This window comes from Pseudophryne corroboree, chromosome 7 (genome assembly GCF_028390025.1).
Source record: "Pseudophryne corroboree isolate aPseCor3 chromosome 7, aPseCor3.hap2, whole genome shotgun sequence".
Lineage (NCBI taxonomy): Eukaryota > Metazoa > Chordata > Amphibia > Anura > Myobatrachidae > Pseudophryne > Pseudophryne corroboree.
This window is the reverse complement of record NC_086450.1, coordinates 368,454,013-368,592,896: the sequence shown is the minus strand read 5'-3', so window position 1 is coordinate 368,592,896 and position 138,884 is coordinate 368,454,013. Positions and strand designations below refer to the sequence as shown.

Here is a 138,884-nt window from a genome sequence, read left to right as displayed (position 1 = left end):
AGCAGTTGTGAACGGACCTCCAATAGTAGTGGGTCTTCAAGAAATTTGGTTTTACGTGCCTTCCTCCTGGCACCCTGTCGCTGTGGAGATGTTGGTTCCTCTAGTGATGCGTCTTGGAGGTCAGGGGTATGGCTGAGGTCTTCAGGTGTCTGTAGGTCTTGTGTCAGTAGGGGAAAAAATAATATTTATTAAATATTTAAATTTTTTTATTTCTTTTACAGTTCCCTACAAGTGGAAGAATGGCAAGCTATTGTAGAGGACTTTGACAGGTGGTGAAATTTCCCAAACTGTGGTGATGCGATAGACGGGAAAAATGTGCGCATCACCAAATCCACCAACAGTGGGTCGGACAACTTCAATTATAAACGCTACTTTAGCATTGTTCTCATGGTGGTGGTCAACGCAAACTATGACTTTATTTTCCTGGATGTTGGAAAAAATGGCCGTTGCTCAGATGGAGGATCCTTGAAGAATACACATTTCTATGAGAGGCTCTCCACCAACTCCCTTCATCTGCCGCCTGTTGAGTAAACAAAGAATGGCCTGGGATTTGTGTTCGTGGCCGATGAGGCCTTCGCACTGCACGAACACATAATGAAGCCCTACCGGCAAAGAGTCCTGAACCACAATAAGTGCATTTTCAACTACTCCCTTTCTAGGGCCTGTCAGGTTGTTGAGAATGCATTTGGCATTCTCAGCAACCAGTTCAGGATCTTCCACCGAACCATCAACTTGAGGCTAAACAAAATTGACTCTGTAGTAACAGCATGCTGTATACTGCACAACATGCTCCGACGCAAGGCCAAGAGGCAAATGCATTTGCTCCCAGCAGGACCAGAAGACCCCCAACCAGCCATTGGAGGAAGTGCCGATTTCCTCGGTGGGAGCACCTGTAGTAACGTTACGTGGCAGTGCAACGGCAAAAGAGGTCCAGGGAAATTACAATGCCTTTTTCAATGTGGAAGGAGCTGTGGCATGGCAGGAGGAATCCATCAGATAAGCCTCCTCCACATCCAGACTTCCCTCCTTGGACGCCATCACCACTAGGGACTCCTTAGATGACCGTTTCGCCAGGAGGAAGTTTAGTTCATTGAAATACCACAGCTGGGGAACATAGACTTTGTCTGCACCAGCCCCCGACCTCTTCGACTCCTCCACCTTGCGGTTCTCTTTTACGAACACTGTCTGTAGATTCGCAATTTTCTTCCGGAACCAGGCCACTGAGGCCCCAAAGAAGGTGGACTTGGAGTAGTGTACCAGGTGGTTATAAGCAACCTCCCTCTTCTGCTTCTTGCTGTAGTCCGGTGAGGACGTCAGCCAGAGACACTCCTCCTCGCGGTACAGGCTGATAAAGCCTGATATAAAATCGCGGCTCTCATAGGACATCTGCAGAATGAAAAAAAAAAGGAAAATTAATAAACATGAAAAAAGTTGCATTATTCTGGTTAAATAAAGTTTGCTTTCTAGTTACACCTGTGAATTATCTGAAATGTGTTGTGATAATACATTGGTGTGCAGGGTGCAGCAGCATAATGGTGGGCAGTGGCTTGCAATGGGGCAGCATAATGGCGGACAAGGCACGGCCAGTGGATTGCAGTGGTGCAGCATAATGGTGGACAGGGCATGGCCAGTGGCTTGCAGTGGGGCAGCATAATGGGCAGTGGGCCAGCAGAATGGTGGGTAGAGGTGGCAGCATAATGGTGGGCAGTGGCTTGCAATGGGGCAGCTATAATGGTGGGTAGAGCAGCATAATGGTGGGCAGTGGATTGCAGTGGGCCAGCTATAATGGTGGGTAGAGCAGCATAATGGTGGGCAGGGTGCTGGCCAGTGGCTTGCAGTGGGGCAGCATTTTAGGCAGTGGGCAAGTATATTGGTGGGTAGGGCAGCATAATGGTGGGCAGTGGATTTTAGTGGGCCAGCTATAATGGTGGGTAGGGTGCTGGCCAGTGGCTTGCAGTGGGGCAGCATTTTAGGCAGTGGGCAAGTATATTGGTGGGTAGGGCAGCATAATGGTGGGCAGTGGATTTTAGTGGGTCAGCTATAATGGTGGGTAGAGCAGCATAATGGTGGGCAGGGTGCTGGCCAGTGGCTTGCAGTGGGGCAGCATTTTGGGCAGTGGGCAAGTATAATGGTGGGTAGAGCAGCATAATGGTTGGCAGTGGTGGTAAAAACAGCATAATAATCATTGGTGGCCAGTGGTGTAGCCTGCCTACCTTGTCTGGTGTTTTGGAGCTCAGCAGCGTGCTTCCAGCCTCCTCTCCAGTCATGTGCGCAGTGGTTGGAAGAGGAGTGGCCAGGAAGTGAGCTCAAATCTTCACAGATCACACATCGCAGTGACATAAATCGAATGTGGTAAAAACAGCATGCAATTGCACGTGTGATTCAATAAATATTAAGTGCAGCACATAAGATCTTGAGACGTGAGATTCGACCGGCGTGCCTGCGCATTGTGTCGCATGGTACATAAGATATGCATACAATCCTGCGATTTATCACACAGATGCGGTCGAAATCGTAGGATTGTACCAGATATCTCACAGGTGTATGGGCACCATTAGTTGCATGTGCAAGGGTGCTGCTACGCTTACACGCTGATGAGTGATACAGATGTCAGATCACACCGGCTAATCACCTCTTATTTAGGCTTGATCTCTGAAACTGATAGTGGTTTTACCATTGACTACCCCTTTATAACATGATTTTGTAGGCAGGATTTAGAACAATGCTTTTGATACTTTAATTCGTACACTACATAAACAGGAAGATTAATCCTACAGTGTTATCGTGGATTTTTTATTTGAATCATACCCAATAGCACATGTTTATTAAAAATGCAATTTATCAGAAACAAATGTTAAAAACTTTTCTTGTGCGTATGACCTGGTTGCCTGACATAAACCCAGCGCAGGGCTGGTTGTATCTTGAGCATACAGTAGGAGGATAAATACTTAATTTTTTCATTTATGTTTTAAGAGTTTTTTTTCCCATCATTGACATTTAACAACATCTCCTTCCCTACAGACTGAAAAAAATGTGGTGCACTGCTAACTAATCTATTTCAGTTTGATTTATCAGACCTCTCCATCCAGTGCATGCCTAGATGTCTATAGTGATTGATACTGGTCATGTTGGTTTCGGTGAGATAGTTAGTAATATAAAGAAAGCAAAGGAAAGCCTCAGTGTGCCATGAACAGCAGGACATGCAATGCTTTATAAATGAACAGGCAGAGTGCAATTTAAAGTCCTTCATGTTTGAGAGAGGATTCTCGCTAGGAATAGGATATAATGGCTTAAAATTAAAAGTTGGATTATTTGTTTAAAGTCCTTGTTAATTTATCTAGTTCTGTGAAGATTTAGATGAGATGATCTCAGTGGATGTTCCATTGTCTTCCTATCTTCTAAATTAGCCCATTACTTGTCAATAATATGTGAAGAGCTTCAAATCTAGAGGCCCATAGATGTTCTTAATCTTTGTTTTGTTTTTTCCAATTAAACATACACATGCCAACACAAACTATGGTTCGCCAATTTATTACTCCATTAAAAACTGGGGTCTGGGTGGTCCACCTCTGTTCTAGTAGGCATCCACAGCTTGGGAAAATAACAGACCCATAACAAATTATGACTTGGTCCTTACAGAACCTTGACATGAATGTCTAACAAGCTGTGTATCACTTCTATTTACTCTGTAGGGTTTTGCCATTGTCTGAGGTCAGACTATAGTAAATGATAGCTTAATATGCTATTACTAACATATTTTGCTATTAGTGATTAATATGCCTTGTTACAGATACCACTCGTAAGCATTCATCATTATAAAGGAAAAATACTCTGAGATTTCTGCTGGCCATACACTAGGATGACTCGGGTTAGATTTGAGCCGTCCCACAACCCCCCCGTCCTCGCCACTCCCCGATTTATGATAGATTGTACAGTGATTTTGCACCATACAGTCTAGCGTTTGACTCACAATGCACCCCTACCCAGATCGACTGATAATATGTGCAGCACATATTGTATGATCAGTTGATGCGATGTGCCACCCGCGGGGCCACGTATCACAACGGAATAGCACCGAAAACATGCACAATGTGTATGCAATGGGTCGAATGACGCGTCAATATTGTGTATTCATTCACGATATCGACCTACTGTATGGCCAGCATTAGTCATTAATCAAAGCAAACCTCCAGGGCTAATTTGTTGGGACCCATACAGTAACTCAGTTGTGATATAGCAGAAGCTTCCTACTGCAGAGTTCCTTTAGAGCAGATATGCTTGATTCTGTGAGCAATCCTAATATTGAGGATGGGAGTGGTAGTCTAGGTTCCAGAGGATGCCATTGTAAAGTGTTCTGTGTACATGTCTCCACAGGACTCTGAACAAGTGCAGAAGTGTGACTTTGCTTGGTAGAAGTCATGCTGAACACTTCCTGTACATAAACAACTTCCTGCATAAAAAGTGATTGCAATTATGCAACGTCGGTCTTCCTCATACAGCATACATCTACAACCATAATGTATATTATGTATATGGAAGGCCTCAGTATATCAAATTTGTCGTCACATAACTGCCCACCCTGACCAGCGGGCCATTTACAGATGTGTCCACTTACATCTAGCCTCCCTACACAATAAACAGCCCTTCTAGTCATGCCATGCTGTGGTGTGACTTGGTAGGGTTAAGCATCTCTTTGGGTGACATTTTCCATTAAAATGTATTTACTGTATATCTTATTTTCAAAATGGTGTGAGTAGGACGCACAAGCAGCTTTTGCTGATTAAAATGATCTGCACATGCCTATATTATGTGTGCGACCATGGCTGTATGTGCATACAAAATGATACCCTACAGTATTTTCCTATAAAACACTAACATGACATTTCGTATGCAGATACAGGCATGGTCACACACACAATATAGGCATTCGCGTATCCTTTTAATCAGCAGAGTTTGCTTGTGCGGCAACAAAAAAACACCCAGTGTTAATAGAGTTGCACGGGACCTATCAGCTCACTCACGCCAGGCATCTTCCGCTGCGTGACATATTGAGGCAAGATGTATGAGGACACATCTGTATTTACTGGATTTGAAGACAAGATCAGGTAATGATGCGCTCAAATGGGTCTATAATAAAAACATGGTGCTTTACTTACAAAGTGGCAGCTTCTGTAAGTCGACACTTCCTGGCGGGTTGGAGGTGCTTTACACTAACTGTGAGTGCTGTTTAAATTATTCACCTCCAGCGCACCAGGAGCGGCAGCTTACAAAGGATGCTGCTTTGTAAATAAAGTCCATTGGCTCCAAATGCTTACAGACCTGAATTACAATAGATACACAAACCACTATTAAAAAAATTGTTAGAATTACTGTATGTTTAGAACACTAGTACTTTCCATGGTACATTAAGGTGCCCACTAGTTCACTATGGTGTAATTGCTGATTTACTTACAGGACTAAAAGCAATACCTTAATACACTCAATACACTTAAATTCGAGCCACTGCGGCCGCTGTATGTAACCCTTAACCTACGTACTTTTTACTCAGTTAGCGTACAAAGGCCCGCACGGTGTACGCACTTTGCGTACACACGCCGCGACGGAAGTGCAAAGTACACGCATTGCATACACACACACACCGACACACTGAGAGCACAATGCAGCTACATGTGTGACTGAAACACACTTTAAACCTTAGCAGGAAGGAGACACGACACCAATTGTATTTAAGATGTTGGGATCTGACCCACCAACATATAATTGCTGAAAGGGGGTTACAACAGATATACAATTACAATAACAGAAAAGAGGCTACAATCAATGGAACATACGTTTGGTTTTGCCAGCGCCACACGGTCCGGTGCTCAGTCAATCAAGCAAGACGACCTTCAGAGAGAGAGATGAATGACCGGCTAGGCAGCTTGGCTTTTATACAGTTGGTCTAAACACAATACAATAGAAACTGTAACCTCTTCAACTATAGGACAAAGGGCTGGCCATTTACAGTACAGGAGGGGTCATAGGTTGGTTTGAATAGGTGGGCGATGTCTGGTCCAGGTGTGCTTGCAGTTGGTCTCCACTGGGTTTCCGCTTAATATCAGAGTACAGTAAACACAGTATAATATTAATATCCTGTTCCTGCGCATAATTATGCGCAGGAGCGTGCAATGGGGGTAAATCTGAGTTGATCGCAGCAGCAAGTTTGTTAGCAATTGGGCACAACCATGTGCACTGCATGGGGGGGGCACATATAACATTAGCAAAGAGAGTCAGATTTGGGTGGGTTATTTTGTTTATGTGCAGGGTAAATACTGGCTGCTTTATTTTTACACTGCAATTTAGATTTCAGTTTGAATACACCCCACCCAAATCTAACTCTCTCTGCACATGTTATATCTGCCCCTCCTGCAGTGCACATCGGGGGTCATTCCGAGTTGTTCGCTCGCAAGCTGCTTTTAGCAGCTTTGCACACGCTAAGCCGCCGCCTACTGGGAGTGAATCTTAGCTTATCAAAATTGCGAACTAAAGATTAGCAGAATTGCGAATAGACACTTCTTAGCAGTTTCTGAGTAGCTCCAGACTTACTCGGCATCTGCGATCAGTTCAGTCAGTGTCGTTCCTGGTTTGGCGTCACAAACACACCTAGCGTTCGCCCAGACACTCCTCCGTTTCTCCAGCCACTCCCGCGTTTTTCCCAGAAACGGTAGCGTTTTTTCACACACACCCATAAAACGGACAGTTTCCGCCCAGAAACACCCACTTCCTGTCAATCACATTACGATCACCAGAACGAAGAAAAAACCTTGTAATGCCGTGAGTAAAATACCTAACTGCATAGCAAATTTACTTGGCGCAGTCGCACTGCGCATATTGCGCATGCGCATTAGCGACTAATCGCTCCGTTGCGAGAAAAAAATAACGAGCGACCATCTCGGAATGACCCCCATGGTTTTGCCCAACTGCTAACAGATTTGCTGCTGCGATCAACTCAGAATTAGGCCCAATCTTCTGCAAACTGCTACCGGAATGTTGCCCTTAAAATACCCTATAGTTGGATACCAAACACCACCTCACAACCTAATGCTGTTCCCTCATATCCTGCAAAGGTGAATCCCTTTGTAGTTGTACCTTTTAAACAAGTATAACTTGCTGGTGTGGTGCGTGTGGGCTATGTGTACATTGTGCACTATGGGGGTAATTCCAAGTTGATCGCAGCAAGAAATTTTTTAGCAGTTGAGCAAAACCATGGCCCTCATTCCGAGTTGATCGGTCGCAAGGCGAATTTAGCAGAGTTACACACGCTAAGCCGCCGCCTACTGGGAGTGAATCTTAGCTTCTTAAAATTGCGACCGATGTATTCGCAATATTGCGATTACTAACTACTTAGCAGTTTCAGAGTAGCTCCAGACTTACTCTGCCTGTGCGATCAGTTCAGTGCTTGTCGTTCCTGGTTGACGTCACAAACACACCCAGCGTTCGCCCAGGCACTCCCACCGTTTCTCCGGCCACTCCTGCGTTTTTTCCAGAAACGGTAGCGTTTTCAGCCACACGCCCCTGAAACGCCGTGTTTCCGCCCAGTAACACCCATTTCCTGTCAATCACATTACGTTCGCCGGAGCGATGAAAAAGCCGTGAGTAAAATTACTTTCTACATAGCAAAGTTACTTGGCGCAGTCGCAGTGCGAACATTGCGCATGCGTACTAAGCGGATTTTCATTGCGATGCGATGAAAAATACCGAGCGAACAACTCGGAATGAGGGCCAATGTGCACTGCAGGGGAGGCAGATTTAACATGTGCAGAGAGAGTTAGATTTGGGTGTGGTGTGTTCAATCTGCAATCTAATTTGCAGTGTAAAAATAAAGCAGCCAGTATTTACCCTGCACAGAAATAAAATAACCCACCCAAATCTAACTCTTTCTGCACATGTTATATCTGCCTCCCCTGCAGTGCACATGGTTTTGCCCAACTGCTAAAAAATTTCCTGCTGCGATGAACTTGGAATTACCCCCTATGAGGATTAAATATGAGACATGTCTTTGTGGCTTTTCCATGCGAATACAAATGCTTCTGCAATTACTCATACCACGCGCTAATACTCAGGACCGCGTGAGCGGTCATACGCAACTTGCGAATATGCGCACGCACGGTAGAACAAGTACGCGCACGGAGGCCATCTGTGTGGAGTTTGTTTGTGATGTGTGTACTGTAATATTTTCCGACTTTGACAGTCTACCCTTTGGCAGTCATCAATAACTGCCACTCTTAACTAATAAACTAAAAATATTATCTATACAATATATACAAAGCATGGATGATCGGGGGAGAGTTGTAGGTGGGAAATGTATAGCCTAGTGGGATAGTAAAATCATGTATGCATGACTCAATGTCTGAGGGGCATGTATCATCGTGCCATATACCTGTATGTTCTAAGTAAGCTTCGGGGTATTGTGAAGTATACATTAAATCCTTCTTATCCCGTATTAAGGGTCTGTACTTGGGCAAACAAACACTACCGAGCTCCTTTCAGGCAAGGGCTTTTGACCCTCGCCTCTTTGGCTTCTAATACCAACAAATGGGGAGCACATTTAGTTGATGATACATGGAGGGGGAACATATGTGAATGCTACTATATGTGTATAACACCTGTCGACTGTGTGTGCCATTAACTGAGGGTTGCAGAGATGAAGATAAGACACATATATAAAAACACATTCACATAAACATTGGGCAGGGTTGACATCTTTTCCGGTTGGATGTTTCTGGGTAAAGGGGGAGACAGAAAAAAATGGTGAAAGAAACAGGCCATGAAATTCATTTGCAATCCTTATCATAACACTGTTTCTATTGATGGGTCATAAACCACATCTGCTGCTGTGACAACGCCCTCGCTCCTTAGACTCATCAAATTTGTGCCGTGCTTGCGCCGCTTTAGAATTCGAACACACCTGAATATCAAGCCAATAATTATGACAACACCCAGGATACAAAGGAGAAATTTTCCCACACTCATGATAACATTCTGCGCCCACTCTCCTGACCCTGAGAACCATTTGCGTGGGTTCAACCATGAGACCCAGCCAGTCAGTTCATTATCCACAGCCGTCAAGGTAAGGTTGTGCTTCCTCCTAAACTCCCACTTCAACTGCAAGATCTCGTCCATCTTTTGATCCGTGGGGTCGTCAGTGCTATTCGTAATATATGTACAGAACTTCACACCATATTGAGTTGCCAGGGTAACACAGTACTCACCTGTCACAGCCGTAACGTAATTTAGGACCATCCTGTGCTGGATCAGCTCCGTCTTGTAGGCTTGTAACTCTCTGCCCGTAAACCTGAAGGTGTCATCGTACATCTCAGTGATATTATCTATCAAGTTCGCCAGCGCATGGATGTACCAATAATTTATAGTTCCTCTGGCAGTACGGGGGATATCTAATGCGAGAAGGTACTGAATCCCGGTGGATTCGTGGATCAAATCAGAGGCTGCGTGCTCTGCCCTATCTATGAGGTGTCTCTTGATGATGTGTTCATAATGGGTATGAGTATAAGGAGTCTGAGTGCTGCGGTGAACGTCTTTCATTTTATCGTGGGTTATGGTCATGACCTCTGGTAGTACTCTCCCAATATAACACAATCCCTCAGAGCTCGGAGTAAGCCACTTGTACGCTTTCCTTCCACATATGAAATAGGCATCATCTGGGAGAACATAGGGGACAAAATGTAACAACACCATATTGCAAATCTTCCATGTAAAGAATCCAATCCCTAGTTCTCTCATTTGTTCAGTACAAGTATTGGGCTGGATGACATGGGCATAATACCCCTGCGATACCTTCCTCACCCACATGGTTTTGCTTCCACGTGTATACCAATACCGAAAATACTTTCCACTGTTGGCTATCTTGCGTACAAGTTCAGAGTCGATAGGTATCCTATCAGCTCTGTGCGAAAAGGTCATTGTCTGGTTATTCCACGTCACTTCCCAATTTCCTGGTTTTCAGAAATTGGAAATATAAAAACACAACAGTGACCTATCTACATGATACTGGTGGAGCTACAAACTAGGGGGCCTAGATATATTGAATTTCTTGTCCACCGGTCTCCTACCCCGTAATTCGAGTACCTCATATATTGCTAAAGGGTATGGTACTAATCATGACTTACTCTGTCCTTGAGGTACCTGTGAGCATACCCAACATTCTAGATTGCGCAACGAAATTGGAAACATGAACAAAAGCTGACGTATGCTGAGATAAATTACAAAGAAAAATTTAATATGACAATAAAAGAAATTTCATACAATAAAAACATATAGTCTGGACTTAAACCTTATAAGGAAAATAGTAAAATACCCTGTACTGGATATCAGATAAAACAAGCACTTGTGGTGTGAGCAGTAACAATATGCAACATTTGTATCCAACAAGTAGAAACAGTATCGTATCCTTGATATGAATGAATTGTTAGAATGTGGAGTAATTAATAAGTTTTAAACTGGTAACTGCAGTCCCATGAATCTATTAATGGAGCTCCTTTATGTACAAATGCTCTTATGTCAGATAAAGTCAAAATTACCTCTCCCGTGGGCTGGTTTATAACCGAGCGTCCTCGGTTAGATTATTCTGCGTTGCCCACCACGTAACTGTCTGGTTTAAGGCCTTACCCACTAATGAGTGGTAATCACTCAACGGATGTCGGTCCATGTCGATATTAATATTGGACTGACATCTCTGGATGCACCCGTCTTTGACTATGTTCTCACAATTCCTACAAATACAATATTCATCAGGTAATAACCCCTCACATTGCCTCCGAGCTCCATGACTACCAGAGCGCTTACTGATACCAGCCTTTACTAGAGTGATGTGCTGCTCCTGAGATCCTACAAATCCGTACTCGCCATCAGAACCCATTCCAGATCCTTGCTCGACTTCTCTGGGACCCTCACCAAAACAAATTGTCCTGAGCAGACACAGTATTACCAGACAAACCAGAAATGCAGTCTCTTGAGGTAGATCCATTTCGTTAGGGAAAAAGAAGGGAAATAAGAAGGGGGGGAGAAAGAAGAATGCAGTGGGAGGTGAAAAAAAAAGAAATGGTACGACAACCGTCTTTGCTCTTGTTCTCTGCGCTCAGGTGCCATTTCAACAGTCCTACCTCTCAGCTTTCCCGGAACAAACACTCTAGTGATATGAGGTTCTCTTCACATTGCTCTTTGTCACGAGTTTTCTCTGCGTCAGCGACCTTCTTGCAGTGGGACGAGTGGACCCAAGTCTCTCTTTCGGCGACCTTTAGTGCTCTTGTGCTGGTTAACAAGACTTGATACAGTCCTTCCCACCTGTCTATGAGGCAACCTGAGCATAAAAAATGTTGAATCATCACATAATCCCCAAGCTCAATGTCATGACAATTACTGTTCAGTAGGTCAGGAATCACCAGCTTTAGATTTCTTTGTTGATTTCTCAGCTGCTGGCTCATCCTAACCAAATATTTCATAGTTATTTCGTTATTGCATTTCAAATCATCCTGGGGGTCTATCATTACATGGGATTGTCGACCAAAAAGAATTTCCAAGGGTGATAAGTTAAGCGGTGACCTGGGAGTGGTTCTAATGCTGTACAACACTAGTGGCAAAGCTTCTGGCCACAGCAATCCAGTTTCAGCCATCACTTTGCTCAGCTTATTCTTAATAGTGCTGTTCATTCTCTCCACCTTCGCACTCGCCTGTGGCCGGTACGGAGTATGCAGCTTGCTATTAATTCCCATCAGTTTGCACATGACCTGAAAGACTTCACCTGTAAAATGGGTACCCCTATCACTTTCAATCATTCTAGGGATACCATATCTGCACACAAATTCCTGCACGATTTGCTTTGCAGTGAACACAGCAGTATTTGTGGCAGCAGGGAATGCTTCTACCCAGTTGGAAAACACATTAGTACAAACTAACACATATTTCAAATTCCTACAGGGTGGTAACTGTATGAAGTCGATTTGTATTACCTGAAAAGGTCCGTCTGTAGGAGGGATATGGGATGGCTCCATTGGTATTGCCTTACCAATATTCTTCCTCAAGCAAGTAAGACATGTCATTGCTTTCTTACCTGCATGAAAAGAGAATCCTGGTGCACTCCAGTAGGCTCGTACCAGCTTGCACATACCCTCCTTGCCCAGATGAGTCAGACCGTGTTCCGCCTCAGCTAGACTTGGAAGATATGTTCTGGGGGCCACTGGCTTACCTTGTCCATCTGTCCAAAGTCCTGAGGACTCCTGACCATATCCCTTCGCCTTCCAGAATGCCTTTTCCTGTAGGGAACACAAATTTTGCATTTCAATTAACTGTTGCATGTTAACTGTTTCAAATGTCATCAGTGATGTGATGTTAGTTTGTATGGTTGTGCTTGCTGCTGATTTAGCAGCTTCGTCTGCCTGGCTGTTACCAAGTGAGATTGGTTCTTAGTTGTAAGTGTGTGCTTTACACTTGATAACAGTTACTCTGTCTGGTTTCTGTATTGCTGTCAGGAGCCTTTTGATGTGGGACACATGCGCTACAGGTGTACCAGCTGCCGTCATGAAATTTCTGAGGCACCACAGGGCCCCGAAATCATGCACCACACCAAAGGCGTACCTAGAGTCCGTGTATATATTAGCAGACTTACCTTTGGCCAACTCACATGCTCTGTTTAGGGTGACCAGCTCAGCGACTTGTGCTGAGTGTGGTGGGCCAAGGGGTTCAGCTTCTATGATACCTTCATCATCTACAACTGCATATCCGGTGCACAAGTCTCCCAATTCCATCTGTCTATGGCAACTACCGTCAGTGTAGAAGGTAAAGTCTACTCCTTCCAGTGGGTTGTCACTGATGTCAAGTCTCACTGTGAAAGTTTGGTTCAGGTATTCCATACAATCATGCATATCAGTATCTGCACTAAATCCTCCTTCACCATCGTTCTCATCCTCCACCCTTTGTGCATGACCAGGCACACTTGGCAAGTATGTTGCAGGATTTAGTGAGCTGCATCTCTTAATGGTGATGTTTACCGGGGCCATCAGTGATAATTCCCACTTTGTAAACCGAGCAGATGAGACATGTCTGGTTTAGGCGGAGTTTAGCAAGGCTGATATTGCATGAGGTGTATGGATGGTCAAGTCGTGTCCTAACACTACGTCCTCACTCTTACTTACCAGCAAAGCTATGGCTGCAACACTTCGCAAGCAAGTGGGGAGAGACCATGCTATGGTGTCCAACCGTGCACTGTAGTAAGCTACCGGTCTGCTGGCATCACCATGTCTCTGTGTTAAGACTCCTGCCGCTCACCCAGCACTTTCAGTACAGTACAATTCAAAGGGCTTCTCATAATCTGGCATACCCAACGCAGGTGCTTGTGATAAACACTGTTTTAGTCTTTCAAATGCCAGTTCAGACTCATCTGTGTGAGAGACCTGTTCTGGTTTGTTCGAAGAGACCATTTCTTGTAAAGGTAGTGCCAGTATGGAGAACCCTGGAATCCAGTTCCGACAGTAACCATACATTCCGAGGAAAATGGGGATCTGAGTTTGCGGCAGAGTCATGTCGCGAATCGCCTGTATCCTATCAGCGGTCAGGTGCCTAAGTCCTTGTGTCAAGCAGTGTCCCAAGTATTTAAACCTGGTCCGGATCAACTGCAACTTATCCTTTCAAACCTTGTGTCCTGTCTGGGAAAGATGAAACAGAAGCTGTTTAGTATCTTTCAAGGATGACTCGAGTGAGTCAGAACACAACAAGAAGTCATCAACATATTGTATTAGCACTGATCCACTCTCAGGTTGAAAGGATTGTAGACAGTCATGCAAGGCCTGGGAGAAAATACTCAGGCTGTCAATGAAACCTTGGAGAAGATGAGTCCAGGTGTACTGTACTCCCCTGTACGTGAAGACAAAGAGGTATTGGCTGTCAGGGAGAAGAGGGACAGAAAAGAAAGCAGAACATAGATCAATGACAGTGAAGAATTTTGCGGTAGAGGGAATCTGCATGGATTGGGCACTACGGGGAATTGGCTCTCAACTATTTTGTTTCTCCCCCTTAGATCCTGCACTAGCCTGTAACCCCTCCCCCCACTCTTTTTCACAGGGAAGATGGGACTATTGGCGGTGCTGGACGTCCTGACTAGGATGCCCTGCTGTAGCAACCGCTCTATGACGGGGTACACTCCGAACTCTACCTCTGGCTTCAGAGGATACTGAGGGATTTTTGGAGTTATCCTGCCATCTTTTACTTGTACTGCTACTAGAGCTACATTCGCCATTTAATCCAGTGTCCTGTCCATCTTTGGTCCATAGGGAACCCGGTATTTGTGAGATCATTTCCTCTACCTGCGATGGACACGTGTCTATAACAGTAGAATGCAACATTAGCCTATGAGAGGGGTGTCTAGTATATCTTGCACTACTTGTGCGTGGTTCTCAGGTATATCCAAGAAGACACCCTCGGGAGTACAATATATGACACACCGCATTTTACACAATAAGTCTCTGCCGAGTAGATTAGTCGGAGCCGATGCAGCCAGCATAAAGGAATGTTTTGTCTGCAAGGGTCCTATCGTAACCTCTGCAGGTCTACTCAAAGGGTATTGTTGTACCGTTCCTGTTACTCCCATTGCCAAAATCGTTTAACCCATGGTTTTTACACCTGATGTGGAATTCAACACTGACCTGGCCGCCCCTGTATCTACAAGAAAAGGTAATGGTACACAAGCTACATCAACCATGACCTCAGGTTCACTACCAAGGCTAGCAATCAACTTCACTGGCTGCAGGCTACAGGTGTGGCCCAACCCCTATTGTGTAGTGGGACCCTCCCGCAGCACGTTAGCAGCTACAATATGTGAGGGGGTAGCTGTGAGTTTTCGGAGGCCTGCCAGTCTCTCCTGGGTGGGTTCTCCTCTATGTGGCTCGTAATCTCTTCTATATGGTCCCTGATCCCAATTATGTGAATTGTAGTGTGGTTCGTATTCAGGTCTAGGGGGTCTGTATACGTTATGTGTCCTACTACTCCTGCAATCCTGGGAAAAATGTCCTGCCTTTTTACAAATGTAACATATTCTCAGCCTTTTCCAAACATCAGGGGTCTGGGGTTTTTGCTGATGGGGTTTTGCTGTAAGAGCCAGTATACTTACCGTCATCAGCTGATCTCCTTGTGACTCCCTGTGCTTACTGATGTTACGATCATGCTCAATAGCGGACTCTCTCAACGCAGCCACCGAGATACCTCTCCAATTAGGTAGAGAGGTTTGCACCCTTGTCCTTAGTGCCTCCTTTAAACCGTCCATTAACACAGAGACAGCTTCCTCCCTGTGGTGTGCATTATCCTTGATATCCTCGATCCCAGTGTATCTAGCTATTTCCTGCATTGCTCAATGGAAATACTCGGATGCCATTTCACCTTCCTTTTGTCTTATGGAGAAGATTTTATTCCATTTAACAACAGTAGGGAAATACACTCCTAATTGCAGGTTGATTTGCCGTACATTATCCTGATTGTACTCAGCAGTGAGAGGTACCTCTGCCAGGGCCGTTTCTTAGGGCAGGTGAGCAGTGCAACCGCACTGGGCGCCTGCCGCGGCACTAACTGTGGCTCCCTGCTTCCCCCTCCTATTTCTCCCCGAGTAACCCGCTCGGGGGGCGGAGTTTGACGGAATGACGCGGTTGCGTCGTTACGTCACGACGCAACCCCGTCACTCCGCGAAACTCCCCCCCCCCCCGAGCGGAGTACAGAGGGGATCCAAGTTAGAAAGAGGGAAAGGCCGGCGCGAGGAGCGACTGGTGAGGTGGGCCGAACAGCGGTAATCGCCTCTGTAAGTATTCTCTCTCTCTCTCTCTCTATGTGTATAATGGGGACACCTGCCGTAATGTGTGAAATGGGGACTTTTGCCTGCTGTAGTGTGGGGATTTAATGTATCAAGGGCATTGCAGTGAGTGGCATAATATGGTGCAGGGGGCATTACTGTGTGGTGCTTAATATGGTAGAATTTTTTTTTCCTGTGGTGGTCGTGATCTGTTGGGGCAGGGTCAAAAACTGGATTGTGAGGTAGTCTTTTCAGACGAGGCCATGCCCATTTAAATGAGGCCACACCCATTTAGATGAGGCCATGCCCCCTTGCCGGGTGCCCGTGCAAGTTTTTTTTTTTCTATCTAGGTGTGTGTGGGGGGGGGGGGCACATTTTTTTATGTCATGGGGGGGCACTTTTTCAAATCTCACACTGGGAGCCAAATTGGCTAGAAACAGCCCTGACCTCTGCATCTATCTTACAATCCATTATGAATTTTGTGATATCAATGTTTGAGGGTAAACATACCCATAGCACTGTTCGCCAATCTTTATTTGTGGGTTCATGGGCGTTACCTAATTCTTTAACAAATTTCTGGCATCCGACTAGATCTTTTCTGGGATTGGGGAATTCTGACATAATTGACCTTAACTCTGCTCGGGACCAAGGACAATGTATGGCAATGTTCCGGAAGGGAGTTACTCCTGACTGTCAGTCTTACCATTGGGGACTGCAATCACCCTGACAGGATTTAGTTCAACTATATCATTTTGACTTAATTCTATAATGCGGGGAGCTATTGTTTCTGCATAGTGTGTGGTGCCGTACTTACCAGTGGACACAACCTCACTCACCCCTCCGCTGGGGGGTATCGCTACTACTCTTGGTGGTTGGGCCGTGCCCACCTGGGTGTCCTGTATGGTGGCTGCAAGAGAGAGTGCTGATATCATGCTCATCTTCCTGCTCACAATCCTGGGGAAAATTTAAAATGGGATACAGCTGGCAAGGGTTAGGGTTAACACATTGATCAATCACTTTCCTATCCTTTACCAATGTACCATTGTTTGTAGCCACTTTCTCCCCATTAACATATGGTGGTGGTGGTGGTGCGCTCGCAATCACTTTCCCGCTAGGTTTGGAACCTGCTGTGCGAGCCAGTTCCTTTTGCACCTCTCCCTCTTGTTGCCACAGATTTAAACAATCGGTATGTCTGATCCTTTATTTTCTAGATTTAATCAGACATATTCTAATCCTTATGTTCTGTAACACCTCTGATTCAAAGCTGCCCATCCTGGGGAATGATGCCCTATCTTCAGCAGTCATACGCACCCATTCATTGCAATAAGCCTCCGTGTGTGGACCATATTTCTCACACATAATAAACCTTGCTGACCCCCTGGGCCGCAATTCTCCTGCCTGAACCCTGGCTAAACGTCTCTCTCTTGAGCAACTGGCTCCCATATCTGTGGGCCTTTTCCCACAAACACCAAAATACACAATACAAGCAGACGGTGAAAGTTCTCTGAGTGCTCTTCACCCGCTATCGCCCACGCTGGCTAGTACTATGATACACTGTCGATAGTGGATCACAATGTACCCAACTTAGGGCTCCTACCAGACCTTACAGAACCGTCATTTCTTTCGGTGGATGTTCTGTTGGAATATTTTCCAGAGAGAGGCAGCGAAAAATTCCTTTTCGGTATCTTTGCACTGGAATTTTTGTAGGGTGAAAAATAGAAAACTTCAATAACTATTGCTCACCCTTTCCAGTGGAAGCCCACCAGGGAGATTTTCCGACGTTATCAAAGAAAAACCCCTTGTTTACACAATCACGCCTGTGTATGCTTTCCACAGCGCCTATGACACAATAGTATCACATTGTGCTGTGTAAAACACACGGGCGTGTGGTTCAATTGCACAGCCTATAGATACTAGTTATCTATCCGCCCTAAGATCGCTGTTATCTGAAACACCTACACCACTCTAGACCACCTAGATTTGGGACACCTAGATCACCTAGACCACTTCAGACCACCTAGACCACCTAGACAATACGTAGGGTTGCAAACCCTTACGCCACTGAGCCTCTACTAACCCAGTGTTTCCACGGGATCCCGATTTCTCCTCGGGGTTCAATACACTCACTCCTGTTTTCACGCACTCAGATACACCTCGTTTTTCTTTTCTGTACAGAAAATACCACTATCCCAGGTTGGTTACTTTACCCCAGAGGTACTTACAGTTTTAAACAAAATATTTAAGGTAACCTGCTTTTGAAATCGGATAGTTATGTGCTATTGTATTAAATGTATACTACCCCGCCTTTACTTGAACAACTATCGTGTAACTTGTACTTAGCGTCCGCAATCCTACGCAATCTTGCGTAATCACTAAACACGCGACCGTGCGTGCCTTTTACGCAATGTGTGCGACCCTGTACTTTGTCCGTACCACGTGTACAAAAGTACATCCGCAATTCAACAAACCACACAGTCTCTATAAATATGAGCAATAAAAGCTACTATCACTCATAAACACAACACCCAGTTTTTCTGTATAAACCTTTAATGACTAGGCCAGAAATGCGTTTTATGTTTTATGATTACACCCTTAATACTTATTTCAAATTTATCTATATAGCCAACAAATGTATCCGATTTCACAAAGGTCTAAAACGACTATAATAACCTATGGTAACAATATGTGGGAGAGTATGCAAAATATCGGTACGCTTTGTGTACGCCTTTTGGCGCCCAAAAAAAATTACACAGATTTTTAAATAGCTTTTTTCCTGTTTACCTCCGGATTCTATCAGCACCTCTGCAGACCAGACAGAGCAGACGCAATCTAACATCACACAAATAGCGTTTCAAAACATCCAAGCAACCAGGAAAAGGTTTTACTTAAAGATGTATCTCCACCCTTTGCTGATAGATTAAAGTCTGCTATGATCTGCTAGCCTACGAGCGTGTGAAAAAACAGATCGAGCCCTCAATTGTAAATACTGATTTACTTACAGGACTAAAAGCAATACCTTAATACACTCAATACACTTAAATTCGAGCCGCTGTGGCCGCTGTATGTAATCCTTAACCTACGTACTTTTTACTCAGTTAGCGTACAAAGGCCCGTACCGTAAACCTTAGCAGGAAGGAGACACGACACCAATTGTATTTAAGATGTTGGGATCCGACCCACCAACATATAATTGCTGAAAGGGGGTTACAACAGATATACAATTACAATAACAGAATAGAGGCTACAATCAATGGTACATACGTTTGGTCTCGCCAGCGCCACGCGGTCCGGTGCTCAGTGAATCAAGCAAGATGACCTTCAGAGAGAGAGATGAATGGCCGGCTAGGCAGCTTGGCTTTTATACAAGAAAAAGACAATCTTTCTCAGTATAAGCGCCAAAAATGGAAAAAATTAGTAATGGATGTATATATACGTCCCTTAAAGATGTTCACAAATGATTGTTCCTCAATTATTCACAGGACGTCCTCAGTTAGTGTAGGAGATGACCAATGATTTGGATATGAAGACAAGGAAGAAAAACAAACAAACATACAATGTGTAGTATTGTTTTACATACAGAATTCTTTTCATACATAAAGTTAACCTAATCCCAATAGGAAAAAGCCAAAGTGGCAACACAAGGAGGGAGTCTATACGTGGTGCGTACCCCAACTCACACTGGGAGGGGCAAATACGTGCACGGAAAGGTTTCTTTAAAAATTTCTTCACCCTCTTTGTGTAACCTTCACCATAAAGTATGCATGCAAGAGCATACCTAGACTCACTTTAAAGTGAAAGCGAGTCAAATATATAAAGGTATCTTTTTATCCTATTGCTGCTGTATCAAATGGGAATGCGTACCACACTCACAGGACAAGAAATGGAGACAATCCTATCATGGTATCTTTAGGATCCGAAAGGAACTTCACAACTTCTGAAGGTGGCTCAAAACGATATTTCCCAATGGCAGCAGTTCATACCCGGTGATTTTGTATGGAAAAAAGAAACAGACATACAATGTGTAGTCTTGTTGTATATCTAGTTTCCTTTTTACACAGATGAAGTTATCCTTATCCCATCAAGATATCATGCGTACCCCAACTCACAATAGAGGAGATAGATGTGTGCACAAAAGGTTTCTATAGAAATTCTTCACCCTCTTTGAGTGTCCTTCACCATATGGTATGGATGAAAGAGCATACCTCAACTCACTTTAAAGTGGGGAGAGACAGATGTATAAAGGTATCTTTACTCCTATATAGTTGTGTCATTAAGAATGCGTACCACACTCATGGAATGTATAGTGGAGATGTTCCCATAAACTATATAGGAGTAAAGATACCATGATAGGATTGTCTCAATTTCTTGTCCTGTGAGTGTGGTACGCATTCCCATTTGATACAGCAGCAATAGGATAAAAAGATACCTTTATATATTTGACTCGCTTTCACTTTAAAGTGAGTCTAGGTATGCTCTTGCATGCATACTTTATGGTGAAGGATACACAAAGAGGGTGAAGAAATTTTTAAAGAAACCTTTCCGTGCACGTATTTGCCCCTCCCAGTGTGAGTTGGGGTACGCACCACGTATAGACTCCCTCCTTGTGTTGCCACTTTGGCTTTTTCCTATTGGGATTAGGTTAACTTTATGTATGAAAAGAATTCTGTATGTAAAACAATACTACACATTGTATGTTTGTTTTTTTTTCTTCCTTGTCTTCATATCCAAATCATTGGTCATCTCCTACACTAACTGAGGACGTCCTGTGAATAATTGAGGAACAATCATTTGTGAACATCTTTAAGGGACGTATATATACATCCATTACTAATTTTTTCCATTTTTGGCGCTTATACTGAGAAAGATTGTCTTTTTCTTGTGAAAATTTTTGTTTCTTCTTGGGGTGGGGTGACATCCTGCTAGACACTTTTTATTGGTTAAAGCTGCCTTGCGCACATTTTAAAGAACCCAATTCTTTTGCTTTGCATTTGGCTTTTATACAGTTGGTCAAAACACAATACAATAGAAACTGTAACCTCTTCATCTATAGGACAAAGGACTGATCATTTACAGTACAGGAGGGGTCATAGGTTGGTTTGAATAGGGGGGCGATGTCTGGTCCAGGTGTGCTTGCAGTTGGTCTCCACTGGGTTCCCGCTGAATATCAGAGTACAGTAAACAGAGAATAATATTAATATCCTTTTCCTGCGCATAATTATGCGCAGGAGTGTGCTATCTTCTGCAAACTGCTACCGGAATGTTGCCCTTAAAATACCCTACAGTTGGATACCAAACACCACCTCACAACCTAATGCTGTCCCCTCATATCCTGCAAAGGTGAATCCCTTTGTTGTTGTACCTTTTAAACAAGTATAACTTGCTGGTGTGGTGCATGTGGGCTTTGTGTACATTGTGCACTATGTGTATTAAATATGAGATATGTCTTTGTGGCTTTTCCATGCGCATACAAATGCTACCGTAATTACTCATACCACGCGCTAATACGCAGGACCGCGTAAGCGGTCATATGCAACTTTTGAATATGCGCACGCACGGCAGAACAAGTACATGCACGGAGGCCATCTGTGTGGAGTTTGTACGTGATGTGTGTACTGTAGTATTTTCCGACTTCGACAATGGGTTTGCAGCTGGACTCCAGCTGTTGTTGAACTACACATTCCAGCATGCCGTGCTACATATTTCCTGTTAAACCATCTTAAAATTGTGGCAAGGCGTGCTAGGGTGTGTAGTCCTACATAAGCTGGAGTGGTGGTTTGATACTAACAATGAATTTAGTAAAGATTATAATTGATGAGGGATTAACTATTAAGCCAACTGTATGTGTCCCTGATACCCCTTTCACACCACACAAATAACCCGGTAAATTGCCAGGTCGACGCGGGTCGATGTGTGGTGTGAAAGAGGGTAAGTCCCAATTTCCCGGGTCATCTGACCCGGTATTTCAGCCCAGGAATAAAGCAGGTGCAGTGTGAATGGTTAGACCGGGTCGATGCGATCCGGGACCTGTTCACACTATGGAGGAGACAGCGTGGAGATGATCTTCAAGCGCCACCTCCACACCCACCCTCAATGATGCCAGCACCACTTCCACTCCCACCCCCAATGGTAACCTGGTCCAGCATATTGCCGAGTTGCATTGCCAGTCTGAAAGGGATCTCGTGGCGGGTCACACCTGGAAAGGACCCATGTACAATTCAAGGGTGCAATCTGAGCTGCTGGTAACGAACATTGGGATGTCATGACATACAGTATATTACTGCTAGGTGTTACTAAGATTGCCTATTTTCATTTTCTATAACATTTTGGATTCTATTTGAGCACATGAAGAATGCGAGCAGAACTTTCAATAAAACCTTCTATTCATTTGCTGTGAATTACTATTAGCCTCTTTGAAATAATAACAAGCAAAATGCAGAACACTTCAGACCAACAAAATAGGTTTTGTTATTATATTTTTATTGTTACTCTGGTCATCGTGACATACCATGTTTTAATGTCTGTTTCAGATTTAACAAAAGTATTTGGTCAAGTAGAACTATTATGGATAAAATTACGTTAGCTAGGTACAGACGTCATTGGACACTTGTTTGGCAAGTAAAAGTCTTTAAAACTGACAATAACAAATGTCTGAGTCTGCTACTTACAGGCGGGATTCAGTTAAAATGCCGCTGGGCGAGATCTCTGCGGTCAAAATACCGAACCCGGAATCCCGGTTTCAAAATGCCAACAGAGGTGGGATTACTAGCATCAAAATGCTGATGCCTAGAATCCTAGAAATGTCCTCTCAGCCGGACACGCTCGCATCCTGCTGCGATGGGGATGGGTTTGGCTTTAGAAGGGGGGTTAGGGTTAGGGTGTAGGGACGGGAAGGTTAGTATTAGGTAATGGGGAGGGAGGGTTAGGTTTAGGCACTTAGAAAGGGAGGTTAGGGTTAGGCATCAAGCGGGGAAGGTTAGGTTTAGGCAGCAGGGAAGGGAGGGTTAGGGCTAGGCACCCAAAAGGGAGGGTTAGGGTAGGGGAAGTTTAGAGTGTTAACTGCGGGCTGTCAGGATTTTAATGGCTGGAATGCCAATGTCGGTATTCTGACCATCGGCATCCTGTCCATTGGGATTACATACTGAACCCTTACAGACAGCCTTCATTGGGGGGATTTAAGCACTAATGATGAAAATGCAGCCTATATTTACTCTGATGTGCAGGGGGGGTTGGGGTGCTCTGCAGTGACAGCAATGAGCTGGGAATTGGAGAAGCATTTCAGTACCGATCCCCCAGGCTGGGTCTCCTCACCCCTCAGAGGCAGACAGCACTATATGAGGCAGATATTTACTAAGTCAGCCAACCAGCAAGGCTGAGGGGCTGGACTGACTGAAGAGGCGGGCGGCAAGTGTAGGTTTTTGGGGCTAGAATCACAACCAGTAAAGACTCAGGGCTAGACATAAACAGTGTTACAGGAAGTACAGTGTCTGACATAGGGGCCACTTTAGCTGGTGCTAATGATCGTGGCTGCATGCAACATGCTACTCACTTACAGGCAGATGAGGCCTCTTACCCCATGCTCGAGGCACAGGGGACTCAGCTTCCTCTTTTCTTCACTCCTCTATATTGTGCCCTGTTCTCAGGTCTCTTACAGCTCCTGCATTTTCCTCCTCGCTGGACCTCACTGTTGGAACCCTATGCAGAAGAACAGAGAAATCCCATCCCCAGGAAACCCCTAAACAAAAGCCACCACACCATCAAACACAAATGAGCCACGCGCTACGCGTTTTGGACCATTGATCCTTCGTCAGAAGCGTCCAACGGTCCGAAACGCGTAGAGCGTGGCTCATTTGTATTTGATGACTCTTGGACTGATCCATCCTTTCCTGGGGACTATCCTGTTTGATGGGGAGCCGTGCATTCGGAGTTTGGCACCCTGTTTCACCACTTACATCTGGTGCCTGAGGATTTTCCCCTTGAGAGAATACCGTCTGGGATTGGTGATATGCTTCATAGAGTTCTTTTTGATATGCTGTTTTAACTTTGATGTTTGTAAGTGCAACCTTGAAAATAAATTGTGTTTCAATTTTAAGGACTGCTACACTATATCTGTTTTCTAAGTATCTCCACATTGTCCTCTGCTACAGGGACTAGGAAATACTTATTTTTCAGGTTATACATTTGTCCTGGATACATTAAGGAGGACAGCTAATTGCATAAGTGGACTCTATTTTATCTTTGGCGATAATCATCTTCAGGGTGGCCAGAGAATATTCCTTCCTGAAAACGGTGAATAATTTTTCAAATTGAAGTGTATCACTTAAAGGTGTAATGGTTGTTATGTGGTGATTGGAGAGCGCTATTATCTGTACACAGCTTTTTCTTTTTGTAAACATTCTCTGGGGACAACAATTTGGCAGATGGACTGGTGTGTTCCAGGATCAAGGCTAGTGCTGTTACCATTAAAAGAATGGTGGAGGATTATATCGGAGACAGCATCCAAGTAGGCATGTCAGACAGTCCATATGTATACTGGCAGGAAAAAGAGGCAACTTGGAGGCACAAACTGTCTTTATTTTACCTAAGTTGCCCACCTCCCTCCAGTGTGTACTCCGAAAGAGTGTTTAGTGCAGCCGGTAACCTTTCAGCGATCAGCGTAGGTTACTTTCACAAAATGTGGAAAAGATGATGTTCATCAAAATTAATTATAAATTCCTCCCGGAAGACCTTTACCAGAAATTGTCTCCAGAAAGTACACAGGGACCTGTGATGGTGGATTCCAGTGGGGACGAATTAATACTCTATGAGGATGAGGATGTACACACAGAAAGGGGCGAGGAATCGGAGAATGAGTCTGAGGGCAACATCTTCCCTCTGTAGAGCCAGTTTGTGCAAGGAAAGATTAATTGTTTCTTTTTTGATGGAGGATTATTTGCTTCTTTTTTTGGTGGGGGCCCAAACAAGCCAATCATTTCAGCCACAGTCGTGTGGCAGACTGTCGCTGAATGATTGGTTTGTTAAAGTGGGCATGTCCTGTTTATATAACATAAGGATGTGTGGGAGGGCCCAAGGACAATTCCATCTTGCACCTCTTTTTCTTTTTCTTTGCATAATATGCTCTTTGGGGCCTATTTTTTAAAACTGCCATCCTGTCTGCCACTGCAGTGCATAGATGGGCCAAATGTTTGTGCCGCCCACTTGTGTGACTTAGCTTAGTCATACAGCTACCTCATTGCACCTCTTTTTCTTCTTTGCATTATGTGCTCTTTAGGGCCTATTTTTTAAAACTGCCATCCTGTCTGCCACTGCAGTGCCACTCCTAGATGGCCAGGTGTTTGTGCCGCCCACTTGTGTTGCTTAGCTTAGTCATCCAGCTACCTCGGTGCTACCTTTTGGCCTAAAAACAATATTGTGAGATGTTCAGAATAGACTGGAAATGAGTGGAAATGAATGTTGTTGAAGTTAATAATACCGTAGGATCAAAATTACCCCCAAATTCTGTGATTTTAGCTGTTTTTATGGGGGTTTTTTTCAAAAAACATCCAGCTCCAAAACCGAAACCTGAAAGGGTGGTTTTAGCAAAACCAATCCAGATCCAAAACCTAATCACAAAACCCAAAAAGTGTCTGCCGCACATCTCTATACTATAGTGAGTTGCCCCAATTCATATTTGGACATACAACTGCAAGCTTGTTTTTTACACTAGTGAAGGAGCACATGATATTTTATGTTTATATACTATGCTTCTTTGTGGCTGGTGATTATTACATATTATTACAGAGCTGCACATTTCCTGTGTGGTGAGCAGGAGATATACTATTTCTTTACAGACTGGAGGGTGCCTGTCTGGAATGTCTAAACTAAAGTATGCAGTAGCTATACTGGGTGCTGTTCTGGGCTTCTGTTGCCAGCCAGAAGCAAGAGCCAAGGGCAGCAACAATACCACTCCCAGACCCCGGCGCTCTGTATGTCAGCACCACTTGCATACCCCTAGTTACTGCCCTGCGCATACCACAGCATATACACGTAAATAAATACAGTAGTATGTTTTAAGTGCATTATATTTACTATAAGTAACATCCAATATGCATCTACTGTAATTCCGCATCAACCCAACAAGTAGAATATAGGCACATTTTTTTTGCCCACATCTGAAAGGGGGTCAATATTTGTGCATTTCCAAGAAATGCTTGCACAAACTCTTCAGTCATTCATACAGTAATAAAAGGAAATATGTCAGATAAAAAAATATGTCACTGTGTTCACAACAACCTCATGTCAGCAATAATGAGCGCAATAATTCAGCAATCTGTCACCACAGCTCACTCGCTTGGAAGAAGGAAATCTATTAACAATAAAAGAAAGAATCTGTTTTGATGGAAATATTTTTAGGATACAGTTGTGAAAGTTCCCCTCAAACACTGACAGAATAAGCTTTACCGATATCAAGGGTAAAACATTTTCACTTTAACAATATTCTGCCAATATTGTAATTTATTGTCTGGCCGTGTGTTCAGTGCTGATGGTGGAATTAATGAAATCCAAAATTCAAGGCCATCTTAATGGCATTGGAGGGCCCCTGGGCAAAGTAATGCACAGGGGCACCTACCCATCCTCCAGAGGTAGGGGTGGGGGGTGTTATCAGTGGCAGCTTTGATGTCCCACAGGCAGTAAGGTATGTTCTATCTTCCGCTCAGCATGTAGGACCTAGAGCAGTAATTTCTGATAATTACTCCTTTACTGCACAGTTCATGGGAGATGGGGCAGGAGGGAGAACACTAATCTGTAGAAGGGGGCATTGGGCTGAATGAAGGAGCCCTGGTACATGACTTACAGAGTGGTAAGGGGTGTTTAATACGTAGGGGAGGGTTGGATAGTGGTGTGGGCTTAATATTCATCATTTTCTGGTGGGAGGGCAGCTTGTTTGACTGCAGATGTCTCCAGTTCCTGGAAATAGATTTCAATTAGATTAAAAAAAACTAGGTAGTCCCACCTTTCAGGAGGTACTGGGGACTTGGGAAGTAACGTTCAGGAGCCAGAGCAATCCACCAACGAAAAAATAAAACTGCATACCAGGTTTATGGAGCTGGAGCAGGGACCAGCTGCTGGAAGGCTAATATCTCTGGTTCTGGGCATAGTAGAGATAAGCGGCCAGTGTCCACTGAAAGGGGAGGGTTCCAGCTATTGAAGTTTACCCTGAGAAAAACTCAGACAGAACACGAGATAGCTGACTATGAAGAGCAATTAACAGGCTGGGATGAGGACCACTGTTTTGAAGTCAGATATCTCCAGTTCCCCAGGTCCGATTTTCTAACTCTATTTATAATCATCACAACACTGATTTTGAGCTTGGAAAAATAATCATTTATTGCTTGTATTTATGAACAATATATAGTCAATGCAGCTAAGCAATACCCAGCTGCCCTGGTTGGGCTGGCCTAGAAAGGGAAGAGTTAAATTGCCAGCATTTGAAAATGTGTGCATGCGCAATTGAAATGAAAGCTTAGATTTGGGATTTAATTTCCACTAAAGTGTAAAAAAATAAATACATTGTAAATACATTAAATTTATTAAAAATATGATTCAAACTTTCTAAACATTATTTCATTAACCACTTAACTGACGATATTCCCTTAACCACCTGCCTGGCATGGTCGCGACAGATGCGACCATGCCTGCAAGTGCTCTATCTGACCTGGTCGCACAGGATGCGACCAGTCAGATAGAGAGTGTTAGCAGCGACAGGGAAGATAAACTTCCCTCCGCTGCTGCTGTCAGAGGGACCGGAAGGTCCCTCTACCTTCCTGCACTCTCTCCCCCACTGATTGCAGTGCTGCTGATCACTGCTGATTGGTCCGCACGGCAGGACCCCCCCCCCCCCTCTAGCTGCTGGGGAGGGTAAACTAACCCACCCAAGCACCCCCAGACCTCCCCCTGTATATCTGGAGGCTGTCCCGGCTTTCAAAATGAAGGCCGTGATGGTCGTGATGTTCCTGATGTTCCGATGGTCGTGATGTTCCCGATCAATGTTTCAATATTTTAAAAACATTTTTTTTTTCTTTTTTTTTTAACTAAAATCATTTGGGATAGGGTTAAATTCATGTTCTTCACCTAATTCACTCATAAGTAAAAACCGACACTGTTGGAGCAGTTTTTGGCAATTATAAATCGTCAGTAAAGTGGTTACAAAAAGTTCAGAAATTTTTTTTTATGTAATGTAGGATAAAAAAAAGTATTTTTTAAAATATTTAAATATTACTGTATATTATGGACATCTGAAGAACGGATCTCCTTGTCAAAAACTGGGGGACACAGTGGGGTGATGTAGTGGCATGTGATCTGACCATGCCAGTTAAGTGGCTATAAAAGGCTTTATACAGTACTAAGGGCAAAGCAGTTTCATTTAGTGTGTTTGTTCTGTTATAAGCACCATTATTACTATTAACGTTGTGGCTCAGCACAGTGGTGAAAACAGCTTCAGTGACATAGGGGTTAAAACATTTGATAATGGCATAAGATGGCCGGCAGTACGTTATGCTCCACTGAAGTATTATAAAGTGTAAAATCAACTAACCAGCTTTGATTCTCTAATTAATTTTATAAATGACAGTTACTGTATTAGAATAAAGCAGTTACCAGTATATTATTCTGCATACAGTATGCAAATAATAAACTTCCTTCATTTTTTGTGAAGTAACTTCTAAGCTTTTTAGTTATACCTCTCAAACAATAATTCCTGAACCTATAAATACCTGTATTGTATTTATCATGCTGTTCTTAAAAAAAAAAAAACAAACAAACAAACATTTATGCTTGTTCCAGAGACAGAAATACTAAGGGAATCAGAGAGCTAGATATATATTCATTTATGGCCTTTGCCCAAGCCTACCATCTGCAGTATCAAATATTACAGTCAAGTGCAGCAGAATTTTTTTTGCTAAGTTACTGGATTTTACTTTATCAAGGGATGCTTTCAGTAGAATATTTTTGGGTGAAGTGCACATTATTTAAAGAATATATTTTTCTCACTTGACACAAGAATCAACAACAAACTCACTGAACCATGTTAACGTGAAAAATCTTCTATAATGGAACTTTATCCCTTAGCACCCCTGTGGTACTGATAATAGAGGTAAGGAAAGACTAAAAACACATCTAAAGACTGCACAATGAAAAGCCAAATTCTGTAAACCCATTTCAGCAATTGTAACTAGCAGATTGCAGCCATGATTAGACTTTGACTTCAAATGTTGAAAAATAAAACCAAAAAAGTGACGTTCTAGATGTGACACAATAGAGTGTTACGTAAAAAATTTACAGACAAACACAAAACTTTATTTGTTTATTTTTTTATACTCTACTGCATTTAACAAAATTACAATTCTCCAACAAAATCAGCAATTCTGGACACATACGGTAGGCAATGTCCTTTCACTCTTGAGCTGTGGTGTTTATAATGCAGTGTCAACTTCTTAATGTGTCTTTTCCTGGCTTCCTGTAGAGCTTGACCAAAGGATTGGAAAGATTCCTTGCAAAGAGAAAAAATACCGGTATAGCACAGGTACATTCTAAAATAATAGAAGGAGGAAATAATGGCACAAAAAAATAGCTTTGATGATCATTTTTAAAAATTATTTTATGTATTTGAGGCCATCGAATATAGGGGGTAATTCCGAGTTGATCGCTCGCTAGCAGTTTTTAGCAGCCGTGCAAACGCATTGTCGCCAACCATGGGGGAGTGTATTTTTCAGTTTGCAGAAGTGCGAACGCCTGTGCAGCAGAGCGCCTGCAAAATCTTTTTGTGCAAAACAAAACCAGCCCTGTAGTTACTCTTCATGTACGTTGATTCTAATGACGGAAGAGCGGCTTTTGACATCACACACAATTTCTGAAATTCACAGAGTTTTCATTCTGGTTTTTTTGTTTCTCGTGTATACATTAATTCATTACAGTTTTGCTAAACAGAAAACGAAAAAAATAATAATAATTGGGTTTTATTGATTATATAATGTAACAATATTTATTGCAGATGTAGAATATATTGTGGACATATGTAGTAGATAATATTGCTATAGTCAATGATGGGAACATATGGATTACTTAACATTTTCCAGCTAAATGAGTGCAATCTGCCTCCTTAAAACAGGAAAAGAGTTTAACCATGTTCTGCGTTCAGTTTCATTAACCAAGAAATGTCTCAATTACATAAGGACTGCTGTTTAAGAATCCCGTTTAATGCCTATTTTGAGCTACTGCTTTCCAGTAGTCAAGATGAATCAGCTCAAAGAAAGCGTTCGCTTAAGACACCAAAAAACAGCAATAGTCAACACATCAAAGAGCAATTTAAATGTGAACGTAAATGTAGCAAATGTATTTATGTATATTTACCATATCATTCGTTTCTACTTTTAAAAAGACTTCTAAGTTCTTAAAATGAGTGAAATAGCATTGAGACAAATTTGAGTTATCACACTGTTGAAAATGTATCGGTGTAAGACTTGCTGCTTTTACAAAATTACAGTTCCTGTAGGTTACTTATTTCCAGTTATATATGCTTTAACAAAATTGCTTGTCTATGGGAAAGTGCTATCTTATATGGATGCCATTTTGTCACAGTTCATTCCAATGTCGGATTGAAGCATGAAGGGCCCACCGGGGGTATGTAGTGGTAGGGGCCCATGATTAGTTTGGCTAACCATTATAGAGTACCTGGTCTGGACTCCTTGATAATTTATATAGTAATTAATGCTAGTGCATGCATGATAATGTGCCAGATTAATGATAGCAATGTACTGTAGAGAATACATCATAATCCTGTGTAGTATACGATAACCTATGTATAATATATAATTCAAGTGCACAGTCTAGAACCTGATCCCTAGAGGAGGAGGGCCCCCCAGGCAGTAGGGCCTACCGGTGGTTTCTCCTGTACCCCTGTGGGCCAGTCCAAGCCTGGTTCATTCACAGTTACAGGACTTTTTTTGAGCAGAATCCACTCTGTGGAATGTCCTCCCACACACAACATGACTTTCTTCTTGTTTCCAAACCTTCAAGCGTTACCTGAAAACACACTTCTACAGGCAGCTTATCATATTTCAGAACCACCCAAGCAACCTCTGTAAGCTATCCTTTCCTAATAAGATCCCCTCTATACAATCCACACATAAATTTATATATTTCCACACTCCAACATCCCACTGACCCCAGGCCAACATTACTGTGTAATTGGATCATACAGCCAACCAAGAAATTCTGTAATCTGGCTGGACTAATATACAGTACAATAAACTGTACTATAGCATTTATCCTTGTGTATCATATAGCATTTATCGTTGTGTATCAACGCCCATTTCCCTATAGATTATCAGCTCGCAAGTAGGACCCTCTTCCCTCTTGTAGGGCTATCTTCCCTCAGTCTTGGTTTATTACTGTTCTATTAGTATTTTTCAACAGATATAGACATTGGGGTAAATTTACTAAGCTCCCGATTTTGACCGAGATGCCGTTTTTTCATCAAAGTGTCATCTCGGTAATTTACTAAGCAATAATCACGGCAGTGATGAGGGCATTCGTAATTTTTTGCAAGTCCAAGAAAAAAATTACGAATGAATACACCATCGGTCAAAACGCGGCTGTTTAAGTATGAATCTCGGTAATTTACTAAGAAGTGCAAAGCAAAAAAAAAAACAAACACTGCCGTGAAAAATTACAACTCGTAAAAAAGTGCAAAAAAAAACAGACCTGCTTTTTTTTCCCGTGATTGGATAGGCATGCAGGGATCCATGAGATCCGTGCATGTATATCAGTGGGAAGGGGTGGGAAAGTTGTTATTTTATTTAAAAAAATTGCGTGGGGTCCCCCCTCCTAAGCATAACCAGCCTCGGCTCTTTGAGCCGATCCTGGTTGCAGAAATATGGGGAAAAAATTGACAGGGGTTCCCCCATATTTAAGCAACCAGCATCGGGCTCTGCGCCTGGTCCTGGTTCCAAAAATACGGGGGACAAAAAGAGTAGGGGTCCCCAGTATTTTTAAAACCAGCACCGGGCTCCACTAGCTGGACAGATAATGCCACAGCCGGGGGTCACTTTGATATAGTGCCCTGCGGCCGTGGCATCAAAAATCCAACTAGTCACCCCTGGCCGGGGTACCCTGGGGGAGTGGGGACCCCTTCAATCAAGGGGTCCCCCCCCCCCAGCCACCCAAGGGCCAGGGGTGAAGCCCGAGGCTGTCCCCCCCATCCAATGGGCTGCGGATGGGGAGGCTGATAGCCTTTTGTGATAATGAAAATATATTGTTTTTAGTAGCAGTACTACAAGGCCCAGCAAGCCTCCCCCGCATGCTGGTACTTGGAGAACCACAAGTACCAGCATGCGACGGAAAAACGGGCCCGCTGGTACCTGTAGTAGTACTACTACTAAAAAAATACCCAAAAAAAGACAAGACACACACACCGTGAAAGTAAAGATTTATTACATACATGCACACAAACATACATACATACTTACCTTATGTTCACACGCAGGTCGGTCCTCTTCTCCAGTAGAATCCAAGGGGTACCTGTTGAATAAATTCTACTCACCAGATCGCGGGTCCCAGGCTCCTCGGGGCATCCATTTGTAATCCACGTACTTGCATAAAATAAGAAAACGGAAAGCCGAGCCACGAACTAAAAGGGGCCCCATGTTTTCACATGGGACTCCTTTCCCCGAATGCCAGAAACCCACTCTGACTTCTGTCTAAGTGGGTTTCTTCAGCCAATCATGGAGCGCCACGTTGTAGCACTCTCCTGATCGGCTGTGTGCTCCTGTACTGTATGACAGGCGGCACACGGCAGTGTTACAATGTAGCGCCTATGCGCTCCATTGTAACCAATGGTGGGAACTTTCTGCCCTGCGGTTGACCTAAAGTGACGTCACCGCTGAGCAGAAAGTTCCCACCATTGGTTACAATGGAGCGCATAGGCGCTACATTGTAACACTGCCGTGTGCCGCCTGTCACTCAGTACAGGAGCACACAGCCGATCAGGAGAGTGCTACAACGTGGCGCTCCCTGATTGGCTGAAGAAACCCACTTAGACAGAAGTCAGAGTGGGTTTCTGGCATTCGGGGTAAGGAGTCCCATGTGAAAACATGGGGCCCCTTTCAGTTCGTGGCTCGGTTTTCGGTTTTCTTATTTTATGCAAGTACGTGGATTACAAATGGATGCCCCGAGGAGCCTGGGACCCGCGATCTGGTGAGTAGAATTTATTCAACAGGTACCCCTTGGATTCTACTGGAGAAGAGGACCGACCTGCGTGTGAACATAAGGTAAGTATGTATGTATGTTTGTGTGCATGTATGTAATAAATCTTTACTTTCACGGTGTGTGTGTCTTGTCTTTTTTTGGGTATTTTTTTAGTAGTAGTACTACAGGTACCAGCGGGCCCGTTTTTCCGTCGCATGCTGGTACTTGTGGTTCTCCAAGTACCAGCATGCGGGGGAGGCTTGCTGGGCCTTGTAGTACTGCTACTAAAAACAATATCTTTTCATTATCACAAAAGGCTATCAGCCTCCCCATCCGCAGCCCATTGGATGGGGGGGGGACAGCCTCGGGCTTCACCCCTGGCCCTTGGGTGGCTGGGGGGGGGGACCCCTTGATTGAAGGGGTCCCCACTCCCCCAGGGTACCCCGGCCAGGGGTGACTAGTTGGATATTTGATGCCACGGCCGCAGGGCACTATATAAAAGTGACCCCCGGCTGTGGCATTATCTGTCCAGCTAGTGGAGCCCGGTGCTGGTTTTAAAAATACAGGGGACCCCTACTCTTTTTGTCCCCCGTATTTTTGGAACCAGGACCAGGCGCAGAGCCCGATGCTGGTTGCTTAAATATGGGGGAACCCCTGTCATTTTTTTCCCCATATTTCTGCAACGAGGATCGGCTCAGAGAGCCCGAGGCTGGTTATGCTTAGGAGGGGGGACCCCACGCAATTTTTTTTTTGAATTTTACAGTGTTTAATTTAAAAAAAAAAAAAAAAATGAACCCCAGCACGGATCACACAGATCCGGCCGAGATTCATTGTAAAAAAGTCGGCAGTGTTTTGCTAATCACTGCCGTAAAAATAAAAATAAAAACACGAATGACATCGACATCGGAACAAAAGAAAAACCCGAATACGACAGCTTAGTAAATCCATCGTAACAAATTCAAAAAGTTGCAGTTTTACACTTTCGATGTCATTCGTGATTGAACTTTGACCTGAAACGGGAAAACACGAATCTTAGTAAATTTACCCCATTGTGTGCTGCAGCTAGAGTATGACATTATAAAAAACAATAATATGCCTACCTGGGATGTAGCCTACAATCATGCCCTCATTTTGCACCAGTCAAATTAGAATCAGACCAATGTTATGAGAATTTGCTTTAAAGCAAGAATGGTATAAATGTAAAGTTCTCATCTAAATAAAATAATTAAGTAATTTATAATAACCCCCCGCCTTTGGGCCAAGCTATGAGATTAGTGCTGTACCAGGGCACTTCTGCTCCCTGGGCTGGCCCATCACCCCAATTGCACATGACATAAGGATGTCACAGAAGAGGAGGCCATGAACAGAAAACTGGGTGCCCCTCCAGACACTTCAGAAGCTGGAAATACGGGTAACAACCATGCCACCCCCATCAAGCCCTCAACCTTAGTATGGCCCTGGCACGATCACCCTTTGCATGGGCACCATTGCTCTCAACACCATAGCAAATCACCCTTTTCCCACAATGAGCAGTAAGCTACTCTTTGCTTAAACATTCTGGGTAGAGTTTTGTGAGTACCACGACACCACAAATGGGAAAGTGTTACTGTAGTTTTTGCTACTTTCTGTAAAATCTTATAACAGATATGAGGTCTATTTACTAAGCCGTGGATAGAGACACAGTGGACGGAGATAAAGTACCAGCCAACCAACTCTCAACTATCATTTTTCAAACCCAGCCTGTGACATGGCAGTTAGGAGCTGATTGGCTGGTACCTTATCTCCGTCCACTTTATCTTCATCCAAAACTTAGTAAATAGACTGTTAAGTATGTTGTGGTATAAATGCGTCTTATATTCTCTCAATGAACAGTGTTGCAAAAATAAAGACAAGCACTGCCATTCCAAAGCGCAGAACTGAGAATATATCTGCATTAAAGTGATGTTTTGTACTTTAGTTGGTTTATGTGCACCATACGATTAGCTGGATTCCCTAAGGTGTATCTTTATTTTGCATTGATAGCTAAACAAGTAAATTGCTCCCAAAATTATAGAAGAATTATAATTTTTAGTTTTCCTTAGTACATGCAAAGCCTTGGGTAATCTAAAGGATTTTGCTGGTAAAACGATTGACTTAATTGTCCATGAAAACTTTCACCAAGTACAGGTGTACTCAATTAACATCTCATTATATGAAAACCTCCTGAACCTCTAATAAGCCATCAGCTTTGTATAGTGTAAATGAAGGGTATAATTGATAGCCACAGCAATGCAGGGTTAAGTGCTTTTAATAACATTCACTCTCTTGAGAAACTTCACTTCGTTCCGTCAATAGTACAAAGACGGAAAATAAGTTTTATAGATGGAATGAGCATATAAAAATAAATTAACATAAAAGATCAAAGCAATTTTAGACTGTCGTTTTCACAATTATGGATTTGTAGCTAATGTTTTACAAACAATTATATATTTAATATGTATTGCTGCTATGTCTGCACCCACACGTAGCACTGATCTTTCTTAAATTAACCAGGACTCATGGCCTGATTTGGATTTGTACATAAACCCAATGGTTTACGTACAAATCTGATGGCACGTGCTCCGTGCATGCGCTGAACCCATTCTGTGTACAGTATGTGCAGAACAGGTCTTGTGTGATCGATTGCAGTCTCTCTGTAGCCACAACATGACTTGACATGCTGACACATTTGGGGGGCAGTGTCTAGCACCGTTCTACAAATCGGTGTTGTGTTGCACCCTTATTGTATGCGCAGAGCCTAGAGTCTGATTTGTCAGACCCAGACATCCTGGACCTGGCATTAGAGCAGATGACCGAGGGCTGGTCACAATGATGATCTGATGCTGAACCTTGGGATGCAGCACTCGATAGCGGATGCTGTCAAGAAGATTTTTTTTCCTACAGAAGCCTTCAGCAGAATTATAATATTAGTTGTATGCTATTGGAAGCAGCTGTGCAATATTAGAATCAGGCCCTCAGTTAATTAATTGATGTGAAAGGTGTCTTTGCATCAGTTAATTCACTGAGCTCATGAAAGAAAATCCAGGGTTGAGTTTGACATCAGAGAGCCATGACTCCAGAATTTGGTCTGGCCATTGGATTGTGCATAATAGATTAAAAATGTGTCCACAAATTGTACCACATGATCCAAGGCAATTTCCTGTTAAAGCCATTGTAAATGAAAAAAAACCAATGTCCATAGTAAAGAATTTTATAAGGACGATGGCAGATGGACGACTTACACTGATAAATAAGATATTTACAAGACCAAAATAACTAAAATGTCTTGAGAAATTGTTCCATCAGTGGGGAAGTCCATCAAGGTGTTTGTCCAGGGATTACACCAAATGGGAATAAACACGTGTGGTTCTAAGGAAGACCGTTGAGAGGTCTTGCTTTATGGAGAGTTACTGTAGAATAAATTGTAACACATTCTGGAAACATTCCTCTGTAGATTTGGCCAGCAATAATTATGACTTGGACTTTCAGAGGTTTAATATACCTTGATGTCCAGCACATTTTGACTTATTGGCCACAAGAGAAGTTTAATAAAAAAAATCCTGAGTTATGGGTTTTCCTGTTAGAACTATTAAGGATAAGATGTAGAATAGGAGCAAGTGCATGGGACAGGATGGCCGAAACCATTTCTGGATCTAATTGGTAGTTCTTAAATAGAAATAACATGGCAAATATAGAGAAACATTTTTTTTCTAATCGTGTGTATCTGCTGTTTCCTCATGGAAGCGTAATAGATCCTACTTTACATTTTCCAATGAGAGGACAAATCTGTACGGAAAATGCAAATATTGTCCAAATATAAAGTCAGAAAAATTAATTAACCACAATTATGAAACACTGCTGATATGTAACATTACAAAAGCCTAGGTGTATCACATGTTTTAGTATAATACTGTTTTGCATTTGTATCTATCCATCAAGCGGATCAAAGGGATAGGCCGAGGCAATGAATAATAAGCAGAAATAGTTATAATAGGTGCAGACACAAAAGCATTAACTGTAACTGGCAAATATTTTTTAACGTATGGTACTAAAAAAATGTCAATTTTTTTTTTAGCTATTTAAGTTATAAAACATTTTTTTTTAATCAAGTAAAATATTTTATAGAGAAAAAAATATGCCTAAAGTGTATCTCACACTTACCTGTGTCCATAGGCCCCCATTGTAAAATTAGTTCCTCTCCCCTATTGGCAATAAACCCTCACCCAGTGGTAATGGATCCCATTAACATAACGCCTAAACCCCTTGGTGCTAAAAGATACTCTGTATCATAACCCGACCTTGTTGAAATATGCCCCTGTTTTTTTTGCACACACAACCTGCTCCCCTGTGATGTAATATTTTTTAATTTTTTACTCCCCCCCACCATGCCACGGAGTCAAATTACTTTAATGGGACATTACCCTCTCCATCCTCCAATGCCAATGGAACTACAGCCCCCCAGGGGTATTACTCTACATCCCCGTAGGGCATTACTCCTCCACAGTCAGGGCGCTGTGGAGTGGGTCTGGAAGGACTGATGATCAGCACAGTATTCTGGGGCACAATTCAGGCAGTGATGTCAGCAGTCAGAGACCACTACACTAATTGGGGGTTGGGGAGCCAGCACATGTGCAGAAGAATTTCCTTATTAAACATCACGGGAAGCAGTGGAGCGACATAGTCACATAGGATGCGACCATGTCAGCTAAAGCCTAGCTGGCTGCTGTCATATCCCATGCGACCAAGCCAGTTAAGTGGTTAAAAATGTAATTACAGAGCCTGGTAAGCATCCATATGACTACAGATGCCTTGCAAGAAATAGATCTTGTTAAGTTGTGGTAAGTAGTAGAATGTCAAAGGGGTCCAGCAAGTTGTGTCCAGTAGTATGTTAGCGGGGGTCCTAGTCAAACTCTACAGATAGGACAGGTATGTGGTGCCTCTGTCCCTATAATTTGTGGTATTGGATCCTTCAAATCTGACCATCAGCATTAGATTCAGGGGTATGTTTTTTCAAACTAGGCAGAAGAAGCTTGGAGAGATATCAATCAATTTGCTCCTAACTGTTGTTTTTCAAAAACAACAAGGAAGTTATGCAAGACTTAGGGGTCAATCTAATTAACTGCAAAGGTTGCGAGATGCCCTTGCATTAAACCACCGGCAATGACACCGCATCTCATACCCCGCTCTCAGCCCAAATTTGCTCATTTTACGACCAGTCTTCAGTGAGTTCAGCCTGCCAAATCTTATTGACTTTTTTTACTCCATAACTAAAATAATAGATCAAGGGTGGGACTGTAGATTTAGTATATATAGACATTAGTAAGGCATTTGACATGGTTCCACATCGCAAACTGCTAAATACTATAAACTCAAAAGCTTTTGATTGGATTATAAAACAGTTGAATGTATAAGAACCTGGTTGCAGTATATGAAACAGGTAGTTGTAGTGAATGGAGTCCATTCTGTGGTGGAAAATGTTACCAGTGGAGTATCCCAGGAATCTCTACTTGGACCAGTGCTATTTAATATCTTTGGTGACGTTGCAAACAGTATTGAAGGGAAAGTATACGTTTTGCATATGCCACAGGGTAGACATGCTGGGTGGAGTAAAATAAATAGTCTTGAATGGTCAAGAATGTGACAATTACAGTCTAACACCAAAAAAAAGCAAAATCATGCACTTGGGTCTCAAAAACCCAAAGGCTAAATATAGTACCAAGGGTACTATAATGGAAACTACTGAGGAGGAAAGGGATTTAGGAGTCACTATTTTAAGTTACTTAAAGGCAGGAAAGCAATGCAACAAAGCAATGAGGAAAGCAAGTCAAATGCTCGGTTGCATATGGAGAGGAACCAGTAGCAGAATAATATAATTAATACTGTATAGGTCATTGGTACGGCCTCATCTAGAATACTGTGTCCAGTTCTGGAGGCCATATCTTCAGAAGGATATTAATACATTAGAGAGCGTACAAAGAAGGGCAACTAAAATGGTGCATGGCCTACATCACAAAACTTACCCAGAAAGACTAAAAGATCTTAACACATAGAGTATAGTTTGGAGCAGAAAAGGGAAATGGGGGACACAATAGAAACTTTCAAATATTTCAAGGGTTTTAACAAGGTACAGGATGGAAATTCTGGATTCTCTTCAGAAGGACTTATTCAAACCGGAAGCATGGGCTTCGAAATGGAGAATGAGGTTCAATATAGACAAATGTAAGGTAATGCACTTCAGTAACAAGAATAAGAACACTACCTACATACTACTAGGGGATTCTGTACTGGAAAAAGACTTAGGTGTTCATATACAGTAGGTAACAAACTTAACATTCGTAGCCACAGTAGGAATGCAGCAAAAAAGGCAAACAAGGTATTAGCATGAATCAAGTGGGGAATTGATGCAAGGGATGAGATTGTTATACTCCCATTATATAAATCACTAGTGAGGCCACATCTCAAATACTGTGCACAATTATGGGCACCATACTGCAAAAAGGATATCCTGGAACTAGAAAAAGTTCAGAGACGAGCGACCAAATTGATCAAGGGGATGGAGACACTAGAATATGAGGAAAGGCTTGCTAGGCTATGCATATTTACACTGGGAAAAAAGCAGGTTAAGAGGGGAGATGATTAACATTTACAAATATATAAGGGGTCAACACAGAGCTAGCAGGGGAATTGTTTTTGGTAAGATTATCAAAAAGAACACGTGGACATCCACTTAGGTTAGAGGATGGAGATTTTGCACACAGAGACGGAAAGGTTTCTTCACAGCAAGGAAAATCCGTATTTTGAATTCCCTGCCTGAGAAAGTAGTAATGGTGGACTCATCATTACTTTTAAGAATGGGATACATAAATTCCTAATGGATAAGGATATACAGGGTTATGGTAGGTAGATCATGTACTATGGTAAAAAAAAAAAAAAAAGTGGGTACTTTAGTTTACGGCTAAACATTCACCACAGTTAAATTTAGTCTTAAAATATTTTAGTGTACGAGATCACTAACAGGTTGAACTCGATGGACAAATTGTCTTTTTTCAACCTGAGAAACTACAGAATGTTACTATGTTACTATATGAAACATTCTTCAAAGGAAGAGAAGCATCAGTACTTGAGGATATGCACTGAAACTGGAGGGAGGAAATTCAGGGGAAATTTAAGGAAAAATTATTTCCCAGAAAGGGTAGTGGATAAGTGGAATAGCCTGTAGTAGAGGCTAAGACATTAGAGCAATTTAAACATGTTTGGGAGAGACAAATAGAGTTAAGGTTTCCTAAAGGATACAAAAGGGGCAGACTAGATGGGCCAAGTGGTTATTATCCCCAACACTTTGAGAAGGACTACCCAAATTGGACTAAACTCCCCACTCCATAGTGTAATGGAGTTTGTTTAGTGGATTTTACAGGATCAGTACGAGATCCCGCTGGATGGGATCCCGGCGGTCGGAATACTGGGATCCCAAACGGCACAATCTCGACAGGGGGGCAAGCGCAACGCAGCTTCGCTCGCTGAGCTACGGGCACGGTGCCTCGCTATGCTCGGCACACTGATTTGTTTTCCCTCTATGGGTGTCGTGGACACCCACAGAGGGAGAATATGTCAGATTGTGCCGGTTGGGATCCCGGTGTCGGTTTTCCGACCGCCGGGATCCCGTCTGGCGAGATCTTGACTACATCCCAATTTTACAACTCCACACTTTGCAACGAGCTGTAAATGGATTATCCTTCATATGAATCTTTTGTTTTGTAGTATTCATTTAAACAATTATGATCAAATATATTTTACTTTGGTACAACATCAGATATTTTAAACATGATATTTGTCATGAAGACTAATTGTAAAAAAGAAAATCTAGTTATTTGTTTTCTAGAGCAACTATGTATTAATCATATTAATCTGCCCTCCTACAAAAAAAAAAAAAAATTAAATATGGAGCAATTTTAATCTTCTAATTAAATTGACAGAGAAACGCATCTGCATAACTGAACTGAAAAGCTGGAGGTCATACACTTTAATAAAGTAAAAACAAGCTCAATGATGAGTATCATCTAAATGAATGACAGATTTCCCCAAAGTAATTAGTAGGTGTGGTTGCTGATACCAAAAATGAATTGAGTACTAGAGCACCTGCAGTGCGGCGCACTCTTTCCGCCTCCACTCATTTCAAGTGAGATCTCCGTCTTGGCATTAGATGTGACTGCAAACAATTAAGCTTGTTTTAACGCCAATGAATCTCATTATTCTGGATGTAATAAATGTCCCTGATCTTGGAAGTCCCATATACTTAGGAAAAGCCGCATTGAAATGAGAAATGACTCTTCTTTTCAACTTTGTCAGGTTATCAGCATTATCAGACTAATGAATAGCCCTGTACTTTTATCTGTCTCTCACTCTGGAACAGATTGCTGAATTTACCGCAGTAAATGGAATGCTTGCTGCGCTGTGAGAATCACTTTTGTAGCCATTTTGGAGCGTACAGATACATTATATAGTTCTCTCTGAAATTCACAAAAGCAGAGGGGAAGGGTAGTACACATACAATCCAGGTAGCCCCCCCAACTAGGTTAGTGACATTGAAAATGCTTGCTTCAGAAATAATTCAGAAATGTTACATTTATTTAGAATTATTATACACTTCTAAATCAACAGTGAAAATGTAAACTCAATTGGATGTGGCTATCAAAGACCTCCCAAAACAGAAAGGTACTATTATCTGGGTGTCGTATGGTATGCCGGCGGCCGGGCTCCCGGCGACCAGCATACCGGCGCCGGGAGCCTGACCGCCGGCATACCGACAGCGTGGCCAGCGCAAATGAGCCCCTTGTGGGCTCGCTGTGCTCGCCATGCTGCGGGAACGGTGGCGCGCTTAGCTCGCCACACTATTTTATTCTCCTTCAAGGGGGATCGTGGACCCCCATGAGGGAGAAAAAGTGTCGGTATGTCGGCTGTCGGGATTCCGGCGCCGGTATACTGTGCGCCGGGATCCCGACAGTCGGCATACTGAAGACCACCCCTATTATCTGTAGCACATTGCTTAGTCAGAATGTTAGGAGGAGGGATACTAGGAGACTAACAATATTGTATAATGGTCTGTATATCAATCACCACAGGATTTTGAAGAGCTGCAGAAGTTTGTCTTTATTAGCAGCAGCATGCCTACCAACTGTCTTGATTCCAGTGGGACAGTTTAGCTTTTGGGACACTGTCCTGCTGTCCCACCAGTGTGCCGCAGTGTTCCACAGGCAGGGAAGGGGAGGGGGGTTGGGGTAGCCTTTGATCACTATTGCTCTGCTCTGCATACGCATTGTGCATCTAAACAGTGCAAGGAGATGAGTTGGGGGCTGCCCAGCTGTTTGGGTAGTGCCGGGCATGCCCCCAAAATGACGAAAACAGGCTCATGCTGCATGACCACGCTTTCCCACCTGAGGCCACACCCCTTTTAGGTTGTGCACGCGTGTGGCTCGTGAAGGTCCCTCCCAACTTAATGACGGAGAAGTTGTGAGGTACAGCGTGCTTCAGTAATGCTGCAGAGGCAATTCCTGTATACCTCTTCATAGCATTTATTGTAAACTTGTTAATCGGTGTTAATACAGTATACCACAGTCAGCTTGACAATAATTACCAACACCCACCAGGAGTTTACTAAACAATCTTGGAGGCTTCCTATTATTAGAGCTTTCTCATGGCTTGAACAGACAACATTTTTGTACTGTAAGGTGACGTTTTCTCTTTTTATTATATACAGTACACAAACACACACACACACACACACACACACACACACACACACACACACACACATATATTACATGTAGGACCACAGTTAGATATACTTTCATGTAAAAAAAAAAAAAAAAAAAGGGCCCTTGGCTCATGAGCAACGATACACCTTTACACTTGTGTTTTCGCGTCTGTATTTTCCACAGCCTAAGTTAGAGAGTTTAGTTTCATCCAGAGAACAAGTCATCATCTTTAACACATATATTGGCACCAAAAGGGCATAAACTTGCAATTTAAAAAAGAAGGCATTTTAAAGGGGGTTCCTTTTCTTGCATATGCAGGCCCTTGGTACAATGCTCTTGGGGCATAATTCAGACCTGATCGTAGCTGTGCCAAATTCTGCACGGCTATGATCAGTCACCCTGGCATGCGGGAGGACGGGGCGTGGCAGGCATGGCTGGCCCTTCCCCCACTGCAAGGGTGGGATAGCATCACACAGCGGCGATGCTAGTGCACCCAGCGAGTAAGTCCCTACCTGCACAGCATTGCTGCACTGGTACTGTAGGTGACTTTTCACCACATCTTGGGTCGCAGCGGCTGCGTGTGATGTCACGCAGCATATAGTGCATGCGCAGTTCAGGCCTGATCAGCTGCTGTGCGAAAATGCACAGTAGTGATCAGGTCTGAATTAGGCCCTAAATCACTACACTACATCCCTCCTATATGCCGCACTAAGGACCCTGTTCAGCTTCAGTTGCAGATACTGCTAAAATGCTGCAACTGTTTCTATCGCATGCTGGGGGGGGGGCTGCTCGGCATGTTACACTCCACCCAGTAGTTGCGACCACAAAGATTGTGCTAAAAGATAAAGATTCCGCAATTCGCAGAACTATGGTACCGTAAGTGAGTTGCTGGGACAGGTGCTCTGATGGGAGCCCATTCCAGCAATCACTGAGAAGTAATGCGATTTCAATACTTCCTCCTTTGCCCCCTCAGATCTGCTACTGCGCACGTGCTGGGAGATGGCGGGGAACCTAGTGTGAACTTACGCCTGTGTCAGACTCTTTCTCCCAATCTCCATCTTTCTCTCCATCCCTCTCTTACATCCTTCCCCTTACCTCCTATATACCCCACTCTCTTACTCTTGCCCTCTGCCTCATTTTCAACTAAAGTTTAATAAAATATGATTAATCATTTTCCTTTTCAAACCAAATCAATAGCAATAATTTAATTCTCCTTTGTATTTAAGAATACACTTTAGTCTTCAAAAATAAATGTCAGCATACACAATGTTGCTGTCATATAATTAGCAATTAACTCACATGCTCTATAAAATCACTAGTATTTGTAAAGCTTGCAAACTGCATTAGCATTTGTACGAAATAAATATATGCAAATGGGTTTCCCTATAAGCAGCTATGCAAATGCACACAAACCAACACAATTCAGCATCTGTAAAGGAATGCTACATGAAAACATGATTCTGGGTTATGACATAAAGGGTGATTCCTAATGGATCTCATAATAACATGTTTTACATCAAACACCTGTATTTTTGTTTAGAAATGTCCTGTTTTGTGGCTTCCCAATGGAATTTATATTCTACAGGCCAGATTTAGATTTGAACAACTGTGGGCGACAATTTGCAACTTAGACGCATATTTGCCTGATGCATATTAATTTACATGCAATGCTAAATCATTCTCTACAGCAGCTGTTATTTTTTAAGCAATGTTTTAGTTATCAAAAGGTGTGGCAGTGAACTAGTTGCTCATTTCTAAGAGGTCATTGTATAAAAGCAGAACGTAGCCACTGTACCATAAGTGGAGTATGACAAGCTATGTAAAATACTATAGTTAGAAGTTAATCAATCAGTTTAACTATGTAACAACTTCCCAAGTGTTCCGTTGCAGGGTGTGATGCGTACTTGCTAGCTGGTACTGTACACTGGAAACATGGATGACAGGAGATCTATCTAGAGTAGCAGAAAAGAAACACCCTGTGCCCAAAATGTAAATTCTTGCATCTTAAGCACTTTTATCTGAGTGGTGGTGTATGCCAGTCTGTAATAAACAGAGCATGGTTGTTTGGGATGTGGTTAATTTACCAGCTGCTGGTATACTTGGTTTCAGGATACCGACACCGGAATCTCGACAGCCACTGAAATGCCGGCGGACGGAATCCCGACTGAGGTCCAGTTCTACCATTCAGGTGGTGGACCACGCCACCACCCGAGGGGGAATATAATAGTGTGGCAAGCAAAGCTCACCACCGAGCACAGCAAGCCTAAGAGGGGACCCGCTGCACTGTCAGGCTTCCGGTGGTGGTCTCCTGACTGCCGGGATCCTGACCGCTGGTAAATCATACTGAACCCGGCTGCTCATTTGGGGAGGGCATACTGTATACTTGGATGTGGGCGATTCAGTGATGAACGCAGTAGCATAGCCCCAGCGTATTTGTATTCAACAGCTGTCCTGAAAAAGCAGCAGGAGGCGTCTTGAGTAGAAAGAAGCCCACTGAATGCTGTTGTGATCTGCTGCTGGGTGAAGACGCATCATCGGATCTATCTGCGTGAACATTGATCATCTGAGTGATCCTCAAGTTACTCAGGATCAGTAGCGGATCTTGCCACGGGCAAGCAGGACTTTTGCCCGGGGTGCCGCCTTCCGGAGGGCACTGGCGCCATCCGGAGGGCGCCGCACCATGGCAAGATCCGCCACTGCTGTGCCCTCCGCTGCCCGCTGTGTCCCCCCGGCTCCTGCGGCTGTGGTCCCGTGAAGGGAACTAGACGCGTAGCGTCTAGTTTCCCTTCGCGGAGAGGACCTTTGCTGAGCGGTGCGCGATGACATCATCACGCACCGCACAGCAAAGGTCCTCTCCGCGAAGGGAACTAGACGCTACGCGTCTAGTTTCCCTTCGCGGAGAGGACCTTTTGCTGTGCGGTGCGCGATGACGTCATTGCGCACCGCTCAGCATTTAAGCGGCGCTTCTGCTGTACAGGGGGCGTAACTGACCACGCTCCCTGTATTAAGCCACGCCTCCATTCCCTGCCCGGGGCGCCGAGGGCCCTCGAACCGGCCCTGCTCAGGATGGCCTGTGTTTTCACACTGCCAGTGCCAGTGAAACTGTATAAGAAGACGCAGGCACTGGGCATGACACACTTGGAAAATGGGGCTGACACCAGTAGCACACGGAGGGAGGGTTTCTGGTTGCACAGGACCCCCCGATGGACTGAATTTGCTTTTTAGAGAGGGAGACAGCTGTGTCTCCTTCTTGAGAAAAGACGTGACCGCGATTGCATTCACGATCGCAGCTACCGCTGGAGGGAGCTCTTACCAGCAGTCTCCCTACACAGCGTCTGTCAGTGAGAGGGAGCTGCTCGTGCATAGCATCTCCATATGTCTTCCCCTCTGTGTCCTCTGCAGCTTCCGGGTACTGTATGTGTGCACTGTGCAGTGCACTGTATTTGTTTGTTTTAAAGTGTGTTGTGTCATGTATGTGCAGTCTGTGTTTGTGAATCTTTTTATATATATATGTGTGTGTGTGTGTGTGTGTGTGTGTGTGTGTGTGTGTGTATATATATATATGTATATATAATATGTATGTGTGTGTATATATATAAATATATATATATAAATATATATATATATATAAAAAATATATGTTTTTAGTGAGCACTGCCCATTGCCTCCGGACCATGCCACCAAACGGTCACAGCATGTCAGTTATGTGCAGCTTAGGGGGCAATGGGGGTAATTCTGAGTTGATCGCAGCAGCAAGGTTGTTAGCAATTGGGCAAAACCATGTGTACTGCAGGGGGGTCAGATGTAACATTTGCAGAGAGAGTTAGATTTGGGTGGGTTATTTTGTTTCTGTTCAGGTTAAATACTGGCTGCTTTATTTTTACACTGCAATTTAGATTTCAGTTTGAACACACCCCACCCAAATCTAACTCTCTTTTCACATGTTATATCTGCCTCCCCTGCAGTGCACATGGTTTTGCCCAACTGCTAACAAAGTTCCTGCTGCGATCAACTCAGAATTACCCCCAATGTGTGTGATCTTACAGAATGAGATCTGCACATGTCCAGTGCATCATCTGCACATGCACAGATCTCACACCATCGGATATGTGTAAATTTCAAAATTATGGGGGTCATTCCGAGTTGTTCGCTCGTTGCCGATTTTCGCTATATTGCGATTAGTCGCTTACTGCGCATGCGCAAGGTTCGCAGAGCGCATGCGCTTAGTCATTTTATACAAAAGTTAGGTATTTTACTCATGGCATAATGAGGTTTTTTCATCGTTCTGGTGATCGTACTGTGATTGACAGGAAGTGGGTGTTTCTGGGCGGAAACTGGCCGTTTTCTGGGAGTGTGTGAAAAAACGCTGGCGTTTCTGGGAAAAACGTGGGAGTGGCTGAAGAAACGGGGGAGTGTCTGGGCGAACGCTGGGTGTGTTTGTGACGTCAAACCAGGAACGAAACTGACTGAACTGATCGCAGTGTAGGAGTAAGGGGCCCTACACACTCGGCGATGCGCCGCCGAGGTGCCCGACGGCCGATACGGCCGACGAGCAACCCGGCGGCGGGGGGGCAGTGACGGGGGGAGTGAAGTTTCTTCACTCCCCCCGTCACCCGGCTGCATTGAAGTGCAGGCAAATATGGACGAGATCGTCCATATTGGCCTGCATGCACAGCCGACGGGAGATCAGCGATGAACGAGCGCGGGGCCGCGCATCGTTCATCGCTGGAGTCTCCACACTGAAAGATATGAACGAGTTCTCGTTCATTTATGAACGAGATCGTTCATATCTTTCAGAATATCGGCATGTGTGTAGGGCCTATAAGTCTGGAGCTACTCAGAAACTGCTAAGAAATTTCTATTCGCAATTCTGCTAATCTTTCGTTCGCAATTCTGCTAAGCTAAGATACACTACCAGTGGGCGGCGACTTAGCGTGTGCAATGCTGCTAAAAGCAGCTAGCGAGCGAACAACTCGAAATGAGGGCCTATGCCCTTGAATGCATTGTGCGGTGCATCCTGTTGGAGTGCTTTCCAGATACATGGTCAAAGAGTTAATAACTGCAGATAAACAATATTCAGAGACATAAGACAGACTTGTTTTTTACATCAGTTTCACAGATTGTATTGTGCTTGGCATTCCCAGCAAGATATTGCTTATTTACCATATATGTATACAATTGCTGCTATTTAAAGCAGCAATCTGTTTAAAAGCAACACCAGAAAGATTTTGCCTTTAAATTGATTGCCGCTTTTTGTCTTTTGCTGTGGACATACATGGTTACAGTATTAGTGACTCCTAAACTGAGAGCATTTATTTATTTAGAAAAGGACTATGGGGGCAATTCAGATCTGATCACGAGGGTGCGTTTTTTGCATCCCTGCAATCAGGTAGTCGCCGCCTACAGGGTGAGGGGGCATTTGCTGTGCAGGTGAGTGATCGCATGTGCAGGAGAGATGCACAAACAGCAGTTTGTGCAGTCTCTGTACAGCCCAGGACTTACTCAGCCGCTGTGATGATCGGGGCCGGAGCTGACGTCACGAATCCTCCCACAAAATGCCAGGTCCTTCCTGCTTTTTTCTGGACACTCCCTAGAAGCGGTCAGTTGCCACCCACAAACGCCCTCTTCCTGTCAATCTTCTTGCGATCGCCAGTGCGATCGGAATTTTCGCACCATCCCATCGCTGCCCACCGCTCCCCGTCGCTGCAGACCATCACGCCTGTGCATTGTGGTGCATACGTTTGCACAGTTCAGACTTGATTGTCGCTGTGCGAAAACGCACAGCAGCGATCAGGTCTTAATTACCCCCTATGATTCCGAATGGAGTTACTATATCTAGTTTGCTGGATTCATCATTATTATTGGTGTTCTACCGCTATAGCTATTTAATTTAATTTCGGGACATGCATCAGATGTCAGATGAGATTGCTGCGCCTGCAAACATGGCCCCTGGTTCGACTGCACTCTCATTATTCTGAGTAACCCTTGGTCAACCGCAATTGTCAATCTTTGCAATGCATTCTCAATTCTGCTACTGCATTTGCAGTATTGCAAACGCATTGGTGGACGGCTTCTTCTGTGCTGGGCAGACTTTTAACATGCTGGGCGGCTCTTGCTGTGCGATTCTATGCAGTTGAGTTGTGCACATTGCACTCTGCTGTATGCTGTATTTTACTCTGCTGTAAATTGTACTGTTTGATGCACTTTACCCTGGTGCGGTTTCTTCACGTGCATCTATAAGCCCTGTGATCCACGCAGTTTGAACTGAGCTGCAAGTTCAAAAACAGAAAAAAATATACATATATAGATCTATTGTTGGTCAAAATTGACTGGAAATTAGTGTTGAGGTTAATAATACTGTAGGATTAAAATAAAATTTTTGAAAAGAAATCCAAATCCAAAACCAGTCACGGTTGTTTGGCAAATCCAAAGCCGGACAATGAATCTGAGCCAAATCCAAATCCAGTAATAATGGTCCGGCGCACATCTCTAGTTTTATTACTCGTTGATAAATAGGCCCCTTTATCTCTCTACTTTATCTCTCTCCAGCAGTGGCATATTTATAATGGGTGCAGTGTGTGCGGTCCAGGGAGGCCCATACTGCACTCCCTGCACTCATTTTTTTATATACTTACCCTCCGGAGTCCCGCGTTGGCAGCAGTAGCGCTACAGGAATCACAAGGAAAATGGCGCGGCAGCCATTTTCGCGGTGTTTCGTATATGCACAGAAAGTAAATCTATGTGAAAATGTCTGCCGCGCCATTTTCCTGTAGACCTGTGCACTAGACTCTGGGACAGCGCTAGGGTCTCCTAGTGACTCCAATGCCCAGAGTCTACAATGCTGCTGTAAAGAGAGGAGAGAGCCCAGGCAGAGTCTGCACACGGGCCTCCTCCTCACTTGATACGCTCCTGCTCTCCAGGCTTTGATAAATCTCCCTTATTGTTTGTCTGTTACACTCACTTATATAAAACCATGGGTCATTAATTTATGTATGTATCCTGCAGTGTCCAGCATGGCTGTGCCCCTGACCTTACAGCATACATTAAAGAAGTCTTATTCTCTCTATAGGAACCTTACATTTTAGAGACTATCAAACATAATAGGACTATATATAAGCAACAATTTTTTTGATCACTTTACAATCAGTGCATCTTTGAATAATGCATTGCACACAGGTGCCACTGATTAATCAGTTAATCTGGCAATCTTATTTTACACTAACATCTAAAATAGTACGGTTCGATAAGCATGTACTAAGATTGAATTATGCATTTGCTGAAGAGATATTGTCCACGAAGAAAGAATCATATTCCAGATATACAATATCTGTGTTGGCTACACGGGTGGTCTTCAGTATGCTGACTGTCGGGATCCCAGCGCACAGTTTACCGGCGCCGGAATCCCGACAGCCGGCATACCGACACTTTTTCTCCCTTGTGGGGGTCCATGACCCCCCTGGAGGGAGAATAAAATAGCGTGGCGCGGTGCCCGAAGCGTGGCGAGCACTGCGAGCATGCAAGGGGCTCATTTGCGCTCGCCATGCTGTCGGTATGCCGGCGGTTGGGCTCCCGGCGCGGTATGCTGGTCGCCGGGAGCCCGGCCGCCGGCATACCATACTACACCCGGCTACACCACTAGATTCTGCACACATCACACAAGGTTTCAATTCTTCATTGATTAGTAAATGCACATACAGTACTGTAAGACACTTCTATCAGCAAAACATGGTTCTGGGAAATAAGTGTCATATTGCTTGCTGAATAGAAGAACACCTACATATTACATTTTACCTACCAATCCCCTCCCTCCTCAACTGGCAAAACTGTGGGGTATCATCTAGGGGGAGACTTCTCAAAGCAATCAGATTCTGACCATCATTTTACAGGCTGTGTTTGAAAAATGAAATACGTTAATTGGTTGACCTTTGTCTCTCTCCACTTTATCTCTCTCCAAGCTTGATAAATCTCCTTCCTAGTTTGAAAAATATACCCCTAAGTCTGGAGGTCAGATTTGATCAAATCTACCAATAACAGCAAATATATTGAGAACCCTGACTGTACTGGAATCAAGGGGGTACATTTACTAAAGCTTCTAAAACAGAGAATTGGTGGTGTTGCCCATAGCAACCAATCAGATGCAGTCTATCATTTTCTAAAAGGCCATAGAGAAATGACAGACAGCATCTGATTGGTTGCTATGGGCAACATCACCAATTCTCTGTTTTAGAAGCTTTAGTAAATTTACCTCAAGGACATTATTTATCTGCTTTAACATAGTAACTAACCTACTCAAATCACACCTCCCAACATTCCAGGAGGGACAAAATGCTCTGTTCCTAGATGTCTCGCTTTGTTTATGATTGCTATCACCTGTGTTGAACTATTTTGTTGATAAAGGTGTTTCAACACAGGTGATAACAATCATAAAGTGGGAGGGAAGTCCAGGAACAGAGCATTTTGTCCCTCCTGGAATGAGTTATGTTGGGAGGTCAGTGCCGTTACTAGACATTTTAGCGCTGTGTGCAAGAAATGGCATCGGCGCCCCCCCCCCCCAAACGTAAACCGGCGGCAGTGTGCGCCGCAGGCGTGCACAAAAAATATAGGGGTGTGGCTTCATGGGAAAGGGGTGTGGCCACAAAATAATGCCAATTCATATAATGGTGCACAGTAGTCTCCTTTATTCAAATGACGCTGCACAGTAGCGCCACTACACCAGGTAGAGCCCCTTTTTACACATTACGGCAGACAGCGTCCTCTTTTTACACATTATGGCAGACAGCGTCCCCTTTTTTACACATTACGGCAGACAGAGTCCCCTTTTTTACACATTACGGCAGATTTCGTCCCCTTTTTACACATTACGGCAGACAGCGTCCCCTTTTTTACACATTATGGCAGACAGCGTCCCCTTTTTTACATATTACGGCAGACAGAGTCCCCTTTTTACACATTACGGCAGACAACATCCCCTTTTTTACACATTACGGCAGACAGAGTCCCCTTTTTGCACATTACGGATGACAGCGTCCCCTTTTTACACATTACGGTAGACAGCGTCCTCTTTTTACACATTACGGCAGACAGCGTCCTCTTTTTACACATTACGGCAGACACCGTCCCCTTTTTTGCACATTACAGCAGACAGCTTCCCCTTTTTTACACATTACGGCAGACAGCGTCCCCTTTTTACACATTATGGCAGGCAGCATCCCCTTTTTTACATATTACGGCAGACAGAGTCCCTTTTTACACATTACGGCAGACAGCATCCCCTTTTTTACACATTACGGCAGACAGCGTCCCCTTTTTTACACATTACGGCAGAGAGAGTCCCCTTTTTGCACATTACGGATGACAGCGTCCCCTTTTTACACATTACGGCAGACAGCGTCCTCTTTTTACACATTACGGCAGACAGCGTCCCCTTTTTACACATTACGGCAGACAGCGTCCCCTTTTTTACACATTACGGCAGACAGCGTCCCCTTTTTTACACATTACGGCAGACAGCGTCCCCCACCCACATAAAGCCAGATCCACATAACAAAAAAACAAAAAAACCATTGTCTGTCTCCATGGCTGGGGTCAACTGGACTTTGGGCACAACAAAATATTTCCAAATGTGAGTTGTTTAAATAAAAACTAATTTGATAAGATTCTAAAATGTGTACTGTATACACTCTTAAAACCATTATTTCAAAGCATCATATGTTGGTTCTAGAAAGTAAAATGGTCACAGTTAAGCACAATCCTTAATAAATCACACACAGTAAATAAATCACATATAAACATATAATTACACAACCATATACATTAATGCAGTGAATGTCTGATGTTCTTGCCCCACCTCTTAGGAATGGCACTTAGTGCTGTAACAAAATAGTGCAAACTGATTTCTATTTAAAGTACTGCAATTAGTTCATAATATGCAGTTCCTGTTTAATTGTGGACATATAAACATACTTTACTGTGGGAAAGGAGGCTGGTAACCGCTCTGATTTTAACTTCACCAGTGTGAAAGTCTAGCCATTAGGTGTGGATTGGGGACTCAAAGTGAAAACATAAACACATATGGCAGAGGGCGGGATGTGACAGGTAGGGGGCAGAGGGCGGGATGTGACAGGTAGGGGGCAGAGGGCGGGATGTGACAAGTAGGGGGCGGAGTAGGATGTGACAGGTAGGGGGCGGAGGGCGGGATGTGACAGGTAGGGGGCGGAGGGCGGGATGTGGGGGTCATTTAGACCTGATCGAATGCTAGGTGTTTTTGCTGCGCTGCGATCAGGTCCAAACTGCGCATGCGTATGCACCGCAACGCACAGGAGCGTCATACGGGTCTAAAGCACATCGATGGATTTAACGAAGAATCTATTCGCACTGCTGATGGCAAGGAGATTGACAGGAAGAGGGTGTTTGTGGGTGACAACTGACCATTTTCTGGGAGTGGTTGGAAAAATCCAGGCATGTCCAAGCGTTTGCAGGGCGGGTGTCTGACGTCAATTCCGGGCACGAACAGGCAGAATTGATCGCAGTGGCTGAGTAAGTCCTGGGCACCTCCTGGGCAACTCAGAAACTGTACAAAACTTTTTTGTCCCGCTCGGCTGCACAAGCGTTCGCACACTTGCAAGGTGAAAATACACTCTCCCATAGGCGGCGACTATCTGATTGCAGCGCTTCAAAAAATAGCTAGCGAGCGCTCAGGTCTGAATTAGGCCCTCTTACAGGTAGGGGATAGAGCGTGCACTGTGACAGCTATTGGGTAGAGGGCAGACTGTGACAGGTAGGGGATAGAGCATGGACTGTGGCAGCTATTGGTTAGAGGGCAGACTGTGACAGGTAGGGGATAGAGCGTGCACTGTGACAGCTATTGGGTAGAGGGCAGACTGTGACAGGTAGGGGATAGAGCATGGACTGTGGCAGCTAGTAGACAGAGGGCGGATTGTGACAAGTAGAGAACAGAGCGTGGGGACAGAGGGTGGGTTGTGACTGATAGGGGGATAGAGTGCGGGCTGTAGTAGGTAGAGTGCAGGCTGTTCAGAGTATTCCAGTGCCTGGCTGACAGCACAGCAGGCTATGTGGTGGGGGGCAAGGGGGGAGGAACATGGATGGGATGGAGGAGCAAGGTGGGGGGTATTTGGGAACAAGAGGGGAGAAGAAGAAAGGGCTGTGGAGCTGGAAGGGGAAGGCTTCTTACCCTCAGTGATTGTTTCGGCAGGTGCTGCCCTCCATCTGTCTGATGTGGCTGCAACCCGTAGTAGCTGCAACTCTTCCTCTGTACATCCCTATCCCTGCATCTAGAAGCAGATGGCACATACAGTGCCAGTGGGGAAGCCTGGAGAGGAAGACCACGCGGGAAGCTGTGCATGTATAGAGGCGCCAGGTTGGAGGTTGTGACTACCTGCAGAGCTGCCCGTACTGGGTCCTAGTGCCCGCCGAGTACTGTTCGTAAGTAACAGAGGCAGCGCAAAGCGTGCCTCTAATGCTATAGGACAGAATTTGGTGTTACTTATTTCCATAGTGGGTAAATCGAGTCCAGGTTGCAGTAGGGGGGCATGGTCCAGGCTGCCCGACGTCCTCCCCAGTCTGGCACCTTAAGGTGTGTACACAAGGTGAGATATTTGCTTGCGATTTTGACTATATAGTCAAAATTAGAGATGAGCGCCGGAAATTTTTCGGGTTTTGTGTTTTGGTTTTGGGTTCGGTTCCGCGGCCGTGTTTTGGGTTCGACCGCGTTTTGGCAAAACCTCACCGAATTTTTTTTGTCGGATTCGGGTGTGTTTTGGATTCGGGTGTTTTTTTCAAAAAACCCTAAAAAACAGCTTAAATCATAGAATTTGGGGGTAATTTTGATCCCAAAGTATTATTAACCTCAAAAAACATAATTTACACTCATTTTCAGCCTATTCTGAACACATCACACCTCACAATATTATTTTTAGTCCTAAAATTTGCACCGAGGTCGCTGTGTGAGTAAGATAAGCGACCCTAGTGGCCGACACAAACACCGGGCCCATCTAGGAGTGGCACTGCAGTGTCACGCAGGATGTCCCTTCCAAAAAACCCTCCCCAAACAGCACATGACGCAAAGAAAAAAAGAGGCGCAATGAGGTAGCTGTGTGAGAAAGATAAGCGACCCTAGTGGCCGACACAAACACCGGGCCCATCTAGGAGTGGCACTGCAGTGTCACGCAGGATGTCCCTTCCAAAAAACCCTCCCCAAACAGCACATGACGCAAAGAAAAAAAGAGGCGCAATGAGGTAGCTGTGTGAGTAAGATTAGCGACCCTAGTGGCCGACACAAACACCGGGCCCATCTAGGAGTGGCACTGCAGTGTCACGCAGGATGTCCCTTCCAAAAAACCCTCCCCAATCAGCACATGATGCAAAGAAAAAGAAAAGAAAAAAGAGGTGCAAGATGGAATTATCCTTGGGCCCTCCCACCCACCCTTATGTTGTATAAACAAAACAGGACATGCACACTTTAACCAACCCATCATTTCAGTGACAGGGTCTGCCACACGACTGTGACTGATATGACGGGTTGGTTTGGACCCCCCCCAAAAAAGAAGCAATTAATCTCTCCTTGCACAAACTGGCTCTACAGAGGCAAGATGTCCACCTCATCTTCACCCTCCGATATATCACCGTGTACATCCCCCTCCTCACAGATTATCAATTCGTCCCCACTGGAATCCACCATCTCAGCTCCCTGTGTACTTTGTGGAGGCAATTGCTGCTGGTCAATGTCTCCGCGGAGGAATTGATTATAATTCATTTTAATGAACATCATCTTCTCCACATTTTCTGGATGTAACCTCGTACGCCGATTGCTGACAAGGTGAGCGGCGGCACTAAACACTCTTTCGGAGTACACACTTGTGGGAGGGCAACTTAGGTAGAATAAAGCCAGTTTGTGCAAGGGCCTCCAAATTGCCTCTTTTTCCTGCCAGTATAAGTACGGACTGTGTGACGTGCCTACTTGGATGCGGTCACTCATATAATCCTCCACCATTCTATCAATGTTGAGAGAATCATATGCAGTGACAGTAGACGACATGTCCGTAATCGTTGTCAGGTCCTTCAGTCCGGACCAGATGTCAGCATCAGCAGTCGCTCCAGACTGCCCTGCATCACCGCCAGCGGGTGGGCTCGGAATTCTGAGCCTTTTCCTCGCACCCCCAGTTGCGGGAGAATGTGAAGGAGGAGATGTTGACAGGTCGCGTTCCGCTTGACTTGACAATTTTGTCACCAGCAGGTCTTTCAACCCCAGCAGACCTGTGTCTGCCGGAAAGAGAGATCCAAGGTAGGCTTTAAATCTAGGATCGAGCACGGTGGCCAAAATGTAGTGCTCTGATTTCAACAGATTGACCACCCGTGAATCCTTGTTAAGCGAATTAAGGGCTGCATCCACAAGTCCCACATGCCTAGCGGAATCGCTCCGTGTTAGCTCCTTCTTCAATGCCTCCAGCTTCTTCTGCAAAAGCCTGATGAGGGGAATGACCTGACTCAGGCTGGCAGTGTCTGAACTGACTTCACGTGTGGCAAGTTCAAAGGGCATCAGAACCTTGCACAACGTTGAAATCATTCTCCACTGCACTTGAGACAGGTGCATTCCATCTCCTATATCGTGCTCAATTGTATAGGCTTGAATGGCCTTTTGCTGCTCCTCCAACCTCTGAAGCATATAGAGGGTTGAATTCCACCTCGTTACCACTTCTTGCTTCAGATGATGGCAGGGCAGGTTCAGTAGTTTTTGGTGGTGCTCCAGTCTTCTGTACGTGGTGCCTGTACGCCGAAAGTGGCCCGCAATTTTTCTGGCCACCGACAGCATCTCTTGCACGCCCCTGTCGTTTTTTAAAAAATTCTGCACCACCAAATTCAAGGTATGTGCAAAACATGGGACGTGCTGGAATTTGCCCATATTTAATGCACACACAATATTGCTGGCGTTGTCCGATGCCACAAATCCACAGGAGAGTCCAATTGGGGTAAGCCATTCCGCGATGATCTTCCTCAGTTGCCGTAAGAGGTTTTCAGCTGTGTGCGTATTCTGGAAAGCGGTGATACAAAGCGTAGCCTGCCTAGGAAAGAGTTGGCGTTTGCGAGATGCTGCTACTGGTGCCGCCGCTGCTGTTCTTGCGGCGGGAGTCCATACATCTACCCAGTGGGCTGTCACAGTCATATAGTCCTGACCCTGCCCTGCTCCACTTGTCCACATGTCCGTGGTTAAGTGGACATTGGGTACAACTGCATTTTTTAGGACACTGGTGAGTCTTTTTCTGACGTCCGTGTACATTCTCGGTATCGCCTGCCTAGAGAAGTGGAACCTAGATGGTATTTGGTAACGGGGGCACACTGCCTCAATAAATTGTCTAGTTCCCTGTGAACTAACGGCGGATACCGGACGCACGTCTAACACCAACATAGTTGTCAAGGACTCAGTTATCCACTTTGCAGTAGGATGACTGCTGTGATATTTCATCTTCCTCGCAAAGGACTGTTGAACAGTCAATTGCTTACTGGAAGTAGTACAAGTGGGCTTACGACTTCCCCTCTGGGATGACCATCGACTCCCAGCGGCAACAACAGCAGCGCCAGCAGCAGTAGGCGTTACACGCAAGGATGCATCGGAGGAATCCCAGGCAGGAGAGGACTCGTCAGACTTGCCAGTGACATGGCCTGCAGGACTATTGGCATTCCTGGGGAAGGAGGAAATTGACACTGAGGGAGTTGGTGGGGTGGTTTGCGTGAGCTTGGTTACAAGAGGAAGGGATTTACTGGTCAGTGGACAGCTTCCGCTGTCACCCAAAGTTTTTGAACTTGTCACTGACTTATTATGAATGCGCTGCAGGTGACGTATAAGGGAGGATGTTCCGAGGTGGTTAACGTCCTTACCCCTACTTATTACAGCTTGACAAAGGGAACACACGGCTTGACACCTGTTGTCCGCATTTCTGGTGAAATACCTCCACACCGAAGAGCTGATTTTTTTGGTATTTTCACCTGGCATGTCAACGGCCATATTCCTCCCACGGACAACAGGTGTCTCCCCGGGTGCCTGACTTAAACAAACCACCTCACCATCAGAATCCTCCTGGTCAATTTCCTCCCCAGCGCCAGCAACACCCATATCCTCCTCATCCTGGTGTACTTCAACACTGACATCTTCAATCTGACTATCAGGAACTGGACTGCGGGTGCTCCTTCCAGCACTTGCAGGGGGCATGCAAATAGTGGAAGGCGCATGCTCTTCACGTCCAGTGTTGGGAAGGTCAGGCATCGCAAACGACACAATTGGACTCTCCTTGTGGATTTGGGATTTCAAAGAACGCACAGTTCTTTGCGGTGCTTTTGCCAGCTTGAGTCTTTTCAGTTTTCTAGCGAGAGGCTGAGTGCTTCCATCCTCATGTGAAGCTGAACCACTAGCCATGAACATAGGCCAGGGCCTCAGCCGTTCCTTGCCACTCCGTGTGGTAAATGGCATATTGGCAAGTTTACGCTTCTCCTCCGACAATTTTATTTTAGGTTTTGGAGTCCTTTTTTTTCTGATATTTGGTGTTTTGGATTTGACATGCTCTGTACTATGACATTGGGCATCGGCCTTGGCAGACGACGTTGCTGGCATTTCATCGTCTCGGCCATGACTAGTGGCAGCAGCTTCAGCACGAGGTGGAAGTGGATCTTGATCTTTCCCTAATTTTGGAACCTCAACTTTTTTGTTCTCCATATTTTATAGGCAGAACTAAAAGGCACCTCAGGTAAACAATGGAGATGGATGGATTGGATACTAGTATACAATTATGGACGGACTGCCACGGTTAGGTGGTATAAAAAAACCACGGTTAGGTGGTATATATTATAATAATAATACAATTATGGATGGACGGACTGCCTGCCGACTGCCGACACAGAGGTAGCCACAGCCGTGAACTACCGCACTGTACACTGGTTGATAAAGAGATAGTAGTATACTCGTAACAACTAGTATGACACTATGACGACGGTATAAAGAATGAAAAAAAAACCACGGTTAGGTGGTATATATTATAATAATAATACAATTATGGATGGACGGACTGCCTGCCGACTGCCGACACAGAGGTAGCCACAGCCGTGAACTACCGCACTGTACACTGGTTGATAAAGAGATAGTAGTATACTCGTAACAACTAGTATGACACTATGACGGTATAAAGAATGAAAAAAAAACCACGGTTAGGTGGTATATATTATAATAATAATACAATTATGGATGGACGGACTGCCTGCCGACTGCCGACACAGAGGTAGCCACAGCCGTGAACTACCGCACTGTACACTGGTTGATAAAGAGATAGTAGTATACTCGTAACAACTAGTATGACACTATGACGACGGTATAAAGAAAGAAAAAAAAATACCACGGTTAGGTGGTATATATTGTAATACAATTATGGATGGACGGACTGCCTGCCGAGTTCCGACTGCCGACACAGAGGTAGCCACAGCCGTGAACTACCGCACTGTACTGTGTCTGCTGCTAATATAGACTGGTTGATAAAGAGATAGTATACAATACATACAACAATATACTACTATACTGGTGGTCAGGCACTGGTCACCACTAGTCACACTGGCAGTGGCACTCCTGCAGCAAAAGTGTGCACTGTTTAATTTTAAATTAATATAATATTATGTACTCCTGGGGGCTCCTGCTATAACAACCTGCAGTGCTCCCCAGTCTCCCCCACAATTATTATAAGCTTTGCCTTTTATACATTGATGTGCAGCACACTGGGCTGAGCTGAGTGCACACAGACTGAGTCACACTGTGTGACTGGCTGCTGCTGTGTATCGTTTTTTTTCAGGCAGAGAACGGATATAGCAGAGAACGGATATATTATATTAAAATAAATAAAAGTTAACTAACAACAACTGCACTGGTCACTGTGGTAAACTCTGTCTGACTCTGCACAATCTCTCTCTCTCTTCTAATCTAATTTCTAATGGAGAGGACGCCAGCCACGTCCTCTCCCTATCAATCTCAATGCACGTGTGAAAATGGCGGCGACGCGCGGCTCCTTATATAGAATCCGAGTCTCGCGAGAATCCGACAGCGTCATGATGACGTTCGGGCGCGCTCGGGTTAACCGAGCAAGGCGGGAGGATCCGAGTCTGCTCGGACCCGTGAAAAAAACATGAAGTTCGTGCGGGTTCGGTTTCAGAGAAACCGAACCCGCTCATCTCTAGTCAAAATTGCAAGGAAAGTTAGTGCAGATCGCAAGGTGAAAGTCACCTGCGATCCCGATGCGATGCCAATGCGCGGTCCCGCGAAGTCGGATTCGCAAGCCTAGATAGACTGTGCAGGCAAGTCAATTTTGACTATCACGTAGAAAAGATAGTCAAAACTGACACTTAGCCAAAATCGCACATAGTCAATATCGCAAGCACAGACATCTAGGCTTGCGATACCGACCACAGTCCCTATTGCAGAGTGAGAATCGGGCATAGCCCAATCTCACCGTGTACACACCTCAGATAGTCGCCGCCCCATAGGCGGCGACTATCTGATTGCAGCGCTTCAAAAAATAGCTAGCGAGCGCTCAGGTCTGAATTAGGCCCTCTGACAGGTAGGGGATAGAGCGTGCACTGTGACAGCTATTGGGTAGAGGGCAGACTGTGACAGGTAGGGGATAGAGCATGGACTGTGGCAGCTATTGGTTAGAGGGCAGACTGTGACAGGTAGGGGATAGAGCGTGCACTGTGACAGCTATTGGGTAGAGGGCAGACTGTGACAGGTAGGGGATAGAGCATGGACTGTGGCAGCTAGTAGACAGAGGGCGGATTGTGACAAGTAGAGAACAGAGCGTGGGGACAGAGGGTGGGTTGTGACTGATAGGGGGATAGAGTGCGGGCTGTAGCAGGTAGAGTGCAGGCTGTTCAGAGTCTTCCAGTGCCTGGCTGACAGCACAGCAGGCTATGTGGTGGGGGGCAAGGGGGGAGGAACATGGATGGGATGGAGGAGCAAGGTGGGGGGTATTTGGGAACAAGAGGGGAGAAGAAGAAAGGGCTGTGGAGCTGGAAGGGGAAGGCTTCTTACCCTCAGTGATTGTTTCGGCAGGTGCTGCCCTCCATCTGTCTGATGTGGCTGCAACCAGTAGTAGCTGCAACTCTTCCTCTGTACATCCCTATCCCTGCATCTAGAAGCAGATGGCACATACAGTGCCAGTGGGGAAGCCTGGAGAGGAAGACCACGCGGGAAGCTGTGCAAGTATAGAGGCGCCAGGTTGGAGGTTGTGACTACCTGCAGAGCTGCCCGTACTGGGTCCTAGTGCCCGCCGAGTACTGTTCGTAAGTAACAGAGGCAGCGCAAAGCGTGCCTCTAATGCTATAGGACAGAATTTGGTGTTACTTATTTCCATAGTGGGTAAATCGAGTCCAGGTTGCAGCAGGGGGGCATGGTCCAGGCTGCCCGGCGTCCTCCCCAGTCTGGCACCTTAAGGTGTGTACACAAGGTGAGATATTTGCTTGCGATTTTGACTATATAGTCAAAATTGCAAGGAAAGTTAGTGCAGATCGCAAGGTGAAAGTCACCTGCGATCCCGATGCAATGCCAATGCGCGGTCCCGCGAGGTCGGATTCGCAAGCCTAGATAGACTGTGCAGGCAAGTCAATTTTGACTATCTCGTAGAAAAGATAGTCAAAACTGACACTTAGCCAAAATCGCACATAGTCAATATCGCAAGCACAGACATCTAGGCTTGCGATACCGACCACAGTCCCTATTGCACAGTGAGAATCGGGCATAGCCCAATCTCACCGTGTGTACACACCTTAACTCTGTTGCAAATGCAGCGTGATGGTCGCGCTGGCCCTGACAACACTATTACCCCCACACAGTATTGATATATCAGCTTCAATGTAATATACCTTCATTATTAATAATACAACCCCCCCATTCAATTTAACATACACACCCACAGATGACAATGACAGTAATCCACCCATACCCCCAGATCCAGAACCGGATTACGGCAGGGGCTAGAGGGGCAGCCATCCCGGAGCCCTCACCCTATGTTTTGTAGGAGTCTTCCATCAGCGGCTCAGCTGTTTAATAACTGCGACCTCCGCGGAGCTCCTGTACAGTCAGTCTTGCGGGACAGGGAAATCCTGCGAGGCAGTGACTGCAAGCCGCCGGACAGACTGCGCTCCAAGTGTAACACCCTGAAAGATTAATAATTAATGGTGTATAGTCTGCAAATGCAACTGTGCATTATACTGTACATCCCTCACAGAGGGAAATATAATTGTTTATTATATTGTGTATCCCTCACAGAGGGAATTATAATTGTTCATGAGGCTGTGCATCCCTCACAGAGGGAGATTTAATTTACAAAATGTACCCCCATAGAGGAGCGCTGTGGATGGGCAGCGCCAGCAGGAGGGAGAGCCTGGCGACATGAGTGGGCTCTGGAAACCCGTCCCGCATTCGAGAAAAACGGTTACAGAGGCTCGCGGGTGCTGCAGAGAAGTGTGTGGCGCAGTTAGAGTTCGGCCGCGGAGGAGAGGAGGACTGGGTTACCTGAGCTCCGGTGACCGAACAGCGGTGAGGAGGCTGCGGTGAGCTCCGATTCCTGCCCGAGCAGCGGGGAAGAGTGCCTTGAACTGCGTCCTCCCAGAAACTAAGTGACATCATCCGGGAGGCGTGAGAGATCCACCTAGCAGGGCGGGGTAGGCGGCGGCTTCCCTCGAATGGACGGCCTGGAAGGGGCGCGGCCTGCCGGAGAGTGACGGGGCTGAGGTGGAGTTATCGCAAGAGCCCTAGCTTCCAGTGCCTCAGGAGGACGGTCAGAGAGGCGGATCCACCGCCCATATATAGGCAAGCAGCCTACAACAGCTGAAACTGCAGAACAGGTATAGTGAATACTACATTGACACTAGACTGCATCACACAAGCACTGCTTCATCAGCCAAGGATGCAGCAATGATAATAAGTGCACTTATTATAAATAGAGAACTCTGTTAATTTGCTTAGGACTGATATTATAATATATAGAGGCACATCGCAAACTCATCTTCTGTAATTCCAGGGCGACTGCCGTGCCTATATGTTCTAGAGAGCTTAGCCTGCAGCATATTACATCTCTGACAGGAATTAACATTATTCCAGTGATAGCTCAGGAGCAACTATACCCAGCATTACTCTGAGGGTCAGTGTAACTGTGCCTTTATTGCCTGGACAAGGAATCTGTCACTCAGATTTGTGTGTGCGGATAAATCTTCAGGTAAAGTGGATTACAAATAGCCTTTGTAGCTTCATCCATAGATTTGTTATACTCACCTTCAGTCGTTCTGGACTTTCTAAGCTTCATATGGTTACAGTACCCACAGCAAAGGAGTTATAGGGCTGAGCGACATTCATTGGACCAGTTAACAAAAACCCTTACGGGAATATGGCCGAATAGCCGCATATAACTGGACTATTGCAACTTATGTCAGACATTATTCTAACGTAGTGTTCATAGGAAATATTGGGAATAGTAGTAGTTAAGGGGTTCTCAATTAGATTGTACGGTATAGATAAGTTTATATTCATAGAGTATAACTAGTATAACCTATAAATTCACCAAGTATTATTTGAGCTTGTTCGTGTATTCATGAGAACCAATACGTGTTAACTTTTGAAATTCCGGAGGCTACTTGCTTGGAAGAACGAGTCGGCACGTCACGAAGCAGTTTAATAAACACGTTTATAAATCTTACGGTGAAATATTTCATTGATAGCAGAGATACAATTGTGTTATAACTGTTTTCTATAAATTTGTGTTCATTTAATCGGTACAAAAATTCTTTCATAACCCTTACTGTAATAAACAAATATTCGTATAACACAACTTGAAAGTGACGATTATTCTTAGAAAACAGTATCCTCACCTCTCTGTGAAGATTCAAGTGGGAAAATACTCAGAGCGACCTCCGAGTGACCAACAAGAGGTAAGGTTAACGTCATTTACCTAAACACCTATCAGAACATTACATCTAAAATTGGCGTCCCACGAACAGGATCACGAACAAAACATGTCAACCGATGAACAAATACCTGTTGAAAGTACTCAACCAGCTACGACCAGTGCCAACATGAATTCTGGCGCTACAACAAGCAATCAACCAGCTATGACCAGTGCCACCGTAAATCCGATTACACTCCCTTATTATTTTGGAGCCACGTGGCTTCCTATTTATACAGGCGAGAGAAGAAAGGACTCGAGCACTTTCATGGAATTCAAACGGAAATTACAGTCCGTTCCGGCTTTACACATTGGCTTAACAACAGCGGGTAGAGATTTTAGTCGGGCAGTTAAAAGAGTCCACATTGCAAGAAGTGCTATCCCGGCCCTTGGGAGAAAGACAAACTGCAGAGCAAATATTTCAACGACTCACCACTACATTTGATATCAGCACTCTGGCAGAGCTGAAGTCTCATTTTTATGCTCGCAAACAACAATCTTTGGAATCCCTAAGAGACTTTGCTTTAAGCTTGCAAGGAGCTTTGCGAGATATACAAGATGTAGACGAGATGCAAGTGAGGGAACCCGATGAAGTTTTAGTAAATCAATTCATAGACGGAGTTAATAGTGAAAGCGTTCGAACACAGTTGAAGCTATTAAGAATGCAAAAAAGTACGGATTCCTTCTTGGACTTCAAGGAAGCGGCAATTAAAATAGTTGGTCCAATAAAACATAAAGAAAGCTCTTTTCCTGAGTTGCCCGGGTATCAAGAGCAAGCTGGGGGTAATGACGTTACTTATTTAATGTCGGGAGATGCCCCCAAGCAAAAGAAACCCGCGGTCCAAAGTATACAAACACCAACCTCAGACCCTTTGCCCATGCTGAAGGGGCAAATGGAGGAACTTACTCTTGGAACGGCTGAAATGAGTAGAGAATTACAGAAGTTACTGAAACGTTCCTCATTTGCACGACCTGAAACCGATTGGCATGCTGACAGACGACGAGGCAATAGCGATTGGTGGGAATCACCACAGGCCAGGGGCCGCAGACCTACCGATCGGTTTGATTCACAAGGCAGACCTATCTGTAGAAGATGTGACTGCAGTGGTCATGTTGAACGTGTGTGTAGACAAAAAGAACCTTTAAACGCCAATGCCCCGAGGCCAGAGACCAACCCTCGGGGGGAACAGAAGGAATAGGTCCCACACCAGAGGAGTGGTGCCCTAATTACGTGGGGCAATGCCCTATCATTAATGTACAAATTGATGGGGTAGAAGTACCAGCTACACTCGATACAGGATCACAAGTGACAACCATACATGTAGAGGCTTTTGGGCATTATTGGGGAGGAAAAGGAGTAGTACCACCTCCGCCTGCCTGGTTCCGATTGTTTGCCAGCAATGGACTTAATATTTCATGTAAGGGCTACTGCGAACTGGACTTTAAGATTGGAGAGGCTGTGTTGCCTCAATCAAGGATGTCTAATTACTAACGTCAATGATCAAATGGTTCCCCCAATTATCATCGGAATGAACGTGTTGCAGAACTGTCCAGAGGAATTAATTGTAGCTCTGAAGACTGAATTAACTCATGCAACTCCTGCAGCCCAACAAGCCTTAAACAAGACCATTAGAGTGCTTCAAGGTCAACGGCAACTAGTGAAGCCAAATGGAGAAATTGGAAAGGTGAAGATTGAGGATCATAGACCCATTACGTTACGCCCAAATACGGAGACCATAATCTGGGGAAAGGTGAGATGCGGTCCTCAGGGAAGAAGTTACACCGCAGTGGTCGAGCCTTGTTCAATGTCCACTCGAAGCGATTTGGTGGTGGCTCGGTCCTTAACTACAGTAGAGGGAGGACGAGTACCAATTAGAATTCTCAATCCGCATGACCACCCCATTAAGTTACTCCAAAATTACACTATAGCAAAACTAGTGTGGACTGCCATCCAGCACGTAATCGAGATCTCTATTGGAACCACACAGATGAACACGACCGCTGGAAAAGAAGGAGGGAGCGACGAGCAGGCTTCTTGGTGGCAGGAAATTCAAATCGGAGAAACTGATACTCCTGAGGAACTCAAGTCTGGAGTATTGCGAGTAGTGAAAGGAAACACTGAAACGTTTAGTAAAAGTTCGGCCGACTTTGGCAGAGTGGAACAAATTCAACATTACATCCTAACTGGAGATGCACCACTGATTAGGGAACGTTATCGGCCACTTGCACCGGCATTGTATCAGCCTGTTCGCAAGATGTTGGAGGAAATGGAAACAACAGGGGTCATTCGGGAAAGTCACAGTCCGTGGGCAGCCCCCATAGTATTAGTCCGAAAAAAAGATGGAAGTCTGCGGTTTTGTGTAGATTATAGAAAGTTAAACCAGGTCACCCATAAAGATGCCTATCCTTTGCCGAGAATAGAGGAGTCATTAACAGCTTTAAAATCTGCCACCTACTTTTCTACCCTCGATTTAACTAGTGGATATTGGCAAATCGAGATGGCGCCGGAAGATCGAGAGAAGACAGCCTTCACAACACCTATGGGGCTATATGAATTTGATTGCATGCCTTTTGGTCTTTGCAATGCACACGGAACGTTCCAGAGGGTCATGGAACATTGCCTAGGCCATAAGAACTTTGACATGGTGCTTCTCTACCTAGACGATATTATAATTTACTCTAAAACCTATCATGAACACCTACAGCATCTTCAAGAAGTGTTTGCAAGACTCACAGAGTATGGTTTGAAAGTAAAGCCATCAAAGTGCCATCTGTTAAAAACCAGCGTGCAATATCTGGGCCATATTGTGAGTGCAGAGGGAGTTATACCTGACCCGGGGAAACTAGCGGCGGTTCAGGACTGGCCCGTTCTAAGCACTCTGAAAGAAGTACTTAGGTTCTAGTATATACTTATTAAAACATATATGGTACCCTTTATGGTTAAGATATGATAAGATACCCCAGAGGTTCCCAAATGCGGTCCTCAAGGCACCCCAACAGTCCAGGTTTTAAGTATATCCATGGCTCAGCACAGTGTTACAATCCACCTGCCTAAAATACCTAACAGGCGAATTGCAAGACAAGAATATACTGTACACTGGAGAAGTGGGAGCAGGCAGATGCAGAGTGGCACAGAAATGGTCAACCAGATTTGACCATGGAATACTGAGGTGTCACGAGACTTGAGCAAGATGTGGCAGGATGCTTTCAGTGTAATGTTTAGCAGACTGTGGATTCACCATAAAACGAAGATGTGGACATTAAAGAGCAGCACTATACTTTAACACTGGTGAGAAACAGCAAATGAGTGGTTACAGCTAGAGATGTGCACCGGAAATTTTTCGGGTTTTGTGTTTTGGTTTTGGATTAGGTTCCGCGGCCGTGTTTTGTATTCGGACGCGTTTTGCCAAAACCTCCCTGAAAATTTTTTGTCGGATTCGGGTGTGTTTTGGATTCGGATGTTTTTTTACAAAAAACCCTCAAAAACAGCATAAATCATAGAATTTGGGGGGTCATTTTGATCCCATAGTATTATTAACCTCAATAACCATAATTTACACTCATTTTCAGTCTATTCTGAACACCTCACACCTCACAATATTATTTTTAGTCCTAAAATTTGCACCAAGGTCGATGGATGACTAAGCTAAGCGACACAAGTGGCCGACACAAACACCTAGCCCACAAAGGAGTGGCACTGCAGTGTCAGGCAGGATGGCCCTTCAAAAAAATAGTCCCCAAACAGCACATGATGCAAAGAAAAAAAAGGTGCACCAAGGTCGCTGTGTGACTAAGTTAAGCAACACAAGCGGCCGACACAAACACCTGGCCCATCTAGGAGTGGCACTGCAGTGTAAGACAGGATGGCACTTCAAAAAATTAGTCCCCAAACAGCACATGATGCAAAGAAAAAAAGAGGCGCACCAAGGTCGAGGTGTGACTAAGCTAAGCGACACAAGTGGCCGACACAAACACCTGGCCCATCTAGGAGTGGCACTGCAGTGTCAGACAGGATGGCACTTCAAAAAAATTGTCCCCAAACAGCACATGATGAAAAGAAAAAAAGAGGCGCACCAAGGTCACTGTGTGACTAAGCTAAGCGACACAAGTGGCCGACACAAACACCTGGCCCATCTAGGAGTGGCACTGCAGTGTCAGACAGGATGGCACTTCAAAAAAATAGTCCCCAAACAGCACATGATGCAAAGAAAAATGAAAGAAAAAAGAGTTGCAAGATGGAATTGTCCTTGGGCCCTCCCACCCACCCTTATGTTGTATATACAGGACATGCACACTTTAACGAACCCATCATTTCAGCGACAGGGTCTGCCACACGACTGTGACTGAAATGACTGGTTGGTTTGGGCCCCCATCAAAAAAGAAGCAATCAATCTCTCCTTGCACAAACTGGCTCTACAGAAGCAAGATGTCCACCTCATCATCATCCTCCGATTCCTCACCCCTTTCACTGTGTACATCCCCCTCCTCACAGATTATTAATTCGTCCCCACTGGAATCCACCATCTCAGATCCCTGTGTACTTTCTGGAGGCAATTGCTGGTGAATGTCTCCACGGAGGAATTGATTATAATTCATTTTGATGAACATCATCTTCTCCACATTTTCTGGAAGTAACCTCGTACACCGATTGCTGACAAGGTGAGCTGCAGCACTAAACACTCTTTCTGAGTACACACTGGAGGGAGGGCAACTTAAGTAGAATAAAGCCAGTTTGTGCAAGGGCCTCCAAATTGCCTCTTTTTCCTGCCTTTCCGGACTGTCTGACGTGCCTACTTGGATGCGGTCACTCATATAATCCTCCACCATTCTTTCAATGGTGACAGAATCATATGCAGTGACAGTAGACGACATGTCAGTAATCGTTGGCAGGTCCTTCAGTCCGGACCAGATGTCAGCACTCGCTCCAGACTGCTCTGCATCACCGCCAGCGGGTGGGCTCGGAATTCTTAGCCTTTTCCTCGCACCCCCAGTTGCGGGAGAATGTGAAGGAGGAGCTGTTGACGGGTCACGTTCCGCTTGACTTGACAATTTTCTCACCAGCAGGTCTTTGAACCTCTGCAGACTTGTGTCTGCTGGAAAGAGAGATACAACGTAGGTTTTAAATCTAGGATCGAGCACGGTGGCCAAAATGTATGCTCTGATTTCAACAGATTGACCACCCGTGAATCCTGGTTTAGCTAATTAAGGGCTCCATCCACAAGTCCCACATGCCTAGCGGAATCGCTCTGTTTTAGCTCCTCCTTCAATGTCTCCAGCTTCTTCTGCAAAAGCCTGATGAAGGGAATGACCTGACTCAGGCTGGCAGTGTCTGAACTGACTTCACGTGTGGCAAGTTCAAAGGGTTGCAGAACCTTGCACAATGTTGAAATCATTCTCCACTGCGCTTGAGTCAGGTGCATTCCCCCTCCTTTGCCTATATCGTGGGCAGATGTATAGGCTTGAATGGCCTTTTGCTGCTCCTCCATCCTCTGAAGCAAATAGAGGGTTGAATTCCACCTCGTTACCACCTCTTGCTTCAGATGATGGCAGGGCAGGTTCAGGACTGTTTGCTGGTGCTCCAGTCTTCGGCACGCGGTGGCTGAATGCCGAAAGTGGACCGCAATTCTTCGGGCCACCGACAGCATCTCTTGCACGCCCCTGTCGTTTTTTAAATAATTCTGCACCACCAAATTCAATGTATGTGCAAAACATGGGACGTGCTGGAATTTGCCCAGATGTAATGCACGCACAATATTGGTGGCGTTGTCCGATGTCACAAATCCCCAGGAGAGTCCAATTGGGGTAAGCCATTCTGCGATGATGTTCCTCAGTTTCCGTAAGAGGTTGTCAGCTGTGTGCCTCTTATGGAAAGCGGTGATACAAAGCGTAGCCTGCCTAGGAACGACTTGCATTTGCGAATGCTGCTACTGGTGCCTCCGCTGCTGTTCTTGCTGCGGGAGGCAATACATCTACCCAGTGGGCTGTCACAGTCATATAGTCCTGAGTCTGCCCTGCTCCACTTGTCCACATGTCCGTGGTTAAGTGGACATTGGGTACAACTGCATTTTTTACGACACTGGTGACTCTTTTTCTGACGTCTGTGTACATTTTTGGTATCACCTGCCTAGAGAAATGGAACCTAGATGGTATGTGGTACCGGGGACACAGTACCTCAATCAAGTCTCTAGTTGCCTGTGAATTAACGGTGGATACCGGACACACGTTTCTCACCACCCAGGCTGACAAGACCTGAGTTATCCGCTTTGCAGCAGGATGACTGCTGTGATATTTCATCTTCCTCGCAAAGGACTGTTGGACAGTCAATTGCTTACTGGAAGTAGTACAAGTGGTCTTCCTATTCCCCCTCTGGGATGACGATCGACTCCCAGCAGCAACAACAGCAGCGCCAGCAGCAGTAGGCGTTACACTCAAGGATGCATCGGAGGAATCCCTGGCAGGAGAGGACTCGTCAGACTTGCCAGTGACATGGCCTGCAGGACTATTGGCTTTCCTGTGTAAGGTGGAAATTGACACTAAGGGAGTTGGTGGTGTGGTTTGCAGGAGCTTGGTTACAAGAGGAAGGGATTTAGTGGTCAGTGGACTACTTCCGCTGTCATCCAAAGTTTTTGAACTTGTCACTGACTTCTGATGAATGCGGTCCAGGTGACGTATAAGGGAGGATGTTCCTAGGTGGTTAACGACCTTACCCCTACTTATTACAACTTGACAAAGGCAACACACGGCTTGACACCTGTTGTCCGCATTTGTGTTGAAATAATTCCACACCGAAGAGGTGATTTTATTTGTATTTTGACCAGGCATGTCAATGGCCATATTTGTCCCACGGACAACAGGTGTCTCCCCGGGTGCCTGACTTAAACAAACCACCTCACCATCAGAATCCTCCTTGTCAATTTCCTCCCCAGCGCCAGCAACACCCATATCCTCATCCTGGTGTACTTCAACAGTGACATCTTCAATTTGACTATCAGGAACTGGACTGCGGGTGCTCCTTCCAGCACTTGCAGGGGGCGTGCAAATGGTGGAAGGCGCAAGCTCTTCCCATCCAGTGTTGGGAAGGTCAGGCATCGCAACCAACACAATTGGACTCTCCTTGGGGATTTTTGATTTAGAAGAACGCACAGTTCTTTGCTGTGCTTTTGCCATCTTAAGTCTTTTCATTTTTCTAGCGAGAGGATGAGTGCTTCCATCCTCATGTGAATCTGAACCACTAGCCATGAACATACGCCAGGGCCTCAGCCGTTCCTTGCCACTCCGTGTCGTAAATGGCATATTGGCAAGTTTACGCTTCTCATCAGACGCTTTCAATTTTGATTTTTGGGTCATTTTACTGAACTTTTGTTTTTTGGATTTTACATGCTCTCTACTTGAGGAAGTCCCGAGAATTAACGGGACGAAATGCGTTGACATCACCTGCCAGTGTTTTACCAGTCTGAACTGATCAGCCGTTGCCGCCATCCAGACCTGTGCTGCCTGTGCCGTGTTCGTTTCTGCTGAGCCGCTGCAACTTGTGACGGGTGCCGTTCACTGAGGACACCTAGTACATCAGGGGTGGTCCGTGTGCAGCGGTCTCTGGACTGCGCTCGGTGTAGCGCCGACCGCCAGGTTCATACCCTCTGCCGCTTCTCAGCTGTTCGTGTGCGGCGGTCTTTGGACTGCGCTCGGTGTAGCGCCGACCGCCAGGTTCATTCTCTCTGCCCTCTCCCAGTGTGTGCCTATACGCTGCCCGCCAGTTGAACCCTGTTGGAACCTCGTGGATTACACATTTGCACTTGTGCTATAGTGCTTTACCGGAGGACAATTCCACTAAAAGGGGGTAACTATAATCTCGTATTATCGGGTAAAAAACACAAGGGAGAACAATCTCTGCACTGGGACGCCAGTGTCAGAGCCTATTTGAGACATTGTGTTGCATATTTTTTCTTTAACAACCAGAATCTAATATATGGCACTGGCGGCAATCAGAAGAGTCAATTGATTATTATATATCCATTCTTTAATAAGAGGTCATCACAATTTGTATCTAACGGCTAGATTCAATCTTAATAGCAACAATATATATTGTAACATATTGAATGTTAGGTGACAGTATTGATATGATTCATTGAGTTACATTTTTATTATTGTTACATTATTAAATGTGATATTTTGTACCAGTAAAATATATTTTTTATATTATAAACAAGTCTCCTGGTTTATCAGAGTGAAAACAGACATTCACCTACTAATCATTGTGTTCCTGGTCACTGAAGCGCATTGACACCATTTTTCTCTTTTGTTTAATGCTCTCTACTATGACATTGGGCATCGGCCTTGGCAGACGACGTTGATGGCATTTCATCGTCTCGGCCATGACTAGTGGCAGCAGCTTCAGCATGAGGTGGAAGTGGATCTTGATCTTTCCCTATTTTAACCTCCACATTTTTGTTCTCCATTTTTTAATGTGTGGAATTATATGCCAGTATCAATAGCAATGGCCTACTACTATATATACTGCGCACAACTGAAATGCACCACAGGTACGGATGGATAGTATACTTGACGACACAGAGGTAGGTAGAGCAGTGGCCTTCCGTACCGTACTGCTATATATACTGGTGGTCACTGTCAGCAGACTGCAAAACTAAAATGCACCACAGGTATAGAATCTAGATGGATAGTATACTTGACGACACAGAGGTAGGTAGAGCAGTGGCCTTCCGTACCGTACTGCTATATATACTGGTGGTCACTGTCAGCAAACTGCAAAACTAAAATGCACCACAGGTATATAATCTAGATGTATAGTATACTTACGACACAGAGGTAGGTAGAGCAGTGGCCTTCTGTACCGTACTGCTATATATACTGGTGGTCACTGTCAGCAAACTGCAAAACTAAAATGCACCACAGGTATAGAATCTAGATGGATAGTATACTTGATGACACAGAGGTAGGTAGAGCAGTGGCCTTCCATACCGTACTGCTATATATACTGGTGGTCACTGTCAGCAAACTGCAAAACTAAAATGCACCACAGGTATAGAATCTAGATGGATAGTATACTTGACGACACAGAGGTAGGTAGAGCAGTGGTCTTCCGTACCGTACTGCTATATATACTGGTGGTCACTGTCAGCAAACTGCAAAACTAAAATGCACCACAGGTATAGAATCTAGATGGATAGTATACTTGACGACAGAGAGGTAGGTAGAGCAGTGGCCTTCCGTACCGTACTGCTATATATACTGGTGGTCACTGTCAGCAAACTGCAAAACTAAAATGCACCACAGGTATAGAATCTAGATGGATAGTATACTTGACGACACAGAGGTAGGTAGAGCAGTGGCCTTCCATACCGTACTGCTATATATACTGGTGGTCACTGTCAGCAAACTGCAAAACTAAAATGCACCACAGGTATAGAATCTAGATGGATAGTATACTTGACGACACAGAGGTAGGTAGAGCAGTGGTCTTCCGTACCGTACTGCTATATATACTGGTGGTCACTGTCAGCAAACTGCAAAACTAAAATGCACCACAGGTATAGAATCTAGATGGATAGTATACTTGACGACACAGAGGTAGGTAGAGCAGTGGCCTTCCGTACCGTACTGCTATATATACTGGTGGTCACTGTCAGCAAACTACAAAACTAAAATGCACCACAGGTATAGAATCTAGATGGATAGTATACTTGACGACACAGAGGTAGGTAGAGCAGTGGCCTTCCATACCGTACTGCTATATATACTGGTGGTCACTGTCAGCAAACTGCAAAACTAAAATGCACCACAGGTATAGAATCTAGATGGATAGTATACTTGACGACACAGAGGTAGGTAGAGCAGTGGTCTTCCGTACCGTACTGCTATATATACTGGTGGTCACTGTCAGCAAAACTCTGCACTGTACTCCTCCTATATAATACTGCTGGCCCCCAGTCCCCACAATAAAGCAGTGTGAGCACAGATATATGCAGCACACTGAGCACAGATATGGAGCGTTTTCAGGCAGAGAACGGATAAAACTGGTGGTCACTGATCAGCAAAACTCTGCACTGTACTCCTCCTATAAAATACAGCTGCTCCCCAGTCCCCACTATTAAGCAATAAGCACAAATATTTGCAGCAACATTAATAAACGGAGAGGACGCCAGCTATGTCCTCTCCCTAACATTTCCAATGCACGAGTGAAAATGGTGGCGACGCACGGCTCCTTATACGAATCTCGCGAGAATCCGACCACGGGATGATGACGTTCGGACGCGCTCGGGTTAACCGAGCCATACGGGAGAATCCGAGTATGCCTCGGACCCGTGTAAAATGGGTGAAGTTCGGGGGGGTGCGGTTTCCGAGGAACAGAACCCGCTCATCACTAGTTACAGCTATGAGCCGGTACTTGAATGCAGGGCAAGAATATATCACAATAATCACTGTTGCAGGTAAGGAATGTCCACAGAAATGAATACTAAGCATTTTATTAAGGCAGCAAAGTGATAATGTTTTGCAGAGAAATCACAATTATAATCCAAGGTACAACGTACTGCATGCAGTATCCGATATTTCAACCCTGGTATCGAGCAAGGTTGAACTCATGTTCAACCCAGCTCACTGTGTGGTGTGAACGGGAGCCGGGTCGATACAACCCATTTCCCGTTCACTGTGTGTGTACAGGCGGTGCTTAGAGATCATATGATCTCCTGTGTCAGGCTCCCGGTTGCGGCCCACCTCAGGCGGTCTAAAAAGGGTATAATTGTTCAGGAATGCATGCAGGCACAGATGATGTCCACAGTAACATAGAAGCACAAGTAATGAGTAACTTAGCTGCAAGTCTCTTTAGGAATTTGGCAGAACAAAGCAAGGTGCATGTAACAACAAAACCTATCTGATTGAGTTTCCTGGACTCCAAGCCAAGGCAAGACTGGAACTGGAGGTTGCTGAATGGACTCCTAGACTTGGTCTCAGATACACAGTCAGGAGCTCAGGTAACACAGGTAATACACTTAGGATTTCAGCAGGACTGGGTAACACAAGTAATATAACTGGCAGGTCTGTGCTGGGCTGGTTGCCTTTTATCAGGAGCAAGGATGAATGGCAACGAGCCAGGTAACCAAGCCCCCTTGATTACAGAATACATTGCAGCTGGCATGCTGCACACATACACAGGTCCAAAGGCAATAATATACCCAAGCTTTGAAGCTGCACACAGGAGAGCAGTATAGAGTATTCCAGCTAATTAGCACCAGCTGGGATGCAAACAGATTAATTACTGCTCCCTGAAAGCTGCACCTCTGGCAGCACAGAGGTATTGCAGTCCAGACACATGACAGCAGCACCTCTGGTAGCACAGGCCAGATACGTGGTAGAGATGTAACACACAGATGTATAAATCAAATTGACTGAGGTACTAAAAAAGTCAAGCATGGATATGCTTAAAACCTTGACCATTTGGGGTGCCTTGAGGACCTAGTTTGGGAACCTCTGGTTACCCTTTTAAGTGAGAATAAAGCATACTGTACATTATGCAACTATTGTCCTGATCTGCAGATTACCAGTGAATTCAGCTGAAAATTGCAAAGTGTACTGCTGTGACCACTGATTGGAGAGGTAGGCTGGTATTCAATTCCTGTCGGAAAGCCCTACAGGTCGAAAAAACGTTCGCCCTATTCAATGAAAGGCCCATTTTTTCGGTTTGTCGGAAATTCCGAAAATGTCGAAAAACAAGTGGATCGCAAATTCATGCGCTGATCCACCTGTTTTGTCGAATTTGTGGGCATTTCTGACAGGTTTTTGGCCCGTTTTCGACAATGCCGATTCGACTTTAAAAAAAGTTGGATCGCCATTGTCGAAAACAGGCAAAAATCTGTTGGTAACGCCTGCAAATTGAATAGTGTAATGTCGGATCCTCTCCATCAGAGAGGATCCGACACTAATTGAATATACTCCTTAGGCGTAAACATTTTTCTAACATGCCGGACTGATCCGATCATTGCTCAAGTGTATGGCCATGATATCTGATAGGTGACAGGCCGCCAGATTTAGAGAGAGAAAGAAAGAAAGAAAGAAAGAAAGAAAGAAAGAAAGAAAGAAAGAAAGAAAGAAAGAAAGAAAGAAAGAAAGAAAGAAAGAAAGAAAGAAAGAAAGAAAGAAAGAAAGAAAGAAAGAAAGAAAGAAAGAAAGAAAGACAGGTAGGTAGATAGACAGAAATACAGGTACTGTAGGTAGGTTGATAGGTATTAATTTGAATAAATGTAATAATCTACTTACAGTGTCAGTACTGTATAATATATTTTCTCCTTAAAAAATCTGTTAAAAGGACTGAACAGACCATTGCATTATCAGCTCCTTAAGAGTGGATCACTGCAGTTGATAGTAACAATCATTAGACACGCTATATTTGCATTCCTTTTAGCAATCGATAACAACTATACTGCTGGAATGAATCAGTTCCTGCTCAAAGTATGAAGTGGAACCTGCGGAAATTATAAATATTGTGCCGAAAGGAAACATATGGCAAATGGTGATCTATCCCTCGCATCATGCAGAGATTAGAGAAAACCAATAAAACCCTCTGTATAATTTGTTCCTTATACTGTATTAATTAAAGAAGATTTATGCTGCAGGTCTGTTTTTGATCACAGACAAGCCAGGAGAAATATCTCATTTGGTATGCAGGTTTGTAAGTTCCTAAATAATCAATCTCTCTGATTTTGTTTCCTGCGCTGCGCATGAAAGATCTTTCCTACAGTAACATATATCCTTTGAAAGGACTTAAAAATGCATTTATTGCTTCCAAACACTAGAATAGCTATGTGTATGATAATGCTTTATCCCATTTTTAAATGTTCTAAAGTTTATTCTTGTAAAAATTAGGGATGAGCGGTTCGGATTATCTGAAATACGATTCCGACCAAACTTCCGGGATCCAAGTAAATCCGAGCGGTGGCTGTGCTGTGCTGCTGCCACTGTGTCCATCCAAAATTGGCTGTGCTGCTGTCACTGTGTCCATTCACATGTGGCTGTGCTGCTGTCAATGTGTCCATTCACATGTGGCTGTGCTACTGTCACTGTGTCCATTCACATGTGGCTGTGCTACTGTCACTGTGTCCATTCACATGTGGCTGTTCTGCTGTCACTGTGTCCATTCACATGTGGCTGTGCTGCTGTCACTGTGTCCATTCACATGTGGCTGTGCTGCTGTCACTGTGTCCATTCACATGTGGCTGTGCTGCTGTCACTGTGTCCATTCACATGTGGCTGTGCTGCTGTCACTGTGTCCATTCACATGTGGCTGTTCTGCTGTCACTGTGTCCATTCACATGTGGCTGTGCTGCTGTCACTGTGTCCATTCACATGTGGCTGTGCTGCTGTCACTGTGTCCATTCACATGTGGCTGTGCTGCTGTCACTGTGTCCATTCACATGTGGCTGTTCTGCTGTCACTGTGTCCATTCACATGTGGCTGTGCTGCTGTCACTGTGTCTATTCACATGTGGCTGTACTGCTGTCACTGTGTCCATTCACATGTGGTTGTGCTGCTGTCACTGTTTCTATCCACAAGTGACTCTACTGCTGTCACTGTGTCACAGAGCTGCATTCTGTCAGGATATATATGTTTGTAAAACAAATTTAAACCTGACTTATGGTTATGGGAAAAGGTAGGGCAGAGGCACACATGGTTTACAGACAGAGGCACACATGGGTACGGGCAGAGGCACACATTGGTAAGGACTAAGGAGACACATACATGGGTACGGGCAGAGGCACACATGGTTTATGGGCAGAGGCACACATAGGTACGGGCAGAGGCACACATGGGTAAGGAGACACACACATGGGTACAGGCAGAGGCACACATGTGTATGGGCAGAGGCACACATGGGTTACAGGCAAAGGCACACATGGGTAAGGAGATACACACATGGGTACGGGCAGAGGCACACATGGGTTATGGGCAGATGCACACATGGGATACGGGCAGAGGCACACACACACCTGTTGATATTGGGGAAAAACAAAGGCAGAGACAATGAGAGACAGCTACAGGCACACTAGGGGGGGGGGGGGGAGTAGACACTGACTATTGGTATGAGAAATAAACATGTAGGGGTAGAAGGAACAGGAGTGGGCTGTGGGGGGAATGCAGTGCAGTTAGGACAATGTGTGGCCAGGCTGGGAGCAGTTGTGGTGATCACTTACCTATTCACTCTGGTAACGCCTCCTGTGCAGCCCCCCGTCAGAACAGCATACTGGGCAAGCACAGTAGCTGTGTAGGAGTCAGTTGTTATGCAGTCCAGCCAGCCAGAGAGAGGAGGGTGGAGTCAGTGGCTGGGCATCGGAATGAAACAGAGTTGGGGACGGGGCTGTGTAATGTTATGTAGCTGTGTGCTGTCTAATTACTGCAAAAGGTAGTGCGCGGCCAAGTGTGAGAGTGCGGGGGGCATATGACACCCCTGCTTTGTTCGCAACTGACCTGCCCTACGTTCACAATTGCGGCACTACATTGCATTGCTTGCTGCTGCCGGGACTCGGGAGTCATCCAGGCAGGGGCACAGTGAGCCGGGGAAATGTGTGAGTGCTCCCGGATGGCTGCCCTGTCAGCCCCGAATACAACAATCTGTATATTGTTCACTCTGGTATGAGCACACAGAGCATCCGTAGCCCTGCAGAAGATAGGCTGTACTAGGATCACATGCCCGCGCTGCTGAATCCTCCACCACCAAGGAAACCCACCCCTACAAAAGCTTGCCCTCACCATTATACTGTGATGGCTCTTCGTTAAAGTAGAAAGGACACGGAACAGGGAGACAATGAAGGAAGTGCCCCTTCAGGCCTGGAGCCTGGCCGCAAATGACTCCATTGTCTCCCAGAGTTCCGCCCCTGACACAAAGATCTTTTCCACTAAAATGCTGCCCTGGTCCCGTTTGCAGTGAACTTTGGGCATATTTCAGCTTCAGCTGCAAATGTGCAAAAATCGCTAAGAAGCGATTTCTGCACATCAGCGCATGCACATGCGCACGTATATTTGCGCATGCGCGAGGTCTTTAACTGCATTCTCTTCAGAATACAGTTTAAGACCTGGAGGGGGCGGGAATGGAGCCGCATTTTTTTGAGGGCATCAATGCTCCATGTCTTCATGTTTTGACCATTGGAGGGGTGTGCCTGGCGGCTGTGTGATGTCACATGCAGCTGCAGCGACCCAAAAGATGGCGGCCCTCCGACTGCCTGCATAGGCAGGGGCTACCTTCATTATGCAAGCGCATCACTGTATAGCGGGGGGAGGGGGGGCAGGACCTGGCATGCTGGGTGGCCTTGCCTTGTGCTGGGCAGCCCCCCACATGTTAAAGAGAAGAGTTGTAGTTTTGCGATGTTTTGCAAAACTACAACTGTAGCTGAATTAGGCCCTATTTTCCCAACAGCATCACCACTCTGGAAGTGTCTGCAAAACATTTGACACTGGACCTGATGCTGCTGCATCTGTTTCTTATGCTAATGCAGCAGCTGATTTTCTCAAACCTCAGACCCCCACCTGCAGCATCTTGAGACAGTGCATTTCTGTTTTATGGTACCTCCCAGGTACACCCACTAAAATCCAAAGACCCTGGATACAATTCAGAACTGTGTCTCTGAGCGGTAGCAATCCGGATACATGCGCTGTGTGACTGGGACACATGGGCAGACTGACACCGTCAAGTAACTGCCTTCTGTATCAGTGAATAAGGCTCACCATCACTTCTCCCAAAGATTTCAATCTTTTAGAGCTCACATTGGGAAAATCCCAATAGGAAGGGGGGAGCGCTTCATTTTGAAAAAGCATTTTGGATATCAGGTGAAAGCAACACCTATGCATATGGAGTGTATTGCTCCATATGAGAGAGAGAGAGAGAGAGAGAGAGAGAGAGAGAGAGAGAGAGAGAGCTTATTCACAGGTGTCAGCAAAGCAAAACTAGAGATGAGCGGGTTCGGTTCCTCGGAATCCGAACCCGCCCGAACTTCATGTTTTTTTTCACGGGTCCGAGCGACTCGGATCTTCCCGCCTTGCTCGGTTAACCCGAGCGCGCCCGAACGTCATCATGACGCTGTCGGATTCTCGCGAGACTCGGATTCTATATAAGGAGCCGCGCGTCGCCGCCATTTTCACTCGTGCATTGAGATTGATAGGGAGAGGACGTGTCTGGCGTCCTCTCCATTAGAATAGAGATAGATTAGATAGAGAGAGAGAGATTGTGCAGAGTCGCAGACAGAGTTAGTTTACCACAGTCAGTGACCAGTGCAGTTGCTAGTTAACTTTTATTTAATATAATATATCCGTTCACTTCTCTCTGCTATATCCGTTCTCTGCCTGAAAAAAAAAACGATACACAGCACAGTCAGTCACACAGTGTGACTCAGTCTGTGTGCACTCAGCTCAGCCCAGTGTGCTGCACAGTCATCAATGTATAAATTAAAAGCTTATAATTAATTGTGGGGGAGACTGGGGAGCACTGCAGGTTGTTAGCAGGAGCCAGGAGTACAATTATATTAATTAACAGTGCACACTTTTGCTGCAGGAGTGGTGACCAGTGCCTGACCACCAGTATAGTATTGTTGTATACTACTAATATCTCTTTAAATATCAACCAGTCTATATTAGCAGCAGACACAGTACAGTGCGGTAGTTCACGGCTGTGGCTACCTCTGTGTCGGCACACGGCAGGCAGTCCGTCCGACCAGAATTGTATTATTTATTATTATATACCTACCACCTAACCGTGGTTTTTTTTTCATTCTTTATACCGTCATAGTGTCATCCTAATTGTTACGAGTATACTACTATCTCTTTATCAACCAGTGTACAGTGCGGTAGTTCACGGCTGTGGCTACCTCTGTGTCGGCACACGGCAGGCAGTCCGTCCGACCAGAATTGTATTATTTATTATTATATACCTACCACCTAACCGTGGTTTTTTTTTTCATTCTTTATACCGTCATAGTGTCATCCTAATTGTTACGAGTATACTACTATCTCTTTATCAACCAGTGTACAGTGCGGTAGTTCACGGCTGTGGCTACCTCTGTGTCGGCACACGGCAGGCAGTCCGTCCGACCAGAATTGTATTATTTATTATTATATACCTACCACCTAACCGTGGTTTTTTTTTTCATTCTTTATACCGTCATAGTGTCATCCTAATTGTTACGAGTATACTACTATCTCTTTATCAACCAGTGTACAGTGCGGTAGTTCACGGCTGTGGCTACCTCTGTGTCGGCACACGGCAGGCAGTCCGTCCGACCAGAATTGTATTATTTATTATTATATACCTACCACCTAACCGTGGTTTTTTTTTTCATTCTTTATACCGTCATAGTGTCATCCTAATTGTTACGAGTATACTACTATCTCTTTATCAACCAGTGTACAGTGCGGTAGTTCACGGCTGTGGCTACCTCTGTGTCGGCACACGGCAGGCAGTCCGTCCGACCAGAATTGTATTATTTATTATTATATACCTACCACCTAACCGTGGTTTTTTTTTCATTCTTTATACCGTCATAGTGTCATCCTAATTGTTACGAGTATACTACTATCTCTTTATCAACCAGTGTACAGTGCGGTAGTTCACGGCTGTGGCTACCTCTGTGTCGGCACACGGCAGGCAGTCTGTCCGACCAGAATTGTATTATTTATTATTATATACCTACCACCTAACCGTGGTTTTTTTTTTCATTCTTTATACCGTCATAGTGTCATCCTAATTGTTACGAGTATACTACTATCTCTTTATCAACCAGTGTACAGTGCGGTAGTTCACGGCTGTGGCTACCTCTGTGTCGGCACACGGCAGGCAGTCCGTCCGACCAGAATTGTATTATTTATTATTATATACCTACCACCTAACCGTGGTTTTTTTTTTCATTCTTTATACCGTCATAGTGTCATCCTAATTGTTACGAGTATACTACTATCTCTTTATCAACCAGTGTACAGTGCGGTAGTTCACGGCTGTGGCTACCTCTGTGTCGGCACACGGCAGGCAGTCCGTCCGACCAGAATTGTATTATTTATTATTATATACCTACCACCTAACCGTGGTTTTTTTTTTCATTCTTTATACCGTCATAGTGTCATCCTAATTGTTACGAGTATACTACTATCTCTTTATCAACCAGTGTACAGTGCGGTAGTTCACGGCTGTGGCTACCTCTGTGTCGGCACACGGCAGGCAGTCCGTCCGACCAGAATTGTATTATTTATTATTATATACCTACCACCTAACCGTGGTTTTTTTTTTCATTCTTTATACCGTCATAGTGTCATCCTAATTGTTACGAGTATACTACTATCTCTTTATCAACCAGTGTACAGTGCGGTAGTTCACGGCTGTGGCTACCTCTGTGTCGGCAGTCGGCAGGCAGTCCGTCCATCCATAATTGTATTATTATTATAATATATACCACCTAACCGTGGTTTTTTTTTCATTCTTTATACCGTCGTCATAGTGTCATACTAGTTGTTACGAGTATACTACTATCTCTTTATCAACCAGTGTACAGTGCGGTAGTTCACGGCTGTGGCTACCTCTGTGTCGGCAGTCGGCAGGCAGTCCGTCCATCCATAATTGTATTATTATTATAATATATACCACCTAACCGTGGTTTTTTTTTCATTCTTTATACCGTCGTCATAGTGTCATACTAGTTGTTACGAGTATACTACTATCTCTTTATCAACCAGTGTACAGTGCGGTAGTTCACGGCTGTGGCTACCTCTGTGTCGGCAGTCGGCAGGCAGTCCGTCCATCCATAATTGTATTATTATTATAATATATACCACCTAACCGTGGTTTTTTTATACCACCTAACCGTGGCAGTCCGTCCATAATTGTATACTAGTATCCAATCCATCCATCTCCATTGTTTACCTGAGGTGCCTTTTAGTTCTGCCTATAAAATATGGAGAACAAAAAAGTTGAGGTTCCAAAATTAGGGAAAGATCAAGATCCACTTCCACCTCGTGCTGAAGCTGCTGCCACTAGTCATGGCCGAGACGATGAAATGCCAGCAACGTCGTCTGCCAAGGCCGATGCCCAATGTCATAGTACAGAGCATGTCAAATCCAAAACACCAAATATCAGAAAAAAAAGGACTCCAAAACCTAAAATAAAATTGTCGGAGGAGAAGCGTAAACTTGCCAATATGCCATTTACCACACGGAGTGGCAAGGAACGGCTGAGGCCCTGGCCTATGTTCATGGCTAGTGGTTCAGCTTCACATGAGGATGGAAGCACTCAGCCTCTCGCTAGAAAACTGAAAAGACTCAAGCTGGCAAAAGCACCGCAAAGAACTGTGCGTTCTTTGAAATCCCAAATCCACAAGGAGAGTCCAATTGTGTCGTTTGCGATGCCTGACCTTCCCAACACTGGACGTGAAGAGCATGCGCCTTCCACTATTTGCATGCCCCCTGCAAGTGCTGGAAGGAGCACCCGCAGTCCAGTTCCTGATAGTCAGATTGAAGATGTCAGTGTTGAAGTACACCAGGATGAGGAGGATATGGGTGTTGCTGGCGCTGGGGAGGAAATTGACCAGGAGGATTCTGATGGTGAGGTGGTTTGTTTAAGTCAGGCACCCGGGGAGACACCTGTTGTCCGTGGGAGGAATATGGCCGTTGACATGCCAGGTGAAAATACCCAAAAAATCAGCTCTTCGGTGTGGAGGTATTTCACCAGAAATGCGGACAACAGGTGTCAAGCCGTGTGTTCCCTTTGTCAAGCTGTAATAAGTAGGGGTAAGGACGTTAACCACCTCGGAACATCCTCCCTTATACGTCACCTGCAGCGCATTCATAATAAGTCAGTGACAAGTTCAAAAACTTTGGGTGACAGCGGAAGCAGTCCACTGACCAGTAAATCCCTTCCTCTTGTAACCAAGCTCACGCAAACCACCCCACCAACTCCCTCAGTGTCAATTTCCTCCTTCCCCAGGAATGCCAATAGTCCTGCAGGCCATGTCACTGGCAAGTCTGACGAGTCCTTTCCTGCCTGGGATTCCTCCGATGCATCCTTGCGTGTAACGCCTACTGCTGCTGGCGCTGCTGTTGTTGCCGCTGGGAGTCGATGGTCATCCCAGAGGGGAAGTCGTAAGCCCACTTGTACTACTTCCAGTAAGCAATTGACTGTTCAACAGTCCTTTGCGAGGAAGATGAAATATCACAGCAGTCATCCTACTGCAAAGCGGATAACTGAGTCCTTGACAACTATGTTGGTGTTAGACGTGCGTCCGGTATCCGCCGTTAGTTCACAGGGAACTAGACAATTTATTGAGGCAGTGTGCCCCCGTTACCAAATACCATCTAGGTTCCACTTCTCTAGGCAGGCGATACCGAGAATGTACACGGACGTCAGAAAAAGACTCACCAGTGTCCTAAAAAATGCAGTTGTACCCAATGTCCACTTAACCACGGACATGTGGACAAGTGGAGCAGGGCAGGGTCAGGACTATATGACTGTGACAGCCCACTGGGTAGATGTATGGACTCCCGCCGCAAGAACAGCAGCGGCGGCACCAGTAGCAGCATCTCGCAAACGCCAACTCTTTCCTAGGCAGGCTACGCTTTGTATCACCGCTTTCCAGAATACGCACACAGCTGAAAACCTCTTACGGCAACTGAGGAAGATCATCGCGGAATGGCTTACCCCAATTGGACTCTCCTGTGGATTTGTGGCATCGGACAACGCCAGCAATATTGTGTGTGCATTAAATATGGGCAAATTCCAGCACGTCCCATGTTTTGCACATACCTTGAATTTGGTGGTGCAGAATTTTTTAAAAAACGACAGGGGCGTGCAAGAGATGCTGTCGGTGGCCAGAAAAATTGCGGGACACTTTCGGCGTACAGGCACCACGTACAGAAGACTGGAGCACCACCAAAAACTACTGAACCTGCCCTGCCATCATCTGAAGCAAGAAGTGGTAACGAGGTGGAATTCAACCCTCTATATGCTTCAGAGGTTGGAGGAGCAGCAAAAGGCCATTCAAGCCTATACAATTGAGCACGATATAGGAGATGGAATGCACCTGTCTCAAGTGCAGTGGAGAATGATTTCAACGTTGTGCAAGGTTCTGATGCCCTTTGAACTTGCCACGCGTGAAGTCAGTTCAGACACTGCCAGCCTGAGTCAGGTCATTCCCCTCATCAGGCTTTTGCAGAAGAAGCTGGAGGCATTGAAGAAGGAGCTAACACGGAGCGATTCCGCTAGGCATGTGGGACTTGTGGATGCAGCCCTTAATTCGCTTAACAAGGATTCACGGGTGGTCAATCTGTTGAAATCAGAGCACTACATTTTGGCCACCGTGCTCGATCCTAGATTTAAAGCCTACCTTGGATCTCTCTTTCCGGCAGACACAGGTCTGCTGGGGTTGAAAGACCTGCTGGTGACAAAATTGTCAAGTCAAGCGGAACGCGACCTGTCAACATCTCCTCCTTCACATTCTCCCGCAACTGGGGGTGCGAGGAAAAGGCTCAGAATTCCGAGCCCACCCGCTGGCGGTGATGCAGGGCAGTCTGGAGCGACTGCTGATGCTGACATCTGGTCCGGACTGAAGGACCTGACAACGATTACGGACATGTCGTCTACTGTCACTGCATATGATTCTCTCAACATTGATAGAATGGTGGAGGATTATATGAGTGACCGCATCCAAGTAGGCATGTCACACAGTCCGTACTTATACTGGCAGGAAAAAGAGGCAATTTGGAGGCCCTTGCACAAACTGGCTTTATTCTACCTAAGTTGCCCTCCCACAAGTGTGTACTCCGAAAGAGTGTTTAGTGCCGCCGCTCACCTTGTCAGCAATCGGCGTACGAGGTTACATCCAGAAAATGTGGAGAAGATGATGTTCATTAAAATGAATTATAATCAATTCCTCCGCGGAGACATTGACCAGCAGCAATTGCCTCCACAAAGTACACAGGGAGCTGAGATGGTGGATTCCAGTGGGGACGAATTGATAATCTGTGAGGAGGGGGATGTACACGGTGATATATCGGAGGGTGAAGATGAGGTGGACATCTTGCCTCTGTAGAGCCAGTTTGTGCAAGGAGAGATTAATTGCTTCTTTTTTGGGGGGGGTCCAAACCAACCCGTCATATCAGTCACAGTCGTGTGGCAGACCCTGTCACTGAAATGATGGGTTGGTTAAAGTGTGCATGTCCTGTTTTGTTTATACAACATAAGGGTGGGTGGGAGGGCCCAAGGATAATTCCATCTTGCACCTCTTTTTTCTTTTCTTTTTCTTTGCATCATGTGCTGATTGGGGAGGGTTTTTTGGAAGGGACATCCTGCGTGACACTGCAGTGCCACTCCTAGATGGGCCCGGTGTTTGTGTCGGCCACTAGGGTCGCTAATCTTACTCACACAGTCAGCTACCTCATTGCGCCTCTTTTTTTCTTTGCGTCATGTGCTGTTTGGGGAGGGTTTTTTGGAAGGGACATCCTGCGTGACACTGCAGTGCCACTCCTAGATGGGCCCGGTGTTTGTGTCGGCCACTAGGGTCGCTAATCTTACTCACACAGTCAGCTACCTCATTGCGCCTCTTTTTTTCTTTGCGTCATGTGCTGTTTGGGGAGGGTTTTTTGGAAGGGACATCCTGCGTGACACTGCAGTGCCACTCCTAGATGTGCCCGGTGTTTGTGTCGGCCACTAGGGTCGCTAATCTTACTCACACAGTCAGCTACCTCATTGCGCCTCTTTTTTTCTTTGCGTCATGTGCTGTTTGGGGAGGGTTTTTTGGAAGGGCCATCCTGCGTGACACTGCAGTGCCACTCCTAGATGGGCCCGGTGTTTGTGTCGGCCACTAGGGTCGCTTATCTTACTCACACAGCGACCTCGGTGCAAATTTTAGGACTAAAAATAATATTGTGAGGTGTGATGTGTTCAGAATAGGCTGAAAATGAGTGTAAATTATGTTTTTTGAGGTTAATAATACTTTGGGATCAAAATTACCCCCAAATTCTATGATTTAAGCTGTTTTTTAGGGTTTTTTGAAAAAAACACCCGAATCCAAAACACACCCGAATCCGACAAAAAAAATTCGGTGAGGTTTTGCCAAAACGCGGTCGAACCCAAAACACGGCCGCGGAACCGAACCCAAAACCAAAACACAAAACCCGAAAAATTTCCGGCGCTCATCTCTAAGCAAAACTAGCAAGTACTGTAATTTTGCACCTGGACAATCCATGCTGCTATAAGAGATGAGCGGGTTCGGTTTCAGAAAACTGAACCCTACCGGACTTCACCATTCGAGTCCGGATCCGAGTCAGGCTCAGGTTTTCCCGCCTGACTCGGAAACCAGAACGAGGCAAAACGTCATCATCCCGCTGTCGGATTCTCGCGGGGTTTGGATTCCATATAAGGAGCTGCGTATCCCCGCCATTTTCACTCTGGCATTGAAGAGTGTAGAGAGAGAACGTGTCTCCATTCTCTCAGTGTCCGTGTCTTGTGCTGTATTTGTCCAGTCACAGTGGTTGTGTCCTCTTGCTGCCATATGTCCATTGCTCCGGTATGTGCTGCATCAGTCCAGTGGTGGTGTGCTGTGCATCAGCCATCAGTCATTCCAGTGACCAGGCAGTCACAGTGGTATACACTGCTGCTATGTGTCCACTGCTACAGTATTATTATTATTATTATAATAATATTAATTATTATTATTATTATTATTATTATTAACAACAAGTCCCTTACAGTGTTGCTGTGTTGTGCTGCATCAGACCAGTGGTAGTGTCCTGGCCATCAGTCATTCCAGTGACCAGGCAGTCATGGTGGTATATGCTGCTGCTATATGTCCACTGCTACAGTATAATAATAATAATAATAATAATAATAATAATGTAGCCCCTAGTATGAGGGGTTGATGGGTATAGTCTAATATATATATATGATGGGTATAGTCTAATATATATATGTATACTAATGACAGATATCTATATTATATGCATGTAAATACATTTATTGTATATGATACCTTATTATAGTGTAAACAAATGCATTACATTGCATTATATGTCATATGTATATGCCCTTATGCCAGTAATAGTAACTATTTTGTAAATGCAAATGCCCCCTGTCCCTGTGGATAGAAGATAGAAGTGGCACGAGGGGACTTGGGGGAGATTCTTCTGGAAGCCCCCGTGCCGGGGGAGAGGAGCGAGCCTGTAGCACGCGGGGAGAAGAAAGACGGTTACCCCGGGGGGAGAAGGGAGGTGTGACGCAGGAAAGAGAGAGAGCAGTGGAAGGAGGAACGGAGCGTCCGGCGCCGGGAGGAGAATTACCTGAGCAGACGGAGACAGAGCTAGATAACGCGGCTGGGTCTCCGTGCCTGTACATGAAATGACGGGCGCTGCGCGTCCTGCTCGCTATTACCAGGCGAACTGGGACCTGTGGTGTAGCTGGCCGGACTTGAGTTCGAGGAAGAGGCAGCGCCGATTCCATCCCACAAGGCGGCTCCGATTCCCTCCCTCAATGCGGAGGACATCCCTTCCTGGTCCAGCCGCAACTGCCTGGAACTGACTACGCCGCTGAGACCCGCCAGCCGCCGCTCCGGAGAATTGATGGTGCAACGGGAGAAAGGTGATGTAGCCCAGGGGCGCAGCTGTCCCCGCTGGTGGAGAACAGAGGAGCTGCCGCTGTCAGGAGTATGGGGACATGAGGTGCAGCGTTTATAAAAGTAACTTGGGAGACTGAAGATTGTATCTAGTCATTGGAGGGGCTGGCCAGACTGAAGGGGGAGGAGAAGCACCTGAGAGGCGGACAGCATTACCCCCATATAAAGAGGTACCATTGGGTAGCCCACAGAGAGGTGGAGCTATCATTAAACCAAAAGGCCAGGTGGTCAGTCAGCCAAGAGGAGAGCATTTACCAGGTGGACAACCCCTGATAACCACTAGACAGTGCAGCATCCGATGAATTCTCTGATAGCAGCTCCTTAGAATCAGAAAGGGGGCAAACTTGAACCTGTTGCTACTACCTCCCATCAACCGCATATATTACATGAGCTGATCCATAGACAAAAGACTGTATATCTCTATATACTGAGGCAAACAGTGTAGTTGGGGGGAGTGACTACTGGGTGTCGCCCCAACAGGGGATGAGATTCTGTTTGGGGTTTTTTTTAATCCTCATCTGCCTTTCAGCTAACATTGCTTTAGCTTAAGCCATATCTGAGACATTTAGAATTATATAATATTGAAGGAAGCCGAACCGGTGAACAAATTCACCCGGATGGTAATAACAGTAGGCTAAGGAGCAGCACATAGCTTCCATTTGCCCCTGGTAGCTTCCCAGTAGCTGAATCAGGGAATCGACCGATTCGGAACTACCAATAACCAACTCCTGAAACAAAAGGGTGTCATCGCTCTAGTTTCCGCATCCTAACTACAGGTTGTTGAAATGGGCCCCAACTGTGCACCAACGTTATAGACAGGTATATCAAACAGGTGAACGTTAACGGCTGGTTACTAGTATAACTCTGCGTAGAGCAAACAAAGGGACCTTCCTATATTTAAATGCTTTTGGAACTGATAAGTGTATGCTGGGTTTAATTTTCTGTTTAACCGGTTACACATATTTTTTTTTGTTTTGCATGCATCAGTATTGTATTGTACTATAGGCCAAATGAGAGTATATATAAAGGGATTACTACTGGGTTCCACCATTATTTATGTGATAGGTTATGTTACCATTGATCATTGCGTGATGTGAAAGCATTGTAGGCTGTGATTCCAAATAAAAGTTTACTTAACCTAAAGTGGTGATCGTCTGGGCAGATGAGCATGGAGTAACCTGAAAGAAAGCAACAAAGTGAGTTACGAACCCTAAAGAAAAAAAAAACGAAAAAAAAAACAAGGAAAGGTAATAACTGTTAAATCACATAGTAACTAATAATAACAACTAAGTTTACACCATATTGTTATCTGAATACCACCTGCTGCCCTCCGTGTTTAATTCAACACATGGTCCTTATCAGGAGGCTTTCCCAAACAAGCCAGGGCCTTTGAGCTTGGGTGGAGGCACTAGATCTCAACGGTATTATACACTTAATAAGGCCCACGGATAAATAGGGCTACAATAATAATAATAATAATAATAATAATGACCTAATAATAAGTACCTTACAGTGTTGCTGTGTTGTCTTGCATCAAACCAGTGGAAGTTTCCTGTGCATCAGCCATCAGTCATTCCAGTGACCAGGCAGTCACAGTGGTATACGCTGCTGCTATATGTCCACTGCTACAGTATAATAATAATAATAATAATAATAATAATAATAACAACAAGTCCCTTACAGTGTTGCTGTGTTGTCCTGCATCAGACCAGTGGTAGTGCCCTGTGCATCAGCCATAAGTCATTCCAGTGACCAAGCAGTCCCAGTGGTATCCTCTGCTGCCATATGTCCAGTGCTCCTGTACCGCATATTGTGTTATATAACTCCAGAAAAATAATGGAGAACAAAAATTTGGAGGATAAAATAGGGAAAGATCAAGAACCACTTCCTCCTAGTGCTGAAGCTGCTGCCACTAGCCATGACATTGACAATGAAATGCCACCAACGTCGTCTGTCAAGGCCGATGCCCAATGTGATAGTAAAGGGCATGTAAAATCCAAAAAGCCAAAGTTCAGTAAAAAGACCCAAAAAAAGAAATTTAAATGGTCTGAGGAGAAACGTAAACTTGCCAATATGCCATTTACGACACGGAGTGGCAAGGAATGGCTGAGGCCCTAGCCTATGTTCATGACTAATGGTTCAGCTTCACATGACGATGGAAGCCCTCAACCTCCATTTTGCCATTTAATTCCAGTGATTTTGCAGTATAATTTCAGTGATTTTGCCATTTAATTCCAGTGATTTTGCAGTATAATTCCAGTGATTTTGCAGTATAATTTCAGTGATTTTGCCATTTAATTCCAGTGATTTGGACGTATAATTCCAGTGATTTTGCAGTATAATTCCAGTGTTTTGGACGTATAATTCCAGTGATTTCTCTATCGTCCTAAGTGGATGCTGGGGTTCCTGAAAGGACCATGGGGAATAGCGGCTCCGCAGGAGACAGGGCACAAAAAAGTAAAGCTTTACTAGGTCAGGTGGTGTGCACTGGCTCCTCCCCCCATGACCCTCCTCCAGACTCCAGTTAGATTTTGTGCCCGAACGAGAAGGGTGCAATCTAGGTGGCTCTCCTAAAGAGCTGCTTAGAGAAAGTTTAGTTTAGGTTTTTTTCTTTACAGTGAGTCCTGCTGGCAACAGGATCACTGCAACGTGGGACTTAGGGGGAAAGTAGTAAACTCACCTGCATGCAGAGTGGATTTGCTGCTTGGCTACTGGACACCATTAGCTCCAGAGGGATCGAACACAGGCCCAGCCGTGGAGTCCGGTCCCGGAGCCGCGCCGCCGACCCCCTTGCAGATGCTGAAGCGTGAAGAGGTCCGGAAACCGGCGGCTGAAGACTCCTCAGTCTTCATAAGGTAGCGCACAGCACTGCAGCTGTGCGCCATTTTCCTCTCAGCACACTTCACTGGGCAGTCACTGAGGGTGCAGAGCGCTGGGGGGGGGCGCTCTGAGAGGCAAATATAAACCTTATACAAGGCTAAAAATACCTCACATATAGCCCATAGGGGCTATATGGAGATATTTAACCCCTGCCTGACTGGAAAAATAGCGGGAGAAGAACCCGCCGAAAAAGGGGCGGGGCCTATCTCCTCAGCACACGGCGCCATTTTCTGTCACAGCTCCGCTGGTCAGAACGGCTCCCAGGTCTCTCCCCTGCACTGCACTACAGAAACAGGGTAAAACAGAGAGGGGGGGCACATTAATGGCTATATATATATATATTAAAGCAGCTATAAGGGAGCACTTAATATAAGGATATCCCTTGTATATATAGCGCTTTGTGGTGTGTGCTGGCAGACTCTCCCTCTGTCTCCCCAAAAGGGCTAGTGGGTCCTGTCTTCATTAGAGCATTCCCTGTGAGTTTGCGGTGTGTGTCGGTACGTGGTGTCGACATGTATGAGGACGATATTGGTGTGGAGGCGGAGCAATTGCCAAATATGCAGATGTCACCCCCCAGGGGGTCGACACCAGAATGGATGCCTTTATTTGTGGAATTACGTGATGGTTTATCTTCCCTTAAACAGTCAGTTGAGGACATGAGGCGGCCGGACAATCAATTAATGCCTGTCCAGGCGCCTCAAACACCGTCAGGGGCTGTAAAACGCCCTTTGCCTCAGTCGGTCGACACAGACCCAGACACGGGCACTGATTCCAGTGACGACGGTAGAAATTCAAACGTATTTTCCAGTAGGGCCACACGTTATATGATTTTGGCAATGAAGGAGACGTTACATTTAGCTGATACTACAGATACCGTAAAACAGGGTATTATGTATGGTGTGAAAAAACTACAAACAGTTTTTCCTGAATCAGAAGAATTAAATGACGTGTGTGATGAAGCGTGGGTTGCTCCTGATAAAAAGTTGATAATTTCAAAAAAGTTATTGGCATTATACCCTTTCCCGCCAGAGGTTAGGGCGCGCTGGGAAACACCCCCTAAGGTGGACAAGGCGCTCACACGCTTATCCAAACAAGTGGCGTTACCCTCTCCTGAGACGGCCGCACTTACGGATCCATCAGATAGAAAGATGGAAGTTATTCAAAAGAATATATACACACATGCAGGTGTTATACTACGACCAGCTATAGCAACTGCCTGGATGTGCAGTGCTGGAGTAGTTTGGTCAGAATCCCTGATTGAAAATATTGATACCCTAGATAGGGACAATGTTTTACTGTCGTTAGAACAAATAAAGGATGCATTTATCTATATGCGTGATGCACAGAGGGATATTTGCACACTGGCATCTCGGGTGAGTGCTATGTCCATTTCAGCCAGAAGAGCCTTATGGACACGACAGTGGACAGGCGATGCGGATTCAAAACGTCACATGGAGGTTTTGCCGTATAAAGGGGAGGAGTTATTTGGAGTTGGTCTATCAGACTTGGTGGCCACGGCTACTGCCGGGAAATCCACTTTTTTACCTCAAGTCACTCCCCAACAGAGAAAGGCACCGACCTTTCAACCGCAGCCTTTTCGCTCCTACAAAAATAAGAGAGCAAAGGGCTTGTCGTACCTGCCACGAGGCAGAGGAAGAGGGAAGAGACACCAACAGGCAGCTCCTTCCCAGGAACAGAAGCCCTCCCCGGCTCCTGCAAAAACCTCAGCATGACGCTGGGGCCTCTCAAGCGGACTCGGGGACAGTGGGGGGCCGTCTCAAAAATTACAGCGCGCAGTGGGCTCACTCGCAGGTAGACCCCTGGATCCTGCAGATAATATCTCAGGGGTACAGGTTGGAATTAGAGACGGATCCTCCTCATCGTTTCCTGAAGTCTGCCTTACCAACCGTCTCTTCCGAAAGGGAGAGGGTGTTGGAAGCCATTCACAAGCTGTACGCTCAGCAGGTGATAGTCAAAGTACCCCTATTACAACAAGGAAAGGGGTATTATTCCACTCTATTTGTGGTACCGAAGCCGGATGGCTCGGTAAGGCCTATTCTAAATCTGAAGTCCTTGAACCTCTACATAAAAAAGTTCAAGTTCAAGATGGAGTCACTCAGAGCAGTGATAGCGAACCTGGGCCAGGGGTACCTCAGGTTCATTGTTCAAAACTGTCACTATCAGTTTCAGACGCTGCCGTTCGGATTGTCCACGGCGCCTCGGGTCTTTACCAAGGTAATGGCCGAGATGATGATTCTTCTTCGAAGAAAAGGCGTATTAGTTATCCCATACTTGGACGATCTCCTAATAAGGGCAAGGTCCAGAGAACAGCTGGAGACAGCTTTAGCACTATCTCAAGAGGTGCTAAGACAACACGGGTGGATTCTGAATATTCCAAAATCCCATTTAATCCCGACAACTCGTCTGCTGTTCCTAGGAATGATTCTGGACACGGTTCAGAAAAAGGTTTTCCTTCCAGAGGAAAAAGCCAAGGAGTTATCCGATCTGGTCAGGAACCTCCTAAAACCAGGAAAAGTGTCAGTACATCAATGCACAAGAGTCCTGGGAAAAATGGTGGCTTCTTACGAAGCAATTCCATTCGGCAGATTCCATGCAAGAATATTCCAAAGGGATCTGTTGGACAAATGGTCAGGGTCGCATCTGCAGATGCACCTGCGAATAACCCTGTCACCAAAGACAAGGGTGTCACTTCTGTGGTGGTTGCAGAAGGCTCACCTATTAGAAGGCCGCAGATTCGGCATTCAGGATTGGATCCTGGTGACCACGGACGCCAGCCTGAGAGGCTGGGGAGCAGTCACACAAGGAAGAAACTTCCAGGGAGTATGGACGAGTCTGGAAAAGTCTCTTCACATAAACATTCTGGAACTAAGAGCAATCTACAATGCTCTAAGCCAGGCGGAACTTCTCCTGCAAGGAAAGCCGGTGTTGATTCAGTCGGACAACATCACGGCGGTCGCCCATGTAAACAGGCAGGGCGGCACAAGAAGCAGGAGTGCAATGGCAGAAGCTGCCAAGATTCTTCGCTGGGCGGAGAATCACGTGATAGCACTGTCAGCAGTGTTCATCCCGGGCGTGGACAACTGGGAAGCAGACTTCCTCAGCAGACACGATCTTCATCCGGGAGAGTGGGGTCTACATCCAGAAGTCTTCAACATGTTAATAGACCGTTGGGAAAGACCAATTGTAGACATGATGGCGTCTCGCCTCAACAAGAAACTGGACAAATATTGCGCCAGGTCAAGAGATCCACAGGCAATAGCTGTGGACGCACTGGTAACTCCTTGGGTGTACCAGTCAGTGTATGTGTTTCCTCCTCTGCCGCTCATACCAAAGGTATTGAAGATCATACGGCAAAGAAGAGTAAGAACAATACTAGTGGTTCCGGATTGGCCGAGAAGGACTTGGTATCCGGAACTTCAAGAGATGCTCACGGACGAACCGTGGCCTCTACCTCTGAGAAGGGACCTGCTACAGCAGGGTCCCTGTCTTTTTCAAGACTTACCGCGGCTGCGTTTGACGGCATGGCGGTTGAACGCCAGATCCTAAAAGGGAAAGGCATTCCAGAAGAAGTCATTCCTACCTTGATTAAGGCACGGAAGGAAGTCACCGTGAAACATTATCACCGCATTTGGCGAAAATATGTAGCGTGGTGCGAGGATCGGAGGGTTCCGACGGAGGAATTCCAACTGGGTCGTTTCCTACATTTCCTGCAATCAGGATTATCTATGGGTCTCAAATTGGGATCCATTAAGGTTCAAATTTCGGCCCTGTCAATATTCTTCCAAAAAGAATTGGCCTCTGTCCCTGAGGTCCAGACTTTTGTCAAGGGAGTACTGCATATACAGCCTCCTGTGGTGCCTCCGGTGGCACCGTGGGATCTAAATGTAGTTTTAGATTTCCTCAAATCCCATTGGTTTGAACCATTGAAAAAGGTGGATTTGAAATATCTCACATTGAAAGTGACTATGTTACTAGCCCTGGCCTCTGCCAGGAGAGTATCTGAATTGGCGGCTTTATCTTATAAAAGTCCTTATCTAATCTTCCATTCGGATAGGGCAGAACTGCGGACTCGTCCGCATTTTCTCCCTAAAGTGGTATCAGCATTTCATCTGAACCAACCTATTGTGGTGCCTGCGGCCACTAGCGACTTGGAGGACTCCAAGTTGTTGGACGTTGTCAGAGCCTTAAAAATATACATTGCAAGGACGGCTGGAGTCAGAAAATCTGACTCGCTGTTTATATTGTATGCACCCAACAAGTTGGGCGCACCTGCTTCTAAGCAGTCGATTGCTCGTTGGATTTGTAACACAATTCAACTTGCACATTCTGTGGCAGGCCTGCCACAGCCTAAAACTGTAAAAGCCCACTCCACAAGGAAGGTGGGCTCATCTTGGGCGGCTGCCCGAGGGGTCTCGGCATTACAACTCTGCCGAGCAGCTACGTGGTCGGGGGAGAACACGTTTGTAAAATTTTACAAATTTGATACCCTGGCAAAGGAGGACCTGGAGTTCTCTCATTCGGTGCTGCAGAGTCATCCGCACTCTCCCGCCCGTTTGGGAGCTTTGGTATAATCCCCATGGTCCTTTCAGGAACCCCAGCATCCACTTAGGACGATAGAGAAAATAAGAATTTACTTACCGATAATTCTATTTCTCGGAGTCCGTAGTGGATGCTGGGCGCCCATCCCAAGTGCGGATTATCTGCAATACTTGTACATAGTTATTGTTAACTAATTCGGGTTATTGTTAAGGAGCCATCTTTAAGAGGCCCTTTCTGTTGTCATACTGTTAACTGGGTTTAGATCACAAGTTGTACGGTGTGATTGGTGTGGCTGGTATGAGTCTTACCCGGGATTCAAAATGCCTCCCTTATTGTGTATGCTCGTCCGGGCACAGTACCTAACTGGAGTCTGGAGGAGGGTCATGGGGGGAGGAGCCAGTGCACACCACCTGACCTAGTAAAGCTTTACTTTTTTGTGCCCTGTCTCCTGCGGAGCCGCTATTCCCCATGGTCCTTTCAGGAACCCCAGCATCCACTACGGACTCCGAGAAATAGAATTATCGGTAAGTAAATTCTTATTTTTGCAGTATAATTCCAGTGATTTGGACGTATAATTTCAGTGATTTTATCATTTAATTCCAGTGATTTGGATGTATAAGTACAGTGATTTTGCCATTTAATTCCAGTGATTTGGATGTATAATTCCAGTGATTTTGCAGTATAATTCCAGTGATTTTGCCATTTAATTCCAGTGATTTGGACGTATAATTCCAGTTATTTTGCAATATAATTCCAGTGATTTGGATGTATAATTCCAGTGATTTGGATGTATAATTCCAGTGATTTGGATATATAATTACAGTGATTTTGCCATTGAATTCCAGTGATTTGGATGTATAATTCCAGTGATTTTGCAGTATAATTCCAGTGATGTTGCCATTTAATTCCAGTGATTTGGACGTATAATTCCAGTGATTTTGCAATATAATTCCAGTGATTTTGCAGTATAATTCCAGTGATTTGGATGTATAATTCCAGTGATTTTGATGTATAATTACAGTGATTTGGATATATAATTCCAGTGATTTTGCCATTGAATTCCAGTAATTTGGACGTATAATTCCAGTGGGAATTTTTTGTGTCACTTGGATTAGTTTGAAAAGTGCCATCCTGTCTGACACTGCCGTATGAGTCCAGGAGTATTGCTGTATTAGTCCTGGGGTACTGCCGTATAAGTCCACCAATTGCAGAATTTTTGAAAAATGACAGGGGCGTGCAGGAGATGCTGTCAGTGGACCGAACAATTGCTGTCCACTTTCAACATTTAGCCACTGCGTGACACTACTAGATGGGCCAGGTGGTTGTGTCGCTTAGCTTAGTCATACAGCAACCTCAGTGCACCTCGTTTTCTTCTTTGCATCATGTGTTGTTTGGGGCCTTTTTTTGGGATATCTGCCCTCCTGTCTGCCACTGCAGTGCCACTCCTAGATGGGCCAATTGTTTGTGTCGCTTAGCTTAGTCATACAGCTACCTTATTGCACCTCTTCTGCATCTTTGCATGAGGTGCTGTTTGAGGCCTAGTTTTTGAAAAGTGCCATCCTGTCTGACACTGCAGTGCCACTCCTAGATGGGCCAATTGTTTGTGTCGCTTGGCTTAGTCATACAGCTACCTTATTGCACCTCTTCTACATCCTTACATGAGGTGCTGTTTGGGGCCTAGTTTTTGAAAAGTGCCATCCTGTCTGACACTGCAGTGCCACTCCTAGATGGGCCAGGTGTTTATGCCGCACACTTGTGTTGCTTGGCTTAGTCATACAGCAGCCTCTGTGTACCTCTTTTTCTTCTTTGCATCATGTGCTGTTTGGGGCCTTTTTTTATATCTGCCCTCCTGTCTGACACTGCAGTGCCACTCCTAGATGGGCCAGGTGTTTGTGCCGCACACTTGTGTCGCTTAGCTTAGTCATACAGCCACCTCGGTGAAACCTTTTGGCCTAAAAACAATATTTTGAGGTGTGAGGTGTTCAGAATAGACTGGAAATGAGTGGAAATGGATGTTATTGAGGTTAATAATACCGTAGGATCAAAATTACCCCCAATTTCTGTGATTTTTGCCATTTTTATATTTTTTTCAAAAATCATCCAGATCCAAAACCAAAACACGAAAGGGTGGGTTTGGCAAAACCAAGCCAAAACACGAAAGTGGAATTAGAACCGCAACACAAAACACGAAAAGTGCCAGCCGCACATCTCTAGCTGCTAATGTAAGTGGTGCAAATGCACACAGTACTGTTTTTTTTTGCATGCATGTATCCCACAAATGCTTTAAAGTTTTATTATTACACTGCAATTTAGATTTTAATTTGTACACGCTATTCTCCAACCTAAATCTCTGCACATTTTACATCTGCCCCCGCAATGCATCATGCGTTTACCAAGGCAAAAATATTTTTTTTTTATTTGCTTTGTTCCCTAGTTATACACTATAAAATATATATATACTGTAATAGAGGTAAGGTGCAAATCAGAGGTTGTGCTTTGAAACAACTATTACATAGGAATTAAGAAATAATTAAAAACTCTGCAATATTCACAGAAATAAACTGTAAAGATGGGCAATAAAAATATACTGCACTCTATTTGTAAGCATCTTAAATTACACCCTTCAGTAAGTCAGTGCTCTTATTTGGGCACAACTCACCTGTAATTCATCACACATGATGAACAAGCCTCATGTCAGGTGAAACGCACGTCAATAGTGTGGTCTGGCAGATGCACACGCCGACCATCTACTTACTCCTGGTATTTATATTTGTTAACCATTTTCACCTAATTTCCAGACTGATGTGTCTGGTTTATGTTGCTATGTTTATTGTTTTAACACTGGCTATGTGATATTATTCAGTTTATTCTGACTGTGGTATAGTGCTCAGTTATACTATATGTGAGTGACCTACTGCACTGCAACTCCATCTATAGCTTGTATCTTATGTTCATATATGTGTATTTCCGACATTTAATTCTCATTACGGGACAATACGTGTGCCCACACTGCTCTGGTATCTCACCAACAGAAGAGACACTAGTTGAGCTTTCCCAGAAGAGCAGATTTGATCTCTTCACTTTTACCTTTCCATTAGGGTCTGATATGCCCCCAAGTACTCTCACTCACCTGTTCACTACTTTTCCAGGTACACATGTGAGAAGCAGATGCAAGGTGACAATCTGCAGACTCTGATATCTCCCTTTCTATCGCATGCTATTTCAATATATCTCTGTCAGCAGTGTTGAACAAAAAAGGAAACATATGTTAGATGTTATTTGATGTCACATGGTATTGACCCTGTGAGGATTTGAATGGAATGATTTATTGCCTACCACTGTGAAATTATGCAGATGGACACTGTGATGTAATATCATAAAAAAGAAAGAGAACGGAGGACATTTTATATGGCTGTAGTGACATAAAATTCTGAATAGCAGGCTGAATGAAACAGCTGGAGATGTGGAGGTATCCATGGTAACGATGGGCCTATGAGTTGACTGAGGAGTCTGGTGATGGGAGGGGCTTAGTCCTTATAAGGAGAGGACTGATTAGGTTCCCCCTCTTTTTCCTCAGTGAAAATTGAACAGTGAAGTGCTCTGCATTTGTTTTGTACTGAACTGTGTATTATTTGTGATTTTGTGGTGTTTTTCTTCTCATTTCCTTTCCATCTTTACTAATCTTTAAGCTTTTCATTCTCCTTTTATTCTTGGACTTTCTCTTATCTATCTTTTCTATCTTTTAACATGCCGAGGCCCAGTCGTGCTGTGCGTCCCCCTGTTCGTTTTATTGACAGCGGGGAAAGGGATGCTGCTGTTTTAGTGACAGGGAGGGGGCAGCAGCGGTCTGTACAGACAAGAAGTCAGGCTAGGAATAGTGTTGGTAATGCCGCCACCAGGGGTCGGGCTCGACCGCCTGAGAGGCTTTTGGCGGGCGAAGCTGCGTCACGCAGAGGCCGGGTTAGTAGCGCGTCTGTGACACGACCTGCTGTGGTGACTAATAATTTGAGAAATTACTCTAAAGAACCAGTTTCCGTGAATAACATGTCACGAAGTGTGGGGGCTATGGCGGAGTCGTCGAACGGGGTGTTTAGGAGAATGGTAACATCTCGGGGAGTTACCTCAGGAGTGCATGTGCCTGAGGTACGCCGCGGTCGCCCCGTGGGCCCGCGGGGGGCCGTGGCTGCCAGAGGTGGTCTACGCAGTTCGGTTCTTACCAGAGGTGAGCACAATGGGAGAGGTACAAGGTTACAAGAGTCGGTGCAAGGAGAGGGGGCACCTAACAGTGGTATTACAATGGGTACGGTCAGTACTATATGTAATAGCGCTGACACGGTTGTAGCGGGCCAGGGCGCGAGCACATCGGGTATTAGAAGTGCTGTAAGACAGCAAGGAAGGCCCGCCACGTGTAATATTAGGGGTAAGAAAGGAGCACCGGAGCTACGTGTTATGAGGGGCACAGTACCGGGGAGGTCTTATGCCGATGCGGTACGTTTTGGAAGTAATGGCGCTGGATTCAACTCGTCTGAGGTAGTGTCTATATGGCTATATGCACCTCGGTTATATCAGCGCTGGTCCCGGTGCTGAACGCTAATAACACCGAAAGGAATTTTTTGAGGGAGGAGAATACTGTTAGTTTGCAAAGGGATGTTGTTAGTGAATCAGGGGCGGCTGTTTTACAGGCCAGATCGGGTGGAAGTAATAGGGGCAATAGGAATGTTAATGACTTTTTGGTAGATGTTTCTCCTTGCATTTCTACAGAGGAGTCCTTTGCAGCCCCTGATGTACAGGACGATTCTGGGGAATCAGCTGCTGTGGTGGAGTCTGCCCTGGACGAGGGAGGTCTTTATGGTGAGTCGGTTGTGCACCCGGCAGCGCGCCAGAATGATGCAGTGGTGGAGACTGGTAACAGGGGCGCAGTTACAGATAAAGTATGTGGGAAAAAAGCGTCAAAAAAGCGTAAGCATAGGCGCAGAGGTCACAGGGACTCATCTACTTCTTCCTCTGAGTCCTCAGTTTCATGTGATAGCAGATGCAGGGGTTGCAATGCAAAACATAAAAGAAGGCGCAGACATAGTAGCTCCAGCATGTCCTCGGAGGAGGGTCCTGAGGATTCTTTGCACTGCGCTAATACTGCGGTATTGAGAGGAGTACGACCTAGAATTAGGGAGCGTATTAGACAGGGAAAATTTGTTAATATATTTGCTTTAACTAGCAAAGGTAGGAAAGCATTAGAAGCGGCTACAAAGAAATCAGGTATAGGTGAGGAGGCTTATAAGTCTTACTCTAACTGGCAGAAGGGCATGCTTATTTTTGCAGCCTGTTATTTGGAAACCAGGCCTCAGGAGCACATGAACATTATCAAATATATGTATTTGCTACACGAATTAGCCAGATCCGGGCGCGGAACAGCATGGAGGGCCTATGATGAGGAGTTTCGGAGAAAACAAAATGGGAAGGAGATTATGGATTTTGGTAAAAAAGATGTGGAAATCTTTGTAGATGTTACCCAGCCTCTTAAGAGTGGCCTAGAGGGTCTGGGAGATAAACGAGGTAATTCTAGTAACAGATGGTTGGTGGGTAAGAATCGGGCAGGCAAATGCTATGCCTTCAATAATAGTCAATGTACCCTAGGGTTCAAGTGTCGTTTTCGGCATGTTTGTATCCGCTGTGAAGGAACCCATCCCATTAAAAACTGCCAGCAAACAGCTAGTGGGAGAGGTTGGCACAAGCAGCAACAACGAATCCCAGCCGCGGCAGTGTCTAAGTAGGGCACCTACCCCAGTTAAGTTGAACAAATTATTGCTTTGGTTGGATCACTATCCAAATAAAGACGATTCTGAGTTTATAAGGTTAGGTTTCTCAAAAGGTTTTGCCTATTAAAGGCCAAGTTAAATGTGGTCGGGTTTGCAATTTACGTTCGGCTCAGGAGTTCCCAGTTATGTTAAAAGAAAAAGTTGATAAGGAAGTTTCTTTGGGTAGGATGGTAGGTCCTTTTAGTTGCCCTCCATTGCCTGAGTTGATTTTGTCCCCAGTTGGGGTTGTGCCAAAAAAGACTCCAGGTAAATTCAGGTTAATTCAGCATTTATCATTTCCAAGAGGGTCTTCAGTGAATGATGCAATTCCTGAAAGTTTGTCCATGGTAGTGTATCAGTCCTTCGAGGACGCTTTAGCCAAGGTGAGATCATTCGGTAGAGGGGCTCTTATGAGTAAAATTGATATAGAGTCGGCCTTTCGGCTGTTGCCCATTGATCCGGAATTTTTTCGTTATCTAGGTTTCCGGCTGGATGACGGTTTTTATGTGGATAGGTGTCTTCCAATGGGTTGCTCCATATCCTGTTCATATTTTGAAAAATTCAGTAGTTTTCTGCATTGGTGCATTTCCAAAAGGACAGGTCAGTTTGGAATTGTTCATTACTTAGATGATTTTTTGTTCATGGGTCCTGCCGGATCCGACATTTGTGGGAATATTTTATAAAAGGCGTTGTCTTTATTAAAAGAATTTGGGGTCCCAGTGGCTGAGGAGAAGACGGTAGGTCCCACAGCGGTGTTGACATTCTTGGGTATAGAGATTGATACCATAGAAGGATGTTGTCGTTTACCCAAAGAAAAAATAGAAAAATTAAGGGGAGAGATAATGGTGGCTTTGGCAAACGGCAAGTTGACGCTCAAACAGGCCCAATCATTATTGGGGTCTCTCAATTTTGCTTGTCGAGTTATACCCATGGGTAAAGTTTTTAGCAGGAAGTTGGAGAGAGCCACAGCGGGTGTCAAAAAACCCAGACATTTCATAAGATTATCCTATGAAATTCGCAGGGATCTACACATTTGGGAAGAGTTCCTGTCCACCTTTAATGGTGTTCTCATTTGGCAGTCCATACCCATTTCCAATGTTGAGTTGCAATTATTCACGGATGCAGCAGGTTCCACGGGGTTTGGAGCATTTTTGGAGGGTAGGTGGTGTTCTTCCCCATGGCCAAAATCTTGGGTGGAAGAGGGTCTCACTAGTAACTTGTTATTATTAGAATTATTCCCTATAATGGTGGCTCTGGAATTATGGCATGAGTTTCTAGCCAACTTGTCAGTAGTTTTTTGGTGCGATAACTTGGGGGTGGTTCAGTCGGTCAACAGTCAGAGAGCATCTGGCCTTCCAGCACTGCGATTGTTGGGTCAGATAGTATTGCGCTGCCTCCAATCAAATATAAGTTTTTGCGCTAAGCATGTTCCGGGCATTGAAAACGGTGTGGCAGATGCGCTATCGCGTTTCGAGTGGCGCAGGTTTAGGGTGCTAGCTCCGGATGCGAATGTATCTGGTGACCCTTGCCCGTCTTATGCCTGGCAGGTTATACGCCCGGATTGGAGGGCTTAGCTCTGCGGGCCCTGGCTCCCTCCACTCTCCGAGGGTACAGAAATGCCATGGGAGAGTGGGAAAGATATGTGCGCCTGCATCAGGAACAAGGTAAGACCGATTACGCAATGTTATTGGATTATGTGTGGGAATGTTTTAGTGCAGGCAGATCAAGAGGGTTCGTAACACGTTTACTGTCTGCTCTTTCTTATTTCTTGAGGCTTTATGGCCGGCATGATTTTACTAAGTCTTTCTTTCTAGCAAAGATTATTAAATGTTGGGCTCGAGTTATGCCCCCTGTTCAAGATGCACGTAGACCAATAACCATTTCAATATTGCGGCGCATGGCGGTCGTGTTGCAGGATGTCTGTGCATCTGATTACGAAGCACTTTTATTTACATTGTGTTTCGTTATGGCCTTTTTCGGGGCCTTTAGAGTCAGTGAACTGGTGGCTGCTTCGAAATCAGCAATGTCACCTATGCTTCGTGAACACGTATCAGTGGAAGAGGGAGGCTTATGGTGCAAAGTACAACGTTCCAAAACGGACCAATTGGGCAAAGGTTGTTGGGTCGTTTTGAGATGTGTGGATGACAAAGAGATTTGTCCTGTGTCCTTGGCAAGGATTTATGTGAAAACAAGGTCTGATATGCCAGGTCCATGGTTGCAACATTTGGATGGTATGCCGGTGACTCAATTTCAATTTAGATGGGTGATGGAACGTTGTATTTGCACGATGGGTTTGCCGGTATCGAGATATGGTACCCATTCGTTTCGGATAGGTGCGGCGACAGCAGCAGCTGCGGAAGGCTGTTCGAGCGGGCAAATTAGAGCCTTGGGAAGGTGGAAGTCTGATGTATTTCGGAAATATATCAGGTTTTGACCTGTTTAAAAAAAAAAAAAAAATCAGACTTGAGGTTTCAGCCACTCGCCATATTTGGGGGTCTTGAGGAATTTTTTATCCTGTCAGGTGCCTTAAGCCTAGGGGTTTACACCCGCCTGACAGGTGTGTTTTTCGCCTCTCGTCAAGTCTGATCCCCCCCCCCTTATCTAACTCCCTTTGTTAAAAGAAGAGTAATTCTCTTCAAAAATTATCACATTAGAGGCCAAATTAAAATATTTAATAAATAAATAATAAACCATTTAAGCAAGATTTTAAAGGGATGTTTTTCGGGGTAATGTTGTTGCAAGTTTTTGGTTTTAGGGGTTGTTTGTTCAATAAGTTCTGTGAATGCTTTTGTATTTTCAGATTTGCGGTTGGACGAGTGTCCGATTTGGATTATGGGGCACTCATACGTTTATTATTGTGAAAGGTCTGGTGTGGAGTGCCTTCAGTCCCCGGAAGCTAATCTGGTCAGATGGATTGGAGTGAGGGGACTTCGGTGGGAGCAAGTCATCCCGCTTTTTTGGCAGCAGTTGGAGAGGTCGGGATACCCCCTGAGGGTGGTGTTTCATGTTGCCGGAAATGATCTGACCAGGAGGTCTGGTTTAGATCTTCGAAAAACCATAGTTAGGGATTTAGTTAGTCTACAGAACAGGTTGTGCTTTCTGAGTGTAGGATGGTCGGAGATTATCCCTCGTTTAGTGTGGAGGGGTGCGGACAGACCGGCTGCCATTGAGTTGATCCGGCGCCGGATCAATTCCGTGGTTGGCAAAGCTGTTAGCGAAAATTGGGGGTTTGTGGTCCCACATCCCTCAATTTCGGTTTCTGCTCCTCATCTTTATATGGCTGATGGTGTCCATCTGAATTTGAGGGGTATTGAAATTTTTATGGAAGATTTGTGGTTAGCGGTTTTTACTCAGGAGTTTTATTGATAGGTTGAAGGTTTTTAGGAGTAGTTAAGGATAGTTTGTAAGGTAGAGGTATGGTGGCGGGGGTTTCGTTGAAACTGTGGCGGGTTGGGACGGCCTGAAATTGTGGCTGTAATTTAAAGAGTTTTATGGGTGCTCAGGAGATGTGAAGGTGGTGGAGTTTGATACATTACGGGGCCGGAGTTCCATCGGACCAGGTGGGCTTCGGTCTCCGGTGGAGTTTGGACACACCTGAGCACCTTTTGGGTGGAAGTTGGGGAATACCTTGAGTGGAGAGTTGGCCACGGTATTCCCGAGAAAGAGAAAGAACACAAGGGGTGGCAAATGGCCCATGGTTGGCCCCTTGTGATGAGTGGGGGGCTGGGCTGAAATTGGGCCCCTTAAAAGCCTCCCCTTGGGATGTATGGGGGCTGGGCTGAAATTGGGCCTTTAATAACCCCCCCCTTGTTATGCATGGAGGCCGGGCTGAAGTTGGGCCCTTGCCTCCTTTTGTGTTGTGATCAGCCACAGTTAAAAGGTTAGAATAAATAGGGACATTTAAATAGGCCGTCCCTCCTTGCCACCATACCATTTGTGTTAATAAAAGCTGACAATTTTATTGGCAAACATATCCTGGTGTCAGTGTCAGTTATTTCTTTATGGATGTTGGTGTATGCGCATGAATGAAGAACAGTCTATGATAGACATTTTAAACTTCATATGTCTTTCCTTGAACACAGAGAGACAATATAAATATTACTGTATGTATATATATATATATATATATATATATACACATATATATATATATATACACACATATATATATATATATATATATATATATATATATACACTGTATGTATATATATATATATATATATATACAGGTTGAGTATCCCTTTTCCAAAATTCAAAATCCCACATTTTTTGGTCCCCTGCTGAGATAATGATATATATATTATATATTATGTGTATATATAGATATATTATATAGATATATAATATAATATGCATATATATTAGAGATCTGCGGTGGGCACTTTTCGTGTTTTATGTTTTGGGTTTGGTTCTAATTCCCCACTCGTGTTTTGGTTTTGGATCGGTTTTGCCAAAACCACCCTTTCGTGTTTTGGTTTTGGATCGGGATGATTTTTTTTAAAGACCATAAAAACAGCTAAAATCACAGAATTTGGGGGTAATTTTGATCCTACGGTATTATTAACCTCAATAACGTTCATTTCCACTCATTTCCAGTCTATTCTGTACACCTCACAATATTGTTTTTAGGCCAAAAGGTTGCACCGAGGTGGCTGTATGACTAAGCTAAGCGACACAAGTGTGCGGAACAAACACCTGGCCTATCTAGGAGTGGCTCTGCATTTGCAGACCGGATGGCACTTAAAAAAACTAGACCCCAAACAGCACATCATGCAAAGAAGAAAAAGAGGTGCAATGAGGTTGCTGTATGACTAAGCTAAGCGGCACAAGTGTGCGGCACAAACACCTGGCCCATCTAGGAGTGGCACTGCAGTGGCAGACAGGATGGCAGATATATAAAAAAGGCCCCAAACAGCACATCATGCAAAGATGTAAAAGAGAGCTGTAATGAAATGAGGTAGCTGTATGACTAAGCTAAGCGACACAAACAATTGGCCCATCTAGGAGTGGCACTGCAGTGTCAGACAGGATGGCACTTTAAATAAACTAGTCCCCAAACAGCACATGATGTAAAGAAGAAAAAGAAGTGAGGTTGCTGTATGACTAAGCTAAGCGACACAACCACCTGGCCCAACTAGTAGTGGCATGCAGTGGCTGAATGTCGAAAGTGGCCCGCAATTTTTCAGTCCACTGATAGCATCTCCTGCACGCCCCTGTCATTTTTCAAAAAGTCTGCAATTGGTGGACTTATACGGCAGTACCCCTGGACTAATATAGCCGTACCCCTGGACTTATACAGCAGTGTCAGATAGGATGGCACTTAAAAAAACCATGCCCCAAACAGCACATGATGCAAAGCTGAAAAAGAGATGCACCAAGGTTGCTGTATGACTAAGCTAAGCGACACAAGTGTGTGGCACAAACACCTGGCCCATCTAGGAGTGGCACTGCAGTGGCAGACAGTATGGCACTTAAAAATCTAGGCCCCAAACAGCACATCATGCAAAGAAGAAAAAGAGGTGCAATGAGGTAACTGTATGACTAAGATAAGCGACACAAACAATTGGCCTATCTAGGAGTGGCACTGCAGGGCATGGGTCGTTGGATAGACACAACTTAGGTCGACAGTCATTAGGTCGACAGGGACAATAGGTCGGTATGGGCATTAGGTAGACATGCGCTGGGTCGACAGGTCAAAAGGTCGACATGACCTTTTGATTATTTTTGGTGTCGTTTTCTTCGTAAAGTGACAGGGAACCCAAATTAGTGCACCGTGTTTCTTCGCATGGCTCACTTCGCTCACCATGCTTCGGGCAAGGTGCCTCGCTCCACTACCACTGCGCTCGGCACAGATTACCGTTCCAATCGTAGTCCACGTGGATCGTTAAGTAAGGAAAAATCCCAAAAAATTTAAACATTTTTGAAAAACTCATGTCGACCTTTTGAACTGTCGACCAAGTAAATGTTGACCTAACCACCATGTCGACCTAATGCATGTCGACCTAATGGCATTGTTGACATTAAGTGGTTGACCTAATTAGTGCCGACCTAAGTTGTGTCGACCTAACGACCGTAACCCGGCACTGCAGTGTCAGACAGGAGAGCAGATATAAAAAAAGGTCCCAAACAGCACATCATGCAAAGATGAAAAAGAGGTGCAATGAGGTTGCTGGATGACTAAGCTAAGCGACACAAACAATTGGCCCATCTAGGAGTGGCACTGCAGTGTCAAACAGGAGAACAGATATAAAAAAAGGCCCCAAACAGCACATCATTCAAAGATGAAAAAGAGGTGCAATGAGATAGCTGTATGCAGTAGCGGATCTTGCCACGGGCAAGCAGGAATTTTGCCCGGGGCGCCGCCATCCGGAGGGCGCCGGCGCCATCCGGAGCGTGTCGCACCATGGCAAGATCCGCTACTGCTGTGCCCCCCGCTGCCCGCTATGTCCCCCGCCGCCCCGCTGGTCCCCCGCTGTGAAGGGAACTAGACGCTATGCGTCTAGTTTCCCTTTGTGGAGAGGACCTTTGCTGTGCAGTGCGCGATGACGTCATCGCGCACTGCACAGCATTGTGGGACTGACACAGACACTAGGGGTCATAATTGACCTCTAGTGTCTGTCTATGCCAGATCCGAGAAAAGGAGCGGCGTCGGCGGAGGTCTGCAGCGGTCGGGAGCGGGGATAGTAAGTATTCATTTTTTTTTCTTTTCTTTTACAGCAGCGCTACTCTACTGTACAGGGGGCGTAACTGACCATGCCCCCTGTATGAAGCCACGCCCATATTTCCCGGCGTGGCCAAAAATCGGCCCTGGCTGTATGACTAAGCTAAGCGACACTAACAATTGTCCCATCTAGGAGTGACACTGCAGTGTCAGACAGGATGGCACTTAAAAAAAATAGTACCCAAACAGCACATCATTCCAAGAAGTAAAAGAGGGCAATGAGGTAGCTGTATGACTAAGCTAAGCAACACAAGTGTGTGGCACAAACACCTGGCCCATCTAGGGTTGGCACTGCAGTCCCACTGCACTAATGGCAGATACCGGACGCACGTCTAACACCAGCATAGTTGTAATGGCCTCAGTAATCCACTTTGCAACAGGGTATATATATATATATATATAAAATGAGTTTTATGGTAAGAACTTACCTTTGTTAAAACTCTTTCTGCGAGGTACACTGGGCTCCACAAGGATAGACATAGGGGTGTAGAGTAGGATCTTGATCCGAGGCACCAACAGGCTGAAAAGCTTTGACTGTTCCCAGAATGCATAGTGCTGCCTCCTCTATAACCCCGCCTCCCTGCACAGGAGCTCAGTTTTAAGTTAACCAGCCCAATGCAGTAGCAGGAAAAGAGATGACAACGGTTAGTAGCCACATACACCACACTCTCACAACAGGAGAAGTGTCAGCGGCTAATGCCATACCAACCCAAAGAAGCTAAGTGCGTCAGGGTGGGCGCCTTGTGGAGCCCAGTGTACCTCGCAGAAAGAGTTTTAACAAAGGTAAGTTCTTACCATAAAACTTGTTTTCTTCTGCGGCGTACACTGGGCTCCACAAGGATAGACATAGGGGATGTCCTAAAGCAGTTCCTTATGGGAGGGGACGCACTGTAGTGGACACAAGAACCCTGCGTCCAAAGGAAGCATCCTGGGAAGCGGCAGTATCGAAGGCATAGAACCTTATGAATGTGTTCACAGAGGACCACGTAGCCGCCTTGCACAATTGTTCAAGGGTCGCACCACAACGGGCCGCCCAAGAAGGTCCAACAGACCGAGTAGAATGGGCCGTAATGTGAGCAGGAGCCGATAGACAAGCCCTCACATAAGAATGTGCAATCGCCATTCTAATCCATCTGGCCAAAGTTTGCTTGTGAGCAGGCCAGCCCCATTTGTGAAATCCAACAGTACAAAGAGAGATTCAGATTTTCTAATAGAAGCAGTTCTCTTCACATAGATAAGGAGAGCCCGTACCACATCCAAAGACCGCTCTTTGGGAGACAGATCAGGAGAAACAAGTGCTGGAACCACAATCTCCTGGTTAAGGTGGAACGAAGAAACCACTTTAGGTAAATATCCAGGACGAGTCCTAAGAACCGCCTGGTCACGGTGAAATATCAGATATGGGGAACTACAGGACAAGGCACCCAAATCCGACACTCTTCTAGCTGAAGCAATAGCCAGCAGAAACACCACCTTTAGGGAAAGCCACTTAAGATCAGCAGAACCAAGAGGTTCAAATGGAGACTCTTGTAACGCCTCCAAAACCACGACAAGTCCCAAGGAGCCACAGGCGGGACATAGGGAGATTGGATACGCAACACACCCTGAGTAAAGGTATGCACATCAGGTAAGGTCGCAATCTTTCTCTGAAACCACACCGACAAGGCAGATATTTGAACCTTGAGGGAGGTCAGATGCAGGCCTAAGTCCAGGCCCTGCTGAAGAAAAGCCAACAACTTGGCTATACTTTACTTGGAAGCGTCATAATTGTTACATGCGCACCAAACAAAGTAAGAATGCCAGACCCTATAGTAAATCCGAGCCAAAGCCGGTTTCCGGGCCCACAACATAGTTTGAATGACCGCCTCAGAAAACCCTTTAGCCCTTAAGACGGAAGCTTCAAGAGCCACGCCGTCAAAGACAGCCGGGCTAGGTCCTGGTAGACACAGGAGCCCTGAACGAGGAGGTCTGGGCGTTGTGGAAGTAGAATTGGACGCTCTGACGATAGGCCTTGCAGGTCTGAGAACCAGTGCCGTCTGGGCCACGCTGGAGCTATGAGGAGCAGAATTCCTTTTTCTTGCTTGAACTTCCGAATTACCCTAGGCAGGAGTGACACTGGAGGGAACACATACGGCAGCCGAAACCTCCACGGTACCACCAGCGCATCCACGAATGCTGCTTGAGGATCCCTTGTCCTTGCTCCGAAGACCGTAACCTTGTGATTGTGTCGAGACGCCATCAGATCTACATCTGGAAGGCCCCACTTTTCCACTAGGAGTTGAAACACTTCTGGATGGAGGCCCCACTCGCCGGCATGTATGTCCTGACGACTGAGAAAGTCCGCTTCCCAATTCAGGACTCCCGGAATGAATATTGCCGATATGGCCGGTAGATGGCGTTCCGCCCAATGTAGAATCCGTGAGACTTCCTTCATTGCCAAGCGGCTTCGAGTGCCGCCTTGATGATTTATGTAAGCCATTGTGGTGGCATTGTCAGACTGTACTTGAACAGGACGGTTCTGAATCAAATGCTGAGCCAGGTTCAACGCATTGAAGACCGCCCGCAATTCCAGAATGTTGATCGAGAGGGATTCCTCCTTGGTCCACCGACGCTGAAGGGAGTGTTGCTCCATCACCGCGCCCCAACCTCTTAGACTGGCATCTGTCATCTGCAGGACCAAGTCGGATATCCAGAAGGGACGGTCCCTGCACAATTGTCGGTCCTGGAGCCACCAGAGAAGCGACAGACGGACCTCCGGAGTCAATGAGATCATGTGAGACCTGATCCGGTGAGGCAGGCCGTCCCACTTGGCTAGAATCAGCTTCTGGAGGGGACGAGAATGCAATTGAGCATACTCCACCATGTCGAATGCTGACACCATGAGGCCCAGCACCTGCATCGCCGAATGTATCAACACTTGCGGACGAGAAAGGAAGCAACTAATCCTGTCCTGAAGCTTCAGGACTTTCTCCTGAGACAAGAATAACCTCTGGTTGTGAGTGCCAATAGCGCTCCCAGGTGCACCATGCTCTGAGCAGGAACCAGGGAGGATTTCTTCCAGTTGACGAGCCACCCGTGGGCTTGTAGAAACTGGACAGTCAAATCCAGATGACGTAGGAGAAGTTCTGGGGAATTTGCCAGGATTAACAAGTCGTCCAGATACGGCAGTATCCTGACCCCTTGACGGTGGAGTACCACCGTCATCACCGCCACAACTTTGGTGAAGACTCGCTGAGCCTTAGTTAGGCCAAAAGGTAACGCCCGAAACTGGTAATGGAGGTTGCCAATCGCAAACCACAGGTATTGCTGATGTGACGCTGCTATAGGAATATGCAGGTAAGCATCCTGTATGTCCAGGGAGACCATGTAGGCCCAGGTTCCAAGGCCAAAACTATAGAGCGAAGGGTTTCCATACGGAACTTGGAAAGCTTCACAAACTTGTTCAATGCCTTGAAGTTGAGAATGGGCCGGGAAGACCCATTCGGTTTCGGGACTAGAAACAGCGGAGAATAGTACCCCCGGCTCCTCTGCGCAAAAGGCACCTGTACTACGACTCCTGTATACAGGAGGGTCTGTACCACTGAATGTAAAGTGTTTGCCTTTGTCTGGTCCAACGGGACGTCTGTCAGACAAAATCGATGAGGGGGTCGGTTTTTGAAGGCTATGGCGTAACCTCGAGTGACGACTTCCCATACCCAGGCATCTGAAGTGGTCTTCAACCATTCCTGGGTATACCCTAGAAGCCGGCCCCCCTCCCTGGGATCCCCCAGGGGGAGGCCCGCCCCGTCATGCGGCAGGCTTATCGGTCTTGGAAGCTGGCTGACGGGCCGCCCAGGCTCTTTTGGGCTTCGGCTTACCAGGTTTGGAAGTGCGGGCCTGCTTGTTGTACGCCTGACCTTTTGCTTTACCTGAAGGACGAAAGGGGCGAAAGGAAGTACCTTTAGCCTTCGACACAGAAGGAGCGGTACTTGGCAGACAGGCAGTTTTGGCAGTAGCCAAGTCAGCCACTATCTTATTTAAGTCCTCCCCAAAAAGAATATCTCCCTTGAAAGGGAGTACCTCCAGGGTTTTTCTAGAGTCCAGATCCACAGACCAGGATCTCAGCCACAATATCTGGCGAGCCAGGACTGATGTAGTAGAGGCCTTGGCTGCTAGGATACCGGCATCAGAAGCCGCCTCTTTAATATAATGAGAAGCTGTGACAATATATGACAAGCATTGTCTAGCATGGTCAGTAGAGATTTCAGCTTCTAACTCCAAGGCCCATGCTTCAATAGCCTCTGCAGCCCATGTTGCTGCAATAGTGGGCCTTTGTGCAGCACCCGTGAGGGTGTAAATCACTTTCAAACAACCCTCCACACGTTTATCCATAGGCTTTTTAGAGACGTGACAGTAGTGATAGGTAGAGCTGAGGAAACCACCATCCTAGCCACATGTGAGTCTACTGGAGGAGGCGTTTCCCAATTTTTAGACAGCTCTGGCGCGAGGGGATAGCGAGCCAGCATCTTCTTTTGAGGCACAAACGTCTTACCCGGATTTTGCCAGGGTTCCTAACGTGTATCCACTAGGTCAGGGATGGCCAACCAGTCAGTGACAAAGAGCCAAAAAACCTTGTTAGGTACGTCAAAGAGCTGACATCGAGCCGATGGCGCGGTTGCAAAAATGAAATGTGGCCTTGTGCCTGCTAGACCACACCCCTGGTATAAAATACATTGAAAAAGCCAGAACGACATAAAATAAATTTTTTAAAGCCAAATCCTTTGAAAAAGCCACTTTCACATAATAAACTTCAGCTCCTTCATGTGTCACTCCAGCCAGCTCCCCCATGTGTCACTCCTGCTAGCACCCTCCTATGTCACTCCAGCCAGCCAGCTCCCTCGTGTCACTCCAGCCAGGTCTCCCATGTGTCACTACTGCCAAGACCCTGCTGTGTCACTCCAGCCAGCTCCCCCATGTGTCACTGCAGCCAACACCCTCCTGTCACTCCAGCCAGCTCCCCCGTGTCACTCCAGCCAGCTATCTTATGTGTCACTACTGCCAAGACTCTGCTGTGTCACTCCAGCCAGATCTCCCATGTGTCACCACTGCCAAGACCCTTCTGTGTCACTCCAGTCAGCTCTCCCATGTGTCACTCCTGCTACCACCCACCTATGTCACTCCAGCCAGCTCTCCCATGTGTCACTACTTCCAGCACCCTCCCGCGTCACTCCTGCCAGCACCCTCCTGTGTCTCTACAGCCAGCTCTGCCATGTGTCGCTCTAGCCCACCCTCATGTATCACTACAGCCCCCCCCCCCCCATCAACTCATGCCATTGCAGCAGTCCCTAATATGTCCTCTGTTTGCTTGTGGGTGTCTCACCTCTACTATTTGGCTCCTTCAGTTTTCAGTCCCTGCTGCGTGTCTGGTTAGAGTGCAGCGGTTTCTGTATCTGTTGTGGTCACATGATTTAGAGTGTTGGGAGCCACATTTGAATAAAGTAAGAGCCACATGCGGCTCAAGAGCCACAGGTTGGCCACCGCTGCACTAGGTGGTCAGAGTGAGGCAAAACTTGTTTAACCACCTTCTGACGCTTGAACCTATCTGGATTCTTAGGAGGGACGGATGGCTCGGGATCATCCGTAATCTGTAAAACTAACTTAATAGCCTCCAAAAGATCAGGAACATCCACATGTGAACTACCCTCCCCATCAGCAGTATCTGTATCAGAATCTGTGGGGTCAGTGTAAGTCCCGTCTTCATCATTTGTCATTTGTCAGTGACAGCAGTGGAGTGTGCGGAGATAAGAGCTCGCTTAGAGGACCCCTTGGGCTTAGGCGAGCGAGGGTCAGACTTTTTAGTAGTCAGGGACTGGTTCAACTTCTTCAATTGAGCAGATAAACTGTCCGCCCACGGCGGGTTAGCTGCAGGGACCACATACGGTTGCACCGGCATAGGTAGTCCCATAGGGGGTGTTAGTTTATTAACTAGCGTATGTAGAAGCGTGGAAAAAGCAGCCCACGGTGGGTCATTATGTACCTCCGTTGCCACAGTCCCACTGGGGGGCAAGGAGCCCCCAGAACCAGAGCCCACAGCTGCTATATTCTCCTCATAGGGATCTGTGGCTTCAGCAACACCGGCAGTGTGTTCAGCCCCAGAACCGTTATCTTCAGAAGCAGACATGACATAACTTGCAGTATCAGGTAACACAGTACAATTGGCAGCAGCACAATACCTCTTACCCAAACCCCTGCGCAGTGTAGTCAGCACAAGCAGAGATATAGGAGAGATATGGTGGCTAAAATCACAGAGAAAAATACGTATCAGAGTATATCCTGTGAAAATCCTATATAAATTTAAAACCTGACGCACCAAGCCCCCTCAGGTTATAGAATTTAGGGATAGCAAGTTGAGTGAGAGATACGAAATGGAAACCACTCAGCAAGCTAATGCACACACATATAGTCACAGTTGTACAATGCAGAGGTTATTACTAACAATAATACTGCACTGGACCAGCTTATACAGCTATGTAGTCAATAGATATAACACTGAACAGTAAGAACTGGATGTATATCACAGGGTAATGGTACTAGAAAACCCTGACTAAATGCACTCTTTCTTAACTAACACTGTCTAATAGGCAGGTAGAATACTTAAGTGTCATGTAAAGTCACAGCGCTGACAACCAGGCGGCTTTACACAGGAGGATTTGCCCAAGCAGTCCCAGGAACAGTGTAGCTGAGAGAAATGGCGCCCAGACACTGACAGGGAGTGAGGGAGAGACAGATATGCAGCTCCAGGGCGGAAATATTTGCGGGAAATGGCGCCCTGGGGCTGGGGGAGGGGCTCCAGGTCTAAGCCTTATCCCCCTGCTGGCAAAACCACCGGGTACTGTGGGCTACTATTAAAATGGTTTTAAGGGAAACCTGACCTGCACCCATGCCCTGGTGATCTAGTGGGATCACCTGTACTGCCACAGTGTACACCGCCAGCGCGCGCGGCCCGCCTCCCACTGACCGCGCCGGATCGCGATAAAGTACGGGTCCCGCGAGCAGGACCCACTCACCACCTCCCTAAGCGCAGCCACGCGATCCCGGAGAGCCCCCATCGTGTGTGCCTGACCATGGAAGAAAACCGGAGCCTCCTGCTGTAGTTACCCGGCAACCAGGGCTCGGGAGTGTACAGCGCCGCTGGGGAGAGATGGAGCTGCTGCAGTGAATGTCAAAAGACAAATACACACTGCTGCAGCCCTTGAAGTCTTCACTTTTCTTCTCAAAAAGCTCTTCTTAGGGCTGCCCAGAGCAGCCCCTCTGTTATGTGCCTGCTATCTGCGGCACCAACTACAAAACTGAGCTCCTGTGCAGGGAGGCGGGGTTATAGAGGAGGCGGCACTATGCATTCTGGGAAAAAGTCAAAGCTTTTCAGCCTGTTGGTGCCTCGGATCAAGATCCTACTCTACACCCCTATGTCTATCCTTGTCGAGCCCAGTGTACCCCGCAGCAGAAATATATATATATATAATAGGATTTTAATACCTACCGGTAAATCCTTTTCTCCTAGTCCGTAGAGGATGCTGGGAACTCCAAAAGGACCATGGGGTATAGACGGGATCCGCAGGAGCTTGGACACACTAAAAAGACTTTGACTGGGTGTGAACTAGCACCTCCCTCTATGCCCCTCCTCCAGATCTCAGTTATAGTTGTGCCCAGGAGAGACAGACATTTCGAGGAAAGGATTTTTGTTTAAACTAAGGGCGAGAAAACTACACAAACATACCGTACAACCGGAGTAGCAGGAAACCAGATAACAGCATGAACTAACAACAGTAACAAGCTAAATATAACTAATACACAACCCGCGTGTAAACAAATTTAACCAGTAAAAATACACTGCAAGTAACAGTCCGCACTGGGATGGGCACCCAGCATCCTCTACGGACTAGGAGAAAAGGATTTACCGGTAGGTATTAAAATACTATTTTCTCTTACGTCCTAGAGGATGCTGGGGACTCCAAAAGGACCATGGGGTCTATACCAAAGCTCCAGAACGGGCGGGAGAGTGCGGACGACTCTGCAGCACCGATTGAGCAAACATGAGGTCCTCATCAGCCAGGGTATCAAACTTGTAAAACTTAGCACCCGACCACATAGCTGCTCGGCAAAGCTGAAGTGCCGAGACCCCTCGGGCAGCCGCCCAAGACAAGCCCACTTTTCTGGTAGAATGGGCCTTTACTGACTTCGGCAACGGTAGCCCAGCCGAAGAATGAGCTTGATGAATCGTATTACAAATCCAGCGTGCAATAGTTTGCTTAGAGGCAGGATTTCCAATCTTGTTTGAAGCATACAGGACAAACAAAGCCTCTGTTTTCCTGGTAAGAGCCGTTCTGGCGATGTAAATTTTCAAAGCTCTTACAACATCAAGAGACTTTGGAACCGCCACCGCATCTGTAGCCACAGGCACCACAATAGGTTGGTTAATGTGAAACGAAGAAACCACCTTCGGCAGAAATTGTTGACGAGTCCTCAATTCCGCTCTACCCGAATGGAAGATCAAATATGGACTCTTGTGAGACAAGGCCGCCAACTCTGACACTCGCCTGGCAGACGCCAGAGCCAAAAGCATGACCACCTTCCAAGTGAGAAACTTTAACTCAACCTTACGCAAAGGTTCAAACCAGAGAGACATAAGAAACTGCAACACCACTTCAAGATCCCACGGAGCTACAGGTGGCACAAATGGAGGATGGATATGCAGCACTCCCTTCACGAAAGTCTGAACCTCTGGAAGGACGGCCAATTCCTTTTGAAAGAAAATAGATAAAACCGAAATCTGCACTTTGATGGAACCTAATTTCAGGCCTGCATCGACGCCTGCATGCAAAAAATGGAGAAACCGACCCAAGTGAAACTCCTCCGCAGGAGCTGCTTTGGTTTCACACCACGAAACATACTTTCTCCCAATACGGTGATAATGTTTCGCTTTAACCTCCTTCCTAGCCTTAAGGAGAGTGGGGATAACCTCCCCAAGAATACCTTTTCGAGCTAAGATTTGGCGCTCAACTTCCACGCCGTCAAACGCAGCCGCGGTAAGTCCGGAAACACTCAGGGCCCCTGCAGTAACAAGTCCTCTCTTAGAGGAAGCGGCCAAGGATCTTCCACAAGTAATTCCCGAAGATCCGGATACCAGGCCTTGCGTGGCCAGTCTGGAACGACGAGAATCGCCTGAACCCTTGTTCGTCGTATGATCCCCAGCACCTTTGGAATGAGAGGAAGCGGAGGGAACACATATACCGACTGAAACACCCACGGAGTTACCAGGGCGTCCACTGCACTGGCTTGTGGGTCTCTTGACCTGGAACAATACCTTGGAAGCTTCTTGTTGAGGCGAGACGCCATCATGTCTATCAGTGGAATTCCCCAACGCGCTGTCACTTCTGCAAATACCTCCTGGTGAAGAGCCCACTCTCACGGATGGAGATCGTGTCTGCTGAGGAAGTCTGCTTTCCAGTTGTCCACGCCGGGGAGGAAGACTGCTGATAGAGCACTCACGTGCTGTTCCGCCCAGCGAAGGATTCTTGTGGCCTCCGCCATAGCCGCCCTGCTCCTTGTTCTGCCTTGGCGGTTTACGTACGCCACCGCTGTTATGTTGTCCGACTGGATCATGACAGGACAACCCTGAAGAAGGCTCTTCGCTTGTAGCAGGCCGTTGTAAATGGCTCTTAACTCGAGAACATTTATGTGGAAACAAGATTCCTGGTTTGACCATTTTCCCTAGAAATTTCTTCCTTGCGTGACTGCGCCCCAGCCTCGGAGACTTGCATCTGTTGTCAGTAGGACCCAGTCCTGGATTCCGAATCGGCGTCCCTCTAGAAGGTGAGAGCTTTGTAGCCACCACAGGAGAGAAATCCTGGCCCTGGAAGATAGACTTATTTTCCGGTGCATGTGCAGGTGAGACCCGGACCATTTGTTCTGCAGATCCCACTGAAACACCCGGGCATGAAACCTGCCAAACGGAATGGCTTCGTAAGCCGCAACCATCTTCCCCAGAACCCGAGTACATTGATGAATCGACACACTTGTCGGTCTCAGAAGCTCCCTGACCATTGTCTGTATTTCCAGAGCTTTGTCTTCCGGAAGAAACACTCTCTGTAACTCCGTGTCTAGAATCATGCCCAAAAAGGGCAGCCGAGTGGCCGGGATCAACTGAGACTTTGCATATTTAGAACTCAACCGTGTTGTCGCAGAACCGACAGAGAAAGATCCACATTTCTTAACAACTGTTCCTTGGACCTCGCCTTTATCAGGAGATCGTCCAAGTACGGGATAATTGTAACCCCTTGCTTGCGAAGGAAAACCATCATCATTGCTGCCATGACCTTGGTGAAAACCCTTGGGGCCGTGGAAAGCTCAAACGGCAACGTCTGAAATTGGTAATGACAATCCTGCACCGCAAATCTCAGGAAGGCCTGATGCAGAGGATATAACGGGATGTGTAAGTAGGCATCCTTTATGTCGACTGACGCCATAAAATCCCCCCCTTCTAGGCTGGAGATCACAGCTCAAAGAGATTCCATCTTGAACTTGAAAACTTTCAAGTATGGATTGAGGGATTTTAGGTTCAGATTCTGCCTGACCGAACCGTCCGGCTTCGGTACGATAAAGAGGCTCGAATAGAATCCCTCCCCCCGTTGGGACGGGGGAACAGGAACAATGACCCTCTGTTGACACAACCTTTGTATTGCAGCATTTACCACATCTCTTTCCGGAAGAGACACTGGCAATGCAGAAATGAAAAAGCGGTGAGGGGGCATCTCCTGAAATTCCAGCTTATATCCCTGAGACACTATGTCTAGGACCCAAGGATCCAGGTCTGATTGAACCCAGACCTGACTGAAGATCCGTAGGCGGCCCCACCGGCCCGGACTCCCGCAGGGGAGCCCCAGCGTCATGCGGTGGACTTGGTAGAGGCGGGGGAGGACTTTTGGTCCTGGGCGCCTGATCCTGCAGGCGACTTCCTTCCCCTTCCTCTACCCTTTGAAGCGAGGAAGGACGAGCCTTTTCTTCGTTTGTATTTATTGGGTCGAAATGACTGCATCTGCTGATGGGGTGCCTTTTTCTGTTGTGTGGGAACATAAGGAACAAAAGATGACGTACCCGCAGTCGCTGTGGACACCAGGTCAGCCAGGCCGTCACCAAACAAGACACTATCTTTGAAGGGGAGAGCTTCCATATTTTTCTTAGAGTCGGCATCAGCATTCCATTGATGGATCCACACCGCCCTCCTGGCCGAGATAGCCATGGCATTGGCTCTTGATCCCAAGAGGCCAACATCCCTCGCCGCATCCTTCAGGTAATCTGCAGTGTCCTTGATATAACCAAGAGTCAAAAGAATTTTATCTTTATCAAGGGTATCCATATCAGAAGCTAACTTATCAGCACATTTAGCAATAGCACTAGTACTCACCCATACCGACGCCACAGCAGGTCTGAGCAATGCACCCGTATTAACGAAAATGGCCTTCAAAGACGTTTCCAGCTTGCGATCCGCCGGATCCTTGAGAGCTGCCGTGTCAGGGGACGGAAGCGCCACCTTCTTAGACAAACGGGATAGAGCCTTGTCGCCATTCGGAGATGACTCCCATTTTTACCTGTCATCAGAGGGGAAAGGATACGCCATGAAAATTCTCTTGGGAATCTGCCATCTCTTGTCCGGTGACTCCCAAGCCTTTTCACAAAGAGCATTCATTTCATGAGAGGGGGGAAACTTCACCTCAGGTTTTTTCCCTTTAAATAAGCAAATCCTTGTTTCCTGCACCGCAGGTTCATCAGAGATACGTAAAACATCTTTAATAGCCACAATCATGTACTGAATACTCTTAACTAGCCTTGGGTGTAAAGTAGCCTCATTGAAACAGACATCGGAATCAGAATCCGTGTCGGTATCCGTATCTACCATCTGGGTAAACGAACCCTTTTGTGACCCTGAAGGGGCCTGCACCTGAGCCAAAGCATCCTCCATGGATTTCCTCCATACTTGTGTCTGAGACTCAGATTTATCCAACCTCTTAGACAATGAGGCCACATTTGCATTAAGTGTACTTAACACAGTAACCAAATCAGGTGTCGGCTGTGCCGACAGAGCCATTTCCAGCCCCTTTTCTGCGCCCCCAGTAATCTCCTCCGGGGAGGAACACTCAGCCTCAGACATGCCGACACGTAGTACAGACACACCCACACACAAACTGCCCAAACCATGGGACAGGCCCACAGGGAAGCCCGGAAAGAGAAACACAGAGGGAGTATGCCAGCTCACACCCCAGCGCCCATATATCCCACAACAATAATATATGATGATAGTGCTGCCCTTAATGATAAACAAGCACCAATTTATCTGTGCCCCCCTCCCCTCCCATTTTGCTCCCTTTTACTTGAATGGAGCCTGTAGGTCCCGGGCCAGCGCCTCATGCAGCGGCTGTGAATGAGAGAAAATGGCACTGGTGCGCTGTGCGGCTAAGCCCCGCCCCTTCCCGGCGCGCTTCAGTCCCGCAAAAATTCAAATCTGTTATGCTGGCGGGTGTATGAAATACGGTGCCCGGGCACCGAATATGCCTGTCTGCCAGCTCAAAATGACCCCAGTAACATGCTGCCCAGGGCGCTCCCCCCCAGCGCCCTGCACCCGCAAGTGCCGTTGGTGGTGTGTGGGAGCATGGAACGCAGCGCTACCGCTGCGCTTTACCTCGTTACTGAAGTCTTCTGCCGTCTGATGTCTTCGGATCTTCTCATACTCACCCGGCTTCTTTCTTCTGGCTTCTATGAGGGGGGTGACGGTGCGGCTCCGGGAACAAGCAGCTAGGCGAACCAAGTGATAGAACCCTCTGGAGCTAATGGTGTCCAGTAGCCTAAGAAGCAGAGCCCTTAACTAAGCAGAAGTAGGTCTGACTTCTCTCCCCTCAGTCCCACGATGTGGGGAGCCTGTAGCCAGCAGGTCTCCATGAAAATAAAAAACCTAACAAAAGTATTTTGTAGAGAAACTCAGTAGAGCTCCCCTAGTGTGTGTCCAGTCACTCCTGGGCACAAATTCTAACTGAGGTCTGGAGGAGGGGCATAGAGGGAGGAGCCAGTTCACACCCAGTCAAAGTCTTTTTAGTGTGCCCATGCTCCTGCGGATCCCGTCTATACCCCATGGTCCTTTTGGAGTCCCCAGCATCCTCTAGGACATAAGAGAAATATATATATATATATATATATATATATATATGTATGTCAGTATCACTGGAATTATATGGCAGTACCATAGGCAAAACTGGGGGGTGGTCCGTGGGTGCACCGGACCACCCATTAGCCCAAAACCCATTTATTAGTTAAATTAGTGTCCTCCTGGTCGGGAAAACAATGCATTTGCTGACCGTGAGGACGATATCTGCGTTGCAGCTCCCTGGCTCCGCCCCCACCCCTTACCCGTGTTACCAACCAATGGATTTCTATTGCGACATGACGTCACGCCGCACGCCGCCAGGGCCGCAACTAACTAGTTGTGTGCTGGCCTGCACCGCACTAGTAAGCCGCGGTTGGCCTGGCTGCAGCCTGCCAATAGTTGCTGCGCCTGGCTACTTCTCTTCGGGGCTGTAGCTGTCTGCCTCTCTCCACCTGTTTCCTCTCCCGGCTTGTCTGCAGGCTGTGTGTGTGTGTGTGTGTGTGTGTGTGTGTGTGTGCGCGTAGTGACTGGAAGGGACAGGCTGTGTGTGTGTGTGTGTGTGTGTGTGTGTGTGTGCGTAGTGACTGGAAGGGACAGGCTAAGTGTGTGTGTGTGTGTGTGTGTGTGCGTGCGTAGTGACTGGAAGGGACAGGCTTTGTATGTGTAGTGACTGGAAGGGACAGGCTGTGTGTGTGTAGTGACTGGAAGGGACAGGCTGATTATGTGTGCGTAGTGACTGGAAGGGACAGGCTGTGTGTTTGTGTGTGTGTGTGTGTGTGTGTGTGTGTGCGTGCGTAGTGACTGGAAGGGACAGGCTGTGTGTGCGTAGTGACTGGAAGGAACAGGCTGTGTGTGCGTAGTGACTGGAAGGGACAGGCTGTGTGTGCGTAGTGACTGGAAGGGACAGGCTGTGTATGTGTGCCTAGTGACTGGAAGGGACAGGCTGTGTGTGTGTGTGTGTGTAGTGACTGGAAGGAACAGGCTGTGTGTGTGCGTAGTGACTGGAAGGGACAGGCTGTGTGTGCGTGTGTGTGTGTGTGTGTGTTTGTGTAGTGACTGGAAGGGACAGGCTGTGTGTGTGCGTATTGATTGGAAGGGACAGGCTGTGTGTGTGTGTGTATGTGTGTGTGTGTGTGTGTGTGTGTGTGTGTGTGTGTGTGTGCATAGTGACTGGAAGGGACAGGCTCTGTGTGTGTGTGTGTGTGTGTGTGTGTGTGTGTGTGTGTGTGTGCGGGCATAGTGACTGGAAGGGACAGGCTGTGTGTGTGTGTGCATAGTGACTGGAAGGAACAGGCTGTGTGTGCGTAGTAACTGGAAGGGACAGGCTGTGTGTGTGTGTGTGTGTGTGTGTGTGTGTGTGTGTGTGTGTGTGTGTGTGTGCGTAGTGACTGGAAGGGACAGGCTGTGTGCGTAGTGACTGGAAGGGACATGCTGTGTGTGTGTAGTGACTGGAAGGGACAGGCTGTGTGTGTGTGGACTGGAAGGGACAAGCTGTGTGTGTGTGTAGTGACTGGAAGGGAGAAGCTGTGTGTGTGTAGTGACTGGAAGGGACAAGCTGTGTTTGCGTAGTATAAAGAAATCATTCAGGCTCCCAAGGCGCAAAAAACTCTTATGCAGCCACCTGGAATAGTGAATGCCACCTAAACCTTAATGAATAACAGAAACAAGAAACAGTTGTGCAGGTATTGGCCCTCAGGTTAGTCCAAAATATGTATAAAATAATGAAAAAAGTAATAAAATAAAGTCTGATTATACTCAGTCCAACAGTCCCTTTGATTGTGATTGCAAGTCCCAATGTCCTCGGTATTATCCTCATCCACATCATAGCGTAGTAGGATCACCCAAAATGTTCTAACAACCCCTATTATTGTGGATCAGGGTCAGGGACTATAGTGGAATTTCCTTAAGATTAAACAGAGCATACCCAAACTCACAGAGAAACGAAGGAACCGATTTTGTTGCAGAGGCTATAAAACGGTCGCAGGGGGAGGTAATGGTGTGCTGAGAGACAACGCGGGGAGAGGTGATGGTGTGCTGAGAGATGATGCAGGGGGTAGGTGATGATGTGACTGAGAGACGACACGAGGGGTAGATGATAATATGGCTGAGAGATGCAGGGGGAAGATGGTGTGGTTGAAAGATGCAGGGGGCAGGATGTGAGTCTGGTGGAACCGCTGTTGTATGATGCTGACTTTCTTAATATTCCTACACAAACAGGCATCTTCTGGACGATGTGATCTCCTACATGAATAGTGAATACCGGCCGAAGATGCCATCTGCCTTAAGGTGTGTACACACGGAGCGATATGGCTCAGCGATCTTAACTATATAGTCAAAATCACTAAGAACGTTAGTTAGTGCATATCGCTCCGTGTGTACACAGTGAGCGATAGCGATGTGCGTCCCAGCCAGGTCGCTATCGCTAGGAAAAAAAGACTGTGCAGGCAAGGCAATTTTGACTATGTCGCTGGAAAAGTATGACATAGTCAAAATTGCCCATAGCCAAAATCGCTTGCGCAAAATCGCTGATACAGATAGTCAAAATTGCCTACTGCCAGTTCAGGTAAATCACTCATAGTTAAAATTGATCCGTGTGTATGGACCTTTAGAGGATACAGTTCTTCAGAGGTTCCACATTGTGATAAACCATCATACAGGTAAGGTGCATGTGGAATTGAAAAGAATGTTCCCAGTGTGACGAGAAATAGGCGGCGTGTCATGTTGACATGCCCCATTTCACTGACCACGCCCCTTCTGGTATGTGGCCATGACCATTTTTCGTCACGTGCACTTTAGGCACGCACACATAATTTGCTTTACGGGTCATTTTCGGAGTGGAGGCCCAACTGGGACCACCCATTACCAAATGTCTAGTTTCGCCTATGGTGAGTACCACTGGACATATACGGCAGGATCACTGGAATTATACGGCAGGATCACTGGAATTATACAGCAAGATCACTGGACTTATACGCCAGTACCACTGGACATATATGGCAGTATCACTGGACTGGACTGGACTGGACTTATACACCAGTACCACTGGAATTATACGCCAGTACCACAGGAATTATATGGCAGAATCACTGGAATTATACGGCAGGATCACTGGACTTATACACCAGTACCACTGGAATTATACGGCAGGATCACTGGAATTATATGGCAGAATAGCTGGATTTATACGGCAGTACCACTGGACATATACGGCAGTATCACTGGACATATGCGGCAGTATCACTGAACTGGACTTACACGCCAGTACCACTGGAATTATACAGCAGGATCCCTGTAATTATAGGGCAGGATCACTGGATTTATACGCCAGTACCACTGGAATTATACGGCAGGATCACTGGATTTATACGCCAGTACCACTGGACATATACGTCAGTATCACTGGACTGGATTTATACGCCAGTACCACTGGAATTATATGGCAGGATCACTGGAATTATACGCCAGTACCACTGGAATTATATAGCAGGATCACTGGAGTTATACGCCAGTACCACTGGAATTATACGGCAGGATCACTGGACTTATACGTCAGTACCACTGGAATTATACGGCAGGATCACTGGAATTATACGGCAGGATCACTGGACTTTTATGGCAGTACCGCTGGACATATATGGCAGTATCACTAGACATATACGGCAGTATCACTGGACTGGACTTATACGCCAGTACCACTGGAATTATACGGCAGGATCACTGGAATTATACGGCAGGATCACTGGATTTATACGGCAGTACCGCTGGACATATACGGCAGTATCAATGGACATATACGGCAGTATGACTGGACACATCTACGGCAGTATCACTGGAATGGACTTATACGCCAGTACCACTGGAATTATACGGCAGGATCACTAGAATTATACGTCAGGATCACTGGATTTATACGGCAGTACCGCTGGACATAAACGGCAGTACCACTGGACACATATACGGCAGCACAGGGACACCACCACTGGACTGATGCAGGACAACACAGCACCACTGCAATGGACTGGACTTATACAGCATCACTGGACATATGGCAGCAGAGGACACCACCACTGTGACTGGACCGATGCAGCACAAGACACCACCATTGGACTGATGCAGCACAACACAGCACCACTGGACTGGACCTACACAGCAGCACTAGACATATGGCATCAGAGGACACCACCACTGTGACTGGACTGATGCAGCACACGACACCATCAGTGGACTGATGCAGCACAACACAGCACCACTGGACTGGACTTATACAGCAGCACTGGACATATGGCAGCAGAGGACACAACCACTGTGACTGGACTGATGCAGCACAAGACACTAACACTGATCTGATGCAGGCCACCGAGGACGGAGACACGTCCTCTCTCTACACTCTCCAATGCCGGAGTGAAAATTGCGGCGACGCGTGGCTGTTTATATGGTATCCAAACCACGTGAGAATCCGACAGTGGGATGATGATGTTTTGCCTCGTTCTGGTTTCCGAGTCAGGCGGGAAAACCCGAGCCTAACTCGGATCCGGGCTCAGGCAGTGAAGTCCGGTAGGGTTCAGTTCTCAGGGAACCGAACCCGCTCATCTCTAATATATATGTGTCATTATCTCAGTAGCAGCCTAGCCGGTGTTCAAACTGACTCACCATTTCCATGTCCACCTTTTTACCGTTTCAACATCTTTTACCTGTCAACCTTTTTTTATGTCTACCTTTTCACTGTTGACCTTTTGACCATGTCGACCTTTTGACCCTGTCAACCATGTGCATGTCGATCATATGGGGTCAACCTAATGACTGTTGACCTAATTTTAGTCAACCTAATGTTCCACACCCCCCATGACTTTTGGCTCTTCTTTGTTATTATTATGCAAATAAGACAGGGATTTTAAGCGGAAAAAAAATCTCTGCGCAGCTGGGTTGCTGCATCAACATAAGGTACACCTAGATGGCTATTTTGGCAGGACTGAATCCACAGTATAAAATGATGCATCTATAAATATATATATATCTACAATATACTGTACAGTATATTTCTATGTATATTAAAAATAGAAGGGTAGAGTGCCTATAGTGTAGTATGTACAGCCTCTTATCCTTTAAATAAGATGCCAATTTACTGCTTATATTTAATAAAGGTAAATAGGCTTATTTGATAACACTATCCAGTATTCAAAATTTAGATATCCCAAACCAAAGGCATAACCTACAAATATATATAAATATATATATAAACACCCGGTGGTGTAATACCATAATACAATATACCGTTTTATTCAAAAGGGGAGGGGCCCACAATTAAATTGTACTCACAAGAGAAAAAACAATATGGGCGGGATGTAATAAAATCCGAGTTCGGCGGCAGTGGGGGGCGCAAGACGAACTCACACTTTTTATTAAAGGGGCAATCATGTACAATGCATGGTTTACACCTTTAAAAAATACTTCATTAGATACTGCCCTATGGGTTTATCTTTATCTACCTCCAAGTCTGGAAGGATCTCCAAAATTGTTCTCCTGCATCAACATAAAAATCACTGCATGATAGAATGGAAGTCACAGAAAAGTAATACAATTCAGGTAATAGTCTCCAAACCTTAGATAGACATTGGGATGTTACCAGCATGTTTTTGTACTTTGAAGTCCCTTACTTTACCTTACTGATGCCTGCTTTTCCCTGCTTTCCCTAGATCTGCCTCTACAAGGCTTGGTGCACATTACACACATGTATTGTTTGTTCAAGCAATGAATGCTATATCTGTAGGTTATCAGTGTGTGTACAGTACACATGAGGGTATATTTATGTAGCCCTTTAAAAAAATAAAATAAAAATAAAGGCTCCAGATGACTACATTAAATATATATATATATATATATATATATATACAGGTTGAGTATCCCTTATCCAAAATGCTTGGGACCAGAGGCATTTTGGATATCGGATTTTTCCGTATTTTGGAATAATTGCATACCATAATGAGATGTTATGGTGATGGGACCTAAATCTAAGCACAGAATGCATTTATGTTACATATACACCTTATACACACAGCCTGAAGGTCATTTTAGCCAATATTTTTTATAACTTTGTGCATTAAACAAAGTTTGTGTACCCTGAGCCATCAGAAAACAAATGTTTCACTATCTCACTCTCACTCAAAAAAGTCCGTATTTCGGAATATTCCGTATTTCGGAATATTTGGATATGGGATACTCAACCTGTACTAGTTACCTAATTCCTGTGTAAATATATGAAATATATACTATTTACCTAATGCCTGTGTAAATATATGAAATATATTCCAGCTGTTTAATGTAACACTTGTAATGTGTATATAATAGAGGATTGATGGTGGCGAATATGGACATTAAAAAGTAACTCTTGTAATGGGTAATGTGGCACATTGGCACGAGCAGGACTAGAGAGACTCTTCCAGAAGCCCTTGTGCCGACTAGGGGGTGCCCGGATTGAGAGAGCCGTTGAGGGGAGCGCGAGGGAGCAGCAGCGGGAGAGGACAGAGCTGACAAGAAGAGAACGGGGATAGCTGACGGAGTCGCCGCTGCGGAGAGCGGGGATGGGAGATTACTGACCGGGACCCGAGGCGGTAGTGAACCCGGACCAGGAGGACTGGAATGCGGCCAACGGAGCAGGGGGAGCACCGCTTGGAAGCTAGGCGGAGATCAGGCGGGCGGCATTATCCAATACCGAACCCCACGGGGAGATGGCCAGAGCTTGAAGGGAGGATCTGAGGGCTGTGACGCAGGCGGAACGAAGGTGGGCCGGTAAGCAGACTGTGGACCGCCCTTTAGATCTGTGCATCGATTGAAGTCATTAATGCCAGGATACCCTGGTGGCCGAATATAGCCTAGCAGATGCTGCTGTAGCAAAATACTATCCCTCATTGATCCCCCTAAGCAAAGTAGTAGCGGAGCAGCTAATATAGATGTACATGATAATTATAGTAATTATAATTATTGTAGCTGAACATAGCCTGTACACCTTTCCCCCATAATTACCCAGGACTACCGTTAGCCGAAAATAAAAAGGGCAATTACAGCCCTACTGGAGAGGAAAGAATTGAAGGAGTTGAAAAGCCCCCTCCTAAGTTTAAGTATATAGTAAGGACACATGCACTATACAGCGTAGTGGAATTCACTGTTGCTGAACCAGTAAGGAGTTACTGTACCTATTAACATTTATCTCTACAAAACCACAGTGAAGATACAGTGTTGTCCCCATAAAGATACTAAGTGAATAACCCCGCATCGGACGAAGGAAAGGACGCCACGGATGGTGGAAGGATCCTCAGTGGCTCTGCATAACTCAAGAAATTGGGGGAGAAATATTATAGAGGCATTCTTTATATCTACCTCTGCAAAGCGATATCCATTGTGGAATTCCCATTCCTAAGTTTGCGTGGAACATTGTTTATTAACTAGTGGAGGAGATTCGAGTCAGATACCCATACTAGTGTAGGGACGGAGGAACAATCATAATCTGCAGTGATAAAAGTGATTGTACTATATGCAACAAGAGACAGGTACCCTTCTCCTTTTGCGCATAAATCTGTACTCGAAAGTAGAGATGAGCGGGTTCGGTTTCTCTGAATCCGAACCCGCCAGAACTTCATGTTTTTTTTCACGGGTCCGAGCGACTCGGATCTTCCCGCCTTGCTCGGTTAACCCGAGCGCGCCCGAACGTCATCATGACGCTGTCGGATTCTCGCGAGGCTCGGATTCTATCGCGAGACTCGGATTCTATATAAGGAGCCGCGCGTCGCCGCCATTTTCACACGTGCATTGAGATTGATAGGGAGAGGACGTGGCTGGCGTCCTCTCCGTTTAGAATAGATTAGAGAGACACTTGATTTACTAATTTTGGGGAGCATTAGGAGTACTCAGTACAGTGCAGAGTTTTGCTGATAGTGACCACACCAGTTTTATTTATAATCCGTTCTCTGCCTGAAAAAAGCGATACACAGCACACAGTGACTCAGTCACATACCATATCTGTGTGCACTGCTCAGGCTCAGGCCAGTGTGCTGCATCATCTATTATCTATATATAATATTATATATATCTGTCTGACTGCTCAGCTCACACAGCTTATAATTGTGGGGGAGACTGGGGAGCACTACTGCAGTGCCAGTTATAGGTTATAGCAGGAGCCAGGAGTACATAATATATTATATAGTGAGTGACCACCAGACACACAGTGCAGTTTATTTAATATATCCGTTCTCTGCCTGAAAAAAGCGATACACACAGTGACTCAGTCAGTCACATACCATATCTGTGTGTACTGCTCAGGCTCAGGCCAGTGTGCTGCATCATCTATATATATTATATATCTGTCTGACTGCTCAGCTCACACAGCTTATAATTGTGGGGGAGACTGGGGAGCACTACTGCAGTGCCAGTTATAGGTTATAGCAGGAGCCAGGAGTACATAATATTATATTAAAATTAAACAGTGCACACTTTTGCTGCAGGAGTGCCACTGCCAGTGTGACTAGTGACCAGTGACCTGACCACCAGTATATATAATATTAGTAGTATACTATCTCTTTATCAACCAGTCTATATTAGCAGCAGACACAGTACAGTGCGGTAGTTCACGGCTGTGGCTACCTCTGTGTCGGCACTCGGCAGCCCGTCCATAATTGTATATACCACCTAACCGTGGTTTTTTTTTCTTTCTTTATACATACATACATACTAGTTACGAGTATACTATCTCTTTATCAACCAGTCTATATTAGCAGCAGACACAGTACAGTGCGGTAGTTCACGGCTGTGGCTACCTCTGTGTCGGCACTCGGCAGCCCGTCCATAATTGTATATACCACCTAACTGTGGTTTTTTTTTCTTTCTTTATACATACATACTAGTTACGAGTATACTATCTCTTTATCAACCAGTCTATATATTAGCAGCAGACACAGTACAGTGCGGTAGTTCACGGCTGTGGCTACCTCTGTGTCGGCACTCGGCAGCCCGTCCATAATTGTATATACCACCTAACCGTGGTTTTTTTTTCTTTCTTTATACATACATACTAGTTACGAGTATACTATCTCTTTATCAACCAGTCTATATATTAGCAGCAGACACAGTACAGTGCGGTAGTTCACGGCTGTGGCTACCTCTGTGTCGGCACTCGGCAGCCCGTCCATAATTGTATATACCACCTAACCGTGGTTTTTTTTTCTTTCTTTATACATACATACTAGTTACGAGTATACTATCTCTTTATCAACCAGTCTATATATTAGCAGCAGACACAGTACAGTGCGGTAGTTCACGGCTGTGGCTACCTCTGTGTCGGCACTCGGCAGCCCGTCCATAATTGTATATACCACCTAACCGTGGTTTTTTTTTCTTTCTTTATACATACATACTAGTTACGAGTATACTATCTCTTTATCAACCAGTCTATATATTAGCAGCAGACACAGTACAGTGCGGTAGTTCACGGCTGTGGCTACCTCTGTGTCGGCACTCGGCAGCCCGTCCATAATTGTATATACCACCTAACCGTGGTTTTTTTTTCTTTCTTTATACATACAAACTAGTTACGAGTATACTATCTCTTTATCAACCAGTCTATATATTAGCAGCAGACACAGTACAGTGCGGTAGTTCACGGCTGTGGCTACCTCTGTGTCGGCACTCGGCAGCCCGTCCATAATTGTATATACCACCTAACCGTGTTTTCTTTTTCTTTCTTTATACATACATACTAGTTACGAGTATACTATCTCTTTATCAACCAGTCTATATATTAGCAGCAGACACAGTACAGTGCGGTAGTTCACGGCTGTGGCTACCTCTGTGTCGGCACTCGGCAGCCCGTCCATAATTGTATATACCACCTAACCGTGGTTTTTTTTTCTTTCTTTATACATACATACTAGTTACGAGTATACTATCTCTTTATCAACCAGTCTATATATTAGCAGCAGACACAGTACAGTGCGGTAGTTCACGGCTGTGGCTACCTCTGTGTCGGCACTCGGCAGCCCGTCCATAATTGTATATACCACCTAACCGTGGTTTTTTTTTCTTTCTTTATACATACATACTAGTTACGAGTATACTATCTCTTTATCAACCAGTCTATATATTAGCAGCAGACACAGTACAGTGCGGTAGTTCACGGCTGTGGCTACCTCTGTGTCGGCACTCGGCAGCCCGTCCATAATTGTATATACCACCTAACCGTGGTTTTTTTTTCTTTTTTTATACATACATACTAGTTACGAGTATACTATCTCTTTATCAACCAGTCTATATATTAGCAGCAGACACAGTACAGTGCGGTAGTTCACGGCTGTGGCTACCTCTGTGTCGGCACTCGGCAGCCCGTCCATAATTGTATACTAGTATCCAATCCATCCATCTCCATTGTTTACCTGAGGTGCCTTTTAGTTGTGCCTATTAAAATATGGAGAACAAAAATGTTGAGGTTCCAAAATTAGGGAAAGATCAAGATCCACTTCCACCTCGTGCTGAAGCTGCTGCCACTAGTCATGGCCGAGACGATGAAATGCCAGCAACGTCGTCTGCCAAGGCCGATGCCCAATGTCATAGTACAGAGCATGTCAAATCCAAAACACCAAATATCAGTAAAAAAAGGACTCCAAAACCTAAAATAAAATTGTCGGAGGAGAAGCGTAAACTTGCCAATATGCCATTTACCACACGGAGTGGCAAGGAACGGCTGAGGCCCTGGCCTATGTTCATGGCTAGTGGTTCAGCTTCACATGAGGATGGAAGCACTCAGCCTCTCGCTAGAAAAATGAAAAGACTCAAGCTGGCAAAAGCAGCACAGCAAAGAACTGTGCATTCTTCGAAATCCCAAATCCACAAGGAGAGTCCAATTGTGTCGGTTGCGATGCCTGACCTTCCCAACACTGGACGTGAAGAGCATGCGCCTTCCACCATTTGCACGCCCCCTGCAAGTGCTGGAAGGAGCACCCGCAGTCCAGTTCCTGATAGTCAGATTGAAGATGTCAGTGTTGAAGTACACCAGGATGAGGAGGATATGGGTGTTGCTGGCGCTGGGGAGGAAATTGACCAGGAGGATTCTGATGGTGAGGTGGTTTGTTTAAGTCAGGCACCCGGGGAGACACCTGTTGTCCGTGGGAGGAATATGGCCGTTGACATGCCAGGTGAAAATACAAAAAAAATCAGCTCTTCGGTGTGGAGGTATTTCACCAGAAATGCGGACAACAGGTGTCAAGCCGTGTGTTCCCTTTGTCAAGCTGTAATAAGTAGGGGTAAGGACGTTAACCACCTCGGAACATCCTCCCTTATACGTCACCTGCAGCGCATTCATAATAAGTCAGTGACAAGTTCAAAAACTTTGGGTGACAGCGGAAGCAGTCCACTGACCAGTAAATCCCTTCCTCTTGTAACCAAGCTCACGCAAACCACCCCACCAACTCCCTCAGTGTCAATTTCCTCCTTCCCCAGGAATGCCAATAGTCCTGCAGGCCATGTCACTGGCAATTCTGACGAGTCCTCTCCTGCCTGGGATTCCTCCGATGCATCCTTGCGTGTAACGCCTACTGCTGCTGGCGCTGCTGTTGTTGCCGCTGGGAGTCGATGGTCATCCCAGAGGGGAAGTCGTAAGCCCACTTGTACTACTTCCAGTAAGCAATTGACTGTTCAACAGTCCTTTGCGAGGAAGATGAAATATCACAGCAGTCATCCTACTGCAAAGCGGATAACTGAGTCCTTGACAACTATGTTGGTGTTAGACGTGCGTCCGGTATCCGCCGTTAGTTCACAGGGAACTAGACAATTTATTGAGGCAGTGTGCCCCCGTTACCAAATACCATCTAGGTTCCACTTCTCTAGGCAGGCGATACCGAGAATGTACACGGACGTCAGAAAAAGACTCACCAGTGTCCTAAAAAATGCAGTTGTACCCAATGTCCACTTAACCACGGACATGTGGACAAGTGGAGCAGGGCAGGGTTAGGACTATATGACTGTGACAGCCCACTGGGTAGATGTATGGACTCCCGCCGCAAGAACAGCAGCGGCGGCACCAGTAGCAGCATCTCGCAAACGCCAACTCTTTCCTAGGCAGGCTACGCTTTGTATCACCGCTTTCCAGAATACGCACACAGCTGAAAACCTCTTACGGCAACTGAGGAAGATCATCGCGGAATGGCTTACCCCAATTGGACTCTCCTGTGGATTTGTGGCATCGGACAACGCCAGCAATATTGTGTGTGCATTAAATATGGGCAAATTCCAGCACGTCCCATGTTTTGCACATACCGTGAATTTGGTGGTGCAGAATTTTTTAAAAAACGACAGGGGCGTGCAAGAGATGCTGTCGGTGGCCAGAAAAATTGCGGGACACTTTCGGCGTACAGGCACCACGTACAGAAGACTGGAGCACCACCAAAAACTACTGAACCTGCCCTGCCATCATCTGAAGCAAGAAGTGGTAACGAGGTGGAATTCAACCCTCTATATGCTTCAGAGGTTGGAGGAGCAGCAAAAGGCCATTCAAGCCTATACAATTGAGCACGATATAGTAGGTGGAATGCACCTGTCTCAAGTGCAGTGGAGAATGATTTCAACGTGTGCAAGGTTCTGATGCCCTTTGAACTTGCCACACGTGAAGTCAGTTCAGACACTGCCAGCCTGAGTCAGGTCATTCCCCTCATCAGGCTTTTGCAGAAGAAGCTGGAGGCATTGAAGAAGGAGCTAAAAGGGAGCGATTCCGCTAGGCATGTTGGACTTGTGGATGCAGCCCTTAATTCGCTTAACAAGGATTCACGGGTGGTCAATCTGTTGAAATCAGAGCACTACATTTTGGCCACCGTGCTCGATCCTAGATTTAAAGCCTACCTTGGATCTCTCTTTCCGGCAGACACAGGTCTGCTGGGGTTGAAAGACCTGCTGGTGACAAAATTGTCAAGTCAAGCGGAACGCGACCTGTCAACATCTCCTCCTTCACATTCTCCCGCAACAGGGGGTGCGAGGAAAAGGCTCAGAATTCCGAGCCCACCCGCTGGCGGTGATGCAGGGCAGTCTGGAGCGACTGCTGATGCTGACATCTGGTCCGGACTGAAGGACCTGACAACGATTACGGACATGTCGTCTACTGTCACTGCATATGATTCTCTCAACATTGATAGAATGGTGGAGGATTATATGAGTGACCGCATCCAAGTAGGCACGTCACACAGTCCGTACTTATACTGGCAGGAAAAAGAGGCAATTTGGAGGCCCTTGCACAAACTGGCTTTATTCTACCTAAGTTGCCCTCCCACAAGTGTGTACTCCGAAAGAGTGTTTAGTGCCGCCGCTCACCTTGTCAGCAATCGGCGTACGAGGTTACATCCAGAAAATGTGGAGAAGATGATGTTCATTAAAATGAATTATAATCAATTCCTCCGCGGAGACATTGACCAGCAGCAATTGCCTCCACAAAGTACACAGGGAGCTGAGATGGTGGATTCCAGTGGGGACGAATTGATAATCTGTGAGGAGGGGGATGTACACGGTGATATATCGGAGGGTGAAGATGAGGTGGACATCTTGCCTCTGTAGAGCCAGTTTGTGCAAGGAGAGATTAATTGCTTCTTTTTTGGGGGGGGTCCAAACCAACCCGTCATATCAGTCACAGTCGTGTGGCAGACCCTGTCACTGAAATGATGGGTTGGTTAAAGTGTGCATGTCCTGTTTTGTTTATACAACATAAGGGTGGGTGGGAGGGCCCAAGGACAATTCCATCTTGCACCTCTTTTTTCTTTTCTTTTTCTTTGCATCATGTGCTGATTGGGGAGGGTTTTTTGGAAGGGACATCCTGCGTGACACTGCAGTGCCACTCCTAGATGGGCCCGGTGTTTGTGTCGGCCACTAGGGTCGCTAATCTTACTCACACAGTCAGCTACCTCATTGCGCCTCTTTTTTTCTTTGCGTCATGTGCTGTTTGGGGAGGGTTTTTTGGAAGGGACATCCTGCGTGACACTGCAGTGCCACTCCTAGATGGGCCCGGTGTTTGTGTTGGCCACTAGGGTCGCTAATCTTACTCACACAGCTACCTCATTGCGCCTCTTTTTTTCTTTGCGTCATGTGCTGTTTGGGGAGGGTTTTTTGGAAGGGACATCCTGCGTGACACTGCAGTGCCACTCCTAGATGGGCCCGGTGTTTGTGTCGGCCACTAGGGTCGCTTATCTTACTCACACAGCGACCTCGGTGCAAATTTTAGGACTAAAAATAATATTGTGAGGTGTGAGGTATTCAGAATAGACTGAAAATGAGTGTAAATTATGGTTTTTGAGGTTAATAATACTTTGGGATCAAAATGACCCCCAAATTCTATGATTTAAGCTGTTTTTTAGTGTTTTTTGAAAAAAACACCCGAATCCAAAACACACCCGAATCCGACAAAAAAAATTCGGTGAGGTTTTGCCAAAACGCGTTCGAACCCAAAACACGGCCGCGGAACCGAACCCAAAACCAAAACACAAAACCCGAAAAATTTCAGGCGCTCATCTCTACTCGAAAGCCGCCTTGATAAGCTCAACAGGCCCACACTAGGCCATTGACACGCCGCGATCAGTGGACGTATAGCACCGTACACCAGACAACTTGAGATCGGGGAAAACAAAGGGTGTAACTATATTTACCTCTATTATTTAGGAACACTACTAGTAATTCATTCATCCTAAGGAGACGACTACCTCAAGAGGAAATAAGGTAAATTGGGCCCCAACAGTGCACCAACGATAAACAAGGGTATACCCAACCAGTGAAAAGTAGACTGCAGTGGGACACATAAGGTTATTGTAGCCACATTTATAACCTATCTGATAAACCCAGTAATAACAAGTTTTGTCGTATTGCATACAGGATAACAATTTATTTATAGGATAATATGTTGGTATAGTATATCATTATTTTGTGTATTGATTTACAGTGAATATATATATCTTAAATATACTGTGTAGATAAGGTAAGGTGTTGTTTATCTTGTGAATAAAAGAACATATGAATGTCTTAAAGTCATATTAATAAATACTTACCGTGGACGTGGACGGGTTCTCTCAGTCATCTGAACATCCGAATCTGAAAGACAAAAGGAGACAACAAGGTAAATTAAACAACTAAACCAACCCACACGAGAAACAGTACATATAACCCTACTGGCAACCGCTTTCCCAAGCAAGCCTGGGTTGGTATACCAACTGCTTGGGTGGAGGCACTCTGTCATACCTATTAAGTAACCCCTGGGTGGTGAGAGAGGGGTTACATTTACTAAGGTGTGAGTTTTTTTTAGAAGTGGAGATGTTGCCCATAGCAACCAATCAGATTCTAGCTATTATCTTCTAGATGCAGCTAGATAAATGTTAAGTGGAATCTGATTGGTTGCTATGGGCAACATCTCTACTTCTAAAAAAACTCACACCTTAGTAATTATATACCCCGTTATGTCTGTGAGCAATGTTCACAGACATATCACATCTGCCCTGCAGCACAGCCAGCACCGATACATCTTGCAGATAAACCGTTATGTCTGGCTGTGTGTATGGGCGACCCAGAGACCGCCCAAATACTGGCTGCATGTACTGACATCACAATTGGGCCCTCATTCAGCTTCAGTTGCAGTTTTACTATTTTAGCAAAACTGCAACTGGGCGTGTCCTGTGATCACATGCTGGGGGCCTCTTTTAGAACTAGCAGTAAATATTGCTAAAATGTGCAATTTCACACCTTGGTAAATTGATGTTGCACAACACAGAGCAAATTTCTAGTGTTTGGGCAGAGGAAGAGATATTGATTTATTTATTACCAGTTATTGACATTGGGGGTCATTCCGAGTTGTTCGCTCGTTGCCGATTTTCGCTATACTGCGATTAGTCGCTTACTGCGCATGCGCAAGGTTCGCAGAGCGCATGCGCTTAGTTATTTTACACAAAAGTTAGGTATTTTACTCACGGCATAATGAAGCTTTTTCATCGCTATGGTGATCGTAGTGTGATTGACAGGAAGTGGGTGTTTCTGGGCGGAAACTGTCCGTTTTATGGGAGTGTGCGGAAAAACGCAGGCGTTCGAGTTCCAAAACGCGGGAGTGTCTGGAGAAACGGGGGAGTGGCTGGGCGAACGCTGGGTGTGTTTGTGACGTCAAACCAGGAACGAAAAGGACTGAGCTGGTCGCAATGGCTGAGTAAGTCTGGAGCTACTCAGAAAATGCGGGGTAATCGTTACGAGAAAATTAGCGAAGCTTTCGGTCGCAATTCTGCTATGCTAAGATACACTCCCAGTAGGCGGCGGCTTAGCGTGTGCAATGCTGCTAAAAGCAGCTAGCGAGCGAACAACTCGGAATCACCCCCATAGTGCACACATATTCCGCAGTGCCTTACAGAGATACTCGGCCATTCATATCAATCCCTGCCCCATTGGAGCTTACAATCTATTTTCCCTACCACATGTACACATAAATACACATTAAGGTTAATTTGTTTCAGTAGCCAAGTAAACTACCGCTATATTTTTTGCATTTGCGATTAAACCGGAGTACCCGAAGGAAACCCACACAAGCACTGGGAAAGTATACAAACTCCACATAGTTAGGGCTGTAATAGGAATCGAACCCAAGACCTCAGTGCTATGAAGAAGTAATGCTAACATCTACATGCTGCTGGAGGTGGGTGCATTTACTGTATATAGAAGTACTAATCTAAAGATGCCCATTATTTGTGTGTTACATGCAAAAGCAGGTAGTATATTTGCACGTAAAAACTAACAACCATTTACACTCATTGATATGCATTAAGGTTTGTACAGGTGCAAATTTACACCCTTAAGCTTAATATTCCATAACTGAGGCCCAAGGAAAATAAAGTGCACACTTACCTGCTTTTCTTAAACCCATATACAGCTTTAAATGCTGAGCTTGCTGCTGCAGCATGCACTTATAAGACTCTTCATGAAAAGCATCATTGCTTGGTCTAATAATACTGTGACCTGTGATCGGGCTTCTGGGCATTGTAGTTGTGCTTCTGCTATAATAGTATGCACAGATACACATACAGGTCCTAATTCATGTTTGTGCACAGATGCAATTTCAATTGAGATTTTCTAGGCTACGGATCTGCTAATGTTAGCAAAGGAAGGCTCTTCCTAGAAATGAAAAGGGACTCCCACTGGAGCCATTGCAAACTCATTTGCAATTATATACACATTTAGTGCCAGATTAAGGATTGTGGGGGCCCATGGCAACCAAGCTCTGGGGGCCCCCATTAATAACATTAATATGAAATCAACCCA

General features: G+C 45.6%; 1 long non-coding RNA gene across 2 annotated transcripts; it reads right to left on the bottom strand.

Annotated features, from left to right (window-relative positions):
* Positions 1 to 29,173: 29,173 nt before the first annotated feature.
* LOC134945310 (uncharacterized) lies at positions 29,174 to 136,683 on the bottom strand. Of its 2 annotated transcripts, none has more exons than XR_010182089.1 (3): positions 136,640 to 136,683; positions 88,116 to 89,625; positions 29,174 to 29,351 (listed from the first exon to the last, which is right to left on the bottom strand). It is a non-coding gene; the product is annotated as an uncharacterized LOC134945310 (long non-coding RNA). The 2 variants fall into 2 exon arrangements; XR_010182090.1 differs by lacking the exon at positions 29,174 to 29,351 and adding an exon at positions 62,387 to 62,695 and having other exon boundaries at positions 89,586 to 89,625.
* Positions 136,684 to 138,884: the final 2,201 nt, after the last annotated feature.